The 137177-nt window shown below is 40.2% G+C and overlaps 21 protein-coding genes across 25 annotated transcripts; 10 read left to right on the top strand and 11 right to left on the bottom strand.

Annotated features, from left to right (window-relative positions):
* The first annotated feature begins 45208 nt into the window (after positions 1-45208).
* LOC117141284 lies at positions 45209-47864 on the top strand. Of its 2 annotated transcripts, none has more exons than XM_033304655.1 (4): positions 45209-45515; positions 46590-46665; positions 46921-47261; positions 47499-47864. In XM_033304655.1, the coding sequence occupies exons 1-4, from the start codon at positions 45450-45452 to the stop codon at positions 47697-47699; spliced, it is 684 nt and encodes a 227-aa protein (XP_033160546.1). In that variant the 5' UTR covers positions 45209-45449; the 3' UTR covers positions 47700-47864. The 2 variants fall into 2 exon arrangements, with proteins under 2 accessions (XP_033160546.1, XP_033160545.1); XM_033304654.1 differs by having other exon boundaries at positions 46873-47261.
* A 215-nt stretch (positions 47865-48079) lies between these two features.
* On the top strand, positions 48080-49066 carry LOC117140625 (NADH dehydrogenase [ubiquinone] 1 alpha subcomplex subunit 5). The gene is made up of 3 exons (XM_033303645.1): positions 48080-48186; positions 48316-48477; positions 48779-49066. Exons 1-3 carry the CDS (start codon positions 48166-48168, stop codon positions 48968-48970), a joined length of 375 nt encoding a protein of 124 aa, XP_033159536.1. The 5' UTR covers positions 48080-48165; the 3' UTR covers positions 48971-49066.
* An 80-nt stretch (positions 49067-49146) lies between these two features.
* On the top strand, positions 49147-49695 carry LOC117140626. Its single transcript, XM_033303646.1, has 2 exons — positions 49147-49401; positions 49482-49695. Exons 1-2 carry the CDS (start codon positions 49167-49169, stop codon positions 49529-49531), a joined length of 285 nt encoding a protein of 94 aa, XP_033159537.1. The 5' UTR covers positions 49147-49166; the 3' UTR covers positions 49532-49695.
* On the bottom strand, positions 49691-51251 carry LOC117140624 (guanylate kinase). Its single transcript, XM_033303643.1, has one exon. It carries the CDS (start codon positions 51118-51120, stop codon positions 50398-50400), a length of 723 nt encoding a protein of 240 aa, XP_033159534.1. The 5' UTR covers positions 51121-51251; the 3' UTR covers positions 49691-50397.
* A 416-nt stretch (positions 51252-51667) lies between these two features.
* Positions 51668-76994, bottom strand: LOC117139192 (dual specificity protein kinase splA). Of its 2 annotated transcripts, XM_033301361.1 has the most exons (9): positions 76380-76994; positions 56332-57207; positions 55979-56270; positions 55095-55181; positions 54926-55027; positions 54665-54863; positions 53671-54603; positions 53489-53590; positions 53159-53343 (listed from the first exon to the last, which is right to left on the bottom strand). In XM_033301361.1, exons 2-9 carry the CDS (start codon positions 57165-57167, stop codon positions 53159-53161), a joined length of 2736 nt encoding a protein of 911 aa, XP_033157252.1. In that variant the 5' UTR covers positions 57168-57207; positions 76380-76994. The 2 variants fall into 2 exon arrangements, with proteins under 2 accessions (XP_033157253.1, XP_033157252.1); XM_033301362.1 differs by lacking the exon at positions 76380-76994 and having other exon boundaries at positions 51668-53343; positions 56332-57167.
* Positions 76995-77278: 284 nt separating this feature from the next.
* Positions 77279-78361, bottom strand: LOC117139851 (1,2-dihydroxy-3-keto-5-methylthiopentene dioxygenase). Its single transcript, XM_033302498.1, has 5 exons — positions 78160-78361; positions 78001-78078; positions 77811-77938; positions 77547-77640; positions 77279-77487 (listed from the first exon to the last, which is right to left on the bottom strand). Exons 1-5 carry the CDS (start codon positions 78280-78282, stop codon positions 77350-77352), a joined length of 561 nt encoding a protein of 186 aa, XP_033158389.1. The 5' UTR covers positions 78283-78361; the 3' UTR covers positions 77279-77349.
* A 379-nt stretch (positions 78362-78740) lies between these two features.
* Positions 78741-80252, bottom strand: LOC117141171 (ankyrin repeat and MYND domain-containing protein 2). Its single transcript, XM_033304507.1, has 3 exons — positions 79932-80252; positions 79084-79857; positions 78741-79024 (listed from the first exon to the last, which is right to left on the bottom strand). Exons 1-3 carry the CDS (start codon positions 80136-80138, stop codon positions 78788-78790), a joined length of 1218 nt encoding a protein of 405 aa, XP_033160398.1. The 5' UTR covers positions 80139-80252; the 3' UTR covers positions 78741-78787.
* A 507-nt stretch (positions 80253-80759) lies between these two features.
* LOC117141725 (protein FAM49B) lies at positions 80760-101292 on the top strand. Its single transcript, XM_033305343.1, has 5 exons — positions 80760-80973; positions 82069-82371; positions 94562-94825; positions 99803-100065; positions 100126-101292. Exons 2-5 carry the CDS (start codon positions 82189-82191, stop codon positions 100388-100390), a joined length of 975 nt encoding a protein of 324 aa, XP_033161234.1. The 5' UTR covers positions 80760-80973; positions 82069-82188; the 3' UTR covers positions 100391-101292.
* LOC117141727 lies at positions 97170-98058 on the bottom strand. The gene is made up of 2 exons (XM_033305345.1): positions 97978-98058; positions 97170-97911 (listed from the first exon to the last, which is right to left on the bottom strand). Exons 1-2 carry the CDS (start codon positions 98023-98025, stop codon positions 97264-97266), a joined length of 696 nt encoding a protein of 231 aa, XP_033161236.1. The 5' UTR covers positions 98026-98058; the 3' UTR covers positions 97170-97263.
* On the bottom strand, positions 98557-99738 carry LOC117141726 (putative uncharacterized protein DDB_G0271982). Its single transcript, XM_033305344.1, has 3 exons — positions 99634-99738; positions 99005-99566; positions 98557-98868 (listed from the first exon to the last, which is right to left on the bottom strand). The coding sequence occupies exons 1-3, from the start codon at positions 99699-99701 to the stop codon at positions 98695-98697; spliced, it is 804 nt and encodes a 267-aa protein (XP_033161235.1). The 5' UTR covers positions 99702-99738; the 3' UTR covers positions 98557-98694.
* A 115-nt stretch (positions 101293-101407) lies between the features above and the next one.
* Positions 101408-101796, bottom strand: LOC117141732. Its single transcript, XM_033305349.1, has 2 exons — positions 101694-101796; positions 101408-101630 (listed from the first exon to the last, which is right to left on the bottom strand). Exons 1-2 carry the CDS (start codon positions 101749-101751, stop codon positions 101497-101499), a joined length of 192 nt encoding a protein of 63 aa, XP_033161240.1. The 5' UTR covers positions 101752-101796; the 3' UTR covers positions 101408-101496.
* A 118-nt stretch (positions 101797-101914) lies between these two features.
* LOC117141730 (nuclear envelope phosphatase-regulatory subunit 1 homolog) lies at positions 101915-103344 on the bottom strand. Of its 2 annotated transcripts, none has more exons than XM_033305347.1 (4): positions 103168-103344; positions 102999-103070; positions 102793-102939; positions 101915-102340 (listed from the first exon to the last, which is right to left on the bottom strand). In XM_033305347.1, exons 1-4 carry the CDS (start codon positions 103187-103189, stop codon positions 102186-102188), a joined length of 396 nt encoding a protein of 131 aa, XP_033161238.1. In that variant the 5' UTR covers positions 103190-103344; the 3' UTR covers positions 101915-102185. The 2 variants fall into 2 exon arrangements, with proteins under 2 accessions (XP_033161238.1, XP_033161239.1); XM_033305348.1 differs by having other exon boundaries at positions 102793-102927; positions 103168-103342.
* Positions 103345-103602: 258 nt separating this feature from the next.
* LOC117141724 (histone-lysine N-methyltransferase E(z)) lies at positions 103603-106929 on the top strand. The gene is made up of 7 exons (XM_033305342.1): positions 103603-103845; positions 103919-104650; positions 104712-104872; positions 105405-105502; positions 105561-105750; positions 105813-106382; positions 106456-106929. The coding sequence occupies exons 1-7, from the start codon at positions 103724-103726 to the stop codon at positions 106863-106865; spliced, it is 2283 nt and encodes a 760-aa protein (XP_033161233.1). The 5' UTR covers positions 103603-103723; the 3' UTR covers positions 106866-106929.
* Positions 106890-110411, bottom strand: LOC117141729 (chromosome transmission fidelity protein 8 homolog). The gene is made up of 3 exons (XM_033305346.1): positions 110309-110411; positions 107301-107424; positions 106890-107236 (listed from the first exon to the last, which is right to left on the bottom strand). Exons 1-3 carry the CDS (start codon positions 110326-110328, stop codon positions 106931-106933), a joined length of 450 nt encoding a protein of 149 aa, XP_033161237.1. The 5' UTR covers positions 110329-110411; the 3' UTR covers positions 106890-106930.
* LOC117141723 (general transcription and DNA repair factor IIH helicase subunit XPB) lies at positions 107516-110138 on the bottom strand. The gene is made up of 3 exons (XM_033305340.1): positions 110045-110138; positions 108174-109984; positions 107516-108116 (listed from the first exon to the last, which is right to left on the bottom strand). Exons 1-3 carry the CDS (start codon positions 110094-110096, stop codon positions 107571-107573), a joined length of 2409 nt encoding a protein of 802 aa, XP_033161231.1. The 5' UTR covers positions 110097-110138; the 3' UTR covers positions 107516-107570.
* A 213-nt stretch (positions 110412-110624) lies between the features above and the next one.
* LOC117140406 lies at positions 110625-111495 on the top strand. The gene is made up of 5 exons (XM_033303278.1): positions 110625-110816; positions 110878-110961; positions 111019-111166; positions 111224-111304; positions 111358-111495. Exons 1-5 carry the CDS (start codon positions 110625-110627, stop codon positions 111417-111419), a joined length of 567 nt encoding a protein of 188 aa, XP_033159169.1. The 3' UTR covers positions 111420-111495.
* Positions 111496-111518: 23 nt separating this feature from the next.
* LOC117140407 lies at positions 111519-112446 on the top strand. Its single transcript, XM_033303279.1, has 5 exons — positions 111519-111669; positions 111728-111811; positions 111869-112016; positions 112070-112168; positions 112219-112446. Exons 1-5 carry the CDS (start codon positions 111538-111540, stop codon positions 112308-112310), a joined length of 555 nt encoding a protein of 184 aa, XP_033159170.1. The 5' UTR covers positions 111519-111537; the 3' UTR covers positions 112311-112446.
* Positions 112447-113073: 627 nt separating this feature from the next.
* LOC117140877 lies at positions 113074-113854 on the top strand. Its single transcript, XM_033304020.1, has 3 exons — positions 113074-113224; positions 113285-113516; positions 113573-113854. The coding sequence occupies exons 1-3, from the start codon at positions 113111-113113 to the stop codon at positions 113815-113817; spliced, it is 591 nt and encodes a 196-aa protein (XP_033159911.1). The 5' UTR covers positions 113074-113110; the 3' UTR covers positions 113818-113854.
* A 304-nt stretch (positions 113855-114158) lies between these two features.
* Positions 114159-114985, bottom strand: LOC117140921. Of its 2 annotated transcripts, none has more exons than XM_033304112.1 (4): positions 114855-114985; positions 114705-114788; positions 114492-114639; positions 114159-114436 (listed from the first exon to the last, which is right to left on the bottom strand). In XM_033304112.1, the coding sequence occupies exons 1-4, from the start codon at positions 114981-114983 to the stop codon at positions 114159-114161; spliced, it is 639 nt and encodes a 212-aa protein (XP_033160003.1). In that variant the 5' UTR covers positions 114984-114985. The 2 variants fall into 2 exon arrangements, with proteins under 2 accessions (XP_033160003.1, XP_033160004.1); XM_033304113.1 differs by having other exon boundaries at positions 114300-114436; positions 114502-114639.
* An 878-nt stretch (positions 114986-115863) lies between these two features.
* On the top strand, positions 115864-116766 carry LOC117140802. Its single transcript, XM_033303901.1, has 4 exons — positions 115864-116135; positions 116195-116313; positions 116379-116529; positions 116591-116766. The coding sequence occupies exons 1-4, from the start codon at positions 115967-115969 to the stop codon at positions 116722-116724; spliced, it is 573 nt and encodes a 190-aa protein (XP_033159792.1). The 5' UTR covers positions 115864-115966; the 3' UTR covers positions 116725-116766.
* A 1074-nt stretch (positions 116767-117840) lies between these two features.
* LOC117140445 (translation initiation factor IF-2) lies at positions 117841-118442 on the top strand. The gene is made up of 2 exons (XM_033303369.1): positions 117841-118037; positions 118091-118442. The coding sequence occupies exons 1-2, from the start codon at positions 117983-117985 to the stop codon at positions 118405-118407; spliced, it is 372 nt and encodes a 123-aa protein (XP_033159260.1). The 5' UTR covers positions 117841-117982; the 3' UTR covers positions 118408-118442.
* Positions 118443-137177: the final 18735 nt, after the last annotated feature.

The raw sequence follows: 137177 nt of genomic DNA, 5'->3' as shown, positions 1-137177 counted from the left end.
GGGGTGTATTACATACCGCATCACACCTGATTTTTGTGGGTAAGAAAAAATAGCTTTTAGGCTGTTAAAGTGGATGAAGATGTCAGGAATATTTTATTTTCAATATGGAATTAGCATTTTCTGTGGTGTTAGGTTTTCAAAGGGAATTTTTAAGGGAAACCGAATTTATTGTGGCACTCATAATTGCAAATGCTATAGGAATATTAAACATATTGCATTTGAAAATTATGCAAATAAAGTAAGCTACTTACCTAAGAACCTAAGAATTTCAATTTGCTATTTAATTTGAAGGATTGAAAAATAACACTTGGAATATAGTAATATATTTGACATTTTAAATAAAGTTGTTATACTAATTTGCACAGATAATTGAAATAAATACCTATGCTGGACAACATACTTTTTTGGCTAAATTAAATCATGATTTAATTACGTACTAACTCCTTTAAATACTAAATACTACCTCCATGGGGAATCAATTCAATGAGCACTGCGAGTAATTTGCACAAAGTGACGGCCGAACTCCTTCCACATATACTGGAATTTTATGAGCCGTATCGGATAATCTTAATTTAAATTGCTTTCCATTTCCAATGCGCCGAACTTTTCGGGCGACCCGGTCTTTTGATTGCCACTGCCACAATTAAGCATTCAAAAAATGGTTGATCATGTTATTTAAGCCAAACACTTGTCACAATAAATCACATTTCAATCCAAATATTTGCGCAATTCCCCCAAGTCAAGGCCCCATTGAAAGTGCCCCCTTTGCTGAACCCTCGCTGCGCATCACTCATACGCCCTGTGTACAAAAGCCGAATTGTCCACAGGCCAACCACCGGCTTGCAACAACAATAAATACAATAAATGCGACGCAGAGCGAAGCGTAGCAAAGCAAAACCAAAAGCAAAGTGAAGCAAAGCTCAAAGCAAACAGGCCAAAGCAAAACAAACGCAGCAGCCACTGTCGAGCTGCCATTTGCCCATTTTAAACTCCATCCGAACCGCCCCATCTGGGTATCCATTGCCCCCAGCTCCCATCCACAAGCCCCCAAGCCACCTTATCCCCCATATCTATCGTGTCGCCTTCGCCCCCACAACTTTACGGCGGGCAGAAAATAAAAAGGAAAACACTTTTAAGCAAAATCAAATTCACAAGCAGCAGGAAATCTGCAAGGATCAGGCCACCGAAGTTGTTAATACTCTCATAGTACTAATGCTTTCTGAATAAGAAGTGCGTAGAGAAATACTAAAACTATCTTTCAGCTTAATTTTTTTAAGAAAAATATTTTTTAAGTTGATTTTTCTGTGCTAAGAGCACAATGCTTATAATACATATTATAATACGTTTCAAATCTAAGTTATTCAAGCTTAGCTTTACAATCACAATACTCTTCCTTAAGTTCGTGATACCCTTCTTTTCGCCATAGGGTATTTGCGGAACGATCAAGCGCACACGCAGCGCAGTCGTCGGCGAGCATGACGAAAGTCCTTTCGCACATTACCACATTTTTGTAGCTCTCGTCGTGGTGTTGTTGTTGTTTTTGTTTGTGTTTTTGCTGCCGTTGGGTCGCATATTTTTGTTGTAGCTGCCACCCAGTGAGGCAAGCAACAGCGACAACAACAACAAACACAACGGCAACACGAAAGACAAAAGCTAAAAGCGACAAATGAAATAATAAGAGAGCTTAAATAACTCCACACGAGAGCGCTCACACACACAAACGCACACGCGAAAGGGCGACTCCAACACACACACACACACACAGCCATTCACACAAATGTAAAAGTTTGTTGTCGGAAAGAGGGGGGAGGGGTGGCGTGAGAAGAAGGGGCAGGTTGTGTTTGCATGTTTGTTGTTACATTGACTTCCGATGACGGGCTGAAGTCTTCCTCGCCTCCTCCCACACACTCTCCTTCTCCAAGTCTCCAACCATCTCTCTGCCTCTCTCTCTGCTTACCCCTCTCGCCGTCCACCACCCACTCGGCGGCAGCGCTGCTCGCTCAGAAGCTGCGAACTTGTTTGCTCAATATGTTTCACACACAAGCGCACGCACACTCACGCTCACACTCACTCTCGTGCGCTGACAAAAAGCGGAGACAACGAGCGACGATGGCCACACGAAGCTTTTACATTCCACCCCCTCCCCTTCGCCAACAAAGCCATTCGATGCACTGCAATTATAAGTTGTTAAATTTACTTGCCAAATCGAACACAATTCGATTTACAATTGAAATCATTTTTACTGCAGTTTAAGCATTCCATTTAAATGTACACAATTTAGATCTTTCTGCTTAAGAATAAATAAATCTATTAAATATATCCCTGATATTTGCTCAATAATTTAATAAATTTAATAAGTCGCTTAACTTACATTAAATAAGTTCATTTACGGCTTTTAAAATGAATATTGCCTACTTTCTGGCGACTCACAACGCAATACGTGGCGTATTAGTATTTGGTGTGCAAGTATTTTCAAAAGACTTTACGATAATTGTTTTCAGTGGACTTTCCTGCCACATTGCACGCTAAATAATGACTGACAGTATGTTGGTGCTCTGTCCCGCTTCCCCTTCCTCACACTCTCTGTCTCTCTCTCCCTCTCCCTCTCTTTCTCTGACTCCCTCTCACACCCCTAACCCCTGCTGACGCCCACCCACCCACAGTGTGACCCCCAATTGCTCTCGCTCCCACTAAACTGACAATCCAACAAACGCAAACAAACCGAAATCGACAAAGGGAAATAGAGAGAGAGAGCAACGCAAGCGAGAGAAAGAGACGGAGAAACACGAGTTGCCGGAGAGCAGGTTGCATCGAACTTGTTGCGTTGCGCCACCTTGCGCCCGACGCTCTCGTTTTGCTCTTTGTGCTCCCAATTACTTTTTGCATGCTACCTTGTGCCCCCACTTCACCCCACAAAACAACAACAACAGCAACTCTAGCGACAACAAATAAGTGTTCGCATTGCTTTTCGTTATTGCTTTTGTTGTTTTTACTTGGCTTTTGGTCAGCGGCCGACTGCGACGTCGACGCCGGCAGAGGCAGCGCGATGTTGACGTATTTTTTTGCAGCTCTTGCCATTGTTGTTGTTATTGTTGTTTTTGTTGCTCCTATGCTTCATGCTACACATATCCGATGCGATGCTATATGCTATATATGCTTAATCCCTCGAAACTGACGACCCGCAATCCACAATTCGAAATGTGTGAACCACTGTATGAGCGAGTATGTCGAGTGTTTAGCTGCCAGTGTGCACTGAAAACAATTGGACAGTAATTAGAAGTACACATTAAAAAATGCACGCGTTAGTCGAAAAGTTTTGAGAAATCAACTAATATTAGAAATATATAGTATATTTAAAATATATAGTATATTTTCCATTTGGTGGGTGTTTTTATATTTATGTAAATAATAATTTAAAATTATAGGAAAATTAGTCATATCATATAGCTTACCAAATTATCAGTTATTTTTTAAACTTAACAACTTTTTTTTAAAAATTCGTATTAAACCACATTTTATTGATTGAGTTATATTGTGGAAGTGAAAGCTACTCCTTTTTTTCTCAGTGTCCCGGTTAGGTTTGTGTTTCAGGCCCGATATGCTGACCCCCCCTCTCGAGAGCCACCCCTCCGCCCCTTCAATCGAGCACCGTTCGACCGCAAAGCGCTGGGGCCATGTTTTCACACAGAGCTTACACAGATAAACTCGAACTAGCGTGAATGGTTGGGGGGTGGGTGGGGGTTGATGTGAAAGAGAGCTCCACACACATACAATTGCATAGGCATTAACATATCAAATCCAAAGGCGAAACATTCGCAGCGTTCTCATTTCGCAAATTGACTTTAATATTTGTGTTGTGTTTGTTTGCCTTTGCTTTTGTCTGTGCCTTTGTTTATTTCTTGCTTTTCTGCGTTTTAATTTCATACGATAATTGTTTGCCGCCAAAGAGAGTGTGAGCGAGAGGGAGATGGCGAGAGGGGGTGCAAATTAATTGATACGATATTATTATTTATTTAAATGCTAATGGGACATTTTAGTATTTTAACATACAATTCTTGCGCCAAATTGATGAGCCATAAAAGTTATAAGTAATTCGATTTTTATGGTTGATTAATTGGCGATCATTTTTCAAGAATCGATATAAAAAGTCATTCACCGATTTGAAGATTATTAATAAACTGGCGGTAACGGTATTAAGAATTACACTAAATGCTTGTTAATTTATGGGTTTGTTTTTAAGCGATTTTTTAAGTTTTAAGTGCTATTTATCAAAGTGTTTTTTTAGAAATCTAGATTAAAACTGATTTATTAAGAAAATTCTTATTCATTTCAGTTTTAAAATTATAGTTATAGATCCACTAATATCAGATTTTCCCAATTATCCACTCACATATTAGTATAAGTACGTGCAACATTTCTAGCTGCACTGCCACAACAACAATCTGTGGGAGCTGTCAAAACTATTTAATCTAAATAACAAAAAACCGCAGAGTGGCCAGCAGCAGCAACAACAACAATGACGAAAACATTGCCCCAAAGGGGCCAATACAACAACAACCACACAAGCAACACAAAAGCGCACACCAACGCGCACAAAGCAACAACAACAAGAGCGCGAGCAGAACAAAAAAAAAGAGAACAGCAAACAATAACACCAACAACAACAACAAGAGCGCAAACACCGCAAAATAATAAACCAGCTCGACAAGTCTAAATCACACTCATTAGCAAAAGCCCACCGAAAAAACAACAACAACTACAGCAAGAATATCGCACTGACCCCAACATCACGCTCTCTCTCTCCCACTCTCTCCATCTCGCTCTCTCTTTCAGTTGTCCGCGCTCCCCACACAAATCAAAGTACACACAAACACACACACCAACACGCTGCCACACCATCATATCTCAAATTGTTAAACGATGAGAACGAGATGAGAACCTAATAAGAAACCGAATACAAAAGATAAACACAAGCGTAAACATTTAAGTAACAAAATTGGCTTTTTGTAATGCTGAGCGAGCGAGCGAGAGAGCGCAACGACCCTCTCCCTCTCTTTCTCTCGTGAGAGAGCGGGAGAGATTGCTGCACGGCAACACCAATACACTTGCGACTGCAGCACGGCCATACTGTTTTTGAGAGAGCTTGTGAGAGCGAAGTAACGGCCCGTTTTATCCAAGTGTTTGTGTGTGTGTGTGCGATGTCAGTGCAATTGTTTTTTCAGTGGACAGATTGCCAATTGATTGTTGTTGTTGCTGCTGGCGCTCGCAGTCGCTGCCTCTGCCGGCTTCGTCGCTCTACGCTTTTTGTGCTTTTCGCTTCTTTTTGCCCTCCCCCACCTCATTTTTTGCCTTTGCTGCCGACAGCGCTGCCTTTGGGGGCATAAATGCTCGCTGCCTGCCCCACAAGTGCAAACACACACACACTCACACACATGCCGGAACACACATCGATTTACAGTGGAACCTTCGTTATATCAATTTTACCAATTTTTATAACACTTTCTTACAGTGTTGTTTTTGAAATATTTATGGTATTATCCTGCTTATTATTTGATTAGCAAAGCGAACTTCGGAAATTTTAGCAAGCAAAATAAAATATTTCATTTAATTATTTCTTAATTAATACAGTTTTATTTGGTTTCATTGAAAGCAAAATACTTATAAATCGATTGAATAATTGGCGTTATTAAAGTTAGACTTTTACAGCTTTTACCGTATACCCTTCGTACATGTGCCATGTTTTCCCGCCTCCTGTTGTATTTCCCATTTTCCATTTCCATATGCTGTTGTTGTTATTGTTGCTGTGCTTCCTTGCTGTTTCTTATGCTATTTTTCTTTTTCTGTGTTTTGGTTTCGTTGTTGTGCAAAAGTTGTTAATATATTTGTAAAATGAAATTCATTTTGGAATTGCTGTTTGTTTTTCAGACTCGAGTGTGCTTGTGTGTGTGTGTGTGGTAGTGGGTGGCACCAGGATATAGGTGACAGGGGGCGTTGGGTGTTAAGCTTGTTCCGCATAAGTGGGTGGAAAAGGGGCTTCAATGGACTTTAGTGGGCAACCAATTTACACCGAATGACAATTTTGATTTATCATTTTTGATAAACATGCGAGAAAAACAAAGAGGTCAGCAAATGAAGTTTATAGGTTCATAAAGGTTAGAAAAAATATTTTATCTATAAAAACAACAATTCTGCTAATTGACTTAGGAAGCCGTGCTAATAAAATTTCAATTTTTCATATACCAACCTAGAAGAATATTTCCTTTAACTACACAAACTGACCAAAGATTTTATTTAATAATATTTCACATCACATAGTCATTCCTTATGCAAATATAGCACAAAACCAAGATTTTCCATTTAAAGGCAAAACTATTATTAGTTATAACGATTTGGTAAGCTATATAGCCTAACTGTGGACTTGCTGGCATAATCTGCAATGGATATCATAAGTAACGATAACATTAGCCCAAATAGACCCATTTCCCAGACACAAACTCGTATAAAACAAGCGAGGAAGTAGAAAGAGAGCGAACCACTTGTGTGTGTGTGCTCGACTTTTCAAAGCACAAAACCGCGCCAGGCTCCATTAAACACCCAAAGAGTGGGTGAGAAAATGTGGGTGGTGTGGGAAAAGTGTGGAAAATGGGTTATGTGGGTGCGATGGGTTGATGTTGGGTGAGTTTCGGGTCGCTCGCTTGCCAAGAGCCAAGTATAAAAGTGTCAAAACTTTCTGTCGGATTTTTGTTCTTGTTGTATCCTTTTGTTATTTGTACACACACATTTGCATATCAAAAGTGCACTGAGAAAAAAGTGTGTTGAACAAATGAGAGTTCTAAATTAATGGAGTTTACAAAATGGACTATTTTACAAAAAGAGTTAACTTAGAATGTCATATATATTTTATTATTGTTCTCATCAAAATGCAATCATTTTTTTCAGTGCACAGAACAAAAACATAGTTATAAGTAGGAGGAGAAACACCGCCCAAAGGAACAACTAAGGCAAAAAGCATAAGCTTTTTCACTTCTGTTCGAGTTAGAAAAGCAGCATAGAAACAGAACAGGTGTGAAAGAGAGGCCACGCTCTTCGTGCGAAAGAGAACGAGAGTTAGGAATGAAAGAGCGCGCAATAATGGTGGGTGGGGGGAGGGAAAGTCAAACAAGTGTCGCCCCACTTTCCCATCCCTCATTATATGGAACACATTTTTATTTATAGCGCTGCTTCTTTTTTTCGCCGTATATGTAGGATACACATACATAAAGGATATACACGGGAAATGCCTTAACACAATTACAATAACTTTGACACGAAAAGTGGAACAATAAACCAAACCGAACTCGACTCAACTCGCTGGAATGGAATTGAATTGAATTGAATCGAAAGCGGGAGTTGACACCGCGTGAGGCAATGGCGGTTAGTCCCCTTCCTTTGCTCTTCCTCTTGCCACTTTGCACGCGCTGCTCACTTCCGCTTCCGCTCATGCCCGCTCATGTGTGTGTGTATGGGTGTGTGTTGGTTTGAAATGAAGCGACAGCCGGCGGCAAATGTTTCCATAAACAACAAGAATAAAAGCAACAACAACTACAATGAGGGCGCAACATTTATTAAATGGAAAAAGTAAACAGTACACGGATAAGTAGCGAAAACCACGAAGGCTGCCAATGCGCTTCGATTGCCTATATAAGAATTTTAAGCTATGCAAATAATTAATTAATTTTTTAATACATATAAATATGGGTCATTCTAAAATCATTATCCTACATTATAATAAACTTAATTAAACGCATAATACTAAAATTATTACTATATAATTATTATAAAATTATTAAAGGTAAAATAAATGTTTTAAAGGTTTTTGTACTTTTCAGATGATGATTATCTTTGAAATACATTTCTTTGTCTTAAAAATAAGGTGAAATAATCAAATTTTATATTCTTTATTTTAATATATATTTATAATATATTTTTCAGAAATCAAACAACTCTAAGACCAAAAAGTTAGAGCAATAGCAGCTTGAACAACTTATGGTTATGCCTCCAGCTGAGCTCTAAGCACGCAACACCAGCTCCTCCTCATCGGTTCACCCCTTGCCACCACCCACCGCTTTTATTAATTTAGGTTAGTGACTTAAGTTTAGCATTTGCCGCAATTAACTTAATTAGAAATGCATTTTGTGGTTGGGCCAAAGGAGCAGCCGAAGTCAACGCGTGGTTCAATGAGTGTGTGTGCGATTAAGTGTGAATATGACGGTGAGTGAGTGTTCGAGTGTACTATTCGTGGGTGGGAGGATGAAGGGGCTTAGTATGCCCATAAAACATTTTCTGCTGTGTGTGTCATTTGCTCGATTCATTGAGTTACACAAAAAGAAACGAAAACTATTTCAAGAAACAGCCGCAAATATTTGTGAAATTGATGTCAAACAAATTAATGCAAACAAACAAACATGTTTATATGTTGTAATCCTAACTGGATGATTTAAATTGCTTGCAAAATAATTTTTAAACACCTCACCCCCATCACATTTTATGTGAGTTTTTTAAGGTCATACCATTTTGTACCAAAGTAGTAATAATTTTTTCCGTGCAGACAAATAATGAATGAACGAGAGTGAATACAAATGTGAGTGCTGCGATGGCCGAATGAGTATGCTTTATTGCCCATTATGGCAATAGCCAATATATATACACACACGTGCTTGTGAAAAGGCCTCCGCTTCGATTCGATTAACTAAATGCGTAATTTTGCTCTATTTTCTGCGCAACATGGCGTATACGTCATGCTGGAAGGCAAACTTGTGCGGAAGTGAACAAAAAAATGGATATTGGGGGCTGGGGGCTGGGCGCACTGAGTGACACATGGCCCTGTGGCGGGTGTAAATGCGTTGAGCATCCAAGCGAAAACTAATCCAAATCAAGCGAAACAAAACCCCCAAAAAAACAGCAAACCAAAAAAAATCACACAATATAAAGTTTCAATCCGGTTTCCATGGCAAGCTTTTATATACGCTGGACTTTTTTTTCGAGCAGAAATAACTGAATTTTTTCGGTGTTATCCCACGCATGATCCAACGCCCTGCACCACCCCCTTCCTCCAATCCATCATGGGCAACACGTTTCGCTTCAACTTGTCAAAGACTTTTCGATTTTTTCCTGTATATATGCCTGTCTTTTTTATAATCATTTATTTTTATTTGATTTTATTTCTTCCTCCGCATATTTTTGCGGTCGCTCGCTTTGTGGTATTGCCAAAAACCAAATAAAGCAGCGATAAAAAATTAGCGGTATCTGTATAAATCTTTTTAAACCACATATTGCCGAGAGATTCGAGTGCGAGCAACAATCGTTGTGCAATCGGAATTTTGCCTTTGATCGCAATGTGTCAGAAATGGGCCAAAGATTATGGCAAGAAAAATGACAGAGTTATGGAAGTTTGAAGGATTGGTTTACAATAAAGTTTTGGAAATTTTTAAGACTTAAATTAGGTGCAGAAAATGTTGTTAAGTAATACACTTTTGAATGTAACATGACAAATCATTGTGAAATATAAACATTGTTGCTAAAATTCAACTTATTCCTTTGTAAACATGATTTCATCTATCTTAAAACATTAATGGTTGTATCACTCAAACAGCCTGATTTGATCCCATTTACAGCTTTCACTTAAGGTATTCATTACCATACCGCGCATTACCAAATATCCCATAATTCGGCCACGGATTCCGACACGCCGCCTTCGAGTTTGGAGCATGTCTGATACTCGAGTTTTGGCCCCTCGAGCTTCTTCATCATTCGTTAATTGTATCTATATCTCCGAAATGTGAAGACTGGGTCACACACACGGCGGCCAACTGAAGTGACTTGAATAGAAGTCAAGTGGAGCCGAACAATGGCGAAGATGAAACTGAAGACTCCCCCGCAGAGAAGCAGCCGAAGGTCGTGGAGCAGCGGGTCGAGGGGGTGGTCGTAGGTGGCTCAACAAATTAGCATAACTTGTCATAAGTTGAAAAATCTCATTAGGCTAAAGATTTGCCTCTTCTTTTGTTATTGCTCATGCACAGAGAAAGAAATCTTACAAGATTTTTAAATTAAGTTAACAACCTACGCTCTATTATTTAATTTAACGATTTAATACACATGTATTTATATTGTGGTAATATCACATTTTCTAAAATTGACTTAAAATAGACGTGCTCAATAAAAATAAAATCTTGTAAAAAGCCAATAAAATGCCCATTAGTTAATTGGATTTTAGGGTATATTAGGAATAATTTTCTCTGTAAATACTCTTCAAATTCTATTGTTTTGGCAGCGTTGAAGGCTGATCAGGGCATTCGATCATTAAGAAATTAACATTTAACATTTATGAGGGGTGAGGAATGGCAAAGTTGGGGGGGTTCCGCTCATTCGATTCCCTTCACTTCTCGAATGCCAATCGAGGCAATTAATTTGCATAACTAAACAATCCGTTGATCTATTTCTGTCTCCAACAAATTTAATGTTTCATTTCCATTTACACATTTTCTTTGGTTTGAGAAAAGGCGGGGGCGTGGTTTCATAAACCCTAATGATATCGATTAATTTGCATTTCCCTCGCAGCTTTCGAGGCAGCGTAACTTTTCCGTTGTAATTAAAACGCCAAAAGGTGCCACACCCAAGTTTTACCCCCCAGTTTCGATATTTTATATACTTGAGCAGGACTCGGATGTTTTAATGTCTGGAAAAAGTTGGCGCAACAGCAAAAAAAAACGAGGCAAGCTGGGAAAATAAAGAGAGCAGAAAAGTAGAAGAAAGGAAAGTCAATGGCTGAAGAGGAGGACAAACTTTTATGGAGCCCAAAAGTAATAGGCAAAGACGTTGGTGGAGTCTGAGTCTTTGGGAGGGTGAGAATTTTCCTGCGCCAGTCGTAAGTAGCATTTAACAGCCAACTTATGGCCGAGGAAAAGCGTAAAGAGGCTGAACGCAAGTCAGCCATGAAACCCCATGAAAAGTTATACACGAAAACACTGCCAAACATTTTCAGCCCACCGAAACGAGTGGAAAATATCATTCTGGGTAAATCAAAGCCGATTTGCAGTTGATCGGTGAGAGCGGGGCAATTGCATGCCACAAATGAACATGGGCATTATATCTTCAGCAGATCCTTTTTTTCCGGCACTGAAAATTTCATTTAGTTTCTTTTTTAGTTGGAGAAGGAAGAGAGGTTTTCGAAAACTTTTTTGCAGCCCTTAAATTTGTCTGGCTTTTCTTTCTTCCCCCACCTTTTCCACTTTCCGTATTGCAATCTCGCTTTGGGTGGAAAAACTTTGTCTGCATTTTTGGCTCCTTCTTGCAAGAACGAAAAACTTTTGCCTTTGCTTTTTGTCATATTAACAGCAGAAAATCCTAGGAACCGGTGGGGGTGGTGGGGCAGAGGGGCTAGAGAGATGGTTATCAGACACAGAATGGCGACTGCTAAAAATAATTTCTTGCTACAAGTTTTCTGAAGTTTTCCACCCAACAGTTTCCCTGACCACTGACCTGACTTCATCATCATCATCGTCGTCATCATTGGCAACGCAATCTTTGGTCACTTTAACTTTCTATAGACATATATAATATGTTAAAATCTGTGTACATATAGCTTTGTATGCAGGGAAGCCACAACCACAGGAATCGGAAAGAAATCGCTCAGCAATCAAAAGGGGATGAAAGAATGAAACATTCCCAGCGATTCAAAATGCCGAGCGGTTGACCTCTGCTCTAAAAGATACACTTTCTCAAATGGCGTTCAATGCAGCCAGCTGGAAAACTTATTTAGCATAAATTAAATCAATTTCTTAATAAAATAATGCTGACGGAGCTACTTTTTGCTTTTAAAATCAAAATAATTGAAGTGTTTTGCAGACCACATTGAATAAATATTTCAAATGGCAAGCAACTTTTAGAGAAAAATCTATGTATCACACAGTTAAACTGAATTTACCATATTTGCAAATCATTTTGCTTAAAGGTTAAGCTAACAAAGTTAAGTAGAAAATACTTTTACATAAATTATATCTCTAAAAAAAAAGAAATCTACATTTATTTAATAGTCTACATACCAACTTACACACTTTTTCACCTTACAGTATTAAACATTTTTCCCATAAGTATTATTTATTTACACAAGGATATAGATTAAACTTAACATTTCCTTATCATTTTGATTACAAATAGCATCGATATTGTTTTCTTAAGTTGCTTTCAAATTTAAGAAGAGTATTTCCCAGACAGTGTCTTAGTGTCCTTGTCACTTCTTCAGTCCGTCTTGCTACATCCTTGCCTGAGTGCATTGGCGTCTGTTGTCCTTGCCAGCACACACACACTCACACACATACAAGCTGACACGCACAGTGAAAGAAGATTTTCGCACACATACGCATATCCAGTTTTTGCAGGCAGTGCATTGGCAGCTTCCTTTTGGCTTCCTTCACCCATTTTCTTGCACTCCGAAGATTTCTCCGCCATATATACGTTTTTTTTCCTCATTTTTTCCTTCTTGTTGCCGCTTTCTGGCATGTGAATGTACTTGAAGCATTTCCGGTGCACATTACAGTAAAGAACAGCTCGGAACGACGACGACAACATCACCCATTGTTGGCACATACCACCCACTCCTAAAACCCACTCCCCCTGCCCCTCTTGTTCTATTTCCCCATCCTCGAAGAGTCAACTTTTTCTGCGCTTTCCTCGCTTTATTTCATAGTGTACTGAAAGAAATTGTACAATAAATCTAGTAAAGGTAAATGCTAACCAACAATACAATTATAGTTGTACATATAATCTGGTATATATATATACTCTAAATTTCACAGATCATGGCTATACATAAATATGATAATTTATTAACAAAATAAATTTTAATAATCTTTGCACAAGAATTAAAATTTATTTAGGTTGTTATATCTAGGCTTAACATAAAGCTACAACAGTATATTAAAAAAATTGATCTATTAAAATATAAATGAAATAATAAAATCAATATTGGTATCTAACAATTATTAATTATGCCTAGCTAACATGCACATTAACTCTGATTTTTATGTTATGTTAACAATATACACTGATTTATGTAAATATAAAATATTTAACAAGAAAAAAGGTGAATTGCCAATGGGCAAATAATTTTATTGCAGTTGAGGGAACAAAAACGGGAAAAAATTATCAATTTAATTTTGTAACTCAACTTCCTGCGCTGGCTTGTTTTGATACCCCCACCGCCCCCTGCCACGCACCTGCTCACCCCATTCAGCAAAAAAACCCCACCTCCCCCACCACTGGTCTGCTCACTTAGTTGAACTGTTTTCCTTTCTTTACTCTCCTCACACAAACACACACACACTCATTTTTTATACAACTCGTTTTTTTCTGCTCACTTTTTCCGCCTTGCACACTGTTGACACTGCCTTAACCCCCGGCCACCCACACGCCCAGCCACGCCACGCCCCCTTTTGCACACTTGTGGGTTACATAAGCCAGGAGTGTTTGCCTGCTGCATTTCTTGCTGCGCTGCCAACTTGCCGGCTAAATAGCGAAATGCAGCGAATACGCAATATGCGCAAATTACGTATACGTCGTGTGGGCAAATATGTGTTTTCTTCCCATCACACACAAGCATACGAGTATATATACTTATTTATGCTATGGCTATATAATGTACGGCTTAAAAATTCATGGAAGCGCAGGGGAATATGGCGAAGTGCATACTATTCTGAAAAACTTGGTGTTAGTTCACTGTCCGCATATTTTTCCTAGAATTTGATTGCAAAAATTCTGACTTGTTAAGAATTTTCTGGGAAGCGAGTGAACATTTAATGACTTACTCTGAATATAACTATTCTTGAGTTCTGGTTTTGTTCTAATAATAACTATGAAGTTAAGTTCGAGAGATTTAGCAATGATTAAAGCGCAGTTATGAATCGATTACTTAACCCAAATTAAATGCTAAAATATTACTATTAAAACTATATTAAAACTAAAAGGTTTGGTAACATCGAAATATAAAATTAATGCCATAGACGTTAGTCTTCACCAAGTTTAGAGTTCATGATTATAACTTTTTATGAGTCTTAACCATCCAAGCTTTCGTGAAGTACTAAATAAAGGTTATAAAAATATTCAACGTTTATCTAGAGCTTTCTTTCGTGTGATAAACTCCACTTTATGCAGCCATCAAGTGAATAGCTCCCTTATTTGAAGTAACTGAATCTATTCACTTGAATTTCACCAGATTTCATGAGCTATTGGGCTGGGTTTTTCGGAGATTTCGTTCACCAGAGACAAATTTCATTTCTCATTTATGGCGTTTCTTTCTTTTCTTTTTTTTTTTTGGGTGAGGTTCTCTGAGGAGGGGGTCTGAAAAATTTAACTGCTGGCAATTTTCGAACATTTCGCCATTTTCTAGTTTGCTTTTACCAATTTTCCTTTATTTTGCACGCTGCCATTGTCGTTCTTGCTGTTGTTCCTGCTGCCTTTTGGCTTGGTTTTATGCGTTTGCCAGGTGAGCAGGGTGGAGAAAAGCGGAGCAAGTGGGTGGGCGTGGGCGGTGAAACCACAATAGCAACAACACGCAACGCAGGATTTTCGAAAACCCACAGCATAAAACATCAGTTACCTCCCCCATCACCGCACCGTCCCCCTCCTTTCTCCCACTCACTTGGGGATTGCCTGAACAAACCCGGGACGGTGCTCCTGTTCCTCCTCCGGCCGCCGCCCCTTCCGCTCCTCGCTCTCTACTTTACGAGCTCTGAATACAAAATGGGTTTTCTGTGGCTCTCCTACATTTCACCGCCCCTCCTCAGTTCCGCTTTTCATCCCGTTTAGAGTGTGGAAGCTTGCCGCGTGAAATTGCCACTTGCTGCACACGCTTCTCGCCTGTTCAACTTGGCCTCCGCCACGGCATCGATGTCGACGATTGCCCGTCCCTACCGTAGGAGCTCTTCAAACAACCCCACGTCCTGTCCACTGACCAACAAATTCTTATCTAGCTAATAATTATATATTTATAAGGTATAACTTTTACTTAAGTAACAATACTTTGTATCATTATCATTTGCCATTTTGTTTCATATATCGATAAAAGTATATAAATTAATAAATTTCTTAATACATTTTAAATATTCAGGTTGGAAAACTTGCCTAGAAAGAATATAAAGTTTAAATATAGTTCTTGTTCTTATTAATTTTTTTCGGTGCATTTCGCATCCACATCTACCCATAAAGTTTATTTCATTTTCGCGCACATTGCGTTCCCGTTGTCACAGCCACTCTCTTCCCCACACCCTCTACACCAACTCTTCTGCCCTGCCTCTTTTCTTCCGCCCCACCTTCCCCAACCACCTCATCGCCTGTGGAAAACAAAAGTGAGCGAAATGGCAGCGTCATCGATGTAGAGGAGTGGAGAATGCGGTGGGGCGAGGGAATAGGGTATAAATGGGTGGGGGGGAAAACAGTAGAATAAAGAGAGAAAACCCGAAAATCATTTTCACCAGCAAAACTGCAGCCCCCTATTGTGTGCAACTGTATGTGTGTGCTTGTGCACCAAAAACGCCTCCCAAAAGAGGAGAACTCGTTTTTGTAGCATACTTTTATGGGCAAGCAGCAAGAGAAAAAACAAACAAGAGAATTTCACTTTATCTTCGCCAAATCAGGCTTCTTCCCTCCAGCTCTCCGCAATATTTAACCCACAAAGAATGAAGCAACAAAATTAAAGCAAAAAAAAAATATTAAATCCAAGTAGAACATACGCAAATAAAAAACAAGGCAAAAAATAAAAGCAGCACACAATCAGCGGGTGTAAGGAACAACGCAAACAAAGAGTGCAAAAACAAAGCAAAAATGCTGTAACAAACACACCCACTCACAAGCAGGCGGACAGAGGCTATAGATAGCAAGAAAAAAGGAGGAAAAGTGGGAAAGGGAGAAGGGAAAGGGGGAGGAGAGGCAGCCCAAAGACAGCGACAGAAAACGCAATCAACGCAGCTATAAGCAAAAGAAAGCAAGTAAAAAACACAAACAGAGTATGCAAAAGATGTCGAGAAAAGTCATTTAATAAGTTAGCTGAAAGACTCTTTTGATCGGCCATAAGAATGCTCTTTCAGAAAATGTAATTTATAAATTAAATTTTAACTATTTATACATAAGTATAAAGATTATTAAATGAATATAACTACCAACTTTATATACAAAGAATATATATGGATCTTGAGATTTCCATCGATGGAGATTACATGTCATTCAAGTGAATAAATAAATATCTGTTTCCATTTCATACTTTCCATCAACTTTCTTACATCAGCTCCTTTCCAATGCTCTAGTAAAAGTCGTTTCTCATTTTTCCTTCTATTTTCAAAAAATAGTTTACATACCTACAATGCCACCTTCAACTATCCCCTCTCCATCCTTTAACCATTTGCAGCCTTTCAAAACGAAAGGCAAAAGAAGCTGAAGGAATAAAGGATCTCGTTTGCTAAAAAGCAAAAAAAAGAGAAGCAACAGCAGCAAAAGTTGCAAAAAATAAAAGGAGCAAGGAAAAGCGGAGAAGCCAAAGCCAAGAGCAGAGCGAAGGGGCGATAAAGTGGGTGGGCGAGGAAAACTGGCAAGAAATGTTGATTTTCCTTTTTTTGTTGTATTCATTTTTGTATATATTGTGCCACACTGGGGCATTATAACGTTATCCTTCTGGTTATGTTTCCGCTTGCCAGTCAAGCCCAAGCGATGACACGAACCAAGGGAAATGCGGGGGGTGGGAAAATGTGGGTGGCGAAATTGTGGGGCCGAGGGGGCAGTGGGGCTGGCGCTGCCGAAGAAGGCAACAGCAACAATGGCTGACTGACTGACTGCCAAGAGACACCCACACATACACATACATATACAGTTGGAAAACCCAAACGCACACAAGCAAAGCGAGAAAAGTTCTCTTATTTTTATAGCAAAAACGGGCGGTAAAAGTGGGTGGTGGTGAGAATCGTGGCACGAGTGCAACTTATTTTTATGAGCCACACACACATATACACGCACACATACAGTAACACAGACACAGCATCGCTGCCAGTGGCAAGCTCATAAAATTTATAACACAACGTCCTTGCCGCCTCCTGACTCCTTGTGGCTTTAGCTACCACAGCAACAGCACCCAACCACCCACAATCACACCAACCCCCTCTCAACCCCCCGGCCGCCCACAGAATGTTTGCCTCCTATCTCTTGTGTGCCTGTGAGTGTGTATATGTGTGTGTGCTTGTGCGACTTATGTTTGAGTTTCACTATGTGTGCGTGCGTTTGTCGGCGGCTTCGTTTGCTTTTTCATAGCATTTTATGCTTTTTGTGTTGTCGGTGGCTCTTGTTAAAGAAGATTTGCCCAAAATGTCAGAGGGGGTGGCGCCACGAGATGAGAATGCCGCCCACTTAAACGCTAAGTGGTGCAACTTTTCCACGAGAACGGAAATGGCATTGGGATGAGTTGGGTTTGAGTTTTCAGGTGGTAAGCGTGCGGGGAAAGTGGGAAAATGGCAGGTTCTAAAAGTCGCTGTGGCACCTGTCATGTATGCAAAAGAAAGTGGGTGTGGGTGGGCAATACTTAATAATGCAGATATACACACATACATTCTCTAAGATATCTATGTATTGCCACGTGGCATTAAGCCAATGTTCAAGAAGTTAAGAGAGATTGAACATAACTATAGAGCCTCAAGCGAAGGTCTTGGATTCTTAGAAAATCACTTATTCAATTATAATAGCATAGATGGATATAGATTTCTAATAAAATAGGTTTATTTAAAAACACTTTTGAGCTATAAAAATACGTATTGTAATCTACATAATTCTAAATTACTTTGTTCTTTATACAAACCGGAATCAAGTTGGTTTTTCCAAAACATCTGTAATAAAACACAGCTGAATCTCATTCACCTAATCATTTCATCATGGATATGCCCAAGCAATAGCTTAACACATGAATCCAGCCACTCACCAGATCCTTGCCCACATTATACCCATTTCATAATCACCAACAAAACGTAAACATCTCATTGGGAGTTGGCCCCAGAGAATGAAATAATATCCTTGTTGGGCCCCCATATTCCCCAGCCATTCGACATGACAACACAAACAAATGTGCCACACACACTAGCAGCCGCACACGCACACGCACACACACACACACATAGAAGAACAATTTTTTCCGAGAAAAGAAAAAGTTAAAAATTTTTGCTTACAAACTGCCAGGCGAACAGCAAACGAGGCAAGCAAACTCAAAACTGGGGACAAGAGAAGTGAGGACACGTGCAGGACTATCAAACAGGTCAGACTGATGTACATATGTATCATCCACGAGCCAACACTCGATTGCGATGCCCCCCATTTTGCCCACACTCCCCACTTTCATTCACTTTAACCCCAGAGAATTTTGTGTGCTAGCGTTTCATTCGATGAGAAGTGAAAGAGGAAAAATACGACATGAAATTCTCTTGGAGAAACTGGCAAATGCAGTTGTACTGAATCTCTGTGAAAGGTCAACCAAGATTGGATGGGTGAAAATAGTTTAAATTGCATAACATACAACAAATAAATAATAAATAAGTTTTCATTAATGATTGATTTAAAGAAAGTTTATATAGGTTTTTTCTGCTGGGCACTATTCCATTGAAAAGTCAATTGAAATTAATAAAGACAACAGCAATTGGTAACAAGGCAAACATTAAAAAGCAAACCTTCTCTCGATTGTCTGCATTTGCATGGCAAATGTTTACAGGGGCGTGCCAGAGGGGTAGGGGGGACTTTCAGCAAATGCATTGTCAATGTCTGTTTTACATAGTATGTGCATAAAATGGGGGATAAAAGGGGGTTTCTGAGATCAACATTTATATAGACAACACTCGACACTTGCCCGAAAAAGGGAGCAAAGGATATTGCGAAAGCGACTATGCGCACACATGGATACGAGCAAATTGTAACTGTTCTGTCCGCCTCATATGTGTGGGTGTGTGTGTGTGTGCGTGTGGGGGTACTACTGTCCCTATCTGCTCATGGTATCCCTATCTACTCGTCCCCATTCTCTCTTTATTTTCTGGGAAAAGCCATCAACCTGCAAAAAAGTTTTGAGCCAGACAATGTGTGCTGCCTTACGTGCCCATATCTCTCCTAGCTCCCCTCGCTTTCTCTTTCTCCATATTTTCCCCACGTCACTCTTTCTTCCTCTCACTCTCTCTCTCTCCATATCCCTTGCTCCCCACTTGCAGCTGTATGGGTTTGCATAAATAGACAATGAGCAAACAGCTTGCGCACTGAATGATAACGCTGGAGCAACTGAAACGGAGACCCAGCCACAGTCAAACCAGCAAAAGCCAGCTATGGAGCTCCTTCGGCTTCTGCTTCTTCTTCTCTGCATTGTGCCATGTGGCATGCAAAATGACAGCAACAACAACAATACAGTCACACTCTCACACACACACAAGGATGTCACCAAAAAGTTGCCCGGCCTCGCAAACACACACACACACGCGTGCATAATATTCGCATCAAATTCAGAGTCCTTCTCCTTCAGTCGAGCCACTAAAACTTTTGCAGCCTTCAACGATGACATATAAAACTATCACAACGAAGATAAGATGTCCTCAAGAATGTAGAAATCGAAAGGAATATATATTAAAAAAATCTTTAAACAATCCCCAGCTTTTTTAATTGCAAAAGTAATCAAGCTCAGCACGCTGAGTTGTCTTAATTTACTGAAGACATTTTCAATATTATATATATATAATGTGGTATATCAATCATTTAAAACCAAAAATATTCTTGAATATATTTTCTACTTATATATATTAATATTAATAGATAAATATAAAATATTCTTGAATACATTTTATACTTATATATACAAATATTATTATACATTTATCATGGAAATTCTTTGAAGACAGCCCCATTTTTAATACAGAAAAGAGTTATAATAAATATAAACTTAAGAAACTTTATATTCCAATTGTTCTACGCCAAATATAACTACATTTTCCATACCCTAACTCAGAGCAACATCTGCATCACAGCCCAAATACAGTCCAAGACCCCAATTCTCCATCCCCCCCAAAAAAAAAAACGATTTTGCTTTAATTTTCATTTTCATAGATTTTTCTTGTTTTCTTGTTGCTCGGCTTTTTCCCTCTTTGTCTTCGTTTTTGGCTGTGCGAAACTTTTTGGCATTTTTGCCGCTCTGCCTAAACTTTTATGCGCTCCATTCGTATGTGTGTGTGTGTGCATATGTATATGTTTGCGTGGCTGAGTGAGTGTGTATTTCCGTGCGAAATTTTGTATAAATGTTTTTTGGCAGCCTCTCTAAACGGCAGCGCAGGAAGCATCACCAGCAGCAGCACCACCAACACCATTTACCACCTAAAAAAAAAAAGGGCAACAAAGGAAATAAAAACAAACAGAGAAAAAGAGAAGCAGGGGAACTCCAAAAAAGCCTGGCACAATTTGCGCCTTTCCAAGTATGTGTTTGTGTATGTGTGTGTGTGTGTGTAGCTGTGGGTAGTGGTGAGGGACGAGGGGTTCGGGAAATGGGGCGTTGAGCTGCCTGTGTGCGCAACGGCCTTCGTACAATGTGGCGTATGCGTAATAATTAATACGCTTGAATTCATTAGTTGAGCAGATTTTGCATGCCACAACAAAAACGATGAGTACATATGTACTTGTATGGGTGAAAGGTGGTTGATGTGCGCGTGTGTGTGTGTGTGTGACTGAACGGCGGATAAGAATAAATTACTGTGCAATTATTAAAGGGAATTGAAAGTTGTTTGAAATTTAATAACAATTTAATTTATTGGGTAAATATTAAGGTTAATTTAATATGTCTATAAGTCATTAATTCAAATCTTACATACGAATTTATATTATTTTATATGTATTTTTGATATTTAACTAAATGTTAAGTTTTTATGTAAGTAATTCGCAACACCAAAACCTTTCTAATTAATAAATTGATTCGACTTCTGGCACGACTCCTCGCCTCCTAAAATTATTACGTATACGCATATAACGACGAATTTAAATACATTTTGCCATTGCTCAAAGAGCAAACAACATTTCACTCATTAGCCCTTTTTCTGCTCTTTTGTGTTGCCACACCCACTAACCCCCCGACCACCGCCCACCACCCACTGGCACTACATTAACCCCTTGACGGGCCCCACGGCCATCAGCAAAGGCGTTTTGCAATGAAATTATTATTTAAATGAAAACAGCAATGGAAAAGTGAGGCGTTGGCAAAAGGACGATGACAACAATTGCAATAACAACTAAGTGGAGGGTACGACTGGATTGCCGGAGATGGGCGGCGATGGGATGTGGGGGCGTGGCAAGGACGATAATGTCGACGGAGTGACAATGCCAACAGCGAACATAACAGCGAAAATGTTAATAATTACATAAATAACAACAACGGCGGCAGGAGCGAAACAAAGATGGCAAATGGAGAAGGTTTTCAAGCGGTTGGGGTTCATTTCCAGAGAAAATGGGTACTCCCGTTTGAATATATATATATGTGTTGGAATATATTTATATGTATGTATGTATGGTATATGCAGAGCTATAAATGAAACCGGGGCAGAAGAGGTGGAGAATTGTGTCCTGGGTTTTTTGTCATTGTTCGAGGCAGCGGGAGCGCCAAAAGTGACAGCGCACAATATGTAATTATGTTCCCGACACAAACGCACACACACACACAGCCACTCGAGTACATATATACGTACACACTCACACAGAGAAAGTGTGCGGCAGGATGGTGGGGTACACACAAGAAATATGGAAAAAGGATGCAAAAACGTTGGCAATTTGTGTCGCGCCAAGAAGAAAAAGCAGCAAGTGCGACTGGAGTGGAGGTAGCTGATGCTAATACACTGAAAAAAATGGATACTAAGATTTCAATCAAGAAGTTCAATGCTTGTAAATATTTGCTTGAAGCTTAAATGTTAAAAGCCATTTAAATGTGTTTAAGATCTTTTATACAGCCATCCAAAAATCTCTTTGGATTAATGATCTAAATCCTTTTAAAACACATTTTTTACACTATAAAAAAGAATACATTAATTTAAGATTTATACCAAGTAGGAGTAATTTTAATACAAGCAAAGGGTATTAAATCTGTTCAATATTTTTCCCCCGTGTGCGGGAATCAGAACGGGTGTGTAGGGATCCTTTAAAGGGGTGTCCTTGTGCATTGTGAACTGCTGGCATTGGTGGGGGCCGTCCTTTAATGTAAAAGGCAATAGAGCCCCGAAGGCTAACAAAGGTGAACTGCGTGCGACTTTTATTGCTCGGCAAAGAAGGGTCCTGAAGGGTTGCAGATTTTCCAGGTGGGGAAAGGGACAGGGTAAGGGTATGGACTGGCATTCGGTGGTTTTGGGATAGCGCAAAATTGGCGACAGGTGCTGCATGTGTTGACATCGCCGGCAGGCGTAAAAATTCCATATATGCGGGGGTTGATCTCCGATACCCCAGAAAGTATGCTATAAAAAGCTAACTTCGTTAAATGGCACCACCCACCCACCAACCCTTGATAAACAATACGGCTCAAGCTCGTCTCGCTTTGCCGGTTTGCTAATTAGCAAACGCAGAACGATAGAAATTTTAATTTAAAAGCCGCCACCTGCTGCCTCTGCCCACGGAAAATGCGAAAATGTGAATTGAGCAATCTTCAACCTTCCCAATGGGGTGTGCAACTCGCACTCATTTTCGAATGCAAATTGGTTGAACTTTTTAATGGACAATTTTAGATAATATATTTATGCAAAAATAAGTCTATACTGATTTACAAAACAGCTAAGTATTATTTTAATAAATAAAGCACGTTTTTAAATAAGTTCTTAATTAAAATATCATACATTTACCTTAAAATTCTGTTTTGATTTTAAACATACCAAAGATTAGCAAGGTTTAGCCTTTCAATAAATTACTGCATGTATTAAAGATGTTTTTATTTATTTTCTGGAAATTAAATTATGCTAAAGTCATCTCCATTCCCTTTTAAACGTTCAAAGACGTGTAAAAATGTTTAAGATTTATAAATATCTTCAAATGCTTTCATTTCCAGGCAACCGTGGTTAAATTCAAAGACAATTTGTGTGGGTGAGTGAGAAATGCCATTGGCAACCAATTTCAGCGTTATGAAAAAGAAGTAGGTAGTCGTTACGTCATTGTACCCAAAACCGTGACGTCATTAGGGATAGCATTTTTTAATATATAAATAGAAGCTTAGATGTACCAAAAGCAAGTGGAAAGAAAATGGAAAACAAATTTTGCCTTTGCTGTGTGTGTTTGTTTTTGTCACGTATATTTATTAACCTTCAACTGCCGCAAGGATGGCGCGCCAGCTTATTGTTAACCTTCGTCAGTTCGCCACCCCCTTTGGAGGCGCCTCACAAGCCCGCGACCTGCGACCTACAATCCAGCACCCTCCTCCCCCCTTTTACCATCCCTCCCCTTCCCGCGGATCCTTTGCCTGTGTTAGAAGCGGTGGATTCATAAGGAAAGTATGTGTGTGCGCGGGCTGAAGCAGAGGACAGATATACATAGTACACCCAACATGGGGCAATAACAAGCCACCCACAGCCCGACGAGAACCGTTAGAGTGAAACGACCTCGCCCACCTAGCTGGGCCAACCATTAAACGCCTCCGCCCGCCGGTGGCAACCTTCGCTCTCTTTTAACGGTCTCCGAGTAGCCTCGACCCATAAATACGATAAACTTGCAACCGTCTGTGTGCCTGCCGCCGTGAATGTGTGCGGATTTACTATTCATATACAGAAGTCCATTTGCCAGGGAGCTGCGAAATAACATTTTATTGGGCTGTCCATATTAAAGAAGGGGCAGCAAAGTTACCAATGCTAACTCTTGTAAAACTTTTCCGACAGCCAAGTTAGGATTTGGTATAATATATAAAGAATGTCTAGTGATTTTATTGCATTAAACAAATAGTTAATTACCCCAAACTTATAGCCTACAAATACGTGTTGAAATGCATAAGTTAGAACTTAGTTTCAGCTTTTGAAGTGCATTAAAAGATCAGTTAATTTAATGGTTTACATGGAGTTCACATGGTAAATCTACGGTTAACGTTAAGTAAGTTCATTTCCTAGTTCCTTTTTGATTTCCTTTCCCAGTTCACAGTCCCATCATAATTTATAAAACTAGAAAACTAATGAGTACTATAAAAATAGCAACGACAACGGTGCATATCTAAATGTTCATTATTAAAACTCGCTCAGTTCGCTTATCGAATCAGAAGCGCACCAAATCCAATATAGCAGCAAATAGCAGCGATGGATGTATCTCTAGACCTGGCCGCTACATATAACAAATGCTTAGCAATATTAAAACCAGTCCGATAACTGTTCATAGCCGATTAACCAAAGCGGCACGCAACACGCCGACCGAACCTGAACGCCATGAGATTTACTCGTCGAGAACTGTGAGATCTTTGAGAAACCTCAGAGAACTGAGAGACAAGTATGGGAATCAAGAATTTGTGCTGACAGGTGATGGGCAGTATCGAGATATGTCGCAATGTTTACTTTCGATTGGCACTTAATCCCATCAGTTTTTACTTAAGATAAGCCAATGTTCAGATAGGATTTGCTAAAAATTATCCAAAGGATATAATATTTTATGACATAGTAAAGAAAACTTTCCAAGAATAATAAAAACGTATTAACTTGATTTATTTTTAAATTTATTAATATATAAAGTGCTCTGTCCCATAAAGGTTTATTCAAAAGGTAACAGTTTTAAATTGAATAAAAGAGTAACTTATAACAAGTCCATAAAACCCGAATATTATTTACATTAACACAAAAATCTAAATAAATATTTGAAAATTAATAATAATAGTATACTATTTTTAAACTTATATAAAATAATTATGGGAATCTCCCAAAATTATATTATAATTAATTAAAATATTTTATGGCTAGCATTCGTAGTTTGCCATCTCTAGACAGATTCAACAGTTGTCGCTGCTCGAATGCCCAATGTTTTTGATGGGCGTGAAACACAACAAAGTCAAGAGCAGCAACAAGTCGTAAAGAGGGCGTGGCACGGGGGGTGTCAAGGGGGCGGAACGGGCGGCGACAGTTGGTCCGAAGGTGACCAAAAGCCACCAAGCCACGAACATCGAACACCGGGACACATGGACACCGGTCGTCGTTGGCCGGTGGTCAGTGGTCACTGGTCAGTGGTTCGCTCTGCGGTCCGAGCTCTGTGAGTTCTGGCGTCCAGTTCTTGGCCGCTGACAAAACGATCGTAAATAATTTTTATTTCAACTTCAAGATACCAAACTAGTCTGCCCGGGCAGCGCTGCCGGCGTCGACAGCGAACAGCAGAAGCCGCTGCAAAAATGAATTTTTTAAGAAAGTTTTGCACAAACAAAAGGCGATGATGCATAAGGAAATAAGCGACTAGAACGATTTGGGGAAAATTCAAGTGCCGACAAAGAAATACGCTGTAAATAATGAATTTTGGGAAAATTATAAAATAAAATATATATACAAATTGTTTGAGTTTTAACAATTTGGTCTGACTTACTTAAAACCGAAAAAATTATCAAGAAGAAATTATTCTAAATATGTTGGTAAACAGCAAGTACCTCATACTTTTTATCCTTTAAAAGAAATGTGAAATATCATTGCGTATGGCTTCTCTTGTTATCCTTTGTAGGGTATTTGGTTTCCTCATGACCAGCAGACGAAATAAAAAGCCGAAACAGTTTTGGCCCGAGGCTTATGGACTAATGATAGCCTTGATGGGGTTTCTCAGGGGTCTCGATCCGCAGATCTTATTTTGAAAGGCCCCGAACCGGAGGACAACCAGCCAAAGAAGATCAGAAATGTGTGTGTGTGTGTGTGTGTGTGGAGAGAGCACAGGTGACTGTTGGCCGAAAACTCTTTGCATACATAGATCATCCCGCCAAGTGACGTTTTGTGTACCTGCCTGCCTGCATGGGGATCAGATCAGAGATCCGTAAGCCTTCCAACCCTCCCCCTGCTATTGACGGGTTGGCCTTGCCCGGAACGTGTGACCCGAGAGGAACCCGAGCGCTCCGAGCTGTCTTCTGTGTTCTGGTTCTGGCCCTGGGTCTGGGGCTTCGGGATCCCAGTCATCTTAGTGTGTGTGTTTGTTGTGTGTCAATGGCCGCAGAAGACTGGGCATCAGAAATGGACATGGAGCCGTGGACGGAAGGGGCATTGGAGTGGAATGGCGAGGAGGCTCAATCCTGGGAGCCGTCGCGCAATTGAAATGAAAATATTCGCAAATTGGCTGCGCCCCCTCCTCTGATGAGGCACACTCCCCCCTCCGCGCAAGCACCAGCCCCCTACAGCCCTTCATTGCCACAAATCCGTTCTCTTCATTCTGCCTTCCTTTGGGATCTCTCTTTTTAGCCGTTCAGTGTGTGTTTGAGCCACGCAAATCGTCAGGCAGCGGGCAAAATTTTCATGGATCGTTGGCTATAACAGAGGGTAGCATAAGGTATATAGGTTAGGTATTTAAGAAGAATAAGTCAAATTTAAATAATAGGCTTTAACAAAACTTAAGCGTAATACAAGGTGTTTGTTAATATGGACAACATTTAAAAAATATTTATTATCTTATATGGTTTAAACTCTATAATAATAATAATGATAATAATAAAAATGCTTTATAATGCATAGCATGCAATATTAATATTGTTTAAATGTCATATAGAGTATTCTTAGCTTTGGAATGCTTTGATTTTAACAACAGGATAAATTTTAAGCTCACCGTTTTGTCCTGCATTTCCAGGGTATGCCTCCAGTCGATTTCATTGGAATCACTTCCCTCTAAACTGATCGTTCCTGCTTATCGTTGTTGTGACTCCACTATGGCCCCACCTCCTGCTCCCCTATTCGATCCATGCCCCAACCTCTGTAGTTGCTGTTGTTATTGTCTCGTGTGTTCTGTGAATGTTTTCATTTCCAGGCGACCATGTCGATTTATTTGAATTTAATCTCTGCCTTTAACATGTTTTGGGACTCCAACTGGAGCTGAAACTGTGGCTGGACATGGACATGGAGCTGGGAGCCGCAAAACTGGGAGTCTTCATTCGCCGTCTTGGTAGCCGTTTGCATTTGGTTTCGACTCGGCGCTCGTTCTGCTGCCGATCTTCATGCGGCATTCCTCAAGTTTATTATATGGCCTAGGACATCGACATCCACCACATTCACATCCACATCGATCGACACTTGGTGCCATTGGCCAGTAGGTGGGTTCTCGGGAGGCGGCACAGGAGGGTCCAAGGAGGTGGTTCTGCTGAGTGGGGTCAAGCTGAAAAGCCAAGGGGCTTTTTTTTAGTCAGGATCCCCGTTTTAAGAGCACTGTGATGAGCCAGTGGGGATTTGTGTTTATTCCTCTCTCTCACATTTATAGAGTAGTAATGCCTAAAATGATGTTTTAATTCACAATGGAGATTGAATTTATAAGTCTATATTTAAACTTTAAAGTTAATATTTAATAATATTAAATATTGAATCTCAAACGCATGCATTACAGAGCATTAGTTTAGAATATTAATGTAAATTAATTTAATCTTTATGTATAAATACTAAGCAATAATTACAGTTTAGCTTTGTGGCAGCACTCTATTCATCCTTGGGCGAAAAAAGCTCATACGTCTAGTCGACGACCGCTCAGGAATTTGATTTATTTTATTTGGCGTTAAAACAGCAAAGCTGAACAACAATCATGTTTGGTGATCATCGTCGGGCGATAGAACTGCAACTGGGTAGTATGGGTACTAGTACGGCTATGTTGTATGTATTTATGTATGTATGTATCTGGAGTTGCAGTTTGCAGTTGGCAATTGGACACGGATAGCTCAATAGCCGTTGCTCCGGCCGCAGATTCAGCAGAAGCTCGCCTTGGTCTTTGGAGTTGGCTTATTAGATGAAGGCATATAATAAAAGTGTTGCGGCTGCTGTGTCAGCCTTGGCTGGTTGCTTGCCGCGGGGGGGAGGTGGGGGGTTAGGTGGTGGTGGGTGAGCCTGGCTTAGGAGAGTGGCCTGAAACCAGTTGGTAAAAGTTGAAAAAGCAAAAGAAGCTGGGCAGCAAGAAAAAAAATAATAAAAAAAAAACAAGGAAAGAAAAGCAAAAAAAAAGCGGCTTAGATGCATTTTTACAGTCAACTCTCAGTCGCTGCATCTCACTCTTTCTTCGGCGGGCAGGTTTGACTGCCATCTCTTTCCCGCTTCTGGCCCTTGCTTCCTCGTTCGTTGGCTTTAATTTTTCCATTTGTTTTGGCATTTAAAAATGCGCTTCCTTGTGAGAGGTGCACTAAGAAAAAAAAGGATCTCATTAGTCAAAGTAAAGCCTAAAAAGCTGTATAAAGAATGAGGAAGATTAATGCCATCAGCAAACTTTTAAACCAGTTCGAAAGTATAAAATTATACCTATAAAATTATAATTATAATATATATAATATTCCTCTTTTTTAAAAAAACATATATAAATACAAATAAATCAACTTAACCATTTATAGCCAGCTAAAAATTTTAGTAAAAGTTAATTTCATTTTACAAAAATAACTTTTATTTCAAATATGTAACGCACTTATTTTCTAGCGGTGTATCGATGGGAGGCTTTGTAAGAGGGGTGGTACGTTCTTTCAGCTTCTGCTTTGGACCAACTTGCCTTGGCCTTAGCTCTTTTGGGCCTGAGCCACAACAAATGCAAAGAACCCATTGAATTCCTTGGGATACTATTGACCCCAAAGTCGTACGATTTTCTCCTCTCTAATAATGAAGTTGTTTTTGCGCCGCTCTTATCTCTCTGTCTCATTTCGAATTTATTAAATTATATGCAAGTCGAGTTCGAGACAGTGAATGAAAGCTACATGTGCACATGTATTTCATTTTTAAGGCAGCAATGTGATATTTCCAAGAATTTTTTAGCAGCTGCTTCCTGTTGTTTCTTGTCTCCTTTTGTGTTGTTGGCACTTTTTGGCCACTCGACACACGCACATTCTTCTTCCTCATCCTCACTTCCATTTCTGCAGCATGTAAAGCTTGCCACAAAAGATACAAAAGGCCACTCAAGAGATACAAAACAAAAGCAAAGATATGAAATGCAATGTGTCCCAACGAAAAAAAAACGCAAAAAAAATTAACATGACGCAGCGATAAAGATGATAAAGCCAAAAATTAATAATGAGTTTGTGAATGAAAGAAATTCGTATGATAATTTTTTGACATTGACGATTGTGTATTTAATTGAGTGATGATCTGAATGATTTAATCAAATTCAATTACAATCCATTAAGCAGATATGAATATTATGTGTGATAATCTAAAGGAAAATATTTATATGAATGTAACTAGATACAAATTTATATCAGATAAATAAATAACATTATATTGCAGATAAATGTCGCGTAATGAAGTGAGATAGTTAAATTCAGTTTACATGTTATTAATTGTTTGCAATTTGTAAAAAGCTTATAATTATATGCTATTTAAATAGCTTAATTGTATTTCATGTTTTGTTGAACAATTTTTAGTTTAAAAGCTTCTTTTTTATAATCCCTTATCTTAAATTCCAAGTCATTCATCTGATTATAACCCCGCGTTGATCAGCTGCCCATTGCACCTGAACAATTTGTTTTGTACATAAACAATATTAAATGAATAAAAATATGCACGAGACCCTGGCATTGTGCCTGTTGTTATACCCTTTTTAACTTGTTGAGCTCTTTTGTTGGATGCATTTTGAGGGCATTTAATGACCGATGCCAGGTGAAATACACCAACAGTTGCCAATTCAAAACCGAAACCGAAACGGAGTCAAAGTCGAAGTTCCAGACGGACGACGACGACGACAGGTCAGTCCAAAAAAAAAACAAAAAAATGAAAAAATAAAAAACAGAACCCAAGGAAAATATTAACCATGTGCAGAGTGTGTTTGGGTCTTGACCACGGCTTCGAGGATGCGGTCAGAAAAAAGGAAAAGATGGAGGAGTCGCAAGTGGAGGTGGGGGCGAGCGATCGGCAGGAATGTTGCAGATGCAGGAGCGCAACGGGTGGATGGAAGGAGACTTTGTTTTAAATATTTAAACTTGCAGCAGGATCTGCTGCTGAAATGGTGGGGAACGGCCAGAGGATATGGTCGCTTCTGGCAGACGGATCTTTGATGTTTTCCTGTGTGCAGCAGCGCAGCCGATTAAAAAAATTTATAATGAGCGACGACGACGACGGCGACGACTGGCAATGGATCGAAGATGAGAAGATCGAGGGACTTATGGGATCTCCAAAGGGGGGGTTATCGAGAGGAACAAGTGGTAGAGGGAGGACAGACGTTGAAGGCGGCACTCGTATCTTATATATATATATATATATATATGTATATATATATGCGTATACATATGCCCTACCTCTTGATATCTCGTTTCGATTTCGCATTTAGTCCCAAAAGTCCCTTTATACTGCACAGCAAAATAAATAATAATTTGCACAGATAACAAAAAATTAAACGTTTAATAGATAAATACTACATATGTGAGCAAATTAAATTAGATTTTAATGCAATGCCCAAATAAGTTAGTAAGACCATTTAACAAATTGCTGAGTTGCTAGCATCTTCGTATATATACTTTGCATTTTAGTTATGCCACAGATTTTCTTCCGGTGTATCCCTCTTATCCCCCTCTTCACCATTTTGGCACTTAGTCAGTCATTTAGTCATTGGCCCGTCGTCATCATCGTCTCGGTCTCCTTTTGGATTGCGTCTGTTATTATATTATTTTATGTGCTTTTCCTTTGTCTTCTGCACCAATTTCTGCAAAAATTTACTTACACGCATACGACAGAAGAGAAAAGAGGAGCATCTTGCCAGTTGCATTCCCATACATATATGTATATAAACTTATATATATATGTATTTATATATAAGATATATCCTCCGCTTGTCTGCTCCTCTCATAATCCCCTTTAATTTGTCTTTTTGCTGCCTTTGGCCGCTTTTTCCATTTTTTTTGTTGGTTTCTCCTCGGTCGGTCGCTTGGTTTGTTTGTTTGCTGCCAACTTCTGTTGTTGTCGCTTCTTGGCCAAGAATTTTAATTGAAACGAGTTTGAGCAGCGGCTCCGCAGCCACGGCCAAACATCCAACCCAGAGCACTGCAATCCGCTTCACTCCACTCCACTTCACTCGAGTCGCCTCTATTTCAATGCAGTTCGGTTTGTCTAGACCTGGGTCAAGTTTTTTCGGCCAATAGAAAAGAATCTCCAATAGCCCCGAAATGCAAACATCGCAAAATTGGGAGGAAGTTCCAAAACACCTTTAAAAGTTCATGATTATGATCTCTTTGATTTTCTAGGATCTTAGTAGCGATAACTCATACCATTTTTTCAGAGTTCTAACTTATTATCTTAACTTATTTTTCGCATTAGGAATTTACTTTTTACAATTCGTTTCTTTTTTTTAATATTTTGCAAAGCTCAATAGAATTTCCTATGCAATTTAAAATTAAGTCAAAACCTATTTTACATATTTTACCATACTTTTATTCACGTGTAAGTTCCTAGCCAGCAACCTTAGCTTGCATTATAGATAATGGACCATCTTTGTTCACAGGAAATCAAAGCAAAAACCCCTGATACTGGCCAGATATGGGATCCTCCCCCTAACAGCTCATGGTCGTAGAAACAAATCCCAGCATTCTCTGCCAGCCGATCACGACATGGCCGGTCGAACAACTTCTGTCTGCAGTGAGGCGGAAAAATCGAAACGCAAATATATCTGACAAAATACACGACACCTGATGGCATCCACACACAGGCACACACACACATGCACAAGTGGTGCACATGTGGAGAGCAAACAGGAACAGGTAAGAGGAGTTGGCCACTGGTAAGCCGCAACCGAATCCGAAGCCTGGTCAATTTGTCTAGAGGGCAGCCCACAGAAAACTGGTCGAGTGCACGTGCTTGGGATCGAACCTGATGTTGGTCTTCGCGTTGGCCCTCAGCTGCAGACACCGAGATTCTTGACAATTGACCTCAAACTGGGTGAGAACCGGGCTGTTGGTGGTGGACGACATCATCTACCTTCCAGCTTCCTTTCACATACCTACCTTTTTACTGCTGCATTTTGACTAATTGAATTCCAATGCCAACAATATTTTGGCTTATTATGTTATTACCAGAAAGACTGCCCTTCACTTCGCCTGCCACTGCCACTTAGACACGGCAATTGGGGCGAACTTTCTTTCGGCATCTGTCTGATCCTCTCGCCCAGACCTTTTTTCTCGTATCATTAAGTTCACACCCAAGGGAGCCGGAGAGGGTGGGCGGGGCAATTGGAAATTATGTTGTAATGCGTTGTGGTAATTACAATTTGCGGCCAGGTTAATGCGCATGTGCAACAAACACGTCAACAGCGCCGCTCACGCATAACCCGAAACAGGAGCAAGGAAACGATCAAGAAACAGTTGCTAAACGAGAAGCGACGACGAGGGAGCCGTGGTGCCAAACAGGACTGAAATTTGAAACTGGCCAAGCCATGTAAAGCGGCCCAAACATGCGCCACACTGGCCACCAAAAAGCGACAGTCGGTCGAGGCGATCAGGCGACAGTTTTGTAAAGAAATTTTTCGGTTTTGGTAAACAGGTGCGGAATTGAGGTTCATAATTGGCGCCCAACGTTTTTTTTTTTAATTTTATAAATTAATTAAGGCAGAAGGGAATTAAATACGCCCAACGTGGGGCCTATTTGACTCTTATCAGAAATAATAATACTTTATAATAATAATCTTGACCAACATTAATTCAGTGAACAAAATTTATAAAAATATAAACGTTTTATTAAAATAATTAAAATTTTTGGAGCCCTTTCACTCACAGCGCCCAACTCTGGTAAATCTTTGGAGCCGCTCATTGGCATCGGGCTGGTTGTCTGGACAAGCTTAAGAGCTGCAAACGAGCAGCTGCAGCGGTAGCGGCTCCAACTTGGACTCACGCAGGTGCTGAAAACTTAATTATTGTATAACACACAACGACGCGCAACCGCCGCAGCCACCACCCCTCCATCGAACCAATCCTGGCCCACCTGCTGCAGTGCCAACGGAAGCAAGTTACTCAAAGCGGTTCGAGTTAATTAATATTTCTCGCTGGCTCCAGATACTCGCACAAATGTTTTATTAATTCTGTTAATTAATATTACCAATGAGCTGGGCTTAAATGTCAGCGATAGTTACAACGCTGTCCTGCTCTCTTTAAACATATATTACTATCTCTTTTCTTTTGCTCATTTCTCTGACAAGAAAGAAAGAGAGAGAAGGCGATTGGGAAACGAGTTTTTTAGTTGCAGGCGCCAAAGTGCATGTAAAACTAATTGAAGTAACTGGGAGAACAGGTGGAGAAAAAGAGAAGACAATTAGCACGGGCGCCTAATTAACTTCTCTTCACCGCTCAATAGTCTTTTTTTCTGTAGCTTTCGAATGATATCTCTCTTTTTCGCTATCTATTGAATGGCTATCGATAACTCTCGATCATATTTTCACATAACTGTCGACGACTGTAACTATTTACGACTCTAAATTGTCTCCGCTTGCGTTGAAGAATGCGGTTAAGAAACTTGTTTTTTGTTCGCTGTGCTCACCATTGAATGATTGGTTGCTGGACTGATTGATGATTGAAGGTCGCGGAGTCTCTTAAGTGACTCGCTGACAAGTGCGATGGGAGTTTCCTTTGTGGTGTTAATTACACGTCCACGCCCCCCGCCCTCCAGCATTGACATTTATTATGCACAAATCGCAACATCAGAAATTACAAAATACAAATGCAAATCGATGTTTTAGCTCTTTGCCGAAATGCAATTAATTTGTAACGGCAACAATACTGTGTCTCTTTCACACCCATTCCCGCCTGTGTGCGGTTTAACTCCCTCTCTATCTCGTCTACCGCCCACATAAAAACGAAGGCAATAAACTGCAAATTTCATGGCTGTAAAATGCTATCTCAATGTTTGCAGAGGGTGGTCTTCTGGGTATATCAGTGAAGACATTCAATTGAAATCAAAAGTAATGTGATATGTTATACAACTAATGAGGTTAGTGGCGCCCAACGTGGGACTTTGTAACCCCATTTTTGTATTTATTGTATTTTAAGAGGTGTCTGATTTTAAAAAGCATTGTTTTTCTGTGTTATATGTTATACTTAATATGATTAAGATGTATTATTTATTTAAATATTAAACAGGATATTGCGAAAGTACTATCAGTGTTAATACTAAAGTATTTCTCACTTGTTTTACGTCTGCCACTGATAAAAGCATTTCCACATATCAGGCCCTGGCACACCCACACACACACACGCAAACACCACGAGTGATGTACTCTCATTCCACTATAAATATACTCAGGCACACACAAACCGAAAAACACATACATATATGAGCTCGCATATCCAAACACACCCACACAAGGACACGGACACGTAGTTATCCTGACACCGACACGCAGTCAAATGTAAAATGCAAACAGAAATTTCATGATTCTCCTCAGCTGCTGTTGCAACCTGCCGCCCCCTGTGCCCGCCGCCGTGCCACGCCTCCATTTCCACAACGCCCCCTTATGTGCCCACTCTACTGTTTACTTGCATGCTGTGTATAAATACGAATTTTATGTTATTTACACAAACGTTGCATCCTCACCTGCCGCATATATCTTTCGCATCCACTCTCCGCTCCCCCGCTCCTCATTCCATCTCGCTCTTAATGCACGAGTGTGTGTGTGCATCCTGCAAACTTTGTCATTTGCATAACCTTTTTTGGAAACGAGGGCGGAACGGGCGTTAAGCTTTTCTCTTTATTTTAAAGCAATTTAAAATATTTAGTTACAATTACATGTCAACAAATATACTGCACAGAGGCAGCAGGGACGGCAAAGGACACGCACGTACGGACAGGACACACTTATTTGTTTGCTCCGCAAGGTGGTACTGCAAGGATAACTGAAGTTTGGGGCAGCCATTGCAATGGCTCAATTCGAACATTTGCTGCCCTTTGAACAGCGTTGCCGAACGAAAGGCACAAAAGTTTTGCCAATTTTTATGCTGCACAACGATGCGTATGATTAATTTAAGTTTACAGCAGACAAATATTAAGTATGCGACATGGAGGGTCTGGCTTAAATTTTTAGTATGGGCGCAGCCAGGCTATCAACCCAATAGACAGAAGTCTAGACAATGACAATGGCGGCGAGTAGAAAAGGACCGCTTAAACAAAATTAAAAAGAGTGGGCGGGCATACATTTAGATAAGCTTCAGAGATGTGATCGTGAGAATATAGATTGCAGTCATTGGATTGGCATAACTTACACAGAATGTAAATTTGAGGTTTTCAACAGGTTTGAAATTTTTAAATTTAATTTCTATTATGAAAGGAACTACTAATTAACCAGTGAATTAAGAAGTTTTTTTTTATATTCATATAGACAAAATATTAGTACTGATCTGATAATCTTAAAACAAACTATTTAAAGTGGAACAAAAATATGTATTTAAATTTTTAAAATGAATTGTAATATTTTTTACCAAGTAAATTGGTTTTTTATTTAAATTAATACGTTTACAAAGAAAATCAAATTAAAAGCTAGTGACAGAATGGACACCAATCAGATTTTCTTTCGCGTTATGCTTCTGGATATTTTAAGCACTTTAACCGTTTTTACCTGATGATCACGGCTCATCTCTAAGCCGCAAGGAGTGGCAAGGAAGATTTAATGGAAAAGTTGCAGCTCCGGCTGTTGTACTCTGTGGGCCAGAATGCTGGCTGACTGGCGTGGCAAGCAACAAACAACCAAACCGAACCCAAAACCGAAGCACAAAGGGGGGCAACAAATAAACGCCAAGCGAGCATCGTTGAGCACCTTTAGCAGCCATCCCAACAACCTACCAATCCTGCCATCCTTTCACCGGTGTCCTGTCTGTTGTCTGCCACATAGAACGAAAACGCAATAACGAAAGGGACTGTAAGGAAATCGAGGAGGAGTAGCAGAGTAGCACGAGTCCTTCATGTTGCATATGCATGCTGTAGACAACTCCTTTGTATATAGTACCGCCCCTTCCCGGCCCCCCTTCCTCACTCCCAACATGGGCAAAAACACTTACATATAGGAACCAGGTCCTAGGCCCCAACATTTACTTAATACTCGACTGGCGGAGACGAGAGGAGTGGAGGCCGATGGTGGTGCAGAATCCCGGGTTAAAAGGGATCCTGGACCCTGCGTGTATGTGTGTCCTGCCAAATGGCAGGTAACATTCAACGCAATTTCGCTGCCAACACAAGAAGCTGGCTGAAAGAAAGTGGAAAGCGGCAGCAACAGCCGTAGAATGGGATAGATTCGTCTGCAGCAGCAAGTGGAAAGTCCTGCGGAGTTTGTCTTGTAGTTTATTGCAGTTTGCTTATGCTGCTCTTGTAATTGTTATTGCGATTCTATTGTCCGCTTTAAGGCGGCTAACAATAAGTTTTCATACATAGAGGTGTCTGGAAATTTGATAAGTTGCTGTTTCTAAATAAAGAATCATTTTTAAATGTTTTAGAAATACTATTGCCTTTGTTATTTTAAAAGAAATCAAAAACAATAATAGGATACACATTTGCTTTGTTAATATCGCAACTGTCAGATATTTTGGCTAACCAACTGTGATTACACATTTAAACAGTATGTTATTTTAATTTATAGCCCAGTAATTTACATTAAACCAATAAACAATAAAGAAAATGGCTAGAAGGATCAACAAAAACAGCCGCCAGATGGCGTACGGCCATAATAATGCATATGATGATAATATAAGAAGCGAAGAGCCAAAATCCAGAAATATTTCACAATTATTTGCCATATTTGAAACCGCAGTCAAAACAGGAGTTGCGGAGCAGCGGAGGAGCAGGGATAATGACCCACCAAATTGTATATCCCTGGATGATATCCCTGTCATACGCTTTTCCTGTTGCCGTTTTTGCTTTTGATTGTTGTTGTTTTTGTCGCGAATCAACGTTAACAACAGCAACCTGAACAGCAATAACAACAACTGTCGAAAGAGCAGCAACAACACAAGCATCCGCAAACCACAGGAAACCCGACACGGGCGCCAGGACGAAGTACTTATTATGTGAATTTATATGCCCGAGTAAACCTATATGTAAGCACAGTCATGCTCAAAATAATATGATTAATCATATTTTGCAGGCAAATAATTCTTAACATATTGGGCGATATATTTTTTATAAATACATATAAGCTGAATATAGATGACTATATTTGGTTGAAGCAACTCAGAAACTAATCCATAAATAATAATACAGCATACTCTTTTAAAATAAACATTAAAGATTAGTTTAAAAAATCAGCTTCTTTCAGAATTTTTTTTATATTTTCCATAATCAAGGTGCTATTTTTCTGCGCACAACTGTTTGTGTGTGTGAAATGCGGGGGCGTGGTCGTTGCCCCCGCCCTGTGGTCCCTGGCAAAAATGTTATGCAAATTTGCATCATCCGCACACACGTGTGTAAATTGTTGTATGCATTGTTACCTTATAAAAACAGCGTAATTTTTTAAATGGGTTTTATTTACACTCGAACCCACACCCAAAATGTTCGCTGCTTTTATACGAGGCCAGCTCGCTGGCAAAAAGTGATTTTCCATACAAATTAACAAATAAAGGCACACGCAAAAAAGGAGCAAACAGCACAGAAACATTCGCAGGACACTCCACTTACTTATACAGAGACATACACATGACACACATGACTGACAAATATATATTCATATACACATACATACATATATGTACTTCTTTTGTATATATGGTGTGTGGCATTTTATTTATGCGATGCCTGTGCAAAAGATTCAGGAAAAATGTTGAATTTTTAATGTAAATATAAAGCAGAAAATTGTATTTCTCTTACCCGACGATCTATGCGAGAGATTTATTCGGGTGGAACGCATTTGTATCTTAGATACGTTTGTATCTCGAGATAACTTAAAAATTGTTAAAGGATTTTAAGCTGAATAATTATTAGATAGAAGACAATTTGATGAAATTGACCTCAATAGACTTCAAAATGTTTAAAGAACAAATACTATTATAAAAAATAAAATAGGAAGAAAGACTAGATTATGAAAATCAAAAATAATCGGCTTAAGTTTTTTAATATTATCATGCTCTAAGCAATTTCAACATTTGTTCATTTTTTCTAAGTAAAAAAATATAAACAATCGTAGATTGCACATACCCTGTTGCATCAAAGGGCATACAATTTATTTAAATTCTGCACTTTTTTTGCTTTTTGGCATAAAGTTGTGCAGCAGATTGCCAATTGGCCAGTGACACACTACACACACAATAACACATTGTAAACACAGATACTCACACGCACAGGCATTTACCGGTATCATTTTTATTTGTTGGTCCTTCACGCCGAGTCCATTCCATGGTCGAGAAACGTTTATTTAAACAAGTGAAATGTAATTATTTTGGAATTTATTATTAAATTAATTTTAATTGTAATAATGTGCATGTTAAAATGGCTCCCTGCCACACAGACAAGCGTTCATGTGTGTGCTTTTGTGGTTTTTATTGATTTTAATTTATTTATTTAACCATTTTTTTTTTGGGGTTTTATTCATTTTGGTTTCAGTCGTTTGGCCCTTTTTTGTGCGGCCACTGTCGGCCGGGTTATTATGAAAATGTACAAGAGTTTTACAGCGTTAATCAATTTCATTTTCACTCTGGCGAGCAGAAAGCGAAGCAAATTAAATGAAATTAAAAATGCATTTTCATACCTTGCCACACCGCTTACTGTTAGGCCCCGTGTAAGCCAACAAGTAAACAAAAACCCGACCACAATTTACGCCACATCTAATTGGGAAAGGAATGGAATGGCAAGGGACAAGGGCGAGGGGTTGGCATTGCAACAATTTCATTTTATTTGCTTGCATATTTTAATTAACCCAAAAAGCCACACAAAACTCTCAACAATTTTCCGAGCATCGGCAGGGCGAAAGGGACGTGCTAAATCCTTGCTCAATTGTTATTAGGTGTGATTTGTAAACATAATACATACAGCACACAATACAACTTCCATGTGCACGCGTGTGTGTGCGTGTTTGTGTGTGTTTGGGGGCAGTACTTAATGCATATATCCTTTCAAAGGGTTTCATAAGCCTTTTGAAGTGCTTCATACGCTTTCAGAGCTTATAAAATTCGTTAATGAAAATATATAAGCTTGTTTGTATTTTAAGAACTTGAGTTATGTTAATTGTATGTATATTTAAAAGGAAAATCAATTCACTAATAAATAAATTATTGTTAAAAGCTATTCTTGCTGTGTAAGCTTAAAAATTCCATTGTAATGTTAATTGAACTTAATGAAAGTCTGATTGTTAGAGCATTCTGAATCATTGAAGAATCATTACCGATTTGCTTTTGGCCAAGATATTACACTGTACGCACAAGCAGCTACAATTTGTTGCCTACTTTCGGGCGCTCCATATCCTTGCAACTTGCTCTCTCACTCACTTTTCGCCTGTCCCACTTGCCATCTCGCTCGGGGCCTGGAAATGGGGCTCGTTAGGCATGAAACGGACGTGCTTAAAATTTCATAGACGCACACACACACGCGCAGGCACACACTGCCACACACGTCTGCATATCAAATGAACATGTGTGCGTATCCTTTATGGATTTAATCCGCATGCCTGCGGTCGGCCACAAGATCAACTGTTGGCAGAAGTGTGTCAACAAGAAGGCTCGGCCTCCATGTCCGTTCTTGGGGGCGTGGAACTGGGCTTGCAAGTGGGCGTGACAGGTGGGCAGGTGGATGTGAATGTGTTGCCTCACAAGTGGGCATAATGGCCCACCCGTCCACCTCTCATTCCACTTGCTCATCCCCTCTGTTGTGCTAATAATGACGCTTTAAGTGCGTGTGTGTGTGTGAGTGAACTTGTTTTAGGTTGCTTGTGTCTTCACTGCAACAAATTATTGCCATTCAATAAATAATAATTACGTATAACTAACTATATTTCATATATGTATGTAGGTTGCCATATTTTTTTAAATATTTATGAACCTCGAATCACAAGCATTAATTTCCATAAAAATGGCAGAAGATTAACCATTTTACATAAATCACTTTTATAATTGACCATATACAACATTTAAATACATATAAAAAGCAAGTATCCTTTTAAATTAAAATCAAAGCTGTGATAATTAAAATGAAAAAAATGCAGAAGTGTGCATTAATCTTTTTTTCTAAATCTAAAATATTGAAATATTATTGTTAATATAGCATGAGTTCATCTATAAGTTCATTAATTATTTTTTTTAATTTGTACAAAATATTTTCGAGTGTTGTGCTTCAAATGTTTCCACAGCAAGGATGCTAGCCGCAATCGAAGTGTTTCGTTGATGGAGTGAATGATGGAGTTGAGGCCAAGTATCAGTCAGTTGCACTCGTCGATACTTTAAGCCTTGTGAATGTGGAAAAGCAACTCCTTTTGCCCGCCTAACCACACATTGTTTTGGCAGGTATCTTCCCACGCCTAAACCCCATAGGAAAACTCAAGTAAAATGCTTGTTATCAAGCAACTATCAATTCATTTCATTTCCAATCAAGTTAAGATGGCAAATTTGTTGATGACCCGAGAGAAATGTTGTTTTACATGGGCAGGTGGGAAAATTAAATATTTGTGAATGCAATAAATCGGCGGGGAAAGGGAAAATCGATTAACAAAGGCAAAGGATAAGTTTATAATTCAATTCAGATACTGTTTGAAGGCTTACTCGCAAGCATTATGCAATTGAATTTGTTTTTGATTTATATTTCTTGCAATTCAAGCTTAAATGTTGAGTGCTGACTAAAATTCGATTAATAATCCTGTGCACATTAAGTTCAATTGATAATAGAAATTCTGACAATCAATTTTAAGCAGACAATATCGGCTGACTATTGTAGAAACACAAATTATTTGAAGCTTATAGTGTGGCTAAGTAAAATGCGATGAGTAAAGCTAAAGCCAATATCTCCATTTGGTTATGCAACAAACGGCATTAAAAATGTGTGAATCACTGACATAAAATTTAGTTGGTATCTGCCATCTAATTCAACAATCAACAAAGCAACGGGATACCCACAAATACCAAGTCATCCGCCCACACACACACACACACATGAACATATAAATTCTGGGATTCCCCCTGCCATCGCAGGCAAATACATTTTGTATACAGACCCATTGGGGCGTGCTACTGTGTGTGTGCGAGTGTGCCTGAGTGTGTGTAACGGCAATCATTATTGAGGCAATGATGTGCATTTCATGAATTATACACGGCAAGATGATGCGTTGCGATGTCGAACATCTGCGTGTGTGTGTGTGCGTTTGTGAGTATGTCCATTTCCTGCTCAAGGACTCGTCCTGTGCTATCCTGAACCACCTACTCCTGTTCCAACAATCCCGATCCGAGCATGGTTGGTTGGGCAATGCGCCGAGGTAAGTAATAAACTTATTGGCCCCATGCCTGGCCATTGATTGTCCGTTTGTAATACACAATATGCGAGGATGTGCCACATGGGGCGGCAAATATCAGGGATGGCCCAGCGTATATGGCTACTCATTTGCGGAATAATCTAGTTAAAGTGCTTCCAGTTCGACTTATTGCATTGCATTACATTATTAGGAAATATATTGTAAGCTTGCGAAAATTAGTTCCTAATCTTTTTAATCTGTTTCCTCGGTAAAAATAATTTCTTTGTTAAATTAAACATATTTAAATATTTTTGGCTTAGTTCTAAGACGTTTGAAGAATATTTAAATAGGGAACTGATATTTCAAGATACTTATAATAAGTATTGAACGAAAGGTATCCTCAAAAATTTCAAACTCTCATATTAAGGTGAACAAAATATTTTTGAGGTATCAAATTTTAACCAACAGAAGTTACATTTCTATTGATTCACTCATTTAGATTTATTGTTTTTGTATTCCTTAGATTTCATAGAGCATTCTACTCCGAAATTTACTTATTGCTCAAGCCAATTGTGCTTGAAATAAGCCCATTAAAACGAAACCCAACTTACCATTTCCATTAAAACTTTGCTGAATTTGACCATCTCTAGCAGTCGGATTGGCGTAAGGGAATTACGGGAAGTGGGAGGCATACGAGCCATTCTGAGCCGCCCACTCAAATGTGGCCATATCATGACGAGCTGGCAGTGCCAGCGGACGTTTCATCGTTAAATGTGGAACTGTTAAACAGATAATGACCAACCACACCACACCGGTGGACGGCCCATAAAGGCCAGCACCACCCATTCTGATCCCCACCCAACCCCGTCCCAATCCCAACCCAGTGAACTGACCGACCGCAGAACAGCAAGGACTTTCGAGGGGCAGTGCCCAGTGGGTGGCTGTGTGGCATGTGGACGTGAGCTGACCAGGAGGCCTTTGTTATGCTCCCCGGCTTTCATAACTGTATCAATGGCGTTGACGATGACGATGATGCTCCTGCTCCTGCTCCTGCTCCATCTCCAGCTGCTCCAGCTGCTGCTCTTCCTGCCAACGACGATAAACCAATGATGGTGATGATGATGATGATGCTGGTGCTGGTGTTGTTATTATTCACCATTTGTTGTTGTCCTGCGGAAACCAGACAACTGTCGTGCTGAAATTCTGATGCATTGAAATATAATTATTGGGAAATGTGCGATTGTCGTTGGATTTCCGTTTACGTGCTCGCCATTTCGGTTTGGGGCTGTCCGATTATGCATGCATACGGATGCTGGAGTATGGGAACAAGTGTAGGACATGATTGTTTGTCCTTGTAGATACGAGCACAGCAGGGTCCGCAATAATGGGTTGTGGAATATTGGGGTTCCGATTAATGCATCTGAAAGGGGGCTTACTAGTAACAATAATTGGGAATTTCTGCTCTCAGCCAAAACTATATTAAAGAATTATACACTTCTCTAGCACGACGTTAAATAGACTCATTAATATCATAGTGAGTACAAGTAATCTTAATACCCAAATATATATAGTTTTCTTATACATATGTTAAATATTTGATGGCAAAAATGCAGCCTTCGCTGTTTCGCTTACATATTTGTATCGATTTGGGCCAAAGGACTTGATGCACACCCACCTGACATTACGCTTATCACACACACACACACGCACACCCCGCCAACCCACAATCATAATTTATGCAAGCCCAATGACATAACAGTTACCGGATTATAGCCATGCCATTCTGCACTTGTACGCTGATGTATAGTTTCGAATTTCCGTATGCACATTCAATTACCATATTAACCGAAACGACTAATTAACTAAAGTTGTGTATGACTGGAAAGCCTGAATTGAAGCCTTAAATAAAGACAATGAATTTCCTTGAAAGGAGATTTTAAGACAGAAAATGTTAATTTGTGGTGCGGATTACGCTTTCATTTATAAACCGCATTTCAGTTCACTTTTAACATTGTTTGTTTGAATTTAATAATTTCACCACTCAACTTTCGCGCGAAAATCAATTGGTGTTCAAAAATGTATTTTATGGTTTGAGTCTGCGATAAAAGTCACCAACACCTTTGAACTGTGCAAAAATCGTTACAAAATCGTTTAGAACATTTTTTAATAAAGTGGTTTTATTTAACAAATATATATTTGAGAAAAATACATAATAAACAAATTTGCATGTTGATTAAATATATGTATAGTTGTATTCGGAAATGTAACTCAACATGCCTGAAAAGGACGCAAATTTGAGAGATAGTGCTGTAAAATGTGCGAACAAAAAGCCCGCCATAATTTAAAATCATTCCACAAAATAATAGTGAATCCGCTTTTCTATTTACTTGTTTGTATGATGTTTAATGTGTGTTTATTGCATTCATAGTTAAGCTATACTTAAAGCTTTAGACCAACTCAGTTTAATCAGTTAAATTGGAAATGTGATTTAAATTATTTGTATTACAATTTAAGTGAAAAATGCAATAATATAATATATAATCTTTACTTATTATTGACATAAAAATTCTAGCATGACACCCAAAAATGAATGACCATTTAAACAAAGTCGAAAATCCCATTTGCCAAAAATAAATACAAGAATTATTTAAAGCCATTTGGTGTTGGTCCCAAAAGATTCCCATCGGGAATTTCATACAGATGCTCAGAGTAAAAACTCTTGAAATGTATGTAAATATATATGAGTGGATTTCTCTCCTCAACCGGTTTTCTTATTCTCATTTTTTTATGCTCGATAAGGCCAAAAGAACTTGATTGCGATTGTTCTTCAGTTGTGAAAGTCCTCATTGAATTGCCTTCTCTCACTTGATGACTAATTTTAATCGAGGGAAACGTAAATATTCCCCGTGACATTTTCCTGCTAGCTCATTTGGGCATTTTCCAAGAACTCGCGTTTTTTCAAAACGGTAGCAAAAAAAAGAGCAGCCCATCTAGTCTATGTATATACTATACTATAAACACATATTAGTGCTCTGGGTTATCGCGCTGAGTGCAGTGACGTATAAGCATTAATTGTGAGCCGAATGCATTTTAATGCGAACGAGGAACTTAGCGTGCTAGACTGCGGAAATAATTCACTAACAGAAAGAGAGGGGCATATACCAATAGAAAGAGAGAAAGCTGAAGGAGGAAAAGAGATGGGAGGCTTAAGCTTCAAACACCTTGTTCATACAGTTGAAAAAATAAGGAGATAAAGCCAAATATTTCCTTAATTTGTGGTATTTTATAAATATATTTTATTATATATATGCCATAACTTCTCCCAATTTATGTTTTATTTTTTGAATTTTAATGTGATTAAAATTTAAATAAATATTAATCAAATATTTATATCGATTTGTAGCAAATAATGTATAAATTATTTTTCCTTTTACAAAAATACTAATTTATAAACTGTTAAAAAATAAACCCCATTTTGTTTTATTTAATGACTCTTTCTGAGTACATATATCAACTCCCATTGTGCTCAGAAAATCTTTATATTACATCAACAAAAAACTTGTTGTAACTCTGTAGAATGAGAACGTGAAATCCCCAATGGCTGATTGTTTGGGGAAACAACCGGCCAAACAAGTGGAGCCAAGAGAATATTCGCCATATCAATGGTTTCTCTGGTCAGTTGTCCGAGAAATAGCGTGCTGAGCGGTCGCAAATCGCGCACGAGTATTAAACACAAGCCGAAAAAAATAATAATAAATAAGCAACAGAGTGATTTGCCCGAGAAGATCTAGATAAAGAGATACTACATAAGAACAAACAAAGAAATTCTTAAAGCATCTTGGCATTGAATTCCTCATTTGTAATTGCCCAAAGACATATTAATTGCAATTAATTAATTAATTAATCGTAAAATGAGTAACTTAGAGCATATTACGCTGGAAATGAATAAAGTGCCACTGAGAGATGATAAAACTTTGGTAAGAAATACTGTGAGCTAAAGCTTCATTATCATTAAACTGGGGGAAGGTAAACAAATTCCTAAAAACCGGTGATTTATTTACTTTACGGATAGATCGTTAAAATGTCTATTTACCTGTTCAAAAAACATATATATAGTTTCGCACTGCTTGTTAATTTTTGTGTAAACTACGGAGGGTATTCCTACAATTTTTCGGGAAAATTAATAGCTGAGGCGGAAAAAACCCGTCACTTAGTTGTAAAAATAAATTCATGGTACTACATTTTTTAAGAGATACGATTTTAAAATCATATTTGCTCATATTAAATTGCTGAACTATGAGTATTTTGACTTGCTTAAAGTTACTAAGTTTTTAAACAAACAATCATAGCTGGAGTAGCTTAATGTTTGCTGTCTAATTTTTTAGATAAAGAAAAGAGAATGATCATAGAAAGTAGCTCATTTACATTCTTATCGTTTAAAATACTATTTTATTTTATAAAAATAAATTCATGGTACTACATTTTTTAAGAGATACGATTTTAAAATCATATTTGCTCATATTAAATTGCTGAACTATGAGTATTTTGACTTGCTTAAAGTTACTAAGTTTTTAAACAAACAATCATAGCTGGAGTAGCTTAATGTTTGCTGTCTAATTTTTTAGATAAAGAAAAGAGAAATCTATTTTTGTGACTCATAGCTACCGGCAGACTTAAAAAAATCTTTTTCAATTGCTTTATTTTCTTTTAATTAGAGCATGATCATAGAAAGTAGCTCATTTACATTCTTTAAAATACTATTTTATTTATGATAAATATATGTTTGTCGCAATTTTCAAAGCATTTCTGTCCCTGAAGCTTATCGTTTTTTGTGTTCAAACTTACTGAACAGTTCTAAAACATATTGCAACTGCATAATCCTACAGATAAATACTACTTAGCATATAATTGCATTAATCAAAACTTGCAAGTTTATCAACGCTGGCGTACAGAAGCTGTGCTGTTTGGCAAAATGAATTTGCATTTTGAGACAATGGACTTGCAGGCAAAGTTGTTTATATTCCGGAAACGATTTTATTGAAATTTTACAGGAAAATAGCAGCAGACACAGCTATGGCGGTGCAATCGACGGACGGACACGTAATACACTTCGAGTGCCCAGAGCAGGTTCGTATGCCAACTTACTCGTTTATCTCCGAAAACAAAAAGTTAGAACCTTTTTCTGTGCTTGTCTATATGTTAATGGTGCTTGTGACTAATGCTGCATAAAACCGCGCTCTTTAAACAATTTGCGTAAACCACAATTATGGTGTAAGTAGCTTAAGCAGGTGGTGATCAATTTCAAGTGACTTCAATAATTCGCTTCATTTGTAGTTCCCGAAACCGATGATGATGACAACGACGATCGTCCCTTTGTTAAAGATGGCAATGACAATCCCGGCGTGGATGACGGTCTTTTTTCAACTGGTGGAGGCCTCGGAGGCAACGGTAATGTGAATGTAAACATTCCCAACGGAGGAAGACGACCCAGTTTCTCCTTTCCGGGATACAATGGATCCGGTTTCGTGACGATCAACGGCGTGGAGACACCCATACCCGATGTGAATGCGTATCAGCACAAGAAGACCCTGGCTCAGGGAATGATGGACCTGGCACTCCTCTCCGCGAATGCAAATCAGTTGCGATATGTTCTGGAGACGAGCTCCCAACATCCTTACTTTTATCCCAGTCTGCTGTTCATCTCACTCAGCATCATATTCCAGGTAAATTCAGATATTTGTATTAATTTTATAATTCTTTGTATTAAAACTATCCGAATTTTACTATAGAATTTTATTAAGATGATATGAATATTCATTAAAAACAAATATATACAAAGTTATCAAAGTTTTAGACCATTTAGTATTAAAACAAAGTAGTTTATTATAGCCAGATTTCACTGTTTTGGTCAATACCCATATTTTTGATGACACACACTCATAATTTCTTCTCCATTTCAGATTGCTGTGGGCGTGGGTCTGATATTGAATGGCCAGTATAACATCAAAAACGGGTACGATATCTGCCGGGCGAACAGGATCAACAATTATACAGTGATCGGCATTTTTATAGTCACGGTGGTCAATGTTCTGATATCCGCCTTTACAGTGGATAGAGACGATATAGCTACTGTGGCCGCTTTACCCGCCAATATCACATAGTTTAACTTGTATTTTAAGTAGACTTTAGTATTATGAACACACAGACCCATCTTTAGATAATACTCACATTGTTCAGTCCTTGTTAAAGTTCACTCATTTTTCTAAACGCAACAATGAAATGTGATAAATAAAATCCCACGAGCATTTCTCGCCCTTTGGAAATTACTTAAATGCTGTTTTTCTTACTTTTGGGTGTTTTAATTAACAAATTTCAAAACATCAATACTAATATAAAATTCTTAATTATTATTGGGTATTCTTCGTTATTAATATTAAATCCTATCAACTCAAATGCAATTTGAATAATTTTTTGCCGCCAAACTATCGTTTAGCTGCAATAGTTTACTAAGTAGCATTTTACAGCACTGTGTTATAGCTTCGACACTTCACAGCACTAGGCAACAGCTGTTACAAAATAAAGTCGTGCGGAAAATTAAGCATTTTCGGCTAAAAGTCTATTGCAAACATGGCCAAGATCATTAAGGCGGTAAGTGCGAGGAACTCAAGTGAAGCACCTGCTTGGGAACCTACAAAAGGGACATGACCGACTAATCCCGGCTTGAGTTTCGCTTCGTTTCTCCAATTCTTATTGTTATGTCATCGCTACCTTCTGCAGTCCACAGGTTTGACCGGACTCGCCGTGTCCACCAATCCCCACCACACGCTTTGTGCCCTCTATGGCAAGATCCTGCGGGCGGTGTCCAAGATGCCACAGGATGCCAGCTACCGCAAGTACACGGAGCAACTGGTTAAGCAGCGCGCCGATTCCGTGGCCCAAGTAAGATTACTCGGAAACTTTGCTAGTTTTGGTTGACCAAGTGGATGGTACCTTCATTAAACATTATGTACCACCTATATAAACCGTGCAACCAAGATACAGATCTTGTATCTTGTTCTTGTATCACTTGTTCTTTAGTTTAAAGACTTATTTTCTTGCTCATCCTCCAATTTGTATATTAATGTTTTTTTTCAACCAAAAAACAATTGTGAAAATAGTGCAGAAAGAAACAAATTATTATAGAATAGTACATCTTAAAGTATCTACATTTCAATACAATCTCTAACATTTTAACCCGCAGCACAAGGACATCACTGCCCTGGAAAAGGCCGTCGGTTGCGGTCAAGTGGAGGAGCTGATTGTCCAGGCCGAGAACGAGCTGATCCTGGCGCGCAAAATGCTCGGCTGGAAGCCCTGGGAGAAGTTGGTCCAAGCCGCGCCTGCCAAGCAGTGGGATTGGCCACCAGCCCAGATCATGGAGCCCAAGGTTTAGATTCACACTTAGTACTAATTAATCTACAGCAAATCGAAATGAGAAGAGAGCAATAAATCCGTTGATAAGCCAGTCGCTTTATCAGCTAAAAAATAATTGAGCTTTAAAATATAGCGATTTTAATCGAATGAAGAGCACCACAAGATCAGCCATATTCAAACAATCGATCCCCTGACGATCTCAGTTCGTTTTCAACATGCGTGCGCTTCAGTACCTTCTGCTACTGCTCGTCATCTCCGTCGGCTTGGCGGCAGCGGTGCCTCGCCAGCGTCGTCAGATCGATCTCACGGTTTCGGCGGAGCACGACGACAACGATGAGGAGACGGAACTAGCTCTGGAGGCCATCGCCGGGCTGTGGAGCAGTGCGGACAGTCGGACGAAGATCGATGGCTCTGCCAGCCTGGTGCATCGCACACATGGAACACAATCGGGTACGGGCAGCACCAGATACCAGGCCAAACTGCATCTGCACCATGACTATAAGACCAATGCGTATCCCTCGTAATCCAAGGTTCGGAGCAGGACTTTCGCATGGGCGTGCGTATTACATTCGACAAATAGAGCCGGGCATTCCAGACATCAGCAGGAGGGCGGCCGCGGACAAAATCGAGCGATTGCGTGTGGAGACGGCCACTGTGTAAACAAGCCCACTGACGATAGATAACATTTTGACCTTCTCGGGCTTGGCTTTGTTGGAAATATATAGAAACTTTGTGAAAATACAATATACCCGCATACTGTTCGCTTTATTGATTCCATTTTAATCGCCCTCTCCGGTTTTCTCGACCGTGAAGCGGCGCAACAAATTTCAGCCTAAAATTACAACTAGAACAACGAATTTGCACAACATTGATGAGGTGGACAGGAGGAGAGTATAATAAATACAAGCCATTTCTTAAGTATAAATGCCATTAGTCAACGTGGTTTGCAGGGTGGGCGCTCCAGGAATCGGGGTCACGAAAAGTAATCTATGGTCCACTTTCATTGGAAACATTGGGTCAAGTTCGCTGGTTGACGTTTGGCGGTATTTCCAGCAATTGTTTACTAACAATATTCTACTGCTGACAATATAAGCAAAGTTTGTCCTAGAATTTAAAAATAATCTGCTTCTATATAAAACTAAAATTTTGATATTGCTCTTATATATGCGATTATTAAATGGAGAGTATTATTTCTATTTTATTTAAGAAGACTATTAGTTAAAACGTCGAATTTGCTATTCTGTATCTTCGGAAAGTTTTCTCTTATATACTAAAATCTTTACAATATATATAAAGAGTACCTGGTTTTCCTATAGTTTCCTGCGGTTTCCAATGATAAGTTTTCTATAATTTACTTTCCCTGTCGTCGATCAGTTCACAAAAAATTCCTACCCCCACCCCATTGAGGTTAATATCATTCCACATTCGCCCGCAAAATGCTTCGCCTTACTTCAAGTTAACTGATACTCCCTGCTTCTGCTGCTCCTCGAGTTCCTGGACGACAAAGTTGCGGAACTCCTCGTAGGCCACATCGATGTCCACGTTGTTGATGATCTTGTGGAAGTTGCCGGGCGTCAAACCATAATCGATCTCCACCTGGGCGGCATTTAGGCGCTTGCTCAGCGACTCCTCCGTTTCGGAGCCACGTTTGCGAAGTCGTCGCTCCAGCTCCTTGATGCTCGGTGGATTGTTGAAGATCAGTATGGGATTGAGATCAGTACGACGGATCTGCTCCACTCCCTTCTGTTCGATGTCCAGTATGCAGACCCGTCCCTGTGCCTGGATCTCCCTAACCGCCGCCTTGCTCGTTCCATACAGATTGCCCGTAAACTCGGCCGTCTCGATGAACTCGTCGCCGGCGATGGCTGCCTCCATTTCCGGCCGTTCCACAAAGTAGTAGTGCACCCCATGCTCCTCGCCCTCACGCGGCTTCCGCGTGGTGTGCGATATGCTGAAGCCAAAGGTGCTGGGGAATTCGGCGAACAGCCTCTTGAGCAGCGTACTCTTTCCGGATCCCGAGGGTCCGCACAGGACAAGGGGGCGTGGGCCGGGGGCGGTCATCTTCTTGTTCGTTAAGGATGCCGCTGCACTGCTGATGCTGCTGCTGCCGCTGCTACTGCTGCTGCTGCTGCTGAGCGCCCGATTTACAATGAACAGAAAGCTTATCATCGCGTGGCCTTTTATTCGCACAGAACAGTACCAACAACAGAAATGGGGGCCAAAAAAGCTGGTTTAGTTCTTTTTTCTATTTGGCTTTGGCTAAATTAAGAGAAGTGGGTGTGTGTGTGTGCCCCAGCGGTGGGCGAAAATCGATACATATCGATAGGCCAAGCAGTGCGATAAGTCTTGTGGTCACCCCTATTTTCAAAAGTTGTATTGAAATCATGATTCTCTTAGTCAATTTAAATATATGATAATAATGAATAAATAAGTTGAATATCTAATTTAACATTTAAAATTAAGTTACATTAAAACATTAAACATTAAATGCATTTGCATAATTTAAGAAAAAACTGGAACAGACTTATTAATTTATTAAAAGCCAAGTTATTAGCGATTTAAGCCTCCCAAATAAATAATCAATTAAACACCAGTCGATTTTGGTTTAAAAACTGTTATATTCTTATACTGTTTTACATTTAGCATAGAATTTCAAACACACATACACACTGAAACTGATGCCGACTGAATTACAATGCATTTGTAGTTATTTTTATTTTTTATTTTTATTTGTATTTAGCTTACAATAATTGTGAATTTCTCATCTGCTTGTTTCCGTTTAATTGTTTTCTCATTATTCTCGTTTTCTTACGTTTTTGTAATTTCATATTTTTTGATCACATTTTGATTTCGCATGCCCAAAGTGAATTTGGTTTGTGTTCCGAATGATTCGCCTGAATGTAAACCTACTTTACTGCCGTCCGATAAATCAAAAATATATATATATATATATTATTTTACCTCGTATGTTTAGGGATTTATGCAAGCCTCTGCTTCTGCTAGATTCCTACTAATCTGTGTATATGCTAATATTCAGTCAATATTATATTCATATCTTCAATGGAGGATCGAAAACCTGAAGTTCTGCTCTGCTCTGTTCTGTTCTGTTCTAATGGGAAGAGTATATAGATTTCGGTTTACCGAAGATGAATACCTCATCTGTCAAATATATGTACAAATTATCATACGGTTTTAGCTTTAGTTTTCGATGTTTCTCTGTTACTTTGCATTTGAAGTGGAACAAAATCAAACAGTCCTAGGCGACGATCGTGGTATCATATGGTATAATGATATATGGTATATGGTATAAGGTTGCTGGATCCCTCGCGGTCTCAACTAAATAACAGTACTAACTTCGTATCGGAGCTGTAACATGGATAAGGCATGTGGAGGATTTGATATCGGAAATGAGTGATGAAACGTGAATTGAATTATGTGTTAAGTTTGTGGCTGGCTCTCTGGCAATGCAAGAATTGGTTTAATTGTTTTCTGTAATTTATTGTACCCTAAAAATTTGTTTACAACTAATACTATGCATATGCTTAAAATTGATTAAAAAATATAATATTTATATTTATAGATTTATTCACGATGCTAAGAACTAAACGAATTGTACGACAAAATTGTTGAAAAAGACCAAAAAAGGGAGCCATGCAGTTCAGCAATCCCAATCGGGACTCCCAAAAAAGGTAAACAATTAGTTAAAAAAGGTTTTTAGGGCGGGTAGGGGGTAGTGGTTGAATGGTTTGTGTGTGTGTGTGTGTGTGCCCCTAGAAAAACGGGGCAATCTTCTTACTGGCTAGGATTCAATATTATTCATATTTAATATTCAATTACTAGGAGCTTAAAAGTTTGCATTCATTTATCGGCTGCTATATTCTGGCTGGCAAATTAATTAAAATATGTAATGCAGTGGTTAACAAAAAGGAAAACTACTAACAATTATGTTTAGATCGGCTCTGTTTTGCTTTCATCCGTTTTGTATAATTATGTATAATTATTGTTTACAAGTAGCATAATTAATAGTTACGTGTATATTTGATGTTGGTTTCTTATAAATTGTTTTTTTTTTTTGTTGCTTCCGTTTTGTTAAAATTATAAAATTACCTAATCAAGAAAACCATCATAATAATAGTTGTTACTGCTGCTGTTCTGTTTGTTTTACGTTTCTGTCTGTCAATTGTAATCTACGTTAGGTGGATGCCTTTTAGGCCTTCCAGTTGTTCTGCCGACTGCCGCTGGCCCCACTTTGCTGCTGGGGCGGTATCATCTCCAGTAGATACTGGCGCTGCAGCTCCGCCGCCCGCTGAACTTCCGCCATGCTGTTCGAGCTGCTCGAATTCTTCGCCGATCCGGAGGATGAGCTGCTCTTCTTGTTGTTATTGTTGAAGGCTAGCGGAAAAAGAATGGAAAGAGCATTACATTAGTATGGAATCCGCTACGATTATTTGAAAATTATTGGAGATCCACCGACTGACTGAGCCGCATTCCTGGTAGCCAGCTATGAATTTCCCTGTTAAGGCCATTGACATCTCACCTGCCACTTGTGCCGCCTGCGCCATGGCCATTTGGTAAGAGTACAAAAGCGGTGCGAACTGCATCATATGCTGCGGATTGCCACCAAGTCCTTGTCCCAGAGCTGAAATTAAGTTTATACAGATAAGTTGAATGTTGCCCAAAGCTTTTATCTAAAAGAAAAAGTAATGGAGCATAACCCACCTCTAAAGAGCTGCTGCTGGAACGCCTGCATGGCTGCCGCCGTGGCAGCTGGCGAGGAACCGCTCAGTCCTGCCGCCGGATTAGCCGAACCCGTCGATGCTCCGCCAAAGTTACCCAATCCTCCCAGCGCAGCCAGATTGCCCAGCTGGCTGAGGTTGCCCAGATTGCCAAGGTTGCCTAGACTGGCCAAGCTATTGATATTCAATCCGCCCATGCCGCCAAGGGCACTCAGATGAGCAGCCGCCGCCAGCGTGGCCGCCGAGTATTTGTCGTAGTTTTGGGCCTGCTGTTGCGACTGCTGGTCCCGCTGCTGCTGATCCCTTTCCCGCTGATCACGCTGCTGTTGCTGCTGCGACTGGTGGTGATGATCGAGTCGATCGTTGCGGGAGGATCTCGAGGACGTAGTCGGCTCATGGTGGTGCGCTGGCGACGGCCCAGGACTAAGGATACCCGCCTGCTGAGCGGCAATAGCTGCTGCAGCGGCGGTGGCTGCCGCTCGCGAGGATCGCGATCCCCCAGATGACGGCGGTGGTGTGGCTTGACTTTGTGGTGGCGGTGGCGTTGGACGCGGTGTCGCTGGTGTCGGCGTCTGGCATTTGGTGGGTATCACCGTCACCGACGGCGGCAGATTGACCAGTGCAGCAGCCGCCGATGCATGCGACGCCTGCAGCTGTTCCCGTTCCCGCTGCATATGCGACGACGAGGAATTGCTAGACACCGCGGAGACGGACAGCGAATTGCCGCCACCACTCGATCCATGGTTGTCCACCGGCGAGGGACTGCTCTGGCTGGCCAAACGCTGTTCGATCTCCTGCTCCTGCTGCAGCGCCTTAACGAAGGCCTGTTTCAGTCGGTTGGTGTGCTCCGCCTTGAGAGCCTTCTTCACATTCGAGGTGACGCACTGCTCGCAAATCACCTTGGGATCTTTGTTGGCTGGAAGTAAATGGGTTCGTTAGATTGCTTATCACAATTATTAAAATATGTGCACACTTACTCTGCTTCTCCCACTTCCACACGGGTGTAAAATCAATCTTGCACTGGGCACAACGGAATGGTGCTGCCACAGCATTGGCCTTCTTGTTGACGGTCAGATAATCCACAACGGTTTCCAAACCAAGAAGATACACAAAGTCCGTGTTGCTGGGATTGGGAATGAAGTGCATCTCTGGCGGTGGTGGCTTTGGTGGCGGAATCTGCAACAGATACTCCAGTATAAAACCAAAATATCTTAATTTTCGTAAGCCTTTTCACTCACCTGAAGCAGCGTCTTTTCCAGTTGCTTGCGTAGCGCCATTTTAGCCGCCGCCTGTCTTTGAGCTGGTGTCTGGGCATCTTCTCTTGGCGTGGAGCGATCATTCTGCCAAGAAATAAGTTTATTAATCTTTCCGTGAATGCATTTTCTTGTTGTTGTCAGAAGGACTAACCTTCTGATCGTTGTGCTGATTCTGATGCGATTGGGACAGTGGTAGCGCCGGCGTGATGGAAACAGAATTGCTTATGGTCCCAGGTACCTTCGAATTATCCGAAATATTAGGCTGCATGTTTCAACGATTTGGTTGGGTTTGGTTTTTATTTTTTAACAGGATAGCAAATACGAATACAGAGCAAAGTTGAGTTTTTAGTAGTCGGGTGATTAGTTTGACGCGAGAAATGAAAGAATATTTAGTGCCACTTGCACGAAGTCACCTCGGTTTTTGATAAATCCTCATACAGAGGCCGACTTCGGTTTATTTTGACAGGTGAGTAGTGTTGGGTAGCAATGTTTGAAGTGTTGTTAAGTTGTTTGTGTTAGGCAGCTGGTTTTATCGAATACTTTTTCAAATTAGAAGTTAAATTTTGATATACAAAAAGCTTTTGAGATATTAAAGGAAGTCTTTGAAATGTTTTAACAAATTTCTGATGCTATTTAATGATTAGCTACAATATTATTGCATTCTGCATATATTTGATAAAGAAGACATTTTTACTTAGTAATTTTTCTGCAGGTAATTTAAAATCGAATGTCACAACAATGCATTAATCGAATATGGATTTAAATAGAACCTTTTTAATTAAACTATATTTTAAAATACAAACATTTAGTGCTGCTTTAATGTGTTGACCATTGTTAGTATGTTAGTTTTAAATGTGTATTGTATTGGTAAGCGTGAGTTTTTGTGTTCTTCAAGTGTTTGGAATACATGTTTGGTTGTCTAAAATGTTTGTTTGCTTTGGTGGATAGTGAGTTTGCAGTGTCTTTGGTGCTTTTGGGCAAAAGGTGAGAGAAAAACTCGGCGCTTACGGCAACGATTACATTACAATAACTCACATTGCGTGGTTTCAGACTGGAGGGCGGCGCCGATGTGGGCGTGATGGTCACCGATGGCGTGATGGTGAGATTCGGCAGGTTGGTGCGCGGCGGCAAATTGCTCGAGCGGTGCGATGAGGAGGTGGCGGGCGTGATGGTGGTGCCGGCGGCCAAGGTGGCACCAGCGGGCAGCGATGATCGTGGCGGCGGCAGTATGGAGTTGCTGCCACTGCGATGTTGGCCGCTCAAGGCGGCCGCTGCAATGGCCGAAGCAGCCGCTGAGCTCGAGCTGCCCGTTCGACTGTTGGTGGCGCTGCGGATTGGATGTCATGTTATTAGTAAGATGAGGAACATGCTCCAAAGTATATACGAACCTTATGCTCACTGCCGGTCCGCCGCTGCCGCTCAAGCTGCTCCTGCTGCCCTTGCTGTGGGCGGGCAGCGGTACCGCCGACGTGGGCGTCACACTCAGCGATCCCTTCGAGGTGAGGGCGGCGGGTATCGCCGACAGCGGATTGTTGGGCGATACGCTGGTCGGCGTCACCACCAGATTCTCCTTCATCACCTGCTGCGATTGCTTGAGTTTCTTGAGCAGCATCAGTTTGGTCTCCTCATTGCGCAGATCCTGCCGCAGCTTCCTCAGACTCTTCTCGCGCTCCTTGAGCTCCGCATGGCTCAGCTCCTTGATGGGCACATACGGGGGCATCTCCTCGTCATCCGTCTCCGAATCGATGTTCCCGTTCTGCTGACGGCCATTGGTGCGAGCGGGTAGTAACACAATGTCCGGTGCCTCGGCATAGGATTTGGGTTCGGTTCGTGGTCGCAGTACTCTCCGCTGAACCTTGTTCTCATCCTGACCGCCGCCTATGGATCCACCTGTCGCACCTGTGACACCTTCACTGGCGTTAATGCTGTTGTTGTTGTTATTGTTGTTTGTGTTGGAGCTATTGGTGTTACTGCTACTGTTGTTGTTGGTGGTGGTGGTGCTGCTGCTGTTGGAGTTGGTGTTACTGCTATTGGAGGTGGTGCCATTATTGGTCGCCGGCGATGTCGACGGAGTGATGGTCAGACCAGCATTGTTGGCCGTCAGTGCACGCAGATCCCGATTACTGAGCGCCGCCGGAGGCGGAGCCGGCGTTATGGTCAACGCTGGGTCACGACCGGACCCCAAACTCAAGTCGACCACATCGTCGACCTCCATTTTGGCCATTTTCGCTCGTCGCGTCGTCGTGATTCTGTATGTTGATCAACTGCAAGGAGCCAGGAAATAAAAACTTATTAGTTATGATAGGTTCAGATGTGTAAACATTTGTTCTTGGAAAATTTAATTTAGTTTTGTGTGTTCAAAAATAAAAAAGGGGATATATGCAAAAAAAATTGCTTTCCCCTTTCTAGTAACAAGCAGAAGAAGGAGCTGTGTTTAAATAGGGGTTAAGGGGGCGTGGCCGGAAAAGGGAATTTTGTGGCCGGCCTTCGTGTCTTGCCAAGGGTTGAATTCGGGTTTCCTTTTCAGTGTTTTTATTCCCGTTTTGTTTTCCTTTCGCCATAACGACACTTTGAAAGCGGAAGTACGACTGTCTAACCCCTAAATGTGTATCTGTATCACCTTTTCTCCCTTTTCCGTGCTGGTAAATAATAAAGATATCCTGATTTCAATTTATTAAGGCGACGACCTTGTTGGGGAAACCGATACAACCATCCATTCTCGAGCCAAAGATAATGAAAAATGGAAAGAGGGGAGAAAGCTGCACTAAATCACAAATCAAATCGGATTTGATCGCAGATATCCCAAGTGTAAGTGGATTTGGGGCGCTTGTGTGAGTGTGAGAGCAGTAAAGCGAAAAATTTCTTTCGATTCGGACATTTTATCTTCCACAAACAAGTCACGTTTTCGATTTAACAAATTTTCGCATACAAAGCCGCTGGTTTTGCGGCTGCAAGAAAATTTACATGAAAACTGAGCTAGTCGGTGGGCGGAGAAACGTGTAGCAGTCGCCGATCGCTAAGAGGAACTCAAATTTTAACTCCTATGCAAGTTCACACACTTGAGTGTTCACTCTTTCAAGTGTTAATGGTGACAAAATTTGCATAAAAGGCGGTTCGAAAGACAACACAATTTCAAGGTCATTTGGTGGTTAACGGGTTTTTGCAACAAATTCGCTTTTCCGAACACGCAATCTTGTTTTAGTCAGGCTCCACTGTACATAGTAGCAGAATAACTAGCTGAGATCCAAACCAGCAAAAACAGGCACACACAATCGCAGTCGAACCACAACAAAAACAACAACAGCTAACCGACACGTGAGAGCGAGAGGTGAATAAACCTTTCAAGCAACTTGAGCTGCACCAAAGCACAAACAACAAAGCCAAGCAAATACGACAAACATTCACCTGCTGCCGCTGCTGATTTCGTAAAGCGCACACAAACAATATCAAAATGTCAATAAAATCATTTTAACAAGACTCCATCAGCGATAAAGAAGCAATAAGCGTCACAATTAAAATGAAATATACATAAACGTAGCATCGTAAAATAAATACATAATTCATTCGAGCAGGTGGCAACCCTGGCAAAGCTGAGCTTGAAGATGAGGATCTACACTTTTGCAGATTTCAGCCGAAGAAGAGCGAATCAAATGGCATACATAATTACACCGAGTAGGGGCAAAGAAAAAAGTGAACAACAAAATATTAAACAACTTGGCATTGTTGTCCCCAATGTGCTATAAATTAACTCGCTTTGAAAGCTAGCACACAAACAAACACGCACGCTTACTCGTTCGTTTTTCATTACTTTTTTCTTCCCTCCGCTCTTTCTCTCGCCCCTCATCCACAACCCATCAACGTGGAAACGGCGGCTGTCGGCAGAGTCTCGTTACTTTCGACACTTGTGTCGTCATCAGATTGCGCTGCCCGCTATCAGTGCACAGTGGGTCGCATTCGCGGAGTGTACCAGATAATAGGTGGCAAAGCGTGCTGCGCGATAGTGGGCGACGATAACGTCGAGCGGAGAGGCTACAGTGGTCAACAAGTACAGCGACCTGAACAGTTTTCTTTTTTTTTTTTTGATTTATTAGATATTCCATTATTAACTGGCAATTTTAAGTGCCTAATTTATGCAGATAGTTTCTTTGTGCGAATTTATTATAATCCTAAAAATTATATTTAATAATATATATTTAATAATATCGCTGAAAATCTATATTTTACAACTATTTTTAAAAGCCTTTTAAAATATTTATTCAAAACAAATATTTAATTTATTTCACTGCAATTGCTGTTAGCCAAGTCCCACTGTGCCTCGAATTTGTTGGCTGTGTGTGCGAGTTAATTCCACAGCGCGAGATTGTGTATGTTTGCTTGTCACAATGTGTGAGCTTGTGTGCTTTGATGATTGTCAGCTATTCCTTATTAAATTAATGCAAACATTTTTAAATTTTTATAGATGCTTTTCAATGCTGACGACCATTATGCGTGATGAGTGCCACTCCACCCCCCTTGGACATGGATATGCTTACCGCACCCCTTACCCTTTAACCCCTGGCCAACTGCGAGGGCGAAAAAAGCGACTTTATCGATTTGTTGCGACGTTTGGCATTTGTGTGACTATTATTGTGCTTAATAGCGCGCTAAATGTGCTTAATTAGCGTTTGTGAGTTGCTCTGTTTGGGTTCACAATGGGTTGTGGGATATGCGAGTATTGGATGATCTTGGGCGGTCTGTTGGGAACAGGTGTACCCAATGCTCAAGTTCAAGTTTAAGGGTCGTTGGCAGCACAGAAAGAAGTGGTAATATACCGATTTTAGAATGCAAATTCGATGAGATTTTACGGGGATTACACCTAAGATATCCATACCAAAGTGGTCAAAGGCGATATTGGGGTTATATCAAAGTGACCAAAAGGAGATAAAAAGCGGATGGGGGAAACGAACTTAGAGGCGAATGACAAGCGACGACGACGCAAACAAGCAAAAGAAATAAGGTTAAATCAAAAGTACAGTTGTGTACATAGCGCGGCCAGCAGCAGCACCAACAAAAGCAACAACAACAACGGCAACAGAAACAGCAACAACAACACAAACAAAAGCGAAGAGCAACAGCAAAGCAAGCGAAATGTGTTTGAGTGTGGCTGCGGTGAGAGCGACAGAGAGAGCGCTAGCGGCGAGAGCGAGAGGAGGAAGCGGGAGAGAGCGAGAGTAAGATGGAAGAAGAGAGCGCACGTCGCACACACGAGAAATGAGAGTAAGAGGAGAGCGGGCGGCGGATTTTGGGGTCTGGCCACCCAAAAGCACCAACAACACCCCCCCCTCAACCTTCCATACCACCCACAATCACCACGGTTACACCCACCCAATCTCCAACCCATCGATTTGCATATTAGTTTGTTATCAGCCTTGCAGATAAAGACAACTTAAATACTTTCTTTATATTGCAAAGTTTTGATACATTAAAGAACCATAAATATCTTTAATCTATTACTCTATTATAATTATAACTTTCAAGATTCAAAGCGCACGTTTGCCGATTTCATACGTACATATGTATGTACATATGTACATATTTACACATATCTAAACTCATATAAGAAGAAAAGATTTATAAGCACTTTAAAACCTTAATCTACCCACCCATTCTTCTGGCAGCCCACTAAGATTTGTATATTTATTTTCATGCACTCATAGAATAGTAAAAAGTTGCTATTCTGCAATATTATCAATAGAGCCCAAGGTCTTTGTCAATAACTCTTGCACAATCTTAATAAAAGCCCAAGAAAGTCTGTCTGAATGTTTATTAAAAACCGCCTGTAGGCTTTAATACACCTAAAAGTCATTTGGTGGGACAGAATAAAAACGTTTTAAATTATCAAAAGACAAGACGCAGCTTAGCAAACAAACATTTATATCGCCACGTTTCGGTTCGACATTATAAGAAATGCGCATATCTTATATCTTATGCCATTGTACATAGGCAGCGCGTCGGGGGAGGGGAGGGTGCGGGGGGTTGGAGTGCACGGGTGTACGAGGTTTAGTTGAGTGGATCGCCAGGGGTAGGGAGGAGGAGGGGGGGTAGGTCTCTGCTTGGCTGCTGAGAGAAAAAGCGAGAGAGCAGGCGAAAGAGCACGACTTGTTGTACATGGTTTGGGGTGGAGTGGGGTGGTGTGGAGTGGGATGGGGTGAAGTGAAGTGGGCGGGGGGCGGCGGCAGTGGCGACCGACCTTCGTACATATTTACTCATCCATGCTGGGATTTGGAATCGGAATTGGGAGGGTGGTGCATCGGGTGCTCAAAACACAATCCCAAACCCAAAACCATACGTAGGCCATTCGACAACTGCAGTCAAGTGATGTCATCGAAAACTATGGAGAACTATCGAATCGCATTTAAAGAGTTCCATGCACTTGGTGTTGCACCATAGTGCGAAATAGGCACTGGTACATAAAAACCAATCCTTAACTAACAACCTCAAGTCGAAAGTTACAAATCAAGTTACTTAAAGTTAGTTAAAGTCAAGTTAGTTAAAAATAAGCCAAAAATAATTATACGATACTTGCGGATGCGAATGGGTCAACAATATCAAGAAAAATGAATCAGAGTTTCATATACTAGCTATAATAGACATATAATGCTAGCTATAGGCACTGTAATCTAGAATATTCCAAGATAACTAAAGAACTGAACTGTCTATTTCCCATTGCTGCGATATCATATTGCTTATCTCTCACAAAATAATGCCTAAAAATCTATACAACCAAAGTATACTAAACTAATCTATCTATCTAATATCTGCCTTATATTCTTTCAATGCAGCTCTTAAAAAGGGCTTTGCTAAATATTTCCCATTTGATGCAATTAACTTAAGTGCTCTATGATAGCTCCCTTAAAAAAGCACACTGTATCTCGTCGCTTTTCTCGTTGCGTTTATTTATAACAACCGATAAGCAGAATTGAGCAATTCGCTAGCACTGAAAACAGCGAAACAAACGACTATGTACACAAAAACCAAAAGTTCTAAATGGGTTAACTGAACATTGGGCACAAATTAATTGCCTGCACTGTATGACAAACTATACAGAACAAAATAAACTGAAACAGATTCTTTACATTCTAATTTGGTTTTATTTTCCTAGCTTATCAGTTAAGTATACACAAAATGAAAATGTCTGCTGAGTAATTGGCAAGTTAAAAAAAAAAACTTTTGTGGGGGGTGTTTAACAGCTGTTTTTCTTCGTGCTCTTGACCAGTGTTGCCAACTAAATAAACAGTAAATACAATACATAAGGAGCAATAGCAACAATGCAAAGACAAGCTAAAAATTAATGACTTTCAAACTGGTTTTGTTTACTGTTGTTGTTGTTGTTGTGAAATGAGAAGAAAAAATTGAGCGGCGAAGAAGAAGCAAGGTAAGTCGATGCCAAAGCATCATTTAATGCTTTGTTCGCCTCTGTCGTCTGTAAGAAAAGCTGTTTCTACTTTATTTATAATTCAACATATTTTGTTGTTCTCCAGAGATAAGCTTTGCACGCGGGAAACAGATGGAGAAAGTGTATCAAAACTACAATGACAATTGTCAATCTGAGCAGCAGCTGTTAAGTAACTTTATATAGGGTAACCCTGCACTAACCAAATAAACCTAATATTTACCTACCTAAATCCTTTTTTTTTCTCAAAAATGGTAACCCTTTAACTTGATAACCATTTTAAATAAAAGAAAACTATACCTTAATCAATTTACAAATAAAGATGGTTACCACATTCAATATTTCAGTTTTATAAACTAACCAAACTTTAACAATTTACATATCATGTCAATTTGCAATTTTGCCCAATTGCGCAGGTAGGGGTTATATACATTCATGTATACGATGTTATATATAAATATTTGATTGCATATATGGCGAAATATGCAATTGCCCACCTCTCCACTCTTCTTCTTGTTCACGCTGCGTCTTTGCTGTGTTTACTGTTGTTGTTACTTTTGTTGTACATAAGCAGTCCGATCCATGAATGTGTATGTTGTTTTCCACTCACACTCCCGAATTTCACATAGGCAATGGGTTCAACTTGTATATGAAACCAAACGACCGACCGACTCTGCCGACGTCGCTGCCAACGTCACCGTCTCTGCTTTTGTCTATCCAACCATGCGCCCCTCCACCCCTCTGCCATTCTTTGTGTACGTGTGTGTGTGAGTGAGTGCTAGTACACCTGGGGTCAATAAATTGGGAGCAAGCAATCGACTTCATTTAAATTATATTCCTAATCATTTATTTATCTTAAATTTTAATTTGTCAAAGTATTATCAATTAGTTCCAACAAAATAATAAAATATTTAAATAAATAAATAATTTAAGCTATTAAGTTTAAATATTTACTTTAAACACTTAAAACTTTTAATCATTTTTTCGCGCTCTTTAAATTGAAATAGACTTTCCTAATTGTTTGCCCACGAGTGTGCAGCATGTATTTTATGGCATTCGGTGGCCGTTGACTGTTTGGCTGAGAAACGGCAAGGCAAAAAGGCAACCGATCTATTTATTACAATTCAGAATTCACAATTCACCCTGTGCAGCGTGTACATCATTACGCATTTGCATTTGGCACATTTAAAATTTCAGCGTGCTTAATTCTTGCTGGCTTCCTGGTTTTATTTTGCTGGCGCTTTTTTTTACTTTTTGTTATTTTGCTCGCCAAGCAATTGACGCCTGCACTTCGAATGCTTTGGAAAAATTCCACTTAATCAAGCAAATTACCAACGCGTTGCTATGCTTTTCTCATGTTTTTTTGTTTTTGGCTATTTTTAGGCTTTGCGCTTTACCTTTTTTCGGTTTTTGGTTATTTGGTTTTTCGGGTTGGCAAAACAAAGATGGCATGCTGCACGATGGGAATGAAAATGGAAATGAGAGAGAAACGTTAAGAAGCGTTAAGAATAACCCCGAAAAGTAACGCGTAAAAGCAGCGCCCAAAAAGAAATAACAAAAACCAGTTAGCCGATACTTTTCTCTCGCGCGGACAGTCACACACACACATGCACACACGTGCGCAAAGTTAACCTTTTTTTTATGACATACTACGATGATAAGTGCGAAAAAAAGCGGAAAATATTCGTGAATTTCATTCAATTTTGCGGAGAGATTTCAGTTTCGTTTGCCATTAGTAAATTAAGTGAATATATCAGTCTATAAATAAGCTTATCAAAGTCATGGCATTGCAATAATACTAAACTTTAGCCTTGAACTAACCACCACAAATGAAAACATACCAATATACGAGTATATATAAAGGGGGACCTATATAAATATGCAAATGTGGTTTTTTTTATTTTATTCGCCTATGTACACAGACGTATTAGCTTGTAATTGTATCTTAGCACGCGTTTTTCGCCTGCAAGCTGCATGCTCGGTGGGACAGGTCCCAAAGTCTTTAATTGTGTAGTCGAGGGGTACATACTATAGTACATATACATATAGGTATATATACAGGCCGCCTATCAATCCGCATAAGGTGTGTATAGAGTACGTTCTCATAAAGGTATGTACATATGCGGAAACAGTGGGGCGAGCAACCTTCGAGATACAAAATTTTAGGAATTTATGAGATACTTTCTACCTGCTCACTTAACATCTGCTAAAAGTATCGTAACTTAAACTGTAATATATCTTTAGTATATTCTAAGATATCTACGTATCTACTTCATTTCCCACGAAGTTGGTATAGTGGAAAGGCACTAAGAACATGTGATGAAGAAGGTTTAGTAACACAAAAAATCCCATTTTAATAAAGAATGTTAATGTTTTAATAATGTTAATATTAACGAGCGAAATATTTCATACATGTTTTAAGATTATACGTATGATTCAATATTGCAAACACCCATCTAAACAAGCAACCCCTTTTCCATTTATCGACCGACCACTGTTGAGATTATTTACTCAAGCCAAGCGGCATACATAATTACATCTGAGCCACGTCACTTCCTGCAAAGAGTCGCAGCAATACCGATAAGTAGTATCCCCACCAATCTCAAGATTGGCTATTTGGCAAATCGAACCCTTTTGGATCTGCTAGGTTCGCTTGAACCTCAATCGCAATTGAATATATGTACAATATGCAGTCTAGTCCAAGTACTTGTACATTTGTCTGTGCATATGCATGGCGTATAAAAATAAATGTCAGCGAAAAAAAAAAAAATGGAAAAAGAGAAAACATTTTTTCTAGCTCTCTAGCTGATAAGCAGGGCGACACTTACAAATTTGTATGTACAACACATATACATGCACACAAACGGACCAAGTACATAAGTGTGCGTGTGCTTAGGGTCTGAATAGTACGTAATACTTTCAATTTGGCTGTTGTTAGGAGGGCTGATTCACAGTTTTCATCTTAATCTGGACAGATTCGTTTGCCTAGCTACTACTAAACTGAAACTAAACATAAGGTTTATGACAGATTTGAGGTATTTCTCAGAAACAATACATATATGTGGTTATATAAGTTGGATTATATACATGCACATGTTCATTCAAATTTATTTAGGGACTTGTTATCAGTACATTCAAATAGTATCTAAAAATAACCTACATATACGTATGTATATGAAATGTTTGGCATTCTATAACCAAACTCTTGATCATCCAACTTAATCAGTATTTATTTCAAGTTGAAAGTATCTATAAAGTATCTACAGCACCATCTTGTGGTATCGCGTGTATCTTTATCTGATCTTGGCGAATAAAATAGTATTCAAGGTCGGTGAACTCCGCATGAAAAGAGAAATCGCTGGATGCAGCCACATAACGGTAACGAGCTAAGTGATGCTGCAACTACAGCCACTAGTCCAAGCACTAGTGGCTGCCACTAAAACTAGTATTAGTTGGGTTGCCATCTATGTGCGGCACAATTCCTTTTTTTATGCGCTTGTTCTTATTTTTGCACTTAATGACGTGTAACGAGCTCGCGCGCGTGTTTTGCGCTCTCTCTCGCTCTCTTTATATATATATGGGTTGGCATGTATATACATATGTACACCATATAAATGGCCAGCATACACACAAACATATGTACTAGTGGCTGGGTTGTGCGTGCGAGGGAGATGGCGCTCTTTGAAAATAAACAGGTAAAAAAAAGGTAAGCCAAAAGAAATAACAACAAAAAGTAGCTTTGCCACTTTTTTTTAGCCGTCTGCCTTTTGTTTTTTCTCGTTTTTTTGTTTTATAATTTTTTTTCTTGAGTGAAATGATCGTCAGCAAACAACAAAATTGGCCTGGCGGTTTTTCTTCTTCTTGTTTGTGTTGGCCAACAATAATTATCGCCGATACCTTTTAAATAATTAGTCAGCAAGAGCTGACCATGAAAAATCAGCACAAAGTGAGGAAATCAACGTAGGCTTTTGCAAACTGTTTACAGCAGCGCTTTATCTTTCGTAAAGTAAACAATACATAATGTACAACGCAAGTACGTGCATTGAAATTAATCACTAACAATTTTCAGTACTATTAGAACTGTGCTGCTAATTGATAATTACTACCATGTTTCATTACCATTGTATTTGCTTAACAGGTTACAGCGGTTATTATAGCAGTGCATAAATCGTAAGTAATCAAATATGGTAAATAATAATATAACTTCGGAAGTTTCGCAACTGTACTTCATTTTACATACCGCTGCAACTTTACGACCATGACAATCGTAAATAAGGCCATAAATAATAAATTATTCATAACCAAAGATGGCAACTCTGTTTTAGCTTTCAAAGATAAATAAGAAGCATTTTCGAAAAACAATCGACAGAAAAGTCATTTAAACGGTCAATTGCCTCAAGCGGCCAAAAGCAAATGTCCGAACGAGAGGGCGATAGCTGAAAAACACAAAAACCAAACACAAAACTAAATGAAACTGAGAGGCAATGCATAATGTGCGAGAAAGGGAGGGCGAGCACTGTGCGAGAGAGGGGGGCAGAGCAGCTGACAGCTGCCCATTTAAATAGCAGCGAAAAAACTGCAGGTCGACAATGAAAATGTATTTTACGGCCAACAGGATGTATTTAATAACAGATATCCTGACATCTTCTAAGCATAAAAAAACAATTATTTTTATATCTAAGTAATAAACTTAAATCTTTAAAGTTTATATTTCACTGTGGTATGGATTTCATTATGAATGAAGAATATTTTTTTAATGGTAATGCACAAGTAATTCTTTGTAATTGGAGCATCTGGTATATTTCCCAACAAAGATTTATGGTTTAAAAAAAAAAACAGATAAATATAAAAGAAACAACAAATGCGTGGAATATAGGCCATTTAAGCACGTAATCCAGAGACAAGTGAATAGATACTTTCCCATAAGATATGAGATATATTCGGGATAAGTATCTATCTAAGCTACACCAAAGCAACAGCAACAATCACAACATGTGAGTTATGATGAATATTTAGCAGCTGAGTGTTGATGCCTTTCAAAATTCTTCAAATGTGCTTCAGAATCGGCCATTAAAAAATGTTAACCACATCGGGATGTGCATAAATTATAATTTACCGAAGCGCAGCAGCCCCAAGATGTCGAATCGGTGGAAGAAGAAGAGCGGGCGGGAGGTTGACGTATAGGTGGAATCGGGGAGAGAAGGCGACAGACCGATACAAAAAGCGAGAGAGAGTGAGTGAGAGAGGAAGCGAGGGAGAGAGCGAGCCGCCTTATATACACGGGCATGGAATGTTTGCCTGTGTGCACACGCAACACACACACACATAGATTCCGCCGTTTGGGTTCTACTTTCGTGTATATATATATATAGCATATACCATGTACAGTGGGCACCACTATGTACAGCTGTGTGTGCAAGCATCGGGACAGCTAATCAGGCAATTAAAGAGCCACCAAATAGCCCAAGCAACAACAAATGGTTTCAAACAAAAAACCAAAAGAAAGAGAAACAATTTGAAAACTGAGGTGGAATCGACAATCAAATGAGCCACCAGCAGCAACGGAAAAAACTTTAGCATCAACTAGTTATAATGCTGTTTGTCATGTTGCAAGAACCGTCGATGGAAAGCAACGGCTTTGTTGTTTACATAATGGTTGCAAAATTAAGAAAATCCCAACGATTCTCAGAAACAAGCTGGGTTGTCACACGCAGACAGTGGGTGGTATTTTCTGCTGCCCCGCCCCCTTTTTCGAGTTCAAACACCCACCCGTTGCCTTAACCTGCAAATGCCACGCACTTTCCACGTATTTCAACCACCGAAAACAGCGCAAAAAGCAGCAAGAATAACACGTATTTGTTAGTTAAACTGCACGACTAAATGATACCGGTTATTCGTTGTTTTTTCTTCAACCCCTACACATATTCAAATATTAAAAAGTACAAACAGCAAGTGATTATAATAACTAATCCTTGTGGGAAATCCACCAAACCAATCCTTACAGCACCAAATTTATTTTATGAATGCATTCCCTTAAAGCTAAGAACCAATTTAAATCATCTATTATAGCCTATTAAAATGGATTAGTCCACATATTTAATTTTTTTGCAGGGATGAACTGATTTTAAATACATCCCTATATGATATTTTGCTTTAAATAAGGTTCGTAAATTACAAAATAACATGGGAAAATTGGCTTAAAACCATGGAATATTATAGAGATCTTAGTCAAACTTACACATATTTTAATAATACTACGAACAATTAGTTTTCTAAAATGGGTATTACCTGGATAGGCTACTAGTTTCAAGCAACTCTTCCAAAAAACGTTGGAAAAGGCTTCCCAAGTTTTTCTTAAGTTTTCATGATAATAATGCAACCCTCGAGTAAAAAAGAGCCATTAGGAAACAAGAAGAAAAACAGATTCGACAAGTTACTTCACTTAATGCGGTTCCCCCGCCAAGGGGGATGCGAAAATCCGCCGCAAAAGGGGGTTGGGAAAAACCCAAAGTGGGCGGCTGCTGTTCTAGAAACTTTTCGCGAACCTTTAAAATGAGCTTTAAAAAACGAGAAAGGAAGGAAGGCAGGAAGGAAAAGAGCGTGGAAAGCCTTTGCGTCTGGGCTCCCTTATTCGCCATCCCTCCCCCCCGAGGTTATGCCCACATAGCAACACAGCCCGATGGCGCCACCCACGCGCCACCCCCTAAAAAACCCTCCACCCCCTCCTCCCCTTTTGACCTGTCTGTATGTTGGGTAACTTTTTTTTTTTTATTTTGCCTGCTTCTTCTTTTGCCTTTTGCCCTAACACAAAAATGTGTATCTAGAAATATTTTATGCAGGCAACTCTTCAGCGAGGGGGGGGGGGCATTTGGAGGGGGTGGCAGATAGGCGAAGTGGGTGGGGTTGGTGATGGTTCAACCCCCTCACCCCCGGCACCCAACAATGGTCGCCGCTCTGGTTTCAGTTGTTGGTGTTATTGCCTTTGGTTTTGGTTTTGGTTTTGGGCGTGTTTCTGGTGGCACAAAACTATGACCGAAAATCGGGGTGGGGTGTTCGGTGGGGCGGGAATGTCGCTACCTCAGCACACATATAAATCTTTTCACGAGACATACAGTCGAACTCCCATAACTGCGACGTGTCTAAACAACTTTGGCAGTAAAATTCAATCAAATCTGTCATCATAACTTAAAAACTTTTGTAATTGAAAACTTCGAAAAAAAACACACATCTCAATAAAGTAAATATGCACATTCTACAGAATGTAAATGCCTTGTAAATGTAGTATTACATAATAGTTTAAGCAACATGCTGAAAGTATTTGCAATTAAAGTATATCAAATTTAAAGAAAAATTCCCACATGTATGTAATCCCTGAATCGCCCTGAAATGAAAGTGCAGATGCTAGTGGTTGGAGCTATAGAAGTGGAGCTGCATATATATAAATATATATATATTGATATACATAGACGGCACATCAAGACACACGTCCACATAATTGCCAAACGCGCAAAATCGAAGTGGCGACCGGCCCACTCCACCCTAAAATTCGCCACCCCCAACCGCCCAAGCGAAGCAAACCAAGCCACCCAAACCACCCAAACCATCTAGTGCCCAACCCCTCGGCTTAGGATTACTCACCAGTCTGCATTTGCAGGTGGGTGGTACAGTTGCGCTTTCAATTTATAGTTGGATTTTCGGTGGCCTGGGTAGACTACTAAGCCAGTTTCATAAATAATTGCAGAATATTGAATTTTGAGGTGCCCAAAGCCCAGGCCAAAACAATTTCCCCAACTGCCAATGATATTTGCGCTAATTGCCATTGCCGTCGTCGTTGGTATTTTCATTAAAATTGCGTAATATTAATGGTCGCTCGTATGCAACGAGTAGTTTGGGCCTGGGTCACTCGCTCTACTCTATGTGGCTAAAACTAATTTCCCGTCCAAGGTTTCATGTTCACACACAAACCAAACGAGCAGAACACAGCATAGGCAGCATCAACAAATTCGGATTTTCGGCATTACAATTTGTGGAAATTTGCATATTTGGGGGGTGGTGCTGTGACCCCGAATCCCCCGAATCAACGAGAACGAATAAACCATATTCGCTTCGACCTGCAGCAGCAGGCAAGTTCACCGATATACAATGGTGTAGGCATATCATCGCATAGATTACGCAACTATTCCCAGGATATCGCCAGGAGCTGCAGAGGGAGAGGGGAGGGGTTTTGCGATGAGGTGAAGGGAATGGAGACGGTGGCTTCACACATTCGCGGCGACACATTTGTGCCACTCGACTCCACAAGGTACCACCGGCGTAAGCCACCCACACACGCTGGCCACCCGAAAACGGTAGGAAATCCACTCAAGCACAGCGAACATGGGACCACCATTCACCACCACATATAGCCATCCGACCACCACCCCCTCCCTTATTTTTGTGCACCCACCCACTACGCCACTGTACAGCTGGTATCAAAATAATAACACGGAATACCCGGCCCATAAATTAGGAAAGCCAGGTTATCTTCCATTTAAATCGGTAGAGTTTGCTTGAGCTTCATTTACTATTTTCCATATATGTACATATATTAGCTCTTATCGGCAAGCTTCCGAGATAGAGTTCATTTTAAGTATATGTAGCTTCTTAGCAATCAAGCAGATTTCAAAGAAATTTAATAGAATTCTTTTAAGAAACGCGACTTTAGCAAAGGAAATTCTTATGAATTGCGCATATAAGAACAAGATACAATATTATGTAAGTACATAACTAAGTACCGATAAATTGATTACGAATTTGTTTCTTACTCACATAAAATGCTAAAAGTTTCTAATTTTCAAGTAATTTCCCAAACTTTAAAGATTTCTGTCATTTGAGCGATGACATTTGCTATAATCTCGACCTCAGCTGTGCGTAGGCCTTCGTTGGGTGGCGATTCGGGGGGTGGTGGTTCATCGGATGATGCTGCTGGCTCCTGCTTCCGCTGTTGTTGTTCTTGTTGTTGCCTTCGTTTTCGGGTAGCGACGAGCCCGGATATTATATGCATACTTGAACTATGCGAGGAAGGAAGCCAGGCGACCAGACCAGCATCGCCAGCAGCAGGAGCAGGAGCAGGAGGACCCCTTCTGTCGTGCCATTCCCAATGGCCCCCTAGACCAGCCCCACCACGCCCCCCTTATCCTGTTTTGTATATGTATCTGTTTTTGCATGCTCCTCTCGCTCTTGCTCGCTCTCTGCCTTCTGTGTATGTGTGTGTGTTTATATACATGTGCATGCACAGCTGTACCGTTTCGGGGCATTTTACAGCCACAGAGCCGCCGCCACAGACCACCCGGCCACCACCCAAGCACCACCCACAGTCAACCCCGCACAGGACCACCCACAACAACAATGCAAAACGTCTGCATTTCAACTAACGCCACCCGATACACAAACAAACGTCGAGGGGAAAGGGCTCCGCACAGCCCCTCCCTTTTGAGCCACCCCCTCGAAAAAACCAACAATCCAACCCACCCACTCAACACCCCCACCCATCCACTGCAGCAGCAGCCATCTCATATTGCCATAGTTGTTGTATTCTTCTTCTTATTGTTGTTGTTGTTACTGCTGGGGCTGCCGAAAAAGTTTTATACATAAGCGGAAGCTTACGAAAATCCCCCACCCAGCGAGGGAGAAAAAAAGGGAAACCCCCTTGAAATGCCAGAAAAACAGAACTCATTACAAAATCAATAAGTTAATTTTACTTTTTTTTTTTCTCTCTTTTACTTTAGCGTGCACTATTTACGTGACATTTTTATGACAAACTTCCTGCATATTAAATCAATAATACTTTAGTGAACAAAGTTGGGGCAGCGTTTTCGATAACTTGTCGGTTTTCCACCAATTAGATCTTAAATAAAGTAGTTAAAAAAGAAATCTCGCTAGTTAATACCACAGCGTGCTTTAAATTTAAGTTGCTCGGCCTTCTTGGTCGCGAATAATCGATTTTTTCAGCAGCAGCACCGCCAAAGTTAAAACCACCCACTCAGCCCCAACACGAAAGCAGAAAGGGGATACCATAAAGAATATATGTATAAGTGAAGTAAAAAAAAAACAACCGAAGAGACAGGAAAACAACTCCCCGAAAATAAGGGGGAGGTGTGGAAAATTTGGTTCTGCTAAAGGTTGGGCTAAGGTGGAAAGTATGGAAAATCCAAATAAACGAATTCCTTTGGCTCGCCCGCCATCTGACCTTTTCCCTCCGCTGGGGGATTTTTATTAAAATTCTTAGACTTATTGCAAAAGTATTTACAAGAATGCCATGATTTATTGTTTATGTTCTTGGAAAAGGCATAAATTCTTCGTACGAATGCATAGCACATTTGTACATTTTAGTAGCAATATCTTTGAGTTTACTTAGACAGAGAGTATGGTGTTCTTTGCATCGATAGGTGACCGAATCTTCCCTGGCTTTTGCTGTTATCGTAATCGCCATCACAATCGCTCTTGAATCGCTTGCGAACTTTGATTCATTGTTCTCGCTGTTTGTTGTTGCTGTTGCTGTTGCAGCTGGGCTTTTGTTTTACTTGTCAACAGAGAGTTTAGTTTGGTGCATCGGCTTGGGCTTAGGTACTGCAGAAACCCCAACCCCTTCGCCACCTCTGGCAGCAATCACCCTCGAGCCCTCGCCCTCCGCCCTCCCTCTGCCCATCCAAACAAAAACAACAATGCTGCGGACGCTGCATGCAACTATTGAGGCATGAACATGCAATTTATGTACCTCCGTATGTGCATATGTACGTATATACCTACGAACTATGAAATACAACAACAGCAGCAATAAGCGACTGTACTTTTGATATAAAATCCACTACACTCCACACTCAACACTCGCCATACATGGCAAAACCAAACCAAACCAAACACACACACACATTTCCGATGTGTACGTATGTATGTATATAGCACCGAAAATACCCCCCATCGCCCACCACCCACCGCCCACTTTTAGAGACACCCACTTGGAGTGGAAAGCTCTGTTTAGTTTTAGTTGCGCTTTAAACTGCATTTCGGCTTGCGATGCCTTGTTGTTGCAAGCTGTACATAGAGCATTGCATGAGTGGCGACAGGGGGGAGTGGCGGTGGGCTGTGTTACTTGTGCAGCAAACGAAATAGAAAACAACTGCAATATGTTTGCTTCCCCGGAATGCAGAATGGAATAGCCAGAAAACACAGCTCCACTTGCATTGCATTCGGCAGATTGAGCCCAAAAAACAGACACTACACCCGAAACATGCCCAATTGCCAACCAATTGCAGTTGTCATCTAAAAATTGCAACTTTTACAGAAGCCTATCTATATGCATTGGCTGGTAACAACTTTGAAATGGACTGGCTTGTATCAAAAGTTTCGATGAGCATTGGAAAAGCAGAAGAAATCGATTAGAAAACGGGCAGTTCTTAAATTTATGTGGGCAATTAAACAAATAGTGAATTTTATGCTATTTTAGCTTTTGCCACAAACTAACCCATCCTAACTATCATTACTTTACATTGATGTACATTGAAATGAAACCATGTTAAAGTTAAAACGTTTTGCTATGTGTGCTTCTAAGCATAAGTAGTACTTCCTGAACTTTTGACCCCTTTAAGCAAAATTAGATGAAAATTTCAGATATCGATATCAAGTGCAAGGGGGGAGGGAGGGAGTGGGAGGAAAATGAAGTGAAAAGGGGCAGGAGAAACGAGGAAGAGGAAGAGCGCAGCGGTACTGCAAAGCCGTCGACTTTTGTTGCTCCACTTGCACAAACAAAAACGCACGAAAAGACGAAAAGAGAATTTCGGCTATCGAGCAAGCTCCCCCAAACTCACAAACACACACACTGGCAAACTCACCTGCAAACTCAGGTAAATCGACGCGTGTGTGTGTGTGTGCGGGTGAGTGGTACCTGTGTGGAGCTGACACGGCAACAAACAAAGGTAACGCTAAAGCCAAATCTACAGCGATAAATCTAGAAACCGGGCATTCTAGTTCCCAACCTACCAGATATATTTTACCTCTTTCGATTCAGCACTTTTTTCATGGCTAATTGGTTGGGGCTACTAATTATCAATTAATTACATTACCATTTTATAGAAACTTATTGAGAAATATAGAAATATAGAAACCTTTGATTTTGCGTACTTGAAATTCATAGAAATTCAAAATTCTTATCAATCATTGATTTTACGATAATACTCGCCAAAGATAAGCATTTCCATAACTACAAACTCTTTTTCTTGAATTAAATTGAATTAAAAATTGAATTAGCGATGGTTTAATAGTTTGTAAAATAGGTTCAGCGAACTTTTAACTCCTCTTAACTTTCGGATTTCACCTGATCCGCTGTGAACTAGTTCACATTCTAGCCACCCCTCCCCCACCCACAGAGCAACCAAAGCAACAACAATTGCAATTACAGCAACACCAACTAAACTATTGCAACAGGAACAACAACAACTACTAGAAATGCGGGTCTGGGTCGTAAAATCGAGACCAAAAGCAGAGAGCAAAGGAGCGGAGAGAGGAAGAAAGGCGAAGAGAAGTGCAAAGCGGTGGCAGAGGAGGATGTGGAGACTCGACGAGACGTCGAGAATGCAGTGCACATAAAGAATGCCAAAATAAGTTTAAAACTAACGACGAACCGGGTTTTAGTGCGTGCGCCTGTATGTGTGTGTGTGCGTGTGTTTGTGTGTGTGAGCGAGACAGCCAGCAAGGTGGTTTTTTGTATGGCTGTGTATTTGTATTTTGGAGCATGCAACATTGCCGAAAAATGCGTGCGCTGCGGGATGGGTGAGAAAGAGAGAGAGGGGGGGCCTCCAAAAATGAGAGAACCGAATGGGAAAGAGAGTAGGCGAAACAAGTGCATTTCTGCATGAGTGTGTGTGTGCGGGGGGTAATTTTCGAGAACTTAACAAGTGTTGCAAAGCTCCAAAAGTGCGTGCGGGTAATTAGCAAGTATAAATATGTAAAACAGAAATCAAATACAAAACGAATGGTGAAAAGTTCATTAACACAGTTAACATAAAAGACCGCCAACAAATCTCATTCATAAGCGAGAAATGTGTGTATAGATAACGGGAACGGAAAGAAAAAAAACGAACAGCGGCGACAACCCCTTCCGATTATAAAAAGGAAAAACCGCGGCAACTCAGTCGAGCGACACAGGGAAAAAAGTAGCAGCTGAAACAAGCTCCTAAGCATGGCGTCCCAACAACAACAGATAAAAGCTGTAAAAATTGTCAATATAGAAGAAAGAAAGGCAGGCAGGCAGTAGCAACAACAAAAATAACAGGGGGGCGCAGAAGAAGAAGCAGCAGGCTTTGGAGCTTTGCGAATAATGCGCGAGAGTTAAAGAAGAAGCCGCCAACGCCAACTGCGACGTCGGCAGAGCATTTTTAACGAGCCGAATGACAAGCGCACACAAACAGAAACACCAACCAACACACACAACGGCACTTATGCAGATGCATACAGTCGAGGGCGGAACCGTAGCAGTAAGATCAGCTCATAAACATTGATCAAATTAATAAATTAAAATTAGAAATTTGGGTTAAATAGAGCAATGGAAACATATTGAAATGTTCGGCGTTTGTAAAAAGTAGTAATTAATATTACTTTGATTACTATACATATACATAAACTATCGCACATTTTATAGTTTGTCTTTTAAGACTGTTTTAATAACAAACTTTTGGGTTTTATGACTTTTCTTAATTGCCACTATTGCATTGACCTCGATTGTCCAAACACACACACACGCACGCAAGGAGGCGCACAGATGGGCGACATGCATACGAGACGCCGCAGCAGCAGACCGGTTGAGGTTAAATTGGATAGTGGCAGTGAGAGAGAGAGAGCGGGGCGAACGAGAGAGAGCGATTGGAGATGGAGCATACATATACATATTGAATTTTTCTTCTTTGGCGTAATGAAAATTTTAGCACTGTTTTGGGGCAAGAAAACGGGGGAAAAAAATAGAAAACTTACCCGCGTGTGAAAATCCGTTAGTCGGTGGCGCCTCTGCCGCTGCGCTGCTGCTGCGGAACTCCTCTCGATTTTTCCAATTTCGCATGCACAAAACTATATGGATTTCACTTAATTAAATACACTGCCTATGTACCACCTTATATATGCACTTATGCGTTGGTATGTATGTATATACGCCTCACCAACACACTTGCAGCACACGCTCTGCTGACGTCGACGCCGCTGCCTTTTTGCGGCTACTTTTCGAAATATTTTACACGCACTGCAGAATATACTTTGTTTTATATAAATATTTTTGTTTGTCTTATACTTTGCTGTAAACTTTATACGCAATTTGTTTACTATTTCAAAGAGAGAGTGACACACACAAAGACACAGACACACACAGATAGGCCGCTTTATGCACTCGTGTGCGGCATTTTATTAATCCACGTCGATTTGTTTGTAAATAGATAACGATACGATATTGTATTGTATCCGCCGAATCCACAGATAACGACTCGATTTAATTTGAATTGTGCTTTTTCGCCGCTCCGCTCACGCACACTACCTCACACACACAGACGAGACCGCGTAGCACGTCCGAACGATCCGAGAGATGAAAAAGTAAAAAAGTGTTTGTTTTGTTTTCCTCCCTAGCGATGGCACGTGCATAGATGTTGGCTCGATACTTTCGCTGGCGCTTGGGATTTTATACTTGCGCTGTTTTTTCTCTTCGGCGCTGGCACGGTCATACCGCGAATTGTACTCTCTGAGATTCGAGTTCGAAAGTACGTTTAGCATGTGCAGCAACCATTTAAGAGATAACATTCGAAATTAAGTTTTTGGCGGGGTTCATTAATTTAGAAAACTACGTTAATCAGCGAAAACTGAGGGTTAAACAAAGAAAACGTTGAAACTATTGATTACGCTTAGCGATTTTTTATTTCAAAATATCAAACTTGATGGTAAAAAACAAGATTTAAGGTTTTTAAACCTTATTGAATTGCACAAAGTTTTCCGACTGATGCTTGATGTACGATTTGCGACAGTCCATATCATCAGCAGGACGATTGTGTGGAGCCCAGACAGGCTCGCCCACAAAATAGCGACGAGTTCTGATAAAGTTCTAAGGAAAAACAATACAAATAGTTTTTGTTTGTATATAAGATTGTCAAAATAACTTACATTGATATCCAAAGTAAAGCGGTGATAGATGCCAGCGGGTATAATGATCAGATCTCCCTTCACAACCTTAATACGCAACCAGTTGTCCTCATTGCTATAAGGAATAAATAGTTTTTCGATTCCAAAGCGATTTTAAAAATGTTATGACATTATAATTTTAAAAAAAATTAGTTGTGATCAGTAAGAAGGTGAATGCCTGAACTAATTAGTTGGGAAAATGTGGCTGGGATTCTATAAAATGCGGTGTAAATAAACAAAACTTACTCGCGAACATCAAAGTAACCAGATCCATCCAATATCAGGCGAATTTCCTCATCCGTGTGCAGGTGTTCGGTGAAAAAGGCTTTCAACTTGTTGGCGTAGTCTGGAAGGCACTTCTCCGAGCAGGTGATCTGTAATAAATCGAAGTTTACTTAGGTTCGTTATATATTTTTTGAGGAAACACCGATCTTGCCTCATCATCGTAGGTGTAGCCACGTTGTGCCCTCAATTCCGTGAGGGTATTATCGCTCTGGTACTCGTCCGCATTGATCTGCAAAAGTGAATGATCAAGATAAGCTCGCCCCCAAGGTCACTTGAGGTTTACAAAGTCGCAGTTTCGCTTTTCACTTGCCTTAAAGTATTCCACGCCGGTCTTCTGGTACAGATCCTCCAGTTCCAAGTAGGCAGGCGGATTGCGGTGGTGCTCCAGGCGCTGATCGGTTTCCTCCGTATCCATATACCAAACCTGCACCATTTTGGACTGTTTTAAACGGGTTTTCACGAGCAACTAGCAACAAATAGATTAAACAAGAAAAATTCAACTGCCATCAGCTGTTCGTTTTCGAATTTTCGAACTAGATAACAGACGCTCAGTCGAATGCCGCTAGTGCTGTTAGCTTAACATTCGAAAATGAATGCTGTTAGCTTAGTATTCGAAGTTGTGCTAGTTTAAAAACTTCATTTTTGAAATATTCGATTTGAAAACACAAAATAATCATATGTTTAATAACCTTTAAAGTTTGTTTTGATTCAATATTACTCTTTATTATTTTACGATATATATAAGATTTTTGGGCAGTTTAATTTTTGTGTTTTGAATTTAATTGAATCTGTGGCCTGCAATTTTGCCTCTCGGTACTATTATCTAGTTTAATTTGTGTAGTCAGCAGACAGTTTGGTACTAACAATTATTTAGTACGCGAAAATGCTAGGTTTCTGGTTTTATGTTACATTTATTGACGTTACAAAGAAGCACCGGATTACGCAGTCAGTTTGGACAGTTCCTCGCGCAGCTCGGCAGTGTCGATGGCTTCCTTCGCTTGCGATTGCGGCTGGGCTTGGGCCTGGGACTGGGCCAGGAGGCGGGCACAGCTCTTCTTGTGCATGAACCAATGCAGCCGCTGGCACTCGCGATCGCAATACTGCACCGCCTTGCACTTGGAGCACTTCTTGTCCGGCTTCTCGGCGCCGCAGGTGCTGCAGTAGTTGCCCTCGTCCTGAAATTAGACTACCAGATTAGAAATGAATCATTCGATTATGAGATCATGAGACCCACCGTAATCCACCTCATCCCATTGATGGCATTTCGCAGGACAGTCAGTGCTGGTGGTGCATCTTTGGCGCCAAATTGCGTGGCGATTTGCCGGAAGATGGTGCACTCTCTCACTGGAAACTCCCTGGCGCACTCGCGCAACGTGTATTCCACATAGTCCAGCTGGCCCAGCTTGTTCTCCTTGAGCACCCGCTTCACAAACAACTCGATGAAATCGTTCTTGTTCGCATCGCCCGCCTCCTCGACACCTTTCTCCTTGTGCTGCGCCTTGAACTGCTCCTCGCAGCGTATTAGTTCGGCCAAAATCCAGCCCTGATAATGGAACTTGAAGGCCAGCAGCTCGTTGAGGTCATGCGACTTCTGCATCTCCTTTTCGCACATCAAAGCCAGCGTCTTGCGCAGACTGGACAGGATCCTAAGTAGTCCCAAGGACTGCACATTCAGGGCAATCCTCACGGGATGCAGGTTGATTTCGGTGACAAAGGCGTGGAACGATTTGAGTAAGCTGGGTGGTATATGCGGCTCCGTCTGCTGGCCATGCACTTGGGTGTAGTACTCCAAGCTCGACTGGGTCACATAGTTGTTGATGGTCTCCACACATGCGTGGTTGCCCACAAAGGCGGCCATTTGGGCGGCGGTCCTGTTGACACTATTCAAGCTGCCCGGTTTGATGCCCGCATCCAAAAGCAGCCGGCACACATGTGTATTGCCCGATAGAGCAGCGAAATGCAGTGGCGTATAATCAGCTCCATGCTGATTGAGGTTTACGTCGGCACCCTGTGGAAAAAGAGGCGGTTAGTACTATTCAATGTTTGGAGCCCAAGCGGTGGTTGGCTGGCAGATGTACCCACCATGTCCAGGAGCAGCTGCACCGCCTCGCGGTTTCCCTTGTAGCTGGCGTAGGCCAAACACGACATCCCGGTGTGGTCCACGAAGTTGACATTCCTCACTCCGCCCAGCAGCTGCTTGAATCCACTGGTGTCATTCTTGGCCAGGTAATCCAGCAACTGGCGCTGCACGTCGTCCAGCTGTTCGATCTTCTTGCTCTCCTCGGTCATTGTGGTTCGATTGTTTGTTTTTGTTGGGTTTTTTCAAGTGCTCTTCGGAAAATGGAAATCAAGAAAACTCCACTGTTTTCGGCGTGCTTACAGCGATAGTGGCGGCGTTTCGCAACACTGTCCGCCGGTTGGCGTGCGATATATAGTTACGATATGGTACAATAAGAAACTAAATGAAATAGCATATGTACCTTGAGTTTTACAAAATCAGAAAACATGGAAATTGGCATGCATATATGGAAAAATTATAGGAGACAAGTTAGAAAGAATATAAGTATTATATTCTTATATTTTTTTGTATTGTTATATTATAATATATAATACAAGTTTTTTAAGAAATTTTTGTAAGTTTCAGTTAATTGGTATACTAATTTTATACTTTGCCACATTTGTTTCTTTTTGAAGCATACACATTTTTTTTTAGCACAAATATATATATCTTGAAACACACACTAGTTTATTCATATCTTATTGAATAATTTTTTATTAAACATGAAATTGTGTGTTTCTCAATTCCCATCACTAAGTTGTTGTTTTAGTATTTAGTACTTGCAGACCCGTATTGGTATATTTTCGAGTGTGTTTTATTCGACTAACCCAGCCACGGTCAGTCTGCTGTTTTGTTGTTGTGTTTTTTGTCGGCGGCGTGTGTATCGCATTCGCATCGCATCGAATTGAATTTGATTGGATTGAACTGAAATCGTGTGTTTTGTGTTTTTGAAATAAACTGATACAAGCATTTGCACACCGCGAGCTGCCCATAATGTTGAAGGCGCCCTTGCGCTACTAGGCAATTAATTAAAAATATAACAAAGTACCGCAGTGTGGAAAAAAGGTGATAAGCGTGGTGAAGAAAAATGAAGAAAGGATGAAATTCCAATGCAGACGAAACCCTTTTGCATGGGGAAATGTATAAATAATATAAAAGTGAAGATAAGCGCGCAAAATAGCGAAGCAAGCGGAAAAGGGACGGCGAGAGAGCGAGATAAGGAAAAGCCAGATAAACAAAAGCCGTACACACACACGCACACATGGCCACAATTCTTTAACAAAAACAAGCCCGTTTTTGTTGCTCCTCTTTTTTCGCAATATGTGTTTACATGTGCTGCTGCTCCGAGCAGGAAAATGGCCTTTTCCCACTTAGCGCGATGTGTGAAAATTGGCCTTGCCGATTTTCCTTTTTTGTTTACCGATTTCGATCTGTTTCGATTTCGCAGAATTTCCTGCAAACGCACATTGCCAAGAAAAGAGATAGAGAGAGAGAGAGAATTGCCTTTTCATCATCCTCTTTCCCTCGCTCTCCTCTTCACCCCCCGCAGTGCAATTTGTGAGGTCGAAAAAATACAGTAAACATTGGTTAGAGATGAGACAAAGCGGAAAATCGGCGACATTCCTTTGATTTCAATATATAAAAAAGTTTTTCAAGGGAAAAACTAATTTTTATGCTTTCTTAAAAGTTTAATTTGAGTATATTAAAATTAGTTTAATATATTTAATTCAAATGAAATTATCAGCAAATATTTTTCTGGAAAAATTAATTTTAATATAATCTTAGATGAAGATATATTATGTATTTTCATTTGTAAAAAAAGAAAACCATTGTTAGTTCAAAGTCAACATTCAAGAACTTCCTTGAACCCCAACCATCTGTGTTATTTTTTCCCATCTTCGAAGGGGGCTGAAAACATAGAAAACGCAGTGTTTTGTTGTCACCGCTTTTACCACCCTTGAAACTGCCCTTTTCCATTGTCCTCCGAAAGATGAAACAAGTTCTTGAATTGAATGCAGCTTCCCCCACCATCAACTATCCCTAGCAACTTTTGCAGCTGCCTTTTGGGGAACCAGCCCATTTATTAGGCGCATTTTTCGTGACAACAGGTGCAACAGCTGCTATATCATCTTTATTCTTTGTGTTCCCACTCCCTTTCAGTGCTCCAAATAAATAAAACAACAAAAACCCAAAAAGTGCTAATTAATAACGCAACAAAATAGAAGGAAAACCAATACTACGAAATTCCCCAACACTATAAGTATTAGTTAATCAAAGAAAATGGGAAAGCTGCTGAGCCTGCTGTCACGCGACGACTCCAATTGTTGCGCCGCCAAATCCTACGATGTCTTCCTGGATTTCGAGAACGCCGCGCCCACGGAAACGGAGCGGGCGGTCTACGACGAGGTGGAGCGGGTACTCCGGGAATCGGAGGTGGTGCTCGACGAGATACAGATCTATCGGGTGAGTCTCAACTGGCCATATGCGTCATTGGCCACGGGCTAAACCGCAACCCCTGCCAACCGGTTATTGGGCATTTGTGCGATGATTCCCATAGTTCAAATCACTAAATGGTGATCAAAGCGTTTTTTTTTGAAGAATTATCAGTACCTTATATACAACATTAATGTAAATATAATATAAATATAATATTTTCAAGGCATTTATTCATTATTTTCTGAGATTAAGCTAAAATATCTTTTGAATGGCTTATTATTTTAGGTGTTTATTTTAATTAGTTTGATTATGCCTGTGCTTCCCCGAAAAAGGGAGGTACTGTATAAGACTGATAATTTCAACAACTTGCTAAAAATAACAACAATAGCCGGGAAATTGAAAGCAACAAATAAGAGCAACCATAAACGAGCAACAAATTGAGTATTTAACCTTTGGCAGGGTGAGAAAAGAGACGCACTGAGCAGAGCGCTATCTTTTGCTCTCTTTAAATACTGTTACTCTACTATTACTGTAATAATAAACAAATGATTGTCATTATGTACATGCTATTTTGGTAATAAAACCTAGCATTTTATGGCCGCATTAAAATTAGCAAGTCAAGGCTATAAGCGTAAATATTTTGTTAACTATAGATCACCAGGCTTTAGGCGTATATACTTAGAATCCATTGATTAAATAAATATTAGTGCACAAACATCAATAAAAGCAATTCCTCAGAGTAGTAGATTTAAGTAGTTCGCTCTGCAACTGATTAGATAAACTGGCCCGAAGAAGAAGAGCATTTTCCGATGGATCCAATGTGGCGCCTCCAATGTGGCATGCCCCCACCACCATGGATCTCTTTGATGGCCTGACTCACGCACGTGCCCACATGATCCGATCCGGTGAGCGGACTTCTTTCATTATCGTCGCTCCACTGACGTCATTAACCAACTTTTGCCGCCGCTCTTCGCACTCCCATGATTCTCCTTCTCCGTCTCGCTGCGGGAAGAATTAGTCACCCCGTTCTTTGTTGCTCACACAGAACGAAAATGTCTATGATGGGGTTTTTAACTACTCTTTTATCAAAAATAACTTAGTCTTTTAACTGATTTTTTAACTGATTAGCATAGTTTTTTTTCTGTCAAAAAAGCTGACTTCCTAATGCTGACTTTAAATAGTTTGGACATCTTTGATTTGATATTGATAAGATTTGATAACCTTATATGAACCTGATAAATTTTACGATGTGTTAAGCAAAAAATCTTTAAGTGAAAACCTTAAAAATTAAATATGCAATTTATAACGATTTAAATCGATTACAAAATACCATTGAGCTTATGTTTTTTTTTCTGTGTGCATTTGACCTTTTGGCGACAAATTCTAACTCACATTGGTGTGTGCAAATTATTAATTGGGTTTCAGACGCAAAAAAAAAAAAAGAAGACGGTCAAAGCGGAAAAAGGGGTTGTGAGGGGGCGTGGCGGTTGTATTTGGAAATGAGGGGCGGCAGACAAACAAATGTCAGGCCGAAAAGCTTTAATCAACGCAAATGAACTGGAAAATGTATACCAATGAGCTCATTTCCTTTGTGGTGACCCACTTAAATGGGACCGAAAGCAACAAAGACGACCTCGTGGGGCATTTAACCCTTTGGTGCAGCGATTCCCGTTCGCATTTATATCTTTTTTGTAGTCCCAACCAGAGGTATTTAAAATGCGCTTAATTTGCGGGCTGCATTTTATTTTCATTGCAATTTTTATTGGACTGCTCTGTGCGCGTTCATTTTGTTAGCCCCAAAAAAAAAATGAGTGGGTGGCTTTTGGGTTGGCACAACTGGTTGTCAAGGCAAACAAACTGGTTGTGGAGTAGGTGAATCTCCCCTCACCCCCTCACTTTTCCACCCAAACAAAAATAGTTGGCCAGGCGCCAAAAGCTGGCAAAATGGCAAAAACTTCATGTTCTGTTTGGTTGTTTTTGTTGCACTTATTCCTGCAAGTCGGTTGCTATAAATAGAAAGAAAAGTGCAAAGAGGAAAAATCAAAGCTTTTCTTTTCTTTTCTTTTTGCCCCCCGGCATTTCTTGTTTCTTTAAGTTGAGTTGGTAATTGACATGGCTTTAAAAGAAATCGTTTATTGCGATTTCTGCTTATAATTTTTCATTCGTTTTTAACATTCCACGCCTTCATAAATATATTAGTGATTTGTTAGGATTAGGGTACTAAAATTAGCTCAATCCTAAAAATCATCTACAATGGCATTCTTTTCATTCGGCGCAATCATTGTGCGACTTTTTCCCAGCGGTAATAGGCTTTTCTATCTGATTTATCAGCACTTGTTAGTGACGCTTTTGTTAAATATTGGCCTAGACTAGATATGGCATACAAGGCGCCCATTGTGTGTGCGTAATAAACAGGCGACAACAGGGTCAACAAAGGGCCGCAAATAATAATAAGAGTAACAGAAAAAGTCCCATTTCGGTGCAGCAGATGATAATCATGATGATAATGCTTACGCACTCACCTGGCGGAGAATGGGAAAAACAACAATAAATGTGAAATTACTATACTATATTAACAAGCAAAAACGTGTGGGTGCTGCACATGTAGTAAAAGTTTATCGGGTTTGTGGGCCAAAGTCATTGAAATCCGATGAATTGCTTTGAAATATATGTACATATACATATATGCTATGTGAATTAAGCCATTAGTTTCGTGGTTTTCCATACCGCTGACAGTCTGGGTTAGATAACGATTACATATGGCCCGGCAAACATATGTCGAACACATGGAGTAATCCGATACACAACCTTGGATGCCCAAACCCCCATGAAAAACAAGTGCAAAGTGCTCCATATCAGCTAGGTTTATTGTGGTTTGGTTGGCAATATTACGTTCGATATGGCTTTAGATTTGATGTACATATGTACATCACATATGTACATATGTATGTACTTACTCTCAGTCGAAATGAGTTTGTCCACAATTGAGTCATTTTGCGAATGTTTTTTAAAAATTTAAAGCATATTTATCCAACCGTTTTTGAGTCACTAAAATGTTATCAGCCCTTTTTGCGTTACGCAAACTTAAGATTACAAATTTATCAACTTAAAAAAATAAATATATATTTTATGCTGTAAATTCTGTACTAAGCAACTATACCAAAACATAACTCATATAGCTCATTTCACTTTTTAGCCCAAAGCAACTGAAACTTTCCCATCGAATAACATAATGATTTGTCATATATTTTCCCATTTCCCCACAAACTCAAAACTCAGTCACAGCTGCTTTCACTCAAAAGGGGAGAAGCCCCACTTCAAATTGGCGACCCATTTCAAAAGATTGCTCCACATACAAATAAAAAGAATGAACGATTTGGCATCGTATGAATAAAAATATATGCACATTTAAGTATTTAATGAGAGTTATACACTCGAGGGCGAAAGGCAGACACACAGACAGCCAGCGGCAATCAGAATAATCATAGAATCGGAATGAGCAGTCATTAGATAGGCCCCCAGCCCCCCTACCATATAGAATACCTCTCATCTCGGCACTCCCACCTCTTCCAGTTTTCAGTTTCCATTCCACGAATAACTTGAATGATGTGCGCGAATGCAAAAGCACAAGCGGGAAATAAAAGCCAACTTCCGGTTGGTCATTCAGTTGGTCAGTCGATATAATCGCTATAATGTGCGTGCCAGAGATTGGCATTTGAATATTATAAAATTATGATAATGCAAGCACTCGAAATCTGTTCTGTTCAAAGGGAAAGTTATCAAAACTGCAGTTTATTAGTATTTATTTATTAACTCAGACCATATGGTGATATTTTATGTTACCTATAATATGTTATTGATTATCACTGCAGTGTTGAATAAATTCACAAAAAAAGGAGTAATAGTCACTTACCCAAAACTGAATATCCATTGATATTCACAATTGCATTTAGCTTCACTAAACCGTTTTTAATGACGGTATTTATAAAAGTTGTTTAGCTTTTCACTGTATAAATGTTTTCTCTTTTATTCCACGTCATAAACCACAAATCAATTTCGACGAAAATAGAAAAAACCGCCGACATAAACAAATCGAAGTGTAAACAAACACGTAAACCGCCTTTTTAAGGTCAGCAGTTTAATCAATCTATTAATTTGAACAAATTTCCTTACAAATCAACTTCCGCATTTGAAACATTTACAACACTTCCCCAAAAAAAAAGTGGGCCAATCCGCAAATGGAAATCCCCGCGAGGTTTAATTTTTACAATCAACATCATAAATGCTTTCCAAAGCACTTGAATTTGATTTTGTAATGCCTAACCTTTATTGTCCAAATTAGCCGCAATTTAAATTGAAATTCATCGTTCATTGCATTTCACTTTTTCAAATCCGTTTTTGATGGTTAGCCACTCGCAAATTGTTTATAGCCCACGTTAACATATTTATTTTCGAATTTCCGACGTCATCAGCCGCAAATCAATTTGCGCCAAAAATAGAGAAGTTTAAAAACGTAAACAAATGGAAGTAAATTAAAGTGTACACATTTAAAGTGTAAAGCTCAACGAGGAATTTGTTTCAACAGCTACGCATCAAGTATCATTTTCTCGAGTTTTTCGAGTGCACTTAAAATAATTTCGTGTAGCCGGGAAATTAAGTCACAAATGTGGCATTTCAGTGCGCCCACGCACTTGATGTGCGTTTAAAAATTATAGGGTAATTAAATAAATATTGCATGCACGATGAAAAATAAATGAAATTGCAAGGTGCACGTGTGAAATTGAATATATTTATTTTGGTTTTTATTAGTGCATTTTACAGCACTGAAACGCACTGTGCGTTTGTGTGACACATTTTTGTGATTTATTAAAATGGCACTGAGCTGAGATTTCATTTAACCGAATTTAATTTAATTGAATAACGCCCCGACAATCGTTGTTTATTGTATTTTACTTGATTTGATGGCTTTGACCAAGGGTTATGCTATACTAGCTTAAACGACAGACTAAAATATGGCCTCGAAATTGAGTTTCTACGGCCGTCTGTATAAGGATGGCTAATTATTTTAGTTACGCCCCTCGTTGAAATGGCCTTAAAGTTGCCAAGTAAGCCATTTACAACTTCTGGGCAGGATCGTGCGTCCAGGTCTGGGTGCATCCCTCTAAGCAGCTTAGAAGCCCAGTGCATTGCCATCCACAAAGTGCAATGGCGAACGACAGCGAAAAGTTTTCAGCAGCTTTTTTACTGCACGGCGTCTGTGCTGCAGAAATGTATTTACATTATTTTATATCTTTTTTACGAGCAACTGTTTGGCATCTCCGTTTATGCGTGTAATTTGCACAAAATAAATACGCCTTTCGGTCCGCAGAAATGTGCTGTTTTTTAAGGAATTTCTTTGATTTATTTATCTTGTTTTTTAAGAAGGTTTTTTATTTTTTTACGCCGCTGGTAACCCAATTTTCAACAGCTGTTTATGAATTTTCAGTTGTGAGGGTAGTTGTGAATCGATAAATAAAAAACCTCGTGGAAGAGAAATGTGATTTACTCGAGTTAATTGAGAACGAGGCAGTGACACATGTTGTATGGGAATGTGACAGCTATTTTCCCCCACTCCTTCTGCCAATTTCCACATGGTTTTTACCCACTCCTTCGGCCCATTTCCACACACAATTTTCCCCTGGGGACATTGACATTTGTTTGGCTGCCCGGATGAAGTGCGTCAAACTCGGGTTACCGATAAGCGAACTTTTGTCGATAATTAAATGCTATTATTTTTGCATATCGTTGCGTTTGTTTTACGTACTCAACACTAGAGATTAATTAATGTCAACTTTATTGAAGGATCACAATCGAAGGTATTGCTAAAAGGACTGTATAATACAATATATAATATTCTTCATAAAAATCCTCTAATGGCTTAAGATCGTTAAAGTTTCTCTTTTAAATATATTGAAAGCAATGAAGCTAATCCCTTGGATTGGTATTTCATATGCCCATGAATTTTCCGTGTTTTCCAGCGAAAAACCGCACATTATCCCCTCGCGTTCTCACCTGACATTGATAATGCCAGGTTTATCTTATCTTTATTGCAATCGCAACGGACTGTTGTAATTGCTGCTGTTTTTCGACTCTTTTTTCTGTTTTCGCTTCGATTATCTTGATAAATTATGTCCGTGCTCGTGACAAGTAAAATCGCACTGGTCGTCGAGGAAATAAAGCTATTATGTTTTATTCAAATGTAAATGGTAATTGAATTTACGACTCACGCACCAGAAGAATTCGAATGTCTTTAGTTTTATTGTTTTCGGTTCATTATATGGTTCTTCTTTAAGCTCCTAATGATTCACACCGAGCTGAGTTCCTCCCGTTTCTGTGTAATGTCCAAATATGTCGAGAATATTGCTTTCACGGGAAATCATAATCATTTGGGATTTACTCAAAATTGGTTAGACTAGCAAATCTCTATTTATAAAGCGATGCATCAACTGAAAGTGATCGTTTTAATTGTCAAATACTATTGTTTTGCAAATGACTTTTAATGATGCACAGCATCGTCGCATTCTTGTGAAAATGAAAAGTTAAACTTGCACCTCTGGTTTTCTATCTCTATAGTGCCCTCTCCCTCTCACTTCCCCGTCTCGCTTCCGCAACAAAAGCCGTAGTCAACGATCGCTCAGATTCAAAAAATGACTCACAAAAGCCATAGTTGCGAGTTCTTGTCCGAGTCAGCAGTTTTGCAAGTGTAACGCAACATCAACAATAACAAAGAATTTTGCAATGCCTACACAGGGAAAAAATGTGTGCAATAATCCTGATCAGTTATCCTTAAATTAAGCAAATATTTGCTTAATATATCTGCTTGTAGAATGAACGAAAAGGAATGTTTAAAAGCATTTTTTAAAATCATTGATGTAGACTTTGTTATTTCGTAATTTGATAAAGTACTTGTTTATTCATAAATAAATATGTATAAAATTTGATATGACCTAATTTTTAATAACTTAATGACTTAATAATATAATAAACCAAATGACTGAAAACAGCTCATTTCAAAATAATTTGTTGTGCATATTTAAAAATTTAGAATCTTTTTGACTGCATGAACTATAAACAAAGCAAAATGTATTCAACATGTTTTTGAATAAATATGCTGAAAGTGAAATCAGCATTAAATAACTTATTCATAGTTTTAAACTACATCAGTGTTTCAGGAATTTGAAATGTTATTTTCATGGAAAGTGGCTTTAAGGCAATTAAATACATATTTTAACTTATTTATAACTTCTCTGAGATTTCAGTTCTAAATGGAGCAAAACATAAAAGAACTTTTATTTTCCATGCTCAACATTGAATTTTTAAAAGATTTTCGTCACCGGAAGGCGCAGATTCAAGCAGCAGAATTTGTTGTTATGAAACATTTATGATTAGGTTAGTCATCTGAGTGGCTCTATAAGAAAATTGTATACTTAACATGTCATCGTTGTCGCCATAATCTTCATCGTCATCATTGCACTTGCACTTGTTTATTTTTTGTTTTTTTATTGTGTATTTTATTTTTACCCTTTCGTAATTAATGGTTGTCATGAACGGCGACCGAATGTCTGTGGAATCAGCTTCCTTTGTTCTGCTTTTTTCTACTTTTCATTTGAGTTTTTCTTATTAAAAAAAAAAATTATGAGAAATTATCGGTCATCAAAGAGATTTGGTTTTTATTCTTTGAATTTCACGGAATTAATTTGCATTGATTTGTGGCTCGCCAATTTGATCACAAGCAAGAATGAATATTTTGTCATTTTTGTTTGTCTGCGGTTCATTCATCGATTCATTCACTTCAACGTGATGGGAATTCGAATGCCGTGTTGTGATGATGCAAGCAAAGCATGGGGAAATTAGAAAAGCGCAGTCATATGCGTTTTTTTTTTTTGTGCAAAATGAAAATGTCAGCAAAAGCCAGCAAAAATGTGCGGCATGTTTGGCATGTCTGTCTGTCATTCCATCCCAAGAGCACTGTATTTTGTTGTTTAACACACTGCAAAGGGGGTGTAAACAACTTCTGTGGCATCCACGAAAACGTACCCAATTCGCCTGCTGTTGCAACACCACCCACACTCTTCCGGCGATCCCCCCTCCCCCCTCTGCGACACAAACGCATGACATCAACTATTTTATAGCGTCACGCGTTTCCATTGTGGGCGAAAGTCCAATGGCAAGTCGGAGTTGCACTTTAGCGCCACTTGGGATAAACACTTGCACAGTGAGAAAATTCCAATGCAAAACATAACATTTATACTAAAATAAACATAACAAGTAAACTTATAACAAGTATTTGCTTTAAGCCTTTAATTGTTTAACTAAAGCAGACTGTTTAACCAAAAGCTTATAACAGTAATGAACAAGTTTCTGAAAAACATAATAAGGAATATTGAGTGGATATTGAATAATTGATTTACTTAATACATTATAGTATTAAATATCCTATAGTTTGTTAAATACAGATTATTAACATTATTTTATAGATTAATTTTAAAATTGTGTGTAATATTTGTAAGTTAACATCTATGTTGATTCTGATCTAATGATATCTTTTGAAAATTACACTTTCTATAATAATAAATCATACTTTACTCAGAATTGTAGCTCTGCAAGACCTCCCCCTTTTTTCTCTCAGTGCTGTGGCTGCAAGATAAAGCCGGCGCTGTGAAGCAGGTTCGAAGTTTAGTTAGTTAGTGAGTGGAGGGGGGGCTGCGATTAAAACACGATCATGTTCGCTAATGCTAAACAACACTTGCCAAGTGTCAATGGCAATTATCTGGGGCACAACGACCATTCTCTGCACAATTCACAATTTCTGCATTTCCGCATTGCTGCCTCCAATTTCGATTTCAATTAAAAACACTGCCACTGCCATTCTGCGGCAGATGCAACACTAGCCTAAAGTTAATTAGCTATTCATCTAAGTGTGGTGTAGTATGCATTATGTGGTGGTTATGTGTGGTTGGCATTGTGAGTGCTTGGGGCTTGGTTATTCTTCTTTCATCCGTTTGCTGCATGATGGAGCGCAAATGAAACGCTGACTGATTGCGCTGCTATGCTGCTCGCTGCTGATGAGCAGACGGGCGCAAGTGTTTTAATTAAACCCCAAACTAGAAACAGAAACAGTTACGAAACGAGGCAAACGGTTCTTGGCTTATTATGATTACTTTTCAAGCGAGCAAGCGCTCGCTATAAAAGTCTTACAAGTTCAAGTTTGTTGTGGTCTTGTGGGTGATTTCCCTACGATTTCCCCCCCATTTTCTTGGCACGTGCTTATCCAAATGGAGCGCATCGGCGTTTTGCTGTGAACTCAGGATGATGGGTTGCGTGGATGAATCAACACAATTGCTCACTGGACAGAAGATGCAATGCGGCATCTCGATCCCGTTTCCTGTGACTTGGCTTCCAGCTTAAGTTGCTGGTCTCTCCCCACAACAAACACCTACGCCTTTTGTTTTTAACTCTGACATGCACATGATAAAATGCAGGCGACATTCCAAAAGGAGGTAGGGAAAATACACTTGCACATTGAATGAAAAATTAATCATATTATTACAAGAATTTTAAAAGATTTTAAGTGGAATGTGCTCATTTATTCAATCAATGATTTTTCTAAGTAAGTGAGTTATTTGAGTCCGCCAGATTGAAATTATAATTTTTCCCTATCAGTACTGAATACTTTTACATACACCATCAATTATTATTCCCCCAAGAAACGGATGAACTTGCTACCCCTAATCATAATGCCCCCCGCAAGGGTAATAAACAAAAGTGAGCTGCCTAACGACACTTGCCCATATGTGTGTAGGAAACCCCAAGAAGTCCTCCTCTGCTCCGACAATCTCAGCTAGCAATCTCTGGAATGGAATGCCAGGCGAGAACAGTCCGCCCACGCGGGCCACGTTTATTTCAAAACCAGACACAATTTTTCCACCAACTCAAAGGAGATGTGAGCAGAACAGACCTGCCCAGAACCAGACCAGGCCAGAACCAGAACCAAAACCATTTCCGTAGCATGACCGTGCGCTTGGTTGGTGGCTTCAAGAGTCCTTAGAGAGTCGCTGGCGTAAACGAGACAATGCCGGTGAATAAAGTGGGATGAACACTGGGAAAAATACTTGTAAGCAAGATAAGGGTCCTTTGAACATACCCAAAGCAGCGTTAGTCTTGCAACAAAATAATATATCAAGAATTATTGTAAGATAGTTCCATATTCTAAGAGGACTTTAGAAAGTCATACATTACACATTAAACATAATTCTTAAGTAAAGGACTTCAATTAAAAGTGTTATTTCCTACTCCTAGCTGTGTATAATGGTCCATTGAGTCCAAGTCAACGACAGGAGTTTTCATTCTTCTAACTTGTATATATATCTATGTTTTTTTTTTAACTCCCCCGCACATTTTGTTTACTTGTTTGCGCGCGTTAAACATTCTGGGCCGCTTGAAGAGCAGCGGCCAAGGACGTGGGATCTTGACTTACAGACAGGTGTAAATTATGTAGAGTGAAAAGAAATGCCAGCACACAGAGCCCGAGATGGAAAAAACAAGAGGCGAAACATCACAGATGTTGTGTGTTTTTGCTCGGCGACGAGCTGCAGACAGTTGCATTCGTATTATTATGATTATGCCAAAGAAGTCGGTGTAGAAAGCACGGCAGCTATATTACACTCAAAGAAAAATGTATGTCTTGAACTATAATATATTTTATAAAATACAGAACGTGTGTTAAGATGATATATCTTTTAATTTTCTTAGCTAAGTTGTGGCAACCCTAATCTTTCAGTGCAGCGTTGCATTTTGCCATCCACTCAGACTGTTTGTTGATATGCGCAGCGATTTAATTATAAACACACAACACGTGCTAGTCCATTACAGTACAAAGAGGTGTGCAAACCAAAAATAACACGCGTTCGCTTCTTTATAGAGTTACCCACACTCCGACATCCATGAGCTTGAACTTTGCAGGCCACTGAGCCGTGTGTAATTCGCATGTTTTCTAAGCCATACAAACCGGAGTTTTGGGTCGAATCGAAGGCGGGGTTTTGGCTATATTTAATTCTACATAATGTATGCCATAATATGCTATAATCGCTTAGACACGCGAGCCCATCAGATGGGGGTTTCGATATATAATTATCTATTTATGTGCGTTGTTTGACCAAAAGAAACTGAATCGAAGGCCCATAATTAAGTTAACTAACTTTGTTTAGGAGCACCTTATACATTATAAGTAGCAATATTTTGTATAGTGGTAGAAACACTTCCAACAGCATATATTTCTGTTTAAATGGAATTTAACAAATTTTAAAAGCGCAAAAAGTATATCAGACTAATAATCATGAAAATCTACTAATAAGAGAGTCAAGAAAACGGTTGCACTCATAATTTTCATGCCATAAATTATATCTTCAACATTAATTTCGCTGACAATTTAGTTTAGGCCGTCTGAAAAATAAACATTTACAGTATTATTAGCCACTTAAAATGCATTTGAAAAAATGCCAAAAGACCTCAATTGAAATAATCAACGCCATTTGCTGATTGCGCGACTGCGAAGTGAACTCTTCACAACATGCAATGACCGTTCGTTAGCTCCAGTTTAGTTTTCCGCTGCCGTGTGGGTTTTCATTCCACTGTTTTTATGTTATTTCATTATTTTTTGTAGATCATAAAGCATCGATAAAAATCGCTGCGCCGGTCAATGGACGCGGCTTGCCACATCGTTATTGTTGCATGTGCCGCTGAAATAAAGACGCCGAGTTTTCCTCGATGAAAACTCGCCGGCCACAATGGCTTGGCACGCAGTTCGCTGATTGTTATAAAACAAATGCATGAAATGTGGTCAGCAGGCGTAGTTTTTCTCCAGGGTACCGTAAAAACTAAAACCCCTAAAAGAGTGCACTGTGAGATAAAAGTAATGGGTATTTTAGATTAGTATGTAATACTTAAGATCTAGTTTATCTTTCAGAGTTTAAACTTTAAACAAGTTTAGGAAACTAGTATATAATTATATATAGGAAAGTATAGTATCTATAGATACAATTTAAATTCTTTTAAAATTGCAAAAGTTTTAAGTGTATAAATATTCTAATGTTCGCATGCCAAGCTCGCATTTAATCCTTCTTAGAGTCGAATGTATTGACTTACGCTTTTCCGCCTTCGTTCCTGCGAATCTTTACAGGGTGCCGGCAAGGAAATCCGAGAAGCCATCGCCGATCCCTCGCCGGAGGTGACCGCCAAGGCCTGGGCGGCGGTGCTGCCGTTGGTGAACAAACTGAAGCGCTGCTACGAGCACTCCATGGAGCTGGACAAGATTGTGCCCAAGCTGCTGGGCCAGCTGGTGGGCGGCAAACTGAATCCGACACAGCATCTGGAGACGCAGCAGGCGCTGGTCAAGCAGCTGGCCGAGATCTTGGAGTTCGTGCTGAAGTTCGATGAGTACAAGGTGAGTGAGTTGCGTTTAGATTGAGTTTGGTTGCTTTGACAGCTGGGTGTTACAAGCTTCGTAGTCCATATTTGGATGTAACAACGCCCACCTCGTTAACCCATTAATGGCTGGAGGTGGGAAAACCATGTACTGACAACCTGACATTGCTTGTGTTTGACAGGGCAACATTAGTGGGAAATGGGGGTTATTAAATTAATAAAACATAAATGTGATTGAGGGGTCTCTTTAGTTACAAGTAAACATTTTGCAGTGAAACAAAAACGTTTGCAAATACATTTTCAATCAATGGTACTTAAATTTTAAATAACAAAGCACTAAAAATGGCATAAAAACTTAAATGGATTATTAAATAAATCTAAACAAGAGCTTAGTAAACTCTGCAAACAAACTGTTAAATTCTGTAACTTTACAGATGCCACAAACAGCAAAGAGTTGCCAGTGTAGACAACGTCTTATGAAGGCTTAATTTAATTTAATCTCCGTCTGTTTGCAAAAATGTTAGTGGGTTAAATTCAGTCTTCTTCACTGCCAGTTTGTCTGTTTGTTTGCCTTATGTGGGCGCTGTCGACAGCCGAGCCAAAGCAAAGCAATATCTAAAAGCCGAGTCAAATGAAGCCAAACCAAGTCCCACTGCCAACTCATTGTGCGCGTGGTTGCATTTTTAATTGACTGACTTTTTTTGCCCACCGACTACTGCCTGTTTGCTTGGCTGACTGACTGACTGACTGGCTGGATGGCCAAGACGAGCGCGTGCTGCGGCCCATTGATGAAAAATCTTTCGGGCCATCCGTGCACATTCGTTGGGGCCACAGTGGAGCATCGCTGGCACTTACGCACACGCAAGCCAAATGGCCCACGACGACAAACGACCGATGGCCGGATGAAGTCGGCTCCGGTGGCCTGACAGTGCTGGTCATTAAAGTAGTATATCTCAGGTATTATACAAATTATAAAAATATATGACCAAGGCGGGAAAATTAATTTGAGAAAGATTTACAAGGTTACAATTCAAAAAGTAAACAAGAGGTAATTTTTTTGGGCTAACAATTGTTTTTAAGCTATACATTGTTTTTTTTTTTGTAATAATTATAAATTGACGTTGAGCTTTCCTGTTTGTTCAATATTTTTTCAAATTTTTGTTTTATTATTTTAAATAACTTTTTCCTGTTCTTGTTTGATTATTAATTACTCATTGCAATTAACGCACAATAACCACACTATTTTCCTGGCATAAACACTTTAAAAAAAGGCCCACAAAATCGATATGTTTTTTAATGAAATTCAAGCACTTAATTATGTTGGTTAACCTGAAGTGTTTGGCCATAACAAAGGCATGAAATATGCAAACACAAACGTATCCGCACTGGGTTAAAACATTACCCATGAGCCACGCCAGTTTCTGTGGCAGTTGGTTATGTCGGTTGGATTGTCCGGAGTCAAATAAAATCGATTTGTTTAATGGCAAATCCCTGTGAATGGCGCATTTCCCATGGCTCGCTTCCGTTTGGCGAAACTTTCATCAAATCGATTGGGGAAAGGGGGGATCTAGGACAATCGGGAAAATGGGTGGAGGTAGGGATGGCGGAGTCATCGCCATCGTCGGTTTCTAGTCTCTGATGTCTAGTGTGTCTGCAACTTTGTGCTCCCGACGATAATGGTAATGATAATGGCGATGATGATGATGTTAAACGCTGCAAACTGCACGTTCATTGTGTGCTCAAAGTGTCAGCCGCCTGGCGCTCACTGATTTTCCCATGTAAAAGTTGCATATATACACCGATATATGTATGTATGTACATAGTATATAGCCCAAACGTGCTTCCCAACTAACTGCCACTTCCGTTTCTCGATGAAGAGCATTGTTTCTGCGCCTTTGTTGCCACCAGTTTCCAGTGCGCCCCAAAGTATGCTGCACAATTTATTGACTTTGCTTGTAACTGGCTTCGTTTTAATGTCGAGTTTATTGCGAAAAATCTTTGGGCATCGGGAAGGCACTTACACACAGTGTGCTTGTATAGAGTACAATAAACTTGGCTTTATTGCTCTATGTAAGTTAACCACTGATATTTAAAGTACATGTCAAAGAAAACCAAGAACATGCTTCAAAAAATGCGTACTTCTCTTTTAGAAAAATTTGAAAATAATCTAATTTTTTTAAAAATAACTTTTATTGTTGTGTATCTCTTAGGGGAGCATAGTTATGTTACATACAATTATTTTTTTCTTGCCTTTTAAAGGGATAAACCAATATTTACTGTTTCGGGATGTTGACTCTACAGTAGCAGCTGCATCTGTATCTTTATCGGATGCAATTGATCTGTTCCGAGTGCAGACAAAATTGTTTTCTTGGCACGCTTTCAACGAAAAGCCTAATGGCTCTTGAGGGGATTTATTCAATTTGGTTTTTGGCGCAGATTGAAATGCAGAGTATTCCCCTACTTCTCAACGAAATCCTCGTTGGTGTTGTAAACTGGCTGCAGGCGTCTTGGATATTTACGCAAATATTCGGCAAAATGTTGGGCATATTTGGCCTGGTAATCACGACGCCTCCAGGGCTGAGCGGGTTCATAGAAATTCTCGTTATTATTGTACGTATTTAGATAGTTATTTGTGGCCAGTGAGCGACTGCCGCCAATTTGGACCACTTGCTCCTCGTCGCGACGCGAATCGCTGGTCTCCAGCTCCGGATTCCTTTGTGGATATGGCTGAAGTTGAGCTGGAATAGATTGGGGATAGCGCAGCGGTGTTGATGGAGTAGTCTCCTGCTGTTGATAGTAAAAGTAGCCCGGCACATTGTTGTAGTTGTGATTTGGAGCACGTGTTGGTTCTTCCCTTCTCCAATTTGGATATGGTTGTCTATACGAAGGTTCCGCGCCATAGTAAACATTACTTTTTGGATACTGCTGCTGTTCCTGGGCGCTGTACTGATTATCATTCACTATGATCGGCGGACCAGACCATATCGATTGCACATCTGGATTGGCGTAGTTGGATGTGGCAATTGCATAAGCACTGCCATAAGGTGATGCATACTGAGCTCTCCCGCAAACTGCATCGATCATCAGCGGCATAAGTGCACATAGCTTCGAATAATCATTAATAGATTAATCATCTCGGGTGTCCGAATGGAAATCTAGTGAAACACTCACCCAGCTCGGCGAACTGCTCTTCACGATCCGTCCTGTTTGCGGCTTCATTTCTGACTGTTCAGAACGATTTATGCTAATAACGTATTTATATGAGGTTTCACAACAGTCTCTCTGGAAAGCTATACTATATACATAGTATAGTATTGTATAGTAGTGCATGATGTTCGTTTGCAGTGCCTCTGTCAAGGTGATTGGATGAGCAAACCCCACTTTACCTGACTCAAAAATTTAGCAGGCGGCATTTCTGTTAAGTTTGTATATTTTCTCACGCACGTTTTTTTGCAGCCCTGACAGCTTAAGTGCGGCATCGTTGTTTTGGGCCTGGCCCGAAGTGGAAAACCGTTTGGAAGCATTGGCAACACGGTGTCAGGCAGGCAAATTGCGGTGTCACGTACCGCGTAATTAGTAATTAGATTTTCAAGTCAAACTTAATTAGAGGTTAACAAGAGCGAGTGTTGAAAGCAACCGATAGTTGCACACCTTATGATCTTGTGGGTAAAAATGCTTGCTATAAGAAAAATTTACAAGTCCTTTTCCCTATATGTGTATCTTCCCACAAAATATGGCTAAACGTCAAAATTAGAAACAATACGAGCTAGCTTTATTTACTATAGTAAAGGGTATCAACATTTTCCTACTAACATTTTGTATAAAAAGTACAAATTGAAGATTTAAGTTTGGAATTTAGCTGGCGTTCCTTTAAAATCCAATTCACTTTTATAAATTTGGTTGCATGTAATAGATAAAGAATGCCCCATCACGTGGCACTGGAAGCTGGCTGAGGAACTCGCCACCATCGTATGAATCGCTAAACAATTGGGTTAGATTGGCTTTGGGTTCCATCTGCTTGGAACTGGGCGTTCCATGGCATGTACTCTCGCGCGTTAAGATCTAGAAAAAAAGAATACAAAATAATTAGATTTCAGTGAAAAGAAAAAATAGGAAGTATATTGTCTAAATCAATGGAGGCTTTAAAATTGTCTTTATATGACTATAGCTTCTGAAGAACGACTTGCTTTAAACGCACCATCGTCTCCCTTATGGTTGTCAATTTTTGTGGTGGCGGCGGATGATTGAATGGCTCCTTATTGAATATGTTATCGCCACAGCACTTGAGCAGGTGGGATGTTATTATGTTCCTTGACCTGGCCTCGTCTGCATTGTGTGGTGGTTGGCGCAGCTTGTCCATCCACATGGTGGCCATCGTTTTGGAGCGAAAGTCAAGCTGGCATATGTTTTGTTCCAACTTCTGAATGTCCCGCTCGAACTCTTCGTCGAACTTGGTGATTTCTTTATTTACCCTTCTGGAGGAAGTGGATGGCTCCTGCCTCAGATGTTCCCGCTGCGATTCCTTTTCACGCTGACGTTCCTTCTCCAGTTCCTTGCGCCACTCCTGCTGATGCTGCTTTTCCTGCTTCTTCTCCCGTTCCTTTTCCCGCGCGAGTTCCTTTCGCCGCTCCAGTTCCCGCTTGCTTTCCATTTCCTTCTCCCTCCTGCGCTCCTTGCTATCCTCCTTGCGCTCAGGACTCGGATTCTTTTCGGGCTTCTGTGATTCGGAATCCTCCATGACGTAGGTCTTCTGCCTGTTTCTGCGAGCGGTGCGAATCAACATCCCAAATGTTGTTTAGAAAACTAACTAAATACTTTTCAATTTACCCTTTCATGTCGCGTTTGTAAATATTTTTGAATATGTTCCTAAATCCCGAAGTGTTTTGCTTGCTCATTTTGACGGATGTTTCGAATGGATGCCTGATAATATTTCATTCCTAAAATCATGTTCAAAGTGATAAACTTATTAATTGTATTGTATATTTATATTTTCCAGATGAAAACCCCCGCCATACAGAATGATTTTAGCTACTACAGACGCATCGTCAGCCGACAGCGTGTGGATTCCACGGAGAACATGCTGGTCAGCACGGAACTGGCCAACCGGATGTCCCTGTTCTACGCCCACGCCACGCCCATGCTCAAGGTGCTGAGCGAGGCGACCTCAAAGTTTGTCAATGACAATGCCGATGATGTCCAGAACACGACGGAAACGCTGGGCACCATGGCCAAGGTGTGCCTGAGGATGCTGGAAAATCCGTGAGTTTAAATGAAACACTCCTAGTGATAATATTCTAATCGATGGACAATTGCTTTCAGAAAACTCCTGCAACAGATCGAGCGTGAGGATACGAAAATGCTGGTGCTGCGCGTGATGGTCGGCCTGGTGATCCTCTACGACCATGTGCATCCGGAGGGAGCCTTCGTGCGTGGCGCCCATGTGGACGTGAAGGGGTGCGTCCGACTGCTGCAGGCGCAACCGGCCATCAAGGCGGAGCCGCTGCTGAATGCCCTGCGATACACGACGAAGCACTTGAATGGGGAGAACACGCCGAAGAACATACAGCGTTTGTTGGCCGCATAATATTGGAGGGGATCGGTGGGCGCGGGCGGAGTGGGCGGAGAGTTCATTAACGTTAATTTCTATGTGTATGCGTATCGATTTAAATGGTTTTACTTTATTTATGTAATTAGTAGGCTTCTGTATTATTTGTAAAAATTGTGAGCGAGTGTTGTGCTAGCAGGAGGCAGCCTCTAGTTTTATTTTTACCCTGTGTGCATTTCCAGCATTTGTTTCGTACTGTTTTAGACTCCAGCCTCCACGTAACGTAGCAAAGAAGTCGGACAAAAAGTGGGACGCATATATCAGCAGCAACAATATTTAGTTGATAATCTAGCCCTAATTTTAAGTATTGCAAGGAACCCAATTAACCTAAAAACAAATTAGCGCAAAGTTTAAACTGATGTTTTGGGTAGAAGTGTATGAGATAAATCCTAAATTCCACTAATGCAGAGATTATAAATATAAAACAAAACACTTTTAAATCAAATCTAGAGTATTTTTTTGTACATGACAATGTGTTTAGAACGTGGTGTAAAGATCTAATGAATGCATAAACTAATTGATTACTATAACAAACGAATTGTACGACCTAAAATGCCTACACACAACTGAACCACAAGCTAAAAAGCGGATGCATTTATATATTTTCAAGCCGTCAACTTTGATAAACGTATTTAAACAAATCTACAACAGAATAAACTTGAGCTGCGCAATAATAATAATTTTTAAGATTTACAAATAGAAATAAAGGATTAATAAAATGGCAAAACTTAACGCATACAATTTGTACCAAAAAAAAAATGAAAGAACAATGAAAATTCACACAAACTAATTAAAGATTTATATATGCGATAAGAACAAGAAGAAAGTGAAGAAAAAACTATAGAGAATGCTGAATCAAAATAAATATCACGCAAAATCAACCACATGAATGTTTGTTTTATGGTGCAAGTTTGTAAATCTTGTATCATTCTAAAATTTTAAATTAGATTTGAACTCGTTCAAAACCGAACTTATTGGAAAATCAAAACATTTATATTCTTTGTTCAATATTGCTCTTTATTAAAAGTTAAAGGCGGTTAAAGATCGATGAAGTTGCCGTCACGCCTTGCTCCAAATGGAGAAGTCTAGCCGCAGCAGGCGACGTCATCGTGCTTGTGCGGAGCCTGCACGTCCTCGGCGAAGTGAACGCTGCGGACCACCGGGTGGTGGTGGTGGTCATCGCCAACCATTGGGGCCTCGTTGTTGAGTTGGGGGAGGGCTAGAATGTATGGGAAGCAGTTAAGTAGAGCTGATGCCGAGCGTTACCCATTGCAATCCTTGCCAGAGGCCATGAAGAAGGCGAGGCCCAGGATGAGAGTGCACACGAGTAGGAACTTCATGGTAAAGTTGGCTTGTTGTACAGATGGCTTGATTGCTTCTGATGCCTTGGCACCGCTCAGACTCCGTATTTATACAGAAAGCGGCTTGATAAAAAACCGCTCTAAATACACAAAAACACTTGTCGTTGCACAATCTGTGAGCAACTCGTTAGTTATAGATGAATTGATATTGAAATGTCGCTTGGTGTATTTGGCAGCGATGGGTAACGCCGTTAACGAAACACATAAAGCTTAACAATTGATTTCTTCTCTTTTTGTTTTTTGTACAATGGAGCTTCTATAATTAAACAAAAGTGTGGGGGAGAAATAAGAGCTACTTTAAAAATACGCTTACAAAGCGAGGGTGTCCGAATCAACATGTAGGCAAAAAGAAAAGGGTAAGGGTAAGGGAACTAGCAATTAACTAAATAAACGTCCTGGAAGCTGGCCGGTGCTCATGTACTGTTGTTGTTACTCTGCCGCGGCTTGAGTATCAGCTTCCCCGTGTCGTCACAGCTCATATTGAAGTCTCCCAATACCATTCGCGTTCTCGATGTAATGATTTGCGGAGCTATGACTAGTTTCTGTATGCCCAGGATGAACAGGACGACTGCGGAGAGAAAGTAAAAGGTTAACAAAATCAGTACGTCAGTTTGAAAACAAAAAAGATTAGATTAGGTTTAATGGAAGTGTTTGCTAGCTGAAAATTCTTAATCAGTTTGACTATCAATATTGCGGCGATATGGTAGAATACCAGCTTAATAAAGGTATTAGGCCAAATCGAATTTGATAAAGCGAAGAGCAACCTAATTTCTCTAAAATTTGGAGAACGTACATACTATTGATTTAGTTGTTTTTCTTTCAACCGAATATCTAAGAATACATAGTATCTACATGCTCTACGACATGATTATATGGATTTAAATGGTATGGTATGGTTATGGTTCGGTTATGGTATTACAATTTTTCCCCATACTAGGTAGAATATCCAAGGTTCAATGACCGCCGACTAAAAAAAGTGACCTATGTACGGAGTACAGTAGTGGCTACGCCGATTCTTACCCAATGTCAGGGTGGCGACTGTGAAGACGGGATGGATCCAGAGGGACTCCGTTAGCGGTACGACGGTGGTGCGCGGATCGCGTAGCCAGTACCAGGCGCTGATGGCGGTGCACATGGACATGGCGGAGAGGACAACTGCAAGAAGATCTATGGTTATTACGGGCTGTACTGCTCGCTGGTGTTCTCATTATACGGATGCAACTTACTGCGCCAGCGGAACGTCGAGGGACGGTACGATGAAACCACTTCGGTGAGGCGCCGCTCGAAGGCCTTGAGATCTGCAGAGGAGCGAGGAAAACAAACCCAGTTATGGTTGGTAAACATAGTCAGTGGCTTGCGCGTTTTCCGGCTCTCTTCTGCCGGCGAGTTACATACCTTCGCAGGCTGACGGTTCCATAGCAGCTATTTCCTCAAAGCTCGTGGCCGTCTTAATGCGATTAAATTTGTCCAGTTTAAATATTATTGTATTTATTATTATTATTTGATGAGGTTCTCATAGCTTTCTTTTCCTCTTTTTATGTTTTTGATGACATTCCACGTTTGACAGCACTGATAACGGGCTACGTTACTCAACACTAAGAAGCAGGGTCGTAACAAAGAGGGGCTGAAAGCCATTTGTTTATTTCCTCCTTTCAGTATAAAATGGTTGTATAGCTAATTTATAGTAAGTATTGTATTTATATATGGTATGTATTTTAAAACAAAAATTTTATAGTTTTTATTGTAATATAAATATAATTAATGATATACCGTAAAAATTGAAGTCCCCACATAATTGTTTTCTGCATACACACATGTGTTATAGTTGTTCTTCCTACAGTACAACGGTCACACTGCGGCAGCTGTTGCAAAAAAAAGGCGGAAAATAATTGTAGCAAAAGCAGTGTTTTTATACGTTAAAACAACAAATATAAAGTCCCTCGAAGGCATTATGAATAGCACTAAGGTGCCACCCGAATGGAAGAGGCGTGTCAAGTCGGAGTACATCAAAATCAGGCAGCAGAAGCGCTACAAACGTGCCGACGAGATCAAGGAGGCGTGGATAAGGAACTGGTAAGCGCGGGAAGGAGATGGTGGATGTCTGGGAATCGGAAACAACTAAAATATATGTACACATATCCTCCAGGGACGAGCACAACCACAATGTACAGGATCTGTACTGTGAGTCGAAGGTTTGGCAGGCTAAACCCTACGATCCACCGCATGTGGACTGCGTGAAGCGGGCGGAGGTGACCAGCTACAATGGCATTCCCAGCGGTCCCCAAAAGGTACCCATCTGCGTGATCAACGCGGTCACTCCCATACCCACCATGTATACGTGGGCACCAACACAGCAGAACTTCATGGTGGAGGATGAGACGGTTCTGCACAATATACCCTATATGGGCGACGAGGTCCTCGATAAGGATGGCAAGTTCATAGAGGAACTGATCAAAAACTACGATGGCAAGGTCCACGGCGACAAGGATCCCTCGTTCATGGACGATGCCATCTTCGTAGAACTGGTGCACGCCCTTATGCGCTCCTATAGCAAGGAACTGGAGGAAGCCGCTCCGGGTACATCGACTGCCATTAAAACAGAGATGTTGGCGAAATCCAAACATGGCGAAGATGATGCGGAAGTGGATGTAGACGTAGACGGTGTATCTCCCATAAAGCTTGAAAAAACCGACAGCAAAGTGGATCTGACTGTGGTTGAGAAGAAGGAAAATGATGAACCGGAGGAGACTGAAGATGCGGATATTAAGCCCGCTGTGGAAGAAGTCGAGGACAAGCTGCCCTTCCCTGCCCCCATTATTTTTCAGGCCATCAGCGCCAACTTTCCAGACAAGGGCACTGCTCAAGAGCTCAAAGAAAAGTATGTAATTTGAAATCCAGGGTAGTAAATATCCCTACTTACGGCTTATTCTCTTTGCCAGGTACATTGAGCTCACGGAGCACCAGGATCCGGAGCGTCCACAGGAGTGCACACCCAACATAGACGGCATCAAGGCCGAGAGCGTTTCACGGGAAAGGACCATGCACTCCTTTCACACGCTCTTCTGTCGGCGTTGCTTCAAATACGACTGCTTCCTGCACCGTAAGTTACACGATGGGAACTGCTGCCAGCTGGGTTACCTAATGACTTTACGTTTTGTTTTTGCTTTTCTTTTCTTGTTTGGAAACAATATTATCTTGCCAAAAAACACAAATCTGTACCATTTCTTAAACCCCCCCAAAAAAAAAACGAAATTCCAAAATGTTGTATTGAATTAATTGCAATTTAGGTCACCATGTGCAGGGTGAGTCGTTGTTGTAGTTGTTGTTTCGATAACCACACGCACACACTCTCATGCCGTTTGCCCGTCAACGCCTCCGCATCCTCATCTCGCTGTCTATGAATATAATTTTAATAATCCCCCATATCAGTGGATAATTGGCTATGTTTGTCATGTGTCTAAATTGACCCCTCGGTGTTTCTCACCTCATTTCGTGTGGCTTTGGCTTGACCATTTCTCTCTATCTCTTCAAATGTAACCGATTACCCTCATGCTAATCCAAAAGCGTTTCATAGACATCAAGTGATTTTCGCCCGATTGAGTTATTCTAATCCCGCTGCTCTCTGTTCACAGGCTTGCAAGGACATGCGGGTCCCAATCTGCAGAAGCGTCGCTATCCGGAACTGAAGACCTTCGCCGAACCTTGCAGCAACTCCTGCTACATGTTGATCGTAAGTTGGATGCACTTTTTAGATTTGAATGGTATTGTAATTCTGTGATATGATGCAGGATGGCATGAAGGAAAAGCTGGCGGCCGATAGCAAGACACCTCCAATTGATTCCTGCAATGAGGCCAGCTCCGAGGACAGCAATGACAGCAACAGTCAGTTCAGCAACAAGGACTTTAACCATGAGAATAGCAAGGATAATGGCCTGACTGTTAATAGCGCCGCTGTGGCTGAGATCAACTCCATTATGGGTCAGTTTTAAGTTAGCAGAATGGCTGGATCATGTGTTAAATATTTTACTTTTTCTCTCCAGCTGGCATGATGAACATCACCAGTACGCAGTGCGTCTGGACTGGCGCTGACCAAGCACTTTATCGGGTCTTGCATAAAGTGTATTTAAAGAACTACTGCGCGATTGCACACAACATGCTGACCAAGACCTGCCGTCAGGTGTACGAGTTTGCCCAGAAGGAGGACGCTGAGTTTAGCTTCGAGGATTTGCGGCAGGACTTCACACCGCCGCGCAAGAAGAAAAAGAAGCAACGTCTGTGGTCGCTGCACTGCCGTAAGATTCAGCTGAAGAAGGACTCATCCTCGAACCATGTGTACAACTACACGCCCTGCGACCATCCCGGACATCCCTGCGACATGAACTGCTCCTGCATTCAAACGCAAAACTTCTGCGAGAAGTTCTGCAACTGCAGCAGCGATTGCCAAAATCGTTTCCCAGGCTGTCGCTGCAAGGCTCAGTGCAATACGAAGCAGTGTCCTTGCTATCTGGCGGTGCGCGAGTGCGATCCCGATCTCTGCCAGGCCTGCGGAGCGGATCAGTTTAAGCTGACCAAGATCACGTGCAAGAACGTGTGCGTGCAGCGGGGACTGCGTAAGAAACTTTCTATTCTAACTTTCCCATTCCATATTGGTCTTCAATCAACTAATTTAATCTTCAATTGCAGACAAACACCTGCTCATGGCTCCCTCTGACATCGCCGGCTGGGGCATCTTTCTTAAGGAGGGTGCGCAAAAGAATGAGTTCATATCGGAATATTGTGGCGAGATCATATCCCAAGATGAAGCCGATCGCCGTGGCAAGGTCTACGACAAGTACATGTGCTCGTTCCTTTTCAATCTGAACAACGATTTTGTTGTGGATGCCACTCGTAAGGGCAACAAGATTCGGTTTGCCAATCATTCCATTAATCCCAATTGCTATGCCAAGGTTATGATGGTCACCGGCGACCATCGCATCGGCATCTTTGCCAAGCGGGCGATTCAGCCCGGCGAGGAGCTATTCTTTGACTACAGATACGGACCCACGGAGCAGCTGAAGTTTGTGGGCATAGAGCGTGAAATGGAAATTGTTTGATAACGAGTCTACTTATGAAAATCGTATCATACTAATTGAATAAAACTATATTTTCGAAAACACACCTAAACGGATTTAGCTACATTGGCTATAATTGGTTTGGGTCGCGATTTGAAGATCAATTTTTTGGTGCAAACGGCACGCACAGTGTACTCCGTTCTCTGGCGACTCTTGTGCTCCTGGGCAATCGTATGATCCAGCACTGTGCGCTCCGCTCCCGTGGTGGCATTCAGCATACTGACATCCTGAGAGGCCATGCTCGTTTCCAGGAGTCGTTCTCCCTCATTGGTCTTGGATTTTTCCAGCACCGCAAATGGTTTATCCAACTTTTGTTCACGTCCCTGAAGAATGTGATGGCCAATGATGAGAATCTTGGGATATAAAATCAGATTATTTAAGGACTGGTTAAATTATAACTTTATAATTACAACTCACAGGTTGGCCATATTTATTGTAGTAGAGATCGCCAATAAACTGGTCGTGCATATCCTGGTTGCTCCGCACCTCCAAGTCGCCTTGGAGCTCTATAATGGCCCAATCGCCTTTGCCAGCGTTTTGTCTGAAATAAAAGCATTGATTTGGGTTACTGAAGGGTTAAAGGGGTACTTAAATTATTTAATATTGTAAGCCCAGTTTCCACGGAAAGTTTCTAAGTTTGTTCAGAATTTTATTCATGCTTCACAGTGGTTTGTGATATTCTTAGGTCTATCCCCTGAATTTCTTGAAGAGCGGATGCACGCTGCCAATGTTCTTTTTACGATGTTCGTAGTAGATGGCATCATCTCCGCCAGACATGGAGCTCAGTCCGCCGACTCGTCTCACGGTGCCGCCCGAGCCACTGGGACGGTAGCCCGGCTCGCCCGGCAGCTTCTCATCCTCGCAGTCCAAATCGGAAGCGGACAGGACCAACTGCAGCAGTTGTCCCTGCTCCTCCTGTGTGCCGTACATCAAATCCGAGTCCGTGTCCATGCCCTTGAGATGCGTGATAACCTTGTAGCTGTAGCCCTGGTTGACCAAGAACCGCTGTCGCTTGCGGGAGTAGCTCATCTCCATGGTATCCTGCGAGACGAGTGTGTAGAAGAAGGCATTGTACTCCTCGGCAATTGCTCCCTTTTTGGCACGCAGAATACGACCCAGACGCTGGGCCTCCTGACGACGAGAGCCGCCATGCGAAGAGATCTGGATAAGCACATTGGCCTCGGGCAAATCGAAACTGGTGTCTGCCACTTTGGACACGAAGATTGTATTGACCTAAAATAAATAATGTTTAATAAATGTTCATACAATTCTTGAATAGCTGGCACTCACCTTGGAGTTAAACTTAAAGTTCTGGAGGATCTGGATACGTTCGTTCTGCGAGGTGGGACCATAGATGAAAGGCTTGTTCATCTTGATCGCATAGTGCTTCAGCGCAAACACATTATCCGAGAAGACAATCGTTTTGTCGCCTCGTTGCTCGTGATATTTAATAAGAAACTGGCAGCTGCGGAACTTGGAGGGATTCATCACATAGAGCAACATCTTCTTGGAGGTCTTGGTGGTCAGGTACTCGCGATAGAACTCCGGTGACATGGGGCACCACACCTCGGCGCACTGCACGCGTGCAATATATCCCTTCTTTTGCAGCTCCAACCAGTTGGCCTCGTACAGTTTGGGTCCAATGAGAAAGTTGAGATCGGCAATCTTGTCATCTTCACGCAGCAGTGTGGCCGTTAATCCCAGCTTGCAATGAGATTGTACGATGGTCAGCACGCGTCGGAACATTTTGGCTGGGATGGTATGCACCTCGTCCAGCACCATGATGCCCCATTCCTGCTCCTGCAGCCAACGCATGGTCTGCTCTGCTTCCCATGATCTCTTCTGAGTGTGCGTTATCATGGAGTATGTGGTCACTAGAATTCCACAACCCATGGGTTTGTCTTTTGCTTCAGAGGTGAATCTACAAATCATGCTGTCGTCAGCTGTGGACCACATCTTAAACTGCTGCTTCCACTGTTCCACAGAAACACCGCTGTTGCACAGAACTAGGGCCCTTTTTCGCACGGTGCAGCATGCTGTGACACCCACTAGGGATTTTCCTGCACCGCAAGGAAGCACAATAACACCAGAACGGGCTCTTCCATTGCCGAACATCTTGCGCAGACTCTTCTCCTGATATGGACGCAGAACGGCAGCGGGTTTGAGGTCAATATTAATGTCTGGATTGTTCGTATCGTTGCGGAAATCGTATTCCGCCAATAGAGGATGCTCTATCTCGATGCATCGCTTCTGAATCACTTCGATCTTCTCCTGGGCCACCTCAAACGACACGGTCTTCAGATTAGCCTCATCCTCGTCCTCCTCCTCCTTGTCGATCTTCTCGTAGAAGTCTGTGATATCTTCTGGCACTGTCGTGGTTCCATCAGCGGCTACAACAGCTCCCGCGGCTGCTGCAGGATCTGCTGCCGGCTTGTCCGTGGCTCCTGCTGGCAGTTTGGTCCCGAATTGAGTAATGGCCTTTCCGTCTAGAGTTCCCTGAATGAAATCCTCTCCCTCGCTGCGTATGAGGCGGCATTTCTGGATCACCGGATCCTTAAGTAACTTTTGCAGCACCTCAGGATGTGGTGACTCGATAAAGTACTTGTTGTGCTTCAAGACCAGCTTGACCTTGCCATAGGATAAAGTGCAGAGTCGTATAAACTCCAGTATGCCTTCGGGAATGCTGGTCTTGCTCAATCTCTTCAGGTATTCCACAATGTCATGGGTTTGCAGTCCCACCGAAACGGCGGCATATAAACTGTAGGCGGTGAGTTTGTACTCGTGAATGTGTTCGGGTCGGCAGACGGGCTCCGAAATGGCGATAAGGAAGTCGTGGGCATGCTTATAGACGGGAGAGAATGATTCCAGGAAGACGTGACCATTGGGCGCAACCCAAAGTGGTCGATTCCCGTGATCCGGACGCAGTTGCATCTGCGACCGATAATCCTTGGCCCCGTACTCATCCGTATTGATTTGCTCGTCATTGGTCTCCGCATTCTTGGACGCTGCACCCGGAATTCCATCCGATTCCGTGGCATCCAAGCTATCATTGTCGTCCACCAGTTGGGTGAAAGCCTCATCCTCGGCACGCCGCTTTTTGCCTGGGAATAGTTCTCAAATTACACCGAAGTTCAGTGGTTTTCCATGTGCCCCACACTCACCGAACTTGTCCCCACCGCTGCGATCCTTTCTCGACTTTTTCGGCGGTCCCATTTAAATAAAACACGAGCAACAATTTCACAACAAATCCGCGAGCTCAAGAAATTAAACAAAGATATCGATGGAATTCGATAAATTTCTGTAAGCTAAAGCAATAAAGCACGTATGGCAACGTCGGCAGTTGAGTGCCTCGTAGAATACTCTTTGTTTTCACATGTTTTTATCCTATTTAAATAGTTACTTTCACTGCATTTCAAGCTACTTACGTTTTTACTACAATGGGCATCTTGTTTTTGTATTTTGAACTGCAAATAGTTGGTAAATCACGTATAAACACAGACGAGCGCCGAAAGCCGCCTTCGTTTCTTTTGCAACACTGACTTATCGTTGGTCGATAACAATGAGGTACCACCTTGCCACACTGTGTACCGTCAGCTGTGTACAGTTTTAGAGCCACTGGATATTCAAACTGAAATTCAAATAACAAAACTATATGTTTTTAGCCACTGATTTATCTTTGCAATCCCACTTGCCTTGATCTAATGATCATTGGATGTAAGAAATTAACCTTGTGTCTACACAATGGGCGCCGAAAAGAAAAAACACCCGCCGAAAAAGAAGTCGGAGAAGGAGAAAAAAAAGAGCGGTAATAGCAAATCGAAGAACAATTCTTTGAATTCCAATCTGCCGAAGATATGTTTCGGCATAGCAATTTCCGATCTGCTGCATGCGTTATATTTTACAGTTCAAACAATGATTCTTCTGGTTAAACAGGTAGGTATTGTTCCATTAAAAAACAATATTCTTAATAATTATTATATTAAACCAATAATAGTTCAGCGTGTTTGCTATGATGGCGCTTTTGGGTGTCATTTTTTGGGTTATAATGGTTATCCTGCTGATGGTTGGCCTTTACAAGGTGAGTTTGAATTCATTTGGTTAGTGGTATTAATTACTAAAATTATAAACCCATCAGCGCAAGCCAGTTTTCGTTAGGTATTGGCTTATATTTTCCTTAGTCGGCTTTATCACCGATATTCTGTTTCTACTCTGGGGCATTGCGACCTCAATAACTGTGGACTGGGACCGACTTGAAGAGTTTTCAATAATCTTCCTTGGAATATGTAAGTGAAATTTAAATTTCAAATCAAATACAATTCTAATGTTGAGTATAATTTTAGTTGTTGAAAGCACCTGCATCTATTTCATACATCGGTACTATCAGATTATGGATGAAACGAAAAAGAAGAGAACCCTTTGTTGTAAGATAGCTTTAATCTAATATTACATATTACTTCTAATCGATTTTATCTAGGTGGCGGAAAAAATGAAAAGAAAAAGTCTAAAAGCCCAAAAAAGAAAAAAAACAAAAAATAAGATCATATGCTGCATCTGAAAACTTTAGTTGGCTTTGTATTTCCGTCCTATATAAAATATATATATTTATTAGATTGTTTCAAAAAGTTGTGTATCGAATAAATTTATTTCTTGCAAAATGTCCATTGAGTCGGGAGAGCTGCAGTTGCCTAAGGATAATCTCCTAATGACATGCTTTGTTGTGGGTGCTTTTGAACTGGTGCGTTCATTGTATTTTTCATTTAGTTCAGTTTCACTCATGGTTTTGCACGTAAGTATTTAAAAAGAACGTTCTTTTATATTTTTAGTCATTTATTGTTTTGCATTAGACGAATTGGTATACCATAATGGCCTTTTTAAGTACAATAGCTTGGATTGTAACAGTCGGTGTACTGTTTGTTGCTTTATTGACAGTAAGAATTTTAAAAATCCACGAAATATTGACATATTTAAATTTTTGTATTAATTAGGGTCGACCAACTTTGCTCGTATTTTGGTTACTGTTCACTGCCTTTGCAACTGCTACGGATATTATTTATCTAATATGGAATGTTACTTCATCTCCTATTTTCGACGCAGAACATTTCAAGCGCTGGACCATTTCATATTTGGGAATCTGTATGTTTTTATTTTAATATTATTCTTAGGCATTGAATTATAAATCTTTGCAGTTTACGAGGTCACTTGCTTATACTTGGTATTCAGATACTTCAAGAGATTATATTCCTACGTCCTTTTGGAGGGTGATAATTATGATACGACTACGAAAGGTGAATAGCTAAAGCTCAGATTTATAACATATACTAAATATAAATTTTAGTTAGAAGCACAGAAGATTACATAGATGATGAAACTGAAGACCAATCTCCAAGCTCAAAATACAGGACTTCTGGAATGTCTTCTAAAGGATAAGAAGCCAGTTTGGACCAAAAGAACAAAAAGCTTGATAATAATAATCATTTATGTTCGTTTCATTATGTTCAATATCCACACGCGGCGAAGAATCCCTTTTGGAATTATTAAAATAAATTAAAAATGTGTTTTTTCATATTATTTGGATTTCTATTTACCGAAAATCAATTCCCGACCCCCCATAAGCAATGATAATAATTGACTTATACAGTTTTCCATCTATTTTGCGATGCCTGCGAGGACGATAGGTGGTCACGTTGCCATCGAGGGACCAGGAGAAAGGACAATTCAATCTCCAGGACCTGCTGACAAAACAAATGCCATAAATGAAGAGCGAACTTTGCCAGCAAAAAGCAGTTCACATTGGTTTAGATTGTTTTGGGAATCCACTTTTCATCTGTTCTTAGAGCCTAGTATTTCAATGAAGAGTTTATATTTACTTTGTGAATGTAAATGTATGTAATTTAGATGTATAAAATAAAACGGAAATTACAAAAAAAAAGAATATAAATATGTTGAATTCGCGGGAACATTGAACGTAGCTGTGTTAATTTATGTAAATATATACATCGAACATTTCTATAGTATATTTTACTTTTGGCCATCTTATCTCCCACATTCCTATGCTTTAATACCACTGTGCTGTGTCCATGAATGTTGGCAATCAAACGGCTTTGATTAACAGGCCGCCAAGACCCGAGTAACCCCCTTCTCCAATCGCCAAGTACGTGCTTATCATCATTATAGCTTTGATTTAGTAGACAACATTGCCAGTGATGTGATGAATCTTAGCCTGGGCGATGGGGTCAAATTCTGATGGATATTTAGTGCCCTGTGCCTATTGCATCGCCTTGCTGGACTTCATATCCGCCCTGCTATTCGCAATTATCTCAGGAGTGGTATTTGCCAGGCATGTAAGACAATTAGCCCACAGTCCTTTCAGGGAAATTGTGGCTCAATTTTGGTATTTGCAGGGTCACTGGACCGCCTTGGTTGCCCTGATCTTCACCATTTTCTGGATGGTTATAATCATAGTTCTAATGGCGGGCATCTATAGGCGAAAACTGGGACTGATTCGATTCTGGTTGGTGTTCACCTGCTTGGGAATACTCCTAGATGGATTTATACTGCTCTATGGCCTGACCTTGGCCATATCTGTGAACTGGGAAGGTGTCAAAATCACAGTGCTGCCCTTCGTGGGACTGGGTTGGTCTAAATATTAACTAATTTAATTTACTGAATATAATTGAAATTCTTTTTAGCTGTGGAAATGACTTTTGTCTACATAATTTACCTACTTTATCTGGATATGATTGATTACACTGCACAAGAATCGCCTCGTGAAGAGAAGTATAGAGAAAGGAGTGGCTGTGATGTGAAATACGCTGAGGAAGAGGAAAAGCCCCTGGATCGCAAGGATCTAAAACGGATGGAAAAACAAGCCAAGGAGCGCATGAAAAAAGATAAAGCCGTTCTCAAAAAACTTCAGAAACAAATGCGAAAGTAAATTAAGTGTTTAAAGTATTTATTTATATATTTTTAAAATAAACATGAAATTGAATGCCTTGATTCGAGTTTTTTCATTTTGTCTGCGACAAGCTCTTTAACTTTTATCACACGCAGGATGCGGGCCACTCACACCAACACAAGCCACACACACACTCTAGAACGCCAATGTTAAACACAAAATCCTTTTAAAATAATTTGCTCAGCAGTGAGTAAAGAAGAAATCAAGAAATATTCATGCACCTAAGCGAATTCGAAGAGTTTCGTGCCCTGTAGATACATACATTTTTACAAACATGTATTTTATTATTTTAGCTATAAAATAAAAAATAAGCCTTCATTTTACGTTGTCGAGCTGATGTCTGAAGGTCTGAAAAGACCCATCTTCATTGGTTGTGTTGGAGCGTTTGGAACTATTTTTCCCCTGCGCTTTTGGTTTTCAATAGGTCTTTTGGGTTCGCCCAAGTTATAATGATGCTTTTGGTGACTGTGTTCTCCTTCCAATTCCATACAAGCCTGCTGTTGTGCTATTCTTGAGGCTATAGCTTTATGACAGGCTTGGCAAAAGGCCAAAGTCACGTAGAACCGCTGAACGATGTACAGAAAAATGCACTCCACAACTGATAGAAAAATATATAGTTAATTTTAAGGTGATTTTTCTAATATCACACTCACTCAATCCCACCATGAGTAAAAGTCCATTTTTGATCAGACCCATTTGGAAGGTGCTCTCGTTGAAAACGGCATACAACACCAGGCACATCTCGACCATGATTCCCACGCAGGAGAAGATAATCCAGGCACGAACACATCTGGGATGGCGCTGTAATTAAGCGGAGGATACCATCACACTGCCAACGTGAACCACCTCTTCAAATACGAATATACCCCATGAATGCCAACCAGCAGCATCACAATCATTGTTATCCAGAAAAGGCCAAAAACAGCGGCAAAAATCGTCAGCCAACTCAGCTGGAAAAGATTGAAGATTTCTTTACGATTTTCTAGTCTATATAAGGATTCAAAGGTTAGCCTTACGTGATCGCAAATTGTCTTCAAACTGACCATGGAAAAAAGCAATGCGCTGATCAGATCAAAGCATCCTATAGCATAGGCCCATATCAACAGCGATTTCTTGCTGGAGATCATATCGAAAAAATGAAACATTATTTGTGGCAGTTGAAGATAGGAACATATGATCAGTTCAATAAGTGTATAAATAATGAATGTAGAAAAGATAATACAAGTAATTTTTTAAACCGCTGTCTTTAAAGTTGCTAGTAAATTTATAATTATTTTATTTTGAAATGCACAGATAGAGCATATTTAATAATTACGTCAAATGTATTTACATATATATTGTTTAAGCTCAGCTAATTAAATTACTTCGTTGTTCGATCACACTCCACACACGGTATCAAAGCGGAAACGGAAATGACAGTCAAGTCTCGCTGCTATGGCTGTCGCATCTATTTATGCAGGGAAAAAATGAGACATACCACCGTATAGTGTACGTAAGTACATAAGCATATACCCATGCATATAATGCCATGCTGATGAAATACGTGCGGCGACGGCTCACACACACACTCTTACCCTGTGTGTGAGTGAGTGTGTGTGTGTGGTAGTGAGAACGAGGGGAATCCCCGTTGACAAATATAATTTACTTTTTTCGCGCTCATTTGCAACTCGGGCGAAAAAGTGGGAGCACATTTTGATCCCCGGGGTGCGACAAAGCCTTTTTAAACATCTCACTTCCAGTTCAAGTTTTTCAAACAGAAGCAACAGGAAACTTGAGGAGAGATGGAACCGTAATGGTGGCTCAATTTCTTTAAAATAAATTATGGCACTTTAATACACACTTTAAATACACATGTATTTCTCAAACTTAGGCTTGAAAATATTTAAAAAAGTTGTTTAAATAAATGAAACTATCAAATCTAAGATTTTTATTTGTATTTTTTTAACTCCAGCTTCGAATTTTTCATTTTTAGCATCTGTGTGCAGATAGCAAACAGTTTATTGAGCAATCTTATTTCAGACTTTATTTATTTTTCGGTACACTGCTAAATTTGTCATATAAAATGTTTTTAAAAACCCTTAAGTATCAACTAAAACCATAGTGATTGGGCAAGAAAAAGCTGAACGTGATGAATGCTTTGAATGCATTCGGAATGGCCATCGGCTGGATGGACATTTTGGGAGTTCTGTTCTTCGAAATGGTAATGTTCTATATGATGCGACGTCGTCGATTGGTACAAAAATCAGAAGTTGCATCGGTTGAAGCGCAAGAGAAGAGCCATAGAGATTCATTGCCCAGTAAGTGTACTCAATGAAGGTACTCAAATGCAGTGTTCTAACCAATTTATGCCCTCGAGATCTCTTGAGCAGGAAAAAGCTGAGTGAAAGCGAAAACATTTGGATATTCTGGGGCTACCTGTTGATGCTGAATGTCTGGATTGGGGTCACACTGCTCATGATAGCTGGCATCTCATTGGTGGGTCAAAAGTATCCCGTGGAGTCTCATCAACTCCGTTTCATTTATTCTCTTTTTATTTTCAGCAAAAGCCGGAGCTTATGACATTATGGTTGATATGGTGCGCCTGTGGTTTGGTCTTCGATGTCTTCCTCATTTTGTGGTGGGTCTACGAACTTTTTGTGGGCGACGCTATTGAGGCACTGACCAACATTTTGATCTCCCTGCTGACCATGGGTACGTTTTCTGCCTTAAATTGGTTACTAACTTTATTATCTTGGTGGCTTTAATTTGGTAGCAATTGAATTTGGCTTCATCTATGTTATCTACACCATCTTCTTAAACTTGTCCAATGCCACGAAAAATGAAGAGACCAATGTGGCAGAAAACTCTATATATCCTTTTATGATGATTTCAGATCAGAAGAGATAAATTCAAATATGTTTGTGTTATATTAATAAATTTCATTTTAAAGCTTCAAAAATATTACGACTAAATTAAGAATTAAATGTATAAATATCTTTATTTTGACATGATTTAATTACAACAGACCAAAATATCATTATGAAGCGTCTTGCCCGGGTCATAGGTCATCGTTCATACGACGCCAGACAGAAAACCATATTTTGTATCTGTTGTGCCGACTCTTGTTTCTCGTTTTCCTGTACTTCATCTGCTTCTTTCGAGGGCTTTTGTAGTTTTTAATGGTCTGCAGCACGGAAATTGATTCATTTCCGTTTTATGCTCTGCGCTTCCGGTCTTGTCTGCTCTCGTTCCTCCTCCGCCGCTTTAAGTTTCCCAGATCTCAGCTGCCCGTACTAAAATCAAATTCAAGCTGTATTAGTCCTAATTCGGCCTATAATTCCATTTGTCCCGGCTTTGGAACAAAGTGCGTGGATTGTCAACTTGTCACTTGCAACGCGATGCCAAAGTGAAAAGCAAAATATTTCTTCTTTATTAAACATTGCTGGAAGTCCGTTTATTTTTCACTTTTTTTATTTTTATATACGTATATTTCCGTTTTTTTTTTTTGCGGGTTTCTTTGGTCCCCAAGCGCTCACAGTGGTCGTCCTCGAAGGAGCGACTGGCTTCTCAAATTTATTGTTTGCAAATTGAAATTCTTGTCGACACGCACGAGCAAATCCATTGGGAATGCACAGCATAGCGCAGAATTTCAGCATCTCAGCGCTGCTCAGCTCGTCAGCGTCATAGTCATAGTCAGAAATTTCGGATTGGGGCGGCTGAATGGTGTGGGCGTGGCACTGGGACGGGATTTGATGGCTTTTGTGCTCGGGCAGCAGCTCATCATGGCTCTTTAGTATTTATTAAGACTGCGATGTGCCATGAAACATATTTCGATAAAACAAACAAATATTTTAGAGCAGCGTTGACAAACGGAGAATGGGTCTTGGGTGCAGAATAGCTGGATGGAAAAATCGAAAAAAAAATCCAGTTATTTTCCACAGCATGGAGTGCTCTTCAAACTAGAATTTATAGTCAATCATTTACTTATGGAAAAATCAGTCAAATATAAATATAAATAAATAGGTGCTGGCTTAAACAGAAGTGAGTAGTTCTCCCCTCTTTCGAGGTGAGTTTTCCTCTCCATTGTGAACAGAGAGTGACTAAAGTTTCCCGAGTGCTATATATAAAACATTTTTCTGGCTAAGTGGATCAGTCAACTTGAAAAATGCGAACGGTGCCCATCTTGTTGCTAATTTGCTGCCTAGGCTGGTTACACAAAGGTTCTTATAAAAATAACTTTCTAATAAGATTAACTGAATAATATTCTTCGTAGGCCAAGCTGACGAAAGGAAGATTGGCGCTGTGGGTCCGCCTATGAAACAGCGGAGTCTCCGCCATGTAAGCTCCTTTGCTAATCCAGGGCAGCCGGGTAGACCTGGCAGCGGAAGACCAGGACGACCTGGTCAGGGAATTCCTGGCCGACCTGGGCGTCCAGGAGGATCTGGTGGAGCTGGAGGAGCAGGTGGAAGTGGAGGTGATGGAGGAGCTGGTGGGGCTGGCGGGCGAGCAGTCAGAGGGGGATACTGGAGGAAAGGAATTTCATTGGGTCAAAGGCGACCAGAGCCAAGGTCAAAATATTATTTGTATTGAATAAAATTTTAAAGTGTATAGAAACTCCTGCTTAAAACTGTATATCATTTTATAAATAAATTACAAAATATTTAAAGATTAAAAAATAAATTTTAAAACTAATTAAATTAAATAAAACTAGCTTGTAAACAAATAAAATGCTTACAAGTAATTTTATTTTTTGCTCAAGTAGAACGATTTTGAGAAGTACTACAACCAGAAACCCATTTTAAAGTAGTACTTAATAATTCGATTTACAAATGAGGGAATTTATTACACCAAATATTTAAAAACTAATTATTTTAAGAAATTGGCATTGCTTTTTCCCTACAGAAAACATTTGTTTTTTGAGATTTAACTTACCTTGTACACACCGTTAATGCAAAAACATTCTGTGATTACTTGCTAGCCATAAATATTTCTTCTTTATTGCGAGTTTCTCCCTACTAATTAGTTTTCTTTGGTAGAATGCCTCGGTTACATTCCGAGCGAGCAATTTTAATTAAATTATATAAGAATTCCCATGCCCAGCCGCTTGACTCACCTGCCGGCATAATCAATTCCTGTGCTCAACTATGCAGTATTCAATACATTTCATTTACAGGACGCCGAGTGAAGAAAAAACCCATCATAATGGAAAAGTCTACGCAGGAAATTGATTGATTTCCGCTACGTACAGGAAAGGAAAAGCGGAAAAAATATTACCCATTGTAGTGTAGTTCATAGGGAAAAGGGCGGGATTATACTTTAGCAGAGGGGAAAGGTGGGCAATTAGTTGGCTGAGGTGGCGGAAAAGGTGCCACTGTATCACCAACACACTCCACCGAATATTCTCCCACACCCAACACCAACACTAAACGCACGTGTGTGTTACCCGCTGTTTGTGTAGGTGTGTGAGGGTCCTGCAGGACTTTGAACACAAGTCCTTGTGGTGGCAAACATAAACATGGTCGAAGCATATACACGAGTACCAAAACGCGATGCACACATATCCTGTCTGAGCGATATGCTTTTGGGGGGTTCGGTGAATTTTGGCACAATTCTAGAGGTCTTTGTGTGCATATCCTTCGTCCTGCCAAAGCATGTGTGTGTTTGTACAAGTTAAAAGCTAGAGCTATCCTTGTTACATGCTCAATTAAACTGGAATGACGCCGCTGGAAGCTTAAGTCACGGTTTATATAGTTTTGCATTTCGACTGCAGCTTGAAGCTCCAAAAAAGGGATTTCTATTCATTTGAGTTTCAAAGAAACAGGAGGCTAAAAATATTTTAGTAATAAACAAAATAATAAGCTTACAAAATGTTTATAGGTATTTAAAACTATTACATTATCTTTCATTTCGTTTGTCCCAATTTCTAAACTGTATTTTAAATTTATTATTACATTTCAAGCTTTTATTCACTTTATCTAAATAATATGCAATTTTTCATATTTTCGTAGACTCTGTTACCTTAAATTAAATAGCGACTTATATTTATATTTTTATAGCCTTTGTCCCCTGTTCTATGACTCTTTGTATTCCAGCAAATGGAACTCAAATGTGCCTTGCAAAGGAGCCAATTTGTTCAGCGAACCCCTTGATGTGGTGCATGTTTATTAAACCATTTAAAAAGGAGCACTGCTGCACTTAAGCGTGCACTGAGCGAAGCGGGTATGCTGAAGGCCACAATGTTGCACTTTGTGTCGCATAGCCTTGAGCAAATTATCGAGCACGCGAAATTGCTTTAGGCGAAGGCGGTGAGCACAAAAGCGGCTGCCAATTAGCGCCGGGCTGGGATCCACCATAATGCGCTTAGTCATCGAGGGTCCTTTGTGGTTGGACGGCTGTGCAAGGCGACAGGACACGTGCCACACTCACACGTAGATTCTGTCAGCTGCCGCTGACGCCGATGAAGTCCCGGCTTGCAACATTGTTTTTCGGGCCCATATAGTGGAAAAGTTGAGCCCGAAACAGGACATGACACACTCACTCACACGCGGGCGGGCACACTTGGAATTGCAAATCAGTCGACTAATGTGTACATAATCAGTCATGTCCCAACATGTGAATTCCATTAGTGATACACGGCCATGCAAACAAACAAGCATTAATCAGGGCAGGATTGCGGGGGCGGCGGTGCGAAGGAGCGATGTCCTGATGTCTGGAGGGACTAGGTCCTGGATCCCAGCCAGATTCCCATCTACGGCATGGTCTTCGCCTGCCAGTCAGAGTCAGCAAATTCCAGTCCACTCGCTGTCTATTACAGCTGGCATCCCATCCATACATATGCCATATTCCACGCCTGTGTTATTTATGCTTATTGTCTCGGGTCACCAGGGCGGATGAAAAAATATTGTTTCCCACTCGACTTACAAATTACGGCGGCAACTGAAGCAGGAGCTACAGCCACAGCCGCAGCCCACCTTGATTTATCCTCACATTTCAATGCAGCCACTGAGCAAAAATAAATTCAATAAATTTAATGTATTTACTGGCATAATTTATAACTAAACATAGCATATGTAGATATAAAACTGAATATAAGGCTTTGGCAAAAGTCTGTGTTACTTTTGAAAAGAGGTTTTATAAAACTTTAATATTAAATATAAATGTACTAAGCATGCAGGCAAATATTATAATATTTGTGTTAAGGGTGTGATTAATTTTATATATTTTATATTATTATAAATAAATATATTTTAGATTAATAAATTGTATTTATAGGTTACACATGCAAAAATTTAGTTTATAACTAATTTTATATATTTTTTATTATTTATATTTTATTTATATGTATATTTTATTTATATGTTACACATGCAAAAATTTAATTTATAATAATTTATATATACTTAATATTTAATTAATATTTTGTGATATTAAGGATACATATATATTTTAAAAAAATAAAAACTTCATTTGATTGCATTTTATGAAACGAAAAAGTAACTCAAATTGAAGCAGGACAAAATTGGTATCTGCTAGGATTTTCTGTCTCTGCATTTGAAGGCGACGTTCGCTTAATACTCCATTCATTTGGTCGCGTTATACTTCATTAAAGCAGGAACCATCAGAGGATCCTTGTGTAGGGGTTGGTGGCGGATGATGAGGGCTGGGCGGCCTTTTCCGGCGCCTTGGCCGCAAAGTGCAGTCGGCAAAAATTATGCGGCTCGTTTGCGATGCCTGGAAATGCGACGGACTACGGACGACGGACTACGGACTGCGGACTACGGACGATGGCGATGGCAAAATGGCAAATAGCAAATGCAGTGCCAACTTCAACTGGCTTGGGCCATTCGTTTATCCCTTTGTTCTCATTTATTTGCATGTCATTTGCTTCGACCGGCATCTGTGTCGCCCCCTCTCGCTCGCTCGCTCGTCACGCACGCTCTCGCCCGCTCGCACATTTTCTTCAGCCTGCTTTTCCTGCTTTTCCTGCCTTTCCATTGCCTTTCATGGTGGTTTTGCTGGGGTCACGTTTGTCTGCCTGGATGCCAGTTACTTATGGCTGTTATGTGCATTATCAATATGCATTGTACGGTTCGCCCTGCCGCTTTATATTTTGCCAGCGTTTTTCTCCTACTTTTCATTTGGACAACACAAAAAGCTCGTGATGTTCGGCGAAATGGATCGTGTGATATGGAAATTTTAATTATTCGGCAATTTATGTGTGCATTTTAAGGTACGTACAGTGCGTTCAAGAAATTGTAATGAAAAAGTGTCAATTACTATAGGGGCATTTAATGAGAAATCGATTTATGGCTACTTTAATAAACAATTTATTTGTAATTTCAAATTGTTTTTATTACTTTCCAATTGTATTGTTTAAGAATTGTTATTATTTAAGAATTGAAACTCTTGATAACACATCACTCCTCCGCCATGTTGACTTCATATAGCATTTTTTTCTCTTCAATTTCCTCAAGATGTAAGGGCAATTTCACTTCGATTTGGACTTCAACTTTTTACCTTCTTTACCCGCATTGGATATTTTGCCTCTCTGTTATGCAGTTTTAATAACGAATTGCTTTTTTATGGTTTCCGGCTTATAGAGCAGCACAGAAATTGGCAAAGAACGAAGTTGCCAAGCAGCAGTAGCACCAAGGCGGATTCTTAAATCATGTCTTGTTTTTTCTCTTCTTATTTATTTTTAAAGTTGGATTTGAGATTCTCCGGCACATTTTTTTCTTTTTATTTGTGCCGTACTGCCTTAGCCGGTTCTTTGTTAATAATGTTGTTGTCGTTGCTGCCGTGGTGGCGCTATTATTTTTGCTCGCGCTTTGTTAACCAAGTCAAGACTGCGCCAGCTGCAGCTTCCGTTGTCGCCACAGTTGCCATTGCCGCTGCCATTTGTTCGCCGGGCGTAATTAGTGCTCGTGGCATAGGGCGCACTTCCCCCAACGAGCAGCTCTATTCCGATCCGCCAAGTCCCCCCTTCAACTCCTGTCCCTACGCCCGTTGTTCCAGGAATACTGGCAAAAAAATAAGTCACTAAATTGGTCGTTAATTTAATGGTATATGTATATATGTTTACATGTAAGAAGCAATAGAAAATCTATGATATGATACATATTATTATCACAAGACACCTAAACAATAGTTTTGATATTTACGAATTTTAATAATTTTATTTTATTTAATACATTATTTTCCATGGCGAATTGATTATTTTTGCAGTGTTCCTGGCTTCGCCGCTCTTCATTTGTAATCACTTTCTGTGTGTGGCGCTGCCAACGTTTTGTTGTAAGAATTTGGCCCGGCCCTAAGAAAGCTTTCACAATTACTTTGCCTTGGATTGCGAGTTAATTCTGTAGCTGTATCCTGACCCTGCCTCCTTGTAGTTTTCGCGTTAACAAATTCGTTATGTGCCAGGCATTGAATTTCCGTTAATTACGGCCATAAAGCTGGCTGAGATTAGTGATGAGTGGGCTACCACTGATTATTAACTAATCCGCCAAATGGACGGTTCAAGTGGACCAGTCGTGACTTAGTCAGTCGATACCTTGATACCATAAATGTTAAAGGGAAAATCGCGCTTGGCTGCATCGCGTATTTCGTAATATATATATGTACCCACCATACCTACCATATCAACTTCGTAGCCGGCTAATTGCCATTTACAACTTTTCCTGTCTTGGCTAAAACTTTTCAACTGCCCGATGATTCCCATTGTGGCTTGCAATCCAGCGACTCGATTGCTGTTGGCTTTGTGGCCATTGTTTGAGTTCACGCAGTCCGATCATTAATTTCGCAATTAGCAGGCCAACCACCTGCTTCACCCCCAAGAACTCGACTCGACCCACTCCTTCAGTTTGGTTCTTGACAATGTCGGGACGTAGCTTTAATTAATTCTGCACAGCAGCCACAAGTGAACCCAGAACAAAAAATCTAGCATAATTATATCTGTCAGAAAAGTAGAGAAATGAATAATAAAAAATAAAATAGAATACCACTATCAACGCATTTATAATTTTCAATAAAAGTTAATCATATAAAATAAACTTAGTGGTTATAAGGAATTTTATTGTTTAAATAAGTGTACTATAAAACTGAATTTCAAAACCATTGAAAAGATTTCAAATTGCATACAACCCATTTGATTATCTATACCCATTTTTTGTATAGTGCACATATCAGCGGTGTTTAAGTATTTTTTGCACCGGAAACTTTTGAATCGGAAGTTGTCTGAAGAAACCTGTCAAATGAAAAAAAACGGCAGATGGTTCGCAACCAATTGCATTCCATGGCGACCCATGACTGGATCCTTCGCACTATCCTGGCTCTTTCCCACACTTTTCTACTTTCCCTGCTGGCAATGATTTTTGCTGACTAACTTTTGCCGACGGACTGGAAATCAAGGAGAGCGAAACGCGCAAAATTTAAATTTATGTAGCTCAATATTTTATTTATACATACGAGCTGGGATATCTAGCACATACGCAGATGTAGCTATGTGTCCTGCTGGCTTTGCATTTTGCCTGGCATTTGCTTTTAGCGGCAACAACAATAACAACTAAAGCAACATGTATGAGATAGACATATATATGTAGATACATAGATACATGTGCATATATATGTAGTGGAAAACATGGCGTCATGGGCGTCGCGTGTTAGTTACGTGAGGCCAAAGCGAAATTTTCTGCTGACGCCGCGTTGTCAACTTTCACTTCACCTGCAGCTGTGGCAACAGATTCCTTCCCATATTCCACCCATATAGTATGTATAGCAGCCGATTTTCTATGCCAGCCTGACGTGCATTAGCAGCGAATAGTCAAATAACATTCATACGCCATGCGGTCCCTCGTTTTCAACATTCACGTAAATTATGTCCTTGCTGAAAAGTTTGTCACTTATTTCTATTTTTCTCTCTCTTTTTGCCTCTCTGTTTGGGAAAAAGTTTTTCTCTCATTTCGCCGCCTTTTGCCGTTGATGTAATGAAATTTGTTGAATTCTAAAGACCAAAATGGGAATCGAGAAAAACCATTAAAGCGTATTCTTTGCGTCGATGAAGTTTGCACTGAAAGCTTTCCGCAGATTGATTGGCATCAGTGGGCGTTTTTATCCCCGCCCAACTGGCTACTAATGCGGCCCGAATTTTCCGAGCGTGTGTAAGACAATAAAAGTAATTGAGTGCGTAGCTCGTTGTTACACTTCTCCCCACTGAGTTTTTCCCTCCGCCAATATCACAACGTGTTTCCTCAATGTTGTGTAAATTGTGTCGCTATATATGTGTGTGGGCTCGACACTTTGCAAGGAGGGAAAATTGGCTGCGATGGGCGTTTGCAGATTGGCCATCAGATAGGCCCAAGCCATTACCGTGTTCCTGTACATCGCATCCAGTCGAGTACTGCTCCGATGTGTCCGGCTTGTCAAATTGCCGGCACCGGACAATGAAGATGAAGATGGAGATTACACACTGGCTATTTGTACGACAAAAAGGAAGGGAATAAGGTTGTGATTATCATTTGCTCCGTTCAAGTAGGCGAATGAAACTTTAACTCAGGTGTAGAGGAGGAATTTAGTAGAAAGTACCCGGAAATCTTATTCTGATTTATTTTGCATTGCACAATCATATTCTATTCACGCTTAAATCCTTTGTAACTGCTCCCAACGGAATCATTTTACTCCGCTCACAATTGCGTGCCAAGCATACACTAAAAAAATCATAGCTTATTTATTGAAAAGGGTTTTCAAGAGCACTTTTAAAGATTTTTGTAAAGAAAAAAAAAATGCCTTGAAACCCATGGGATTTTAAGTTATACCTATTCATACATTGGGATCCAGTAAGTAAATATTAAAAGAGTATATTATATAAAGTGTTATAAAACTTATAACTCATTGCATTTTCGCCATTTTTTGTTTTTAAACCATAAAATTTACATTTATTAACATATTTCTTACATTTTAATAAGACCAAACTAAACAATTTTTGCGACTGTTTTGCAACCTCTTTTATACCCTTTCATCTTCTTTATTGTCAGTAAGCCATTTCCGCTCTTTTTGCGCTATTTATTTTTGCCGCTTCAACAAACAAAACCCATTGCGTACTGCCTGTCCGCAATTCGTTCATAATTTGCATAACCAAGTGGCGTCCAGAGTCGTCAAAGAGGATTGCCTGCCCCGCCTCAGCTCGTCCAATTTTCCCTTCTAACGACAACATTTGGCCAAAATGTGCGCCCGTTTCATAACTTCATTTTAATTGAATTATGTAAATCACATGCTAAAAATTAGCAGGCGCAAACTATTTTTTTTAATGAAGCTTTGTTCGCTTTTAATTAAAAGGCAACTGCAAATTAAATTTAACGACGGTGCTGGCCGGACAGAAATGCTCAGTCTCAGTCCCCTGGGAGTATTTACATGCCTGGCTGGACTGAGCGATTTATCATCGTTGCCTGGCCAAGATTAGCTGGCTGGCGGCTAAGCAGTTCACCATCACCGTCATCATCTAACCCCCGGTCCAATCTGCACTTGCAAATGATGTTCATTTTAGCACAGCCGTGTGCCCCCTCTGGCCGAATGGAAATTATGCAATAATCTATGGGAATGCATTGGAAACGGTTGCCAATGGCTGCGTTGTCCGTCGGAAGTTAGTCAAAAGGAGCCACACAACAGCAGTTTCGGCCAGAGCATCATCAACAACTACAATGCCAGCTGGAACAACAATGTCAGCAGAAATAACATATGAGGGCATAATATAATAATAACCATAAATCAATTAGTTGTGTTAAAATATACAAAAATGTGTAATAAGTTTTATAATTATAAATAAACAAGGAAATAGATTGCAAGTCAGTGTTGCCATCGAGGCTAATATTATAATTTATATTTACTTATAATATTACTTACTAAAATTATTAATATTTAAAATTATTTGAATAATTTTTTGGTATTTTCTGTTTATATTTTAACAATTTTTATTAAGTACTCAAACAGAAAGCCTTTTCTTAGGCATATTTATAATGACTAAACCTAGTGAAACCTTTTCTTTTTGGTTGTCAATTTGATATAAAAATTGGAATTAATTTAATGGGAAAAATTATCCTATCTTATATTTTTTACCGAAGTTAAGTATTATATTTTCACCCTCAATTGTTTGCAGCGACATCCTCACAGAATATGCTGCATACGTTACGGCGCTGATGTGTGTGCATGTGCGTGTTAAGTTGGCAAAGTGTGTGCATGTTAAGTTGGCCAAGTGTGTGCAAGTGTGTGTGTTGGCGTGGCTCCTTTGCCGTGACAATCCGTTTAAGCGTTTCAGTCAGTCGTCCGTGAAGTGGACTGCAGTTTATCCCACCAGCAAGTGCTTTCAAAGCTGGACAATGACCCGAGGCATTTAATTATACCCCCAGCGCTTAACGCAAAATAATGCGAACAGTGTTAATACAGATTTTTAATGCGCGTTTTTTACGGTTTTGCTTAAAATAGCACTTGCAAAACGATTGCATAAATATGCAAATTGTCTGTACTGTGAAATGCATAAAAAATGTAGGTGCAAAGGGCTTGCAAAAAAGTTTTTAATTTATGTAACAAGATTAAACTTTTTCCAAGCCAAATTAATAGCCTATAAACTGTAACTATATGTGGCTTTAATTATTTCTCTTTGTTTCCTATTTTTGTTTTAAACGAAATCTATTTCATTTAATAATTAACTTTGTCTAACTTTTTTTTGCGGTTGCACGCAAATCATATTGTGTTTAGGACATAAGGCACCATTCGAATATAAATCAATTAAATCTTTTGTTCTCAAACAAATTGAAATTGAACCACAAGCTTTTCACGTGCTAATCGCCTTAATGTGGCAAAATAAAAATAAACCGAAATATGAGAACGAAATGCAAACACATTTTTACGACCAGTTAGACCAATCAAATTTGCATATCCCTATTTATTGCTATTGCCTGGATGTGTGTACATTATCATTTAATCATTGCAATGTAGCAATTATATTTGAGGTATTAAATTATCCGAATTGAACCTGAATCTATTCTCGATGGCTCTTTTTATGCTAATGCCAGGCTCATTTGCATACAGAGACTCCCACTCAAGTGGAACATGAACATATTTCATTGGATTGCTGGCATAATTTAAATTACCTTTTGTTTAATTGAGCTACTGCTACAAAACATTGATTTGTGCAATAGGATACATCGTTCAAGAAATGGCGATTGAGCAGTTCACCTATAAGTATGTTGAGAAACTATGCTAGTCGTACAAATGTGACTAATTACGTATGTAAAATTCTTTTATAGTTCCCAAGACTATGCAAAGGAAAGCAATGGACACATTTATTTAACAAGACAAAGTCTAGTTACTATGCTTACCTATGTTTTCCAGTTAAGCGGAAACACATATACTTAATATTTTCCCAATTTAACCATGTATTTGCCGGACCAAATGCAATTTAAAAACCCTAACTAATTTCCTGATTTCAACAAATTATTTGATTTGGCAGTTAACTGAAAGCTACTAATTGCGCATACGCCATGTGGTATTTTGCCCTGTTATGCCACTCAAAAATCAGCAAATTATCCCCAGAGTCGAAGTATTTTTCTCGAACTATGCACATGTTGTTTAAACGCTATAAAATGTCCAAGTATATACAAATACCAAAACCATGACTGCATAAATCGTACAACTGCTTTGATTAGGGCAGCCAGCTAAATGTGACTAATTACGTATACGCCATGTGGTCGATGCTGCCGCTGCGTTTTTTGTCCATAGAAAAATCCAATAAACTGCAGGGCAATACAAAATGACTAACATAAAAAGCACAATGTAGCCCACATACATCAATATATAAATATTTCACATTGCCGGAAAGCCGGGGAGTGTGGGAAACGCTGGTTTATGGGAATATGGTTATTCAGGCTTCATGGATTTAAGTGAACCACAGACGGTTTGAGTGGCTGCCGTGGCGCATACGGATTTGACGATAAAAATGAGAAAAAAAAAACGAATATCGGGTTACAACAATGCACATAAGACCACATAAAATAGCACCCCACCCAGATTTCCAACGCATTCGCGACAGGAAGGGGTCAAATGGAAATCATGCTTTATTTATGATCCCCAACGCGTGGCTCGCTGGCCTAAAGGGCCACGAATCCCGGCGCCGGGAAGAGAATATTCCGGAAAGATTGACATGACATGACATACCAATCGTGCGGCGAAATGTGTTTTTTATTTATTGCCATCGGAAAAGCATCAAATAAAAAATCAGAAAGTTTTTAATTTATTTTTTTTTTTGTTGCACTACTTTTGTCCAGCTGGCAGCCGAAAAAAGTAATTTCCAGCGGCATTGTCAACTTTTTGCAGCACTTACAAATAATTGCAAGCACTCAAGTAGCGCCTATTGTGATGGTGGTGCCGAAGGGGGCTGCAACGTTTTAAAATAATTTAACAGCATTTTGAAGCGCATTCAAGTCGACTTCCGCTGCTGACTTGGCTCCTTGGCAAGGAATTGGAATGCCATTTGGCTTCCTCTTTCAGCACGACGAACACGACTGCGAGAACGTTTGTGCAATTTGTCATTTGGGCAAATACACACGGAGACGAATGGCATGTCCTTCTGCGGCGTCGAAGAAACGGGTAGGATGCAGGATCCAGGATGCGGGATGCTGCGGAGCTGGAGCAGTCGAAAGTGTGAACATTGCACATGTGGGGGCCACAAAGGACAAGCCCCTGCCAGCTGATGCACTTCAACAGATTTTCACAGGACTTAGCCCCGGATTTCGGCTAATTTTTCATTCCTCTCAGCCGATTCACGTCGTCGCTCTCCATCATTTGATTTTCGGCTTAGGTGTGATGTATATTCTCTTATATTGATTTTACTATATTTTTTTTTTATTTACTGAATTATAAGAATATAATCAGAATGTATCATATTATACTCCATTTGTTTGTTATTGTTCTGCAAATATTTATATATTTGATTGCTGGCTTACTTATTTCGTATGTAAATTTGAGCGATAATGAGTTTTTTGTTTGTGACAAAGTTATATGATACCTCAATGTATACATTTTATTTAATCTTTATAGGGATAATAATTAAAGAGGTTAATAAATTCCTTTTGTAAGTAAATTCCGAACGAAATATGCCTCTTTTTCACTTAGACTGTGAGTCAAACTCTTCCGTTGAGGAGGAGCACTCTAAAATCTTAAGAAATTGCGTGAAAACCCTTCTGTATTTTACCACTCAATTCTGCTCATTGTGGGCACAAAGTTTTGCTCTAAAACAATCCACATTGTGTATTGAGAAAGGTAATTAAGTACAGAAAATTTGTCATCTATGCTTGGCTAAAAGTTTTGCACAATTTAGCGTTCAATTAAAAGTCACTTCCCCCGAAATCGAAAGAAATCGAGAAATCCAGGGCCAATGCAGTTTCAAGTGCTCGATGGCAAATTGGCACTCGAGTAGATATATATTTTTTCCAAAACTAATTGCTTTCATTATCGTGGCAGTGCAGTGCATCCGGCGCAGCGAGCTCATCATCGTTATCCTCATCATACTCACAGTTGGAGAGAGAGTGGAGAAGGGGACCTAGTCTTCGGGGTCCTGTTTAAATATTCATTGAGTGGCCGCCTTTTTCCACCCAAGCCCATGCAAACAAGTTTTGGGGGCATACAAATTGGCCAGGCCAACGGGGAGTGGGTGTTTCTTTGCCACCCAATTGCCACCCATTCTGGCATCCAGGATTGCCGTCTCTACGTGACCTTGCCAATTGAAGGGGTTTAAGCTGTGCCATTGATTTTCGTTTGCCTTGTTTTCCCGTTGTATTTTGCACTGTTTTCCCTTTGCAAACAGCTCAATTTCATTTCGCTTAGTTTGCGATGAATAAACTAAAGTTGCAATGTCGAAGTGCGGAGTTTTTCGTGGAGTGTGGGGTAAGGAAAAGGCTAGCTGATTCAGCACAACTGTACCTGTACCGATGCCATTTTGTTGCTCGCCTAAGTGCTTCATAATATTTTAACACGCTTGTCTCTGGAGCTGGCTGGTCTCTGGTTTGGTCCTTATTTTCTCCCCTCGAATTCCGCCGCCGACCCTTTCAGGTGCTTAAGTTTTTGAAACTTCTTGGCAACTTTTACGCTGTCTCACAGCTTCGGCTTTGGCGCCATTGTTTCCATTTTCGTTTTTTACGCTTTGTCTTTGGTATTTTAATTAAAAAACTGTCGTTAGTTGCGTTGCAAGTTTAAATTAAACAGGCCAACAACTCTCCGCGGAGCTGCCAATGGCCGCCAACGCCTCTAAGTTGCGGCTGCTATCGGTGAAACCCTGAAAACTGAGCTGAAAACCATCTCAAAACTTTGAATATGCCATTTGGCGAGAGGTATTTTGGGTAAAATTCTCTCTTGACTTTGGTAAACCAAGATGAGAACGATTACAAAAATATTGTTTAAGCTTTAAAATGTCAAAATATATATGGCTCGAAACCACACAATTTCTTAATTATTTTTGATTAAAATATTACTTAATTACTCAGAAGCAAAAAAAATTCACTTACAAATGCTTGATTCCAGGACTCCGCTTTTATGTTGTAACAGTAAAATGTCTTAATTTTAGTGTCGTAAATCGAAATCGGAATTTATCAAGCCTGAAAATATCGTTTCAGTTATCAACTGTGGACCCTATTGACCAAAAGTTCTATCGAAACTTTATCGAAAAAGTCCTGCGGCAATGATTCGTTGATTAACTCCCCGGATTTAACTTGCTCCGATGTCTGACTTAATGGCTACTAATTATGGAAAGTATTGCTAATCACTGCGCACAAATCGCTTTATTAATCAGATTATGTGCAGCTCGTCCTCTACGCAGGCGTTGGCAGGGGGCGTGGTCTGCCGCCTTCTCTTGCGCTTGATTAGCCATCAGACGACTAATTTGCACATTGATGGCGTCTTTTATTGAGGCATCGAGTCGAGTCGAGGCGAGCTTTTCGGCTGGCCAAGGCGAGCATGTTGATTGGCATAATTATAGCCAAGTTAGTGCGCTCGTACGTGGCATTATCCGTCTGTCTGTGCGCGTGTGTTTGTGCTCTTGTACAGCTGTGTGCGTGTCTGTCCTATAACTCTATTTCATTAGTTGTTCAGCCGGTGCTATCCCAGGATAGTCCCACATGGAGCCAGGAATCTGCCAGGATGGATCTGCATTATTCCAGTGGAAAGCGCTCGCCGCGCAAGCACCGCATGTGCAGCTTAACTCAGGACAACAGAAGCAATAGCAATCCAATTAGGAAAACCGAAGATACCAATGCTCTCATTAATTGTAAAATATTAAATTAATAAAAACATCATTTTCATATTAAATAACAAAAAATGTGTACCTCATCATAGGTAATTTTCATAGGTAATAATATGTTAAATAAGTGTAAAATTCAATGTTTTAAGACAAAAGGAATTGAAATTTAAATAAAATATAATTGAAGAATTTTTCCATCTTACTATTTCTATATTTATTTTTACATCTTACAGTTTACATTTTACACATTACATTACATTACACATTACACACTGATAATATCAACATAATTATATTAGTAATTTATAATAATAAAATTTTTTTTATAATAGTATTAAAACTGAAAAGGTATTATTTTCATATTCACATAAAAAGTAAGCTAGGCCATTGGAAAATAAAAGCTCTTTTTAAGAATCGATGACACAACATCAGTCGGAATTTCTCCCACCAAATAGATTATCTCAATTAGGCAATCCAGAGGTAAGCACCATATACCCCCAAAAAGGGTATATAAACAAGAACAGGAACCTAATGAATACATGGTAATAAAAGATAAGCTCCTCGTGTGCCGGCATGCGTGTTTTGGATCCCCGGTTGAGTGGGGGCTAAGTCGAAAGCCAGACCATTGTAGCTCCTCGCTCTAGATAAGAAGCGAAACCCGACTCATTTGGCTAAAGTGCCAAGCGCAAATTGTATCGGGCTCTATCTTCATCTGAAGCAGGAGCTCCCCGCCCATCCCCGATGTCCTGGGCTCCTCCTGCAGCGCATGAATGAGACGCATATTAACTGAATTTCAGTTCGAAACTAAACTCATTAAATGATGTTGCTTGCCTTCAATAAGCTCCGGGCAAAAATCCCAGGGGGATTGGCATCGTATAGAATGGAGTATGCCATGGGTATGGTAATAGGAGCTAGGATCGCAGGATGCCAGTACACGACTTTTTAAAAGCCCGTTGTACACGATTGTAATCACACCTGCAACTATAAATTTGCTACCGGGGATTTGCATGGCCAACAATTAAATGAATGGAAAACTTCGCATCAGTTGAGAGCGCAGAGAAAAGCTCTTGTTTTCATTTATGTTGCTCTAGCATTTTAGCTTCGAGGGGAGATACTGCGTTTATACACCAAAAGGTTAAGGTTAATAAAATTAGAAAATATGCTTATATATAAAAATGTAGAAAATAATATAGACCTGTAACTTATAGAATTTAAAAATAAGTTAATTTTTTGCCGAAATTTCTGTGATGTTCAAATAGTACAGGTGTAAACTCCGCACTGGAGATTGAAAAGTAGAAACTCGCCTGCAGGAATTTGACTGATTAGCCAGTTTGAAATGGCGTTGCTGCAAATGGAGCACGTGACTGTTTGAGAGAGCAATGAATGCTGGCAGGACGAAAAGGAGGAAGGAGTGCGGAGCAAAGCTTGGGGAATTCGCTGATGCCGCTGCCGATGGCGATGGCGATGGCAATGGGTATGGGAATGTCGGAGATGGAGCTTCACTCTGCATGGCAAGTGCACGTTTTGTAACGAATTGAAAACATTGTCGTCGCTGTACATTCACTGCCACTTTCCTCCTGCCACGAATTCACTGCACTCCACTCTACTCCATCCATTTAGTCATTCATTCATTCATTCACTCATTTGCTGCAACATTGTTGCGAGGCAGCCAACAATGATGCCATCTAATGAATGTGGCAACCGTTTCGACAGCGACCGAAATTCAAAATGACTTTTATCGCCTTTAAGGGACCAGCGGCCCAAAAAAAAAGGAGAAAAGTAACAAGTATTCACTTGACAGCCGCCCATCAAAGCCTTAAACAAACATTGACTGCATCAAATGGCATTTGCAATGAGAATTTCTTTCAATTAAATTGACATTTTGGCATTTGAGCTTGAATGAGGAGACAGCTTGCAATTCCACTTAAAGATGAAAATTCTGTGAATTTCAGAAATTGATCTTTATTTAAAATAATCCTATATTTAAAAAAACTGTAATTTAATTGGAATTAAATAATAAATGTATTTAAGCAACACAATTTACTGAACAGAATATTAGAATTTAGCTGTAAAACGATTTGATAGCATAGTTAAGTAAAACGACATGTTCTAATTAGAAATGTAAAGTAAAATAAAAAATCTTTTTTAATAATGATTGTGAGTATATATTTCAGAATAAAGTGTAGAACTAAACACCAACTAATTTTGAGTGTGTCCTATATATAAATAAACTTGGTGATCAACTATCTTGGGTATTAAATACAAAAATGAATATCTAACATGGCCCAAAGGGATTCCTTCTGTTGATTGCACTGCCATAGATGTGAAGCCAATCCAATTCAAATTTTCCGACTCGGCTAAGTAGCGCAGCGGCGGCAACGAAAAACTGTAGCGAAAAGTTCAAACAATGTGCGGAGTGGAAGGGGAAATGGCTGCAAACCCACGAGTCAAGCATCAAGTTTTGTTGATTTTGGCTCTGCGACTTGAATGCCACCCACCGCCCACTTCCACCTACCACCCCAACCACTGCAATCCTTTTAGCCTTTCCGACACTGCATTCCGCTTTTTGTTAATTTAGCATAAGTGACGAGTGAGTGACTCTTGGTAAATGCTTTTGGGCAAGGGCGCGAAGATTGATTAGAGCGTGAAAATTGTTGGCATTCCGCGGGTTTTTCGTTTTTATCTCCCCGCCAACAGAGTTTTACGGGTCCAGCTGAGCCAACAATTGATGACTGTCAATGGTACATAATTAATTAACGTTTAATTCGAAAAGTGCTCTGCATAATTAATAGACTTGCCTGGCAAATAGGCGTGATAAATATATGGGTATCGGAAAAAATTGTATGCATTAAATATACATTTTTAATAATTATACTTTATGCATGCGGCAGTAACAGTAACACTGATTGAAAGTTTTATGCTTTGCCCATATGCGCAATGAATATATAAAATTTAAATTATATTCATGTTGGAAAAATGAGTATTCCAGAGGGTCGTTTCTGCCATTTTAGATGGGTGTTTATCGTCATTTTATATGAATATTTATTCATTTTTATATATTTACTTACGAATACAGTGGGAATTATATATTGTAAAAGGTCAATCGTTTTGTTAGATGAGCTTCGTTTGATGATCCTGATCGTATTCGAACATTTCATCTCTTTTTGAGAGTCTTAAAGCTCACATAAGCCCAAACGAACTGCCATAGATGGAATGCTGTTGTGAAAACTGATTGCTTTTGCATTGGCCAGTTTTCCATCCAATAGCCAGCAGGTCACAGACGAGTTGGGTACGCTTCTTTGCAGGCATCTTATTCGCATTGCACTTAATGCTGGCTAATGGCCCAACAACCTGACAACCATGAGACAACAGCACTAGCAGCAGCAACAACAGCACCAACATTTGAGGGAGGGTGGCGAAAGGGGCATCAATCATACGCCACGTAAACCGCAAGCCGAAAGCCGCCAGTCGAAAGCCATTTTAAGCTGCATATTTATGGCTAAGCAGGGCGCTGCAGCGGCAGTAGCACTACTAGCTGCAACTGAAGCTATATACATAGCTATATAGCTTTAGGAATCGGGTTGGAGGAGGACGGAGGACGGAGGGGTCACCCGGAATTGGTAGCAAAAAAGCCAGCAACATGCAAAAACGTTGCAGCTGCGTGTGCAGCAGACGATAAGCGAGCTGGAGCGGAGCACAAATGGTAAGTTGAATGTGGAAAGAGGAGCTGGGCCGCTGGCGTGGGATACGTTTTCCCAGGGGGATTCCCAAAGGATTCGCAGCCCGACGAGATATGCATGTTAAGTTGCGACGGGCAAAGTTATGCCCGATCCGGGATGCTGGGGCCACCCCCCAGTAACTGTAACTGCGGTTAAGTCAACAAATTAAAACTTTTTCCACTCCCAGCCAAGGAAAATGAGATGGTTTGAGTTGGGGCTGCAGTTGGAGTTGGCGAACTCCCCCAACTTATGCACGAGTTATGAGCATAAGCGGCAGTAGACAGCGCAAAGGAATAAAATACTATTTAATTAAACTTTTGCACGTGGCCGTTGCGTTTGTGTTTGCTCAGAAATGTATAATAATTTTAATTCAATTTATGCTCACCAACCAACCGGGTCCAACACAAATAGAGTAGCTTTCATTTCAAAACTAATTTGGATATGGCACATTTTCGGGAGTGCAAACCACGTGATTTTCAGGGCATAAATAACCGTTTGTGGTCCGAGAATGTTGCTCATTTGTATGGGGGATTGTGAAAATGGGGGATGCCTGGCAAAGGGGTTTCAGTTATATAAATTGCTTGTGAAATTGAATCTTTATGGTTCAGCTGGAATATTTTGGCAGATAGTCTATAAATTATGGCCACCAAGGGCATACATGCACGCAAAAAGTTGTTGGGGATTTTTCCTCTCTCTTATTTTCTATATGTGAGTATTTTTCCTCTTCTTTTTTTTTGCCTTTGCCCTGGGAAATGGCTCGCATATGGTGTTCTTGTTTCGGAGCAGCCTTTGTCTGCTCCTGTTGTTGTAAATGATTATCTTGGGCCGTCGTCTGCCGGCTCATCGCGTTGAAGTGGCACATTTTGTGGCCTGGCAATGGGGAGAACATTTCGAAATAGTTTCTAAATTAGTTTGCAAATGTTTTTGACGTCTGTTTGCGGCAAAGGGATTGCTACTCGTCCGCAATGTAACATGTGCCGTATGCGTAATATTATTTTAAACCTTTCGTACTGGTGATATTGGGGTGGGGCAAATGAATGATGAGTGGTTGGACCCAGTGCGAATGCCTCTTCAATTTATCGAAGCTTGTCCCAGTTCCTGTGGCTCCACTTTAAGCATTTACAATTTTCCCTCTTTTTTACGCTGCGCACTGTGGCGTATACGCAATATGCTAATCAAGCTTTCATTGCATACTTTGCAGCTCATTTGCATAGCGCTCACCCACATATAACATACAACACACATACTCACATTGCTTTCGAAAAGTTGGCAGTTTGCTGTCAGTTTGCACATTTTAAAAAACATACATTTTTTACGAGTCCGTGGTATATTCCACGAATTCCCTCCGCCGCACATATGAT

This window comes from Drosophila mauritiana, chromosome 3L, assembly GCF_004382145.1.
Source record: "Drosophila mauritiana strain mau12 chromosome 3L, ASM438214v1, whole genome shotgun sequence".
Taxonomy (NCBI): Eukaryota; Metazoa; Arthropoda; class Insecta; order Diptera; family Drosophilidae; genus Drosophila; species Drosophila mauritiana.
This window is presented reverse-complemented; position numbering and strand designations above follow the sequence as displayed.

What these genes read in the sequence shown, in the direction of transcription:
- LOC117140625 (XM_033303645.1), top strand. Translation starts at nt 48,166, where the DNA reads ATGGCCAAGATCATTAAGGCG. An exon ending in TGGCCAAGATCATTAAGGCG is followed by an intron (nt 48,187 to 48,315) that starts GTAAGTGCGAGG and finishes TACCTTCTGCAG; the next exon opens with TCCACAGGTTTGACCGGACT. An exon ending in GCGCCGATTCCGTGGCCCAA is followed by an intron (nt 48,478 to 48,778) that starts GTAAGATTACTC and finishes TTTAACCCGCAG; the next exon opens with CACAAGGACATCACTGCCCT.
- LOC117140802 (XM_033303901.1), top strand. Translation starts at nt 115,967, where the DNA reads ATGAATGCTTTGAATGCATTCGGAATGGCCATCGGCTGGATGGACATT. An exon ending in TGATAGCTGGCATCTCATTG is followed by an intron (nt 116,314 to 116,378) that starts GTGGGTCAAAAG and finishes TTTTATTTTCAG; the next exon opens with CAAAAGCCGGAGCTTATGAC. An exon ending in GATCTCCCTGCTGACCATGG is followed by an intron (nt 116,530 to 116,590) that starts GTACGTTTTCTG and finishes TTAATTTGGTAG; the next exon opens with CAATTGAATTTGGCTTCATC.
- LOC117141727 (XM_033305345.1), bottom strand. Translation starts at nt 98,025, where the DNA reads ATGAAGCCGCAAACAGGACGGATCGTGAAGAGCAGTTCGCCGAGCTGG. An exon ending in AGAGCAGTTCGCCGAGCTGG is followed by an intron (nt 97,912 to 97,977) that starts GTGAGTGTTTCA and finishes GATTATTCGAAG; the next exon opens with CTATGTGCACTTATGCCGCT.
- LOC117141723 (XM_033305340.1), bottom strand. Translation starts at nt 110,096, where the DNA reads ATGGGACCGCCGAAAAAGTCGAGAAAGGATCGCAGCGGTGGGGACAAG. An exon ending in CAGCGGTGGGGACAAGTTCG is followed by an intron (nt 109,985 to 110,044) that starts GTGAGTGTGGGG and finishes AACTATTCCCAG; the next exon opens with GCAAAAAGCGGCGTGCCGAG. An exon ending in ACTTTAAGTTTAACTCCAAG is followed by an intron (nt 108,117 to 108,173) that starts GTGAGTGCCAGC and finishes TATTTATTTTAG; the next exon opens with GTCAATACAATCTTCGTGTC.
- LOC117141732 (XM_033305349.1), bottom strand. Translation starts at nt 101,751, where the DNA reads ATGAAGTTCCTACTCGTGTGCACTCTCATCCTGGGCCTCGCCTTCTTC. An exon ending in CGCCTTCTTCATGGCCTCTG is followed by an intron (nt 101,631 to 101,693) that starts GCAAGGATTGCA and finishes CATACATTCTAG; the next exon opens with CCCTCCCCCAACTCAACAAC.
- LOC117139192 (XM_033301361.1), bottom strand. Translation starts at nt 57,167, where the DNA reads ATGGCCAAAATGGAGGTCGACGATGTGGTCGACTTGAGTTTGGGGTCC. An exon ending in GGACCGGCAGTGAGCATAAG is followed by an intron (nt 56,271 to 56,331) that starts GTTCGTATATAC and finishes TCCAATCCGCAG; the next exon opens with CGCCACCAACAGTCGAACGG. An exon ending in TGGAAAAGACGCTGCTTCAG is followed by an intron (nt 54,864 to 54,925) that starts GTGAGTGAAAAG and finishes TATCTGTTGCAG; the next exon opens with ATTCCGCCACCAAAGCCACC.
- LOC117140407 (XM_033303279.1), top strand. Translation starts at nt 111,538, where the DNA reads ATGTCCATTGAGTCGGGAGAGCTGCAGTTGCCTAAGGATAATCTCCTA. An exon ending in CATTTCATATTTGGGAATCT is followed by an intron (nt 112,017 to 112,069) that starts GTATGTTTTTAT and finishes AAATCTTTGCAG; the next exon opens with TTTACGAGGTCACTTGCTTA. An exon ending in TTATGATACGACTACGAAAG is followed by an intron (nt 112,169 to 112,218) that starts GTGAATAGCTAA and finishes TATAAATTTTAG; the next exon opens with TTAGAAGCACAGAAGATTAC.
- LOC117141729 (XM_033305346.1), bottom strand. Translation starts at nt 110,328, where the DNA reads ATGCCCATTGTAGTAAAAAC. An exon ending in ATGCCCATTGTAGTAAAAAC is followed by an intron (nt 107,425 to 110,308) that starts GTAAGTAGCTTG and finishes CTTTTATTTCAG; the next exon opens with ACAAAACGCTGGCAAAGGCG. An exon ending in ACAATAAATATGGCCAACCT is followed by an intron (nt 107,237 to 107,300) that starts GTGAGTTGTAAT and finishes TTATATCCCAAG; the next exon opens with ATTCTCATCATTGGCCATCA.
- LOC117141725 (XM_033305343.1), top strand. Translation starts at nt 82,189, where the DNA reads ATGGGAAAGCTGCTGAGCCTGCTGTCACGCGACGACTCCAATTGTTGC. An exon ending in TGAAGTTCGATGAGTACAAG is followed by an intron (nt 94,826 to 99,802) that starts GTGAGTGAGTTG and finishes TATATTTTCCAG; the next exon opens with ATGAAAACCCCCGCCATACA. An exon ending in CTGAGGATGCTGGAAAATCC is followed by an intron (nt 100,066 to 100,125) that starts GTGAGTTTAAAT and finishes AATTGCTTTCAG; the next exon opens with AAAACTCCTGCAACAGATCG.
- LOC117140624 (XM_033303643.1), bottom strand. Translation starts at nt 51,120, where the DNA reads ATGATAAGCTTTCTGTTCATTGTAAATCGGGCGCTCAGCAGCAGCAGC.
- LOC117140921 (XM_033304112.1), bottom strand. Translation starts at nt 114,983, where the DNA reads ATGTTTCATTTTTTCGATATGATCTCCAGCAAGAAATCGCTGTTGATA. An exon ending in TGCTGGTTGGCATTCATGGG is followed by an intron (nt 114,640 to 114,704) that starts GTATATTCGTAT and finishes GCTTAATTACAG; the next exon opens with CGCCATCCCAGATGTGTTCG. An exon ending in TTTACTCATGGTGGGATTGA is followed by an intron (nt 114,437 to 114,491) that starts GTGAGTGTGATA and finishes TTTTTCTATCAG; the next exon opens with TTGTGGAGTGCATTTTTCTG.
- LOC117140406 (XM_033303278.1), top strand. Translation starts at nt 110,625, where the DNA reads ATGGGCGCCGAAAAGAAAAAACACCCGCCGAAAAAGAAGTCGGAGAAG. An exon ending in TGATTCTTCTGGTTAAACAG is followed by an intron (nt 110,817 to 110,877) that starts GTAGGTATTGTT and finishes AACCAATAATAG; the next exon opens with TTCAGCGTGTTTGCTATGAT. An exon ending in AAAGAAGAGAACCCTTTGTT is followed by an intron (nt 111,305 to 111,357) that starts GTAAGATAGCTT and finishes GATTTTATCTAG; the next exon opens with GTGGCGGAAAAAATGAAAAG.
- LOC117141730 (XM_033305347.1), bottom strand. Translation starts at nt 103,189, where the DNA reads ATGGAACCGTCAGCCTGCGAAG. An exon ending in GGAACCGTCAGCCTGCGAAG is followed by an intron (nt 103,071 to 103,167) that starts GTATGTAACTCG and finishes GCTCCTCTGCAG; the next exon opens with ATCTCAAGGCCTTCGAGCGG. An exon ending in AGTCGCCACCCTGACATTGG is followed by an intron (nt 102,341 to 102,792) that starts GTAAGAATCGGC and finishes TTCTCTCCGCAG; the next exon opens with TCGTCCTGTTCATCCTGGGC.
- LOC117140626 (XM_033303646.1), top strand. Translation starts at nt 49,167, where the DNA reads ATGCGTGCGCTTCAGTACCTTCTGCTACTGCTCGTCATCTCCGTCGGC. An exon ending in CACACATGGAACACAATCGG is followed by an intron (nt 49,402 to 49,481) that starts GTACGGGCAGCA and finishes TCGTAATCCAAG; the next exon opens with GTTCGGAGCAGGACTTTCGC.
- LOC117140445 (XM_033303369.1), top strand. Translation starts at nt 117,983, where the DNA reads ATGCGAACGGTGCCCATCTTGTTGCTAATTTGCTGCCTAGGCTGGTTA. An exon ending in CCTAGGCTGGTTACACAAAG is followed by an intron (nt 118,038 to 118,090) that starts GTTCTTATAAAA and finishes TATTCTTCGTAG; the next exon opens with GCCAAGCTGACGAAAGGAAG.
- LOC117141726 (XM_033305344.1), bottom strand. Translation starts at nt 99,701, where the DNA reads ATGAGCAAGCAAAACACTTCGGGATTTAGGAACATATTCAAAAATATT. An exon ending in TACAAACGCGACATGAAAGG is followed by an intron (nt 99,567 to 99,633) that starts GTAAATTGAAAA and finishes CACCGCTCGCAG; the next exon opens with AAACAGGCAGAAGACCTACG. An exon ending in CAACCATAAGGGAGACGATG is followed by an intron (nt 98,869 to 99,004) that starts GTGCGTTTAAAG and finishes CTTTTTTTCTAG; the next exon opens with ATCTTAACGCGCGAGAGTAC.
- LOC117140877 (XM_033304020.1), top strand. Translation starts at nt 113,111, where the DNA reads ATGGGGTCAAATTCTGATGGATATTTAGTGCCCTGTGCCTATTGCATC. An exon ending in GAGTGGTATTTGCCAGGCAT is followed by an intron (nt 113,225 to 113,284) that starts GTAAGACAATTA and finishes TGGTATTTGCAG; the next exon opens with GGTCACTGGACCGCCTTGGT. An exon ending in GCTGCCCTTCGTGGGACTGG is followed by an intron (nt 113,517 to 113,572) that starts GTTGGTCTAAAT and finishes AATTCTTTTTAG; the next exon opens with CTGTGGAAATGACTTTTGTC.
- LOC117141284 (XM_033304654.1), top strand. Translation starts at nt 45,450, where the DNA reads ATGAGTAACTTAGAGCATATTACGCTGGAAATGAATAAAGTGCCACTG. An exon ending in TGAGAGATGATAAAACTTTG is followed by an intron (nt 45,516 to 46,589) that starts GTAAGAAATACT and finishes GAAATTTTACAG; the next exon opens with GAAAATAGCAGCAGACACAG. An exon ending in ACTTCGAGTGCCCAGAGCAG is followed by an intron (nt 46,666 to 46,872) that starts GTTCGTATGCCA and finishes CTTCATTTGTAG; the next exon opens with TTCCCGAAACCGATGATGAT.
- LOC117141171 (XM_033304507.1), bottom strand. Translation starts at nt 80,138, where the DNA reads ATGACCGAGGAGAGCAAGAAGATCGAACAGCTGGACGACGTGCAGCGC. An exon ending in TGCAGCTGCTCCTGGACATG is followed by an intron (nt 79,858 to 79,931) that starts GTGGGTACATCT and finishes CTTTTTCCACAG; the next exon opens with GGTGCCGACGTAAACCTCAA. An exon ending in ATGGGATGAGGTGGATTACG is followed by an intron (nt 79,025 to 79,083) that starts GTGGGTCTCATG and finishes GTCTAATTTCAG; the next exon opens with GACGAGGGCAACTACTGCAG.
- LOC117139851 (XM_033302498.1), bottom strand. Translation starts at nt 78,282, where the DNA reads ATGGTGCAGGTTTGGTATATGGATACGGAGGAAACCGATCAGCGCCTG. An exon ending in CCGGCGTGGAATACTTTAAG is followed by an intron (nt 78,079 to 78,159) that starts GCAAGTGAAAAG and finishes TCACTTTTGCAG; the next exon opens with ATCAATGCGGACGAGTACCA. An exon ending in GCTTTACTTTGGATATCAAT is followed by an intron (nt 77,488 to 77,546) that starts GTAAGTTATTTT and finishes GTTTTTCCTTAG; the next exon opens with AACTTTATCAGAACTCGTCG.
- LOC117141724 (XM_033305342.1), top strand. Translation starts at nt 103,724, where the DNA reads ATGAATAGCACTAAGGTGCCACCCGAATGGAAGAGGCGTGTCAAGTCG. An exon ending in ATACGACTGCTTCCTGCACC is followed by an intron (nt 104,873 to 105,404) that starts GTAAGTTACACG and finishes CTCTGTTCACAG; the next exon opens with GCTTGCAAGGACATGCGGGT. An exon ending in ACTCCTGCTACATGTTGATC is followed by an intron (nt 105,503 to 105,560) that starts GTAAGTTGGATG and finishes GATATGATGCAG; the next exon opens with GATGGCATGAAGGAAAAGCT.